Source organism: Natator depressus, chromosome 3 (assembly GCF_965152275.1).
Source record: "Natator depressus isolate rNatDep1 chromosome 3, rNatDep2.hap1, whole genome shotgun sequence".
Classification (NCBI taxonomy): domain Eukaryota; kingdom Metazoa; phylum Chordata; order Testudines; family Cheloniidae; genus Natator; species Natator depressus.
In genome coordinates, this window is record NC_134236.1 from 180,592,561 (window position 1) to 180,736,739 (window position 144,179).

Genomic DNA, 144,179 nt, shown 5'->3' on the forward strand with positions numbered 1-144,179 from the left:
TGGATCTCCTGGGTAAGGAGCAAAACCTGTGAACAGTGAAAAACACACAACTGACATCTTCATCACCACTTCTGTGGTGCTCAGTTGAGTGGGTAATTTAAATAAAGACAGATGGCTATGGATTAACTCACACTTTACATTGCAAGATGGCCATTACACAGTTTCTAGCTGTGCATTCTAACAGACATTCTCCATTTTAGCTTCCCCTTCAGCTCAGCCACATGCACGTAACGTCCGAGCAAAAAAAGAAAAAAATTGCAAGTAGGCTGGAAGCATTGTTTGAACAAAAATCTTAGGTCACCACCACACTCAGCAAGCAAGCTGAACTCCAGTATTGTGAATTCAATTTGCAGAATCAGAGTTATCTACCCCTTCCCTCAAGTATGGATGTTGTACCGATTTTATGCCTAGAAAGGAGCCCTAGGAAGAGTGGTGAGCATGCAGGAACCTATTCAGTTTGTCTATTGCATCGTGTATGCAGTACAGAAACTGAATGGCTCAGCTCCTACACAGTACATATATCAGAGCCAGAGAGCAGCTAGACAACCTGTGACATAGGGAGGCTGTGTTATCACATGCACAAGCAGGAGTGTGGAGACAACTGGAGGGGAAATGGTGAAGCCCTCGGCCAGATGTAGCAAGTTTCTGTATCATTACAAGCAAGCAAAAGATATAGGTATGGTGCTAACGTTATTCAACCAAGTAATCATTGTTAGTCCTACTTATAAGTACACAATACTCACTCTGGTTATAATGTCACTTCTCCAGGGAGCCAACATCTGCTTGTAAAATAAATGCCATTTGCCATTTTAAAAAGTTCCTGTCTGCAGCATTTGATTTTACGACAGTATTTGCACTATTCTAAGTATAGAGAATTCATCAAATGACACGATGTGGCAAATGTTGCTTTTTTAAGGGCACTCACTATATTTTTCCATGGTTGCTTTTCCCCTTCAGAAAACAGAATATCTATTTATAAGAACACTTTCAAAGCTGCAGGCATCCATTTTTTAAAGAATACCTAGTGAAGTCCAATTAAATTCAATGGGATTTAGGCACATGCTTAGAGTTAGGACTACGCTTAAGTGATTTGTTGAATCAGAATCAAACTCTGCAGGAGCATTTAATATAATTGTGATGCATGGCCACAAAGGGTTAAACATCCTGCAAATTAAAACAACCCTTAAAAACATGTGGGGAGATAATGTTTGTGTTTTTGTGTATTTACATATATATGGATAAGGGGTCCACAATGTAATCAACAGTCCCTGTCTGTGCTGTATTCTGATAATTCAGAGATCAAAAGAACATCCTCACATTTAAATGAATTGTAAACACAGGATATTGCTGTATTCATCTCTCTTTTAAATGCATAGCAAGTCATCTGTGAATGGTGGAGGAACAAGCAAATTGCCTTATGTTAATTCGTATTGCTAAGTACAGGTGATGGACCTCCTGCAAAGTCACACTAATTACCTTTTGCTCCCAGAGGAACTCCAACTTGTCAAAAAGGACATGAAATTATATAAAAGATCCTTGGGTCCTGGCTCTGTCATCTCACATCTGCTTTGAGGCTTCAAACAGGGGAAGCTTGAGCCATAAGGACTGAGATCCCAGTTCTAACTGGATCGCCCTGAAATATAAACATTGGACTATAACCTATGGACTATTTTTGAAAGAACTCTTTGAAACTACAAAGCTCACCATCTCTGCTATGAATCTGAATCTTAAGAACTGAACTCATGTCTGTAGCTATATTGATCTTTTAACCATACTCTCTCATTTGCTTTTTAATAAATTTTAGTTTCGTTAATAAGACTTGTCTGTATGTACATATTGGGTTCGATCTGGAATATTCAATAACCTGGGAGGTAATGTGTCTGATCCTTTGGGATTGGTAGAACCTTTTCTTTTATATGATGAAATAAGATTTTCAGAAATCTTCATCATATTTGACGTGGGTACCTGGATGGAGGCCTGAGTCTGGATCACTTTAAGGAAACTGTGTTGTTTGAACTTCTGAGTAACTTGTAAGGTATAAAAGAAGCTGGTTTATGCTGGCTTTGTAAATCTAAGTATTGGAATATCTAACAGCTTTATGGGGATTGTCTGCCCCATTCTTTGCAGTCCATCCTAACTGAGTGACCACAGCTGACCTGCACTGGGACCCCAGTCACAATCATAGAATCATAAAATATCAGGGTTGGAAGGGACCTCAGTGAGGTCATCTAGTCCAACCCCCTGCTCAAAGCAGGACCAATCCCCAACTAAATCATCCCAGCCAGAGCTTTGTCAAGCCTGACCTTAAAAACCTCAAAGGAAGGAGATTCCACCACCTCCCTAGATAACGCATTCCAGTGCTTCACCACCCTCCTAGTGAAAAAGTTTGTCCTAATATCCAACCTAAACCTCCCCCACTGCAACTTGAGACCATTACTCCTTGTTCTGTCATCTGCTACTACTGAGAACAGTCTAGATCTATCCTCTTTGGAACCCCCTTTCAGGTAGTTGAAAGCTGCTATCAAATCCCTCCTCATTCTTCTCTGCTGCAGACTAAACAATCCCAGTTCCCTCAGCCTCTCCTCATAATCATGTGTTCCAGTCCCCTAATCATTTTTGTTGCCCTCCACTGGGTGCTTTCCAATTTTTCCAGATGAGGCCTCACCAATGTCAAATAGAGGGGAACGATCACATCCCTCAATCTGCTGGCAATGCCCCTACTTATACAGCCCAAAATGCCATTGGCCTTCTTGGCAACAAGGGCACACTGTTGACTCATATCCAACTTCTTGCCCACTGTAATCCCTAGGTCCTTAATAATCGTCAGATTGTATACTATATACTCCAGAAATTCTCCATAAACCTTCTTAAAGTCCTTTAAGTAGGCCATGAAATTTAAGGACTTCATATGGAACAAAGCCTGCAGACTCAGAGTCCTTCTACTCAGCCTGTTCTAAGGCCTCATTACCCATCTTAAACTGGTTAATACAGCTGCTATTTTGACAGTCCAGAATATTAGGAAAATCACAACCATGGACTACTGAAAGGCTCTGAAGTATATAGTAAATAATTCCAATACTAGCTTTGAAGTTCCCCAAAATCCTCACAGGCAGCAGTTCTCATCTACTGGAAATGAATAAAACAAATGAGGAGTTTCCAGGCCAAACCTTTGTTCCGTTATGCTAGTCTGAAAACACATCAGAAGAGTTTTCTTAAAAAATGAAAAGCCTCTTACGTTTTCAAACTTTTGTGTGTAAAATTCTTTGCCCAAACTTTCTAAGAGATTTATCCTCTGGCAGAGAATCACAGATAAGAAATTCAGATGTAAAGGTTTTGTTTTGGGAGAAATATGGGGGTTGTGGTTTAAAAAAGGCACATAAAGGTAAGCATTTTACAACCATAGGCCCAGCTCTGTGAGTTGCAATGTGTAGGTGGCCCTTGCACCTGCAAAGAGTTCTAATGAAATCAAAGGAGCTCTATTGTGCCCACTGTCCTGCATGGATGTTGAAACTTGCAGGATTGGGGCTTAAGTTATGTAAGGGGGATGAGGGGGATGAGGCTTTCTTCTGGCAACTCACGGAAGCTACTAGATCGCATGCCCTGATTCTCATGGGTGACTTTAATTTTCCTGATATCTGCTGGGAGAGCAATACAGCGGTGCATAGACAATCCAGGAAGTTTTTGGAAAGCGTAGGGGACAATTTCCTGGCGCAAGTGCTAGGGGAGCCAACTAGGGGGGCGCTTTTCTTGACCTGCTGCTCAAAAACCGGGTAGAATTAGTGGGGGAAGCAAAAGTGGATGGGAATCTGGGAGGCAGTGACCATGAGTTGGTTGAGTTCAGGATCCTGACGCAGGGAAGAAAGGTAAGCAGCAGGATACGGACCCTGGACTTCAGGAAAGCAGACTTCGACTCCCTCAGGGAACAGATGGCCAGGATCCCCTGGGGGACTAACATGAAGGGGAAGGGAGTCCAGGAGAGCTGGCTGTATTTCAAGGAATCCCTGTTGAGGTTACAGGGACAAACCATCCCGATGAGTCGAAAGAATAGTAAACATGGCAAGCGACCAGCTTGGCTTAATGGTGAAATCCTAGCGGATCTTAAACATAAAAAAGAAGCTTACAAGAAGTGGAAGGTTGGACATATGACCAGGGAAGAGTATAAAAATGTTGCTCGGGCATGTAGGAAAGATATCAGGAGGGCCAAATCGCACCTGGAGCTGCAGCTAGCAAGAGATGTCAAGAGTAACAAGAAGGGTTTCTTCAGGTATGTTGGCAACAAGAAGAAAGCCAAGGAAAGTGTGGGCCCCTTACTGAATGAGGGAGGCAACCTAGTGACAGAGGATGTGGAAAAAGCTAATGTACTCAATGCTTTTTTTGCCTCTGTTTTCACTAACAAGGTCAGCTCCCAGACTGGTGCGCTGGGCATCACAGAATGGGGAAGAGATGGCCAGCCCTCTGTGGACAAAGAAGTGGTTAGGGACTATTTAGAAAAGCTGGACGTGCACAAGTCTGTGGGGCCGGATGCGTTGCATTCGAGAGTGCTAAAGGAATTGGCGGCTGTGATTGCAGAGCCATTGGCCATTATCTTTGAAAACTCATGGCGATCGGGGGAAGTCCCGGAGGACTGGAAAAAGGCTAACGTAGTGCCCATCTTTAAAAAAGGGAAGAAGGAGGATTCTGGGAACTACAGGCCAGTCAGCCTCACCTCAGTCCCCGGAAAAATCATGGAGCAGGTCCTCAAGGAATCAATCCTGAAGCACTTACACGAGAGGAAAGTGATCAGAAACAGTCAGCATGGATTCACCAAGGGCAAGTCATGCCTGACTAATCTAATCGCCTTCTATGATGAGATTACTAGTTCTGTGGATGAAGGGAAAGTAGTGGATGTATTGTTTCTTGACTTTAGCAAAGCTTTTGACACGGTCTCCCACAGTATTCTTGTCAGCAAGTTAAAGAAGTATGGGCTGGATGAATGCACTATAAGGTGGGTAGAAAGTTGGCTAGATTGTCAGGCTCAACGGGTAGTGATCAATGGCTCCATGTCTAGATGGCAGCCGGTGTCAAGTGGAGTGACTCAAGGGTCGGTCTTGGGGCCGGTTTTGTTCAATATCTTCATAAATGATCTGGAGGATGGTGTGGATTGCACTCTCAGCAAATTTGAGGATGATACTAAACTAGGAGGAGTGGTGGATACGGTGGCAGGTAGGGATAGGATACAGAGGGACCTTGACAAATTGGAGGATTGGGCCAAAAGAAATCTGATGAGGTTCAACAAGGATAAGTGCAGGGTCCTGCACTTAGGACGGAAGAATCCAATGCACCGCTACAGAGTAGGGACCGAATGGCTAGGCAGCAGTTCTGCGGAAAAGGACCTAGGGGTGACAGTGGACGAGAAGCTGGATATGAGTCAACAGTGTGCCCTTGTTGCCAAGAAGGCCAATGGCATTTTGGGATGTATAAGTAGGGGCATAACCAGCAGATCGAGGGACATGATCGTTCCCCTCTATTCGACATTGGTGAGGCCTCATCTGGAGTACTGTGTCCAGTTTTGGGCCCCACACTACAAGAAGGATGTGGAAAAATTGGAGAGAGTCCAGCGAAGGGCAACAAAAATGATTAGGGGTCTGGAACACATGAGTTATGAGGAGAGGCTGAGGGAACTGGGATTGTTTAGTCTGCAGAAGAGAAGAATGAGGGGGGATTTGATAGCTGCTTTCAACTACCTGAGAGGTGGTTCCAAAGAGGATGGTTCTAGACTATTCTCAGTGGTAGAAGATGACAGGACAAGGAGTAATGGTCTCAAGTTGCAGTGGGGGAGGTTTAGGTTGGATATTAGGACAAACTTTTTCACTAGGAGGGTGGTGAAACACTGGAATGCGTTACCTAGGGAGGTGGTAGAATCTCCTTCCTTAGAAGTTTTTAAGGTCAGGCTTGACAAAGCCCTGGCTGGGATGATTTAATTGGGGATTGGTCCTGCTTTGAGCAGGGGGTTGGACTAGATGACCTCCTGAGGTCCCTTCCAACCCTGATATTCTATGATTCTATGATCTGCACATACCACAGTGCACATAACAAAATTTATTCTGGACACGGTTAGAAAAAAATAGAGGGAACATTGATCTCTGCCCATCCTGGCTAATAGCCATTGATGAACCTATCCTCCTTGAACTTATCTAGTTCTTTTTTGAACTTTTTTGGCTGTGTAGATAAATTACTTTTATACTTGTTCCATGCATTGATATTTGGCATGTCTATTGGTATTAGCAGTACACATTAGAAGCACACCTAAAATATATATTAAATGGAAGTGCATTTTAAGCCTGTATCTCTAGAAAAATGTTACATAAAAGCATGTTGCTAATCTACAGCAGACAGATTCTCAAATAAATAAGAGAAAACACTTAAGTTGCAAACTTAATATTAAGTTCCCCACTAGCCTTCCTCCTGGGACAGGTACTTTACATGTAAGGATGATCTCCACTTAACATTCTCAAACCTTAGTTAGTACCTGTATCATCAAATCATTATCTTTAGGTACTATGAGGAAATGTTTAATTTTAATGCTACACTGGAACTGATCTCAGAGAGCAGAAGTCATATATTGCCAAAATGTCCTATTAAAGGTTGTGTAGTATTGCTGTGGAAATCACTCATTACTGCAACATATTTTACATCATTAACATGTACATCAATTAAAATTCCATGAGCTGGAATATGGGAACTACCCACAATAGGCTACAAAAGCTATTTTACAGCCAACTATTGCAGTAAAGATTGGTATGGGTATTTCATTCCAAATGTAAATATATTTTTGATGACTATCTCTTTGACCCATACAAATATATCATTTCTAGTTGTTTAGTTATTTTTACTAGTAGCCAGACTACCTAGTAGTCATCCAGCTTTTCACCCCTTGCCTTTGCAATCTGCAAACTTACTATTGATTTTCATTATGTGTCAGAAGAGACAGTTACACATGCTATAAGGTCTGTCAGTCTCAGCACCGAAGCTCAGAACTGTGTGAAGAATGTTATTGCTCACCCAATAACCTGATAGAGCATCTGCTATCCTTTTCATAAAAAATGCAGGCTAACGGAGACATATTGAGTCAGAATGTTAATTTTTCATATAGTTACTCCCAGTGACTTTGTTAAAAAAATATCAGAATATTTCCTCTGAGAGTGGTGATTTCAAAGCAGCCCTGGGAGGCTTCCCACGGTTCATGTCATCTGGGCGAGATTCCAAGGTTCATGCCCTTGAGAGGAGCCGTGTGTGCACTGCTCCTACACAACACTCCGGGTGTGCCCTGAATGTTGCCAAGTGCATGAACCTTGCATGAATGCTACATCTGACAATTTTGTTCTTTATTATAATTTCAACCAGTTTGCCTGATACTGAAGTCAGGCTTACCAGCCTGTAATTGTCGGGATCACCTCTGGACTCCTTTTTAAAAATTGGCTATCCTCCAGTCATTTGGTACAGAAGCTGATTTGAATGATAGTTTACAAACTACGCTTAGTAGTTCTGCAGTTTCACATGTGAGTTCCTTCAGAACTCTTGGGTGAATACAATCTGGTCCTGGTGACTTATTACTGTTTAGTTTATCAATATGTTCCAACACCTCCCCTAATGACACCTCAATATGGGACAGTTCCTCAGATTTGTCACCTAAAAAGAATGGCTCAGGTTTGGGAATCTCCCTCACATCCTCACATGCCAGGAAGACCAATGCAAAGAATTAACAGTTTCACCACAATGGCCTTATTGTCCTTGAGTGCTCCTTTAGCATCTTGATCATCCAGTGGCCCCACTGATTGTTTAGCAGCCTTCCTGCTTCTCATATACTTAAAAAATTTTGCTATAACTTTTTGAGTCTTTGGCTAACTATTCTTCAAATTCTTTTTCGGCCTTCCTAATTATATTTTTAAACTTAATTTGCCAGGATTTATGCTCCTTTCTGCTTTCCTCAATAGGATTTAACTTACACTTTTTAAAGGATACCTTTTTGCCTCTGCTTCTTTTACTTTGTTGCTTAGCCATGGTGGCACTTTTTTTGGTCCTCTTACTATGTTTTTTTTAATTTGGGGTATACATTTAAGTTGAGCCTCTATTATGGTGTCTTTAAAAAGCTTCCATGCAGCTTGCAGGGATTTCACTGTTGGCACGGTACCTTTTAATTTCTGTTTAACTAACTTCTTCATTTTTGTGTAGTCCCCCTTTCTGAATTTAAATGCTACAGTGTTGGTCTGCTGTGGTGTCTTCCCCGCCACAGGGATGTTAAATTATGTTATGGTCACTATTACCAAGCAGTCCAGCTATATTCATCTCTTAGACCAGATCCTGTGCTGTACTTAGGACTAAATCAAGAATTGCCTCACCTCTTGTGCGTTCCGGGACTAGATGCTCCAAGAAGCAGTCATTTAAGGTGTCAAGAAACTTTCTCTCTGCATCCCGTCCTGGGTGACATATACCCAGTCAATATGGGGTTAGTTGAAATCCCCCATTATTATTGAGGTTTTTATTTTTATATCCTCTCTAATCTCCCTAGGCATTTCATTATCACCATCCTGGTCAGGTGGTTGGTAATATATCCCTACTGCTATATTATTATTATTAGCTCATGGAATTTCTATCCATAGAGATTTTATGGTACAGTTTGGTTCATTTAAGATTTTTACTTCATTTGATTCTATACTTTCTTTCAGATATAGCGCCACTCCCCAACCAGCATGACCTGTTCTGTCCTGTCCTTCCGATATATTTTGTACCCTGGTATTACTGTGTCCCATTGATTATCTGCATTACACCAGTCTCCTGCGATGCCTATTATATCAATATCCTCATTTAATACAAGGCACTCTAGTTCACCCATCTTATTATTTAGACTTCTAGCATTTGTATATAAGCACTTTAAAAACTTGTAACTTTTAGCTGTCTGTCATTACATGATGTAATTGAATGGGACTCTTTTTCATTTGACTATTTCTCATCAGATCCTACCCATATTTTATCATCTTCCATCCTCTCCTTCTTACGAGGACATATAGAATCTCCATTAATTGATCCTCCTCTAAGGGATGCCTCTGTCCAAGCCACGTGCTCCTCCACACTTGTCAGCTGTCCCCCAGCCATTAGCTTTAAAACTGCTCTATGGCCTTTTTAATTGTACGTGAAATAAACTGGATAGCCCCCAGTCTGTTGCTTGACTTCTGCCTGCACTCTCTTTTTACTCCTGCAGCTCATCCCTTTTTTGATGTTTTTGTTTTTATCAAGGGGTGTTTTTTGGCTTTAAGTTTAAAGAATGTTAAGTGTATCTAGCCCTCACACTTGACACTCCCTTGCTAAACTCCCTCACAAAACTCCCATGTTAGCCGATCCTGTTCACTAGCCCCTCTGGTCACGTAGGAGCCGGCTTTTTAAAGCCCTGGTCTTCCTGAGTAGCCCTGCCCCTGGTTAAGGGTTGATGGGTGCTAAAGGGCTTAGCGATCAAAGCCTCATTAAGAGTTTCTCAGCCTTGCCTAGCAGGCGGCTAGGCTCAGCACATGGTCCCCCAAACAAACTGATCACACAGTATATTTCAGTCAAGCAGCAAGCACACCACACACACACACCAGACAACAGACTTACCCTGAGGGTCACGTAATCATTCCTCCTTCACCTGGAGTACTCCCTTGCAAAAATCCCCTGTTAGCCACTCCTGTTTTCTAGTAATTGAGTAGTGAAGTTCAGGACAAACCAGGGTCAGAAGCCAGACTACAGGGTCTATCACAAGCAAGGTCTGGAGCAGGGAGGGAGTATTGTTTCTCAGACAGCTCCCCATCATGGCTTTCTAGTTAATATACCGATACTGGCCAATCAGTGGGCTGTGAGGGGCTGCCAATCAGGCCTTGTGGAGCAGTACTTCCTGCCAAGCCTAGTTTCAAAGGGTCCTCCCATATGCAACCAGCCTAAGTGTCTAGTGGCAGTGTGGAGGGGTCAGCAGCCTAGAATGCCCATGGTCTCAGGCTCAAGCTCTGCAGATTCTTACACTACTGTTGGATTCCCCAATGACTGTGGTTACCCAAACACTGTCTACCAATTGCACATGCACTCAGTTTCATATGCTGATCTTCAAGGTGTGGAGAATGACCAGAGAAAGTCAGGTTTTACCTGGTTATGTGGAGGGCTAGCTGAACCCTTAACACCAAATCTGGAACACAGGAGTTTAGATTGTGCTTAGGAGTTGTTGGCATGAAGTGATATGGCCTCAAAGCTGGAACAGCAGACACCAAGATTTTTATTCAGTAACTTGCTTCTGGGCTTCCTATTGATCTCATCTATCATCCTCTGGAGATAGCCTTGACTTCTATACTGGAAGAGGGGCAAGTGAATCAGGACACAGATACCGTCTACTTTAACGTTTCTCTCCAAGGATATCAGCTCTTTTAATGCCCACAAACAGCATCCAACTCATTCACCACAGAGCCCCTGCCATCCTTAATGCACATCAATTCCATTGTTGACATGGACAGTCAATGCAGTGCAACCTTTGTGACTGCTGAGCCCCTGCTGCCATTATTCCTGGATAACAGCTCCATTAGTGCCTGTACATAGGTCATGCTGGCCTTCTGGATGGCTGCCAAAGTCCTGCAACCACATATGTTCCCCTCTTCCAGTATTCCCAAAAGCGAACTTGAGAGCATCAGCCCAGAGCTAGATGACAAACTGGTCTAAAGCTGTCTAGTTATGCTCTGGAGCTATTCAAACCCAGCATAGCTAATGCCTGTTATAAATGATGGAGAAAGGATTCCAACTGTGATGCTAGCAAAATAAAAGCTGCCCTGTCTAAATACCTTGTGACTGCTGCAATGAAGGGTCACCACTAATGTGAAACAATTACTAAAAAGTAAGAGCCAAAGATCTGACAAAAGCTAAATTGCTGCAAACCCAGCCACAGCTCTTAGTGCCAGAAAATATTGCTTTCCAGTAAAATTATAATAAAGCTCTTAAATGAGTGTCTGTGGATGTCAGCTTAAAGCATTCAGTAAATGAGAGAATGATACAGAATGGAGTTTCCAAGAGCACAGGACCAGGCTCTCAGCTGAAGTAAATTGACATAGCTCCATTGACTTCACTGGAGCTATGTCAGTTTACACCAGCTGAGAATCTGGCCCATAGATAGTAAATAGTTTTGCACAGAGAAAAGTGCGCAGCAACTATGAGGGCCACCTGAAGGTGTGGGGAGAAGGAGGAGGAAAAGCTCAGCTGAGATAACTCCAAATGGTTCCCAAGGAGAACAAAGGTTGCTCTCGGCTGTTTGACCATTTTGACATGCTCAACTCCACATTTGGTTAGGGAGCCCTGCAATAGGTCTTCACAGAGGGCTGTTGCAGCTCCCCACAGACTTCCACCACCTGCTGCCCTGCCCTCTTCCACAGCACAGCATGGAAAAACCATAAGGGCTCCCAAGTGGCTTTCAAGTCTTTCCTTTACAATTCAAAGGTACTTAGTTCCCCTGTTGTGTGGCATCCTTGTGATGTGGTGGCCAATAGTGGCAAACAATTGGCAGTTGCAGTAGCCATCCATATCCTGTCATTGTTACCAAATCCACTTAGGGCCTGCTGCTGCATCACTAAAATCAATGGGAATTTTATATCCATGGGAGCAGGGCCTAACTTTAAAGCTCAATAACACAAGTACTAAAGTAATTAAATAAACTGCTCTTGATAAAGTTTGTGGTTAGAAGAAATGCTGGACAAACCAGTATCAGGCAAACTGCAGCACACCTCAATTTATCATCTCCTAAGTGATTGTAGGAAAGCTTTGGCTCTAATTTTCCTGTCATTTTCACTGACTTTCATATATCTAAGCACCAGAAACTTGTCCTTCACCGTAACATCCGAGCAGCTCAAAATTTCCTTCTAGCCCTGTCACAGCTCATTCAGTTCTACAGGGTCTCCAGGTTACTACAGAAATCTCTTTATAAAGTGGCAGCTAAGTGTTCTTTTCCAGCTTTCGTCCAGATTCTCTGAAAATCTCTGTCTCCTGGATCAGCTCCACCTTTTGAATGTTCTTATCTGGCAGTGGCCCAAACACAGGAGCTTTGCCAGCTCAGCCAGATCATTAATATTCACATTGTGTTCCCATCCCTCTCAGCTAGACATTTAAGACTCCACAATACCAGAGAGATGTCTGGCAGGATGTGAGGGGATTTTATTTTCCACGCTACATCGGGGGGGAAACCTTGTGAGATCTCAGCAAGTACAGTGCTAAATGATTAATTTTTAATGGTGACCTCTGTGGATTGTACTAAGAGCCAGGATGGTAACATGTGCAGTTTATAATATTTAATAATGGTTTACACTTATAGAGCAATTATTAGGTGATGATCTTCAGTATACAAGCGGCATACTGTATGCCTGCATATGCATGCATTGTAACTCATGCATTATTTTATTTCTTTTTTGAATGTCCTGTCTGACTTCCCCTCCTTGCCCCCCAAGACCTGTTGTCACTCCAGCAATCCTTCTGCAGCCGCAGTGATGGTAAAAAGAAAAGGTGTACTTGTGGCAACTTAAACTAAGAAATGTATTTGAGCATAAGCTTTCGTGAGCTACAGCTCACTTCATCAGATGCATTCAGTGGAAAATACAGTGGGGAGATTTATATACACAGAGAGCATGAAAAAATGGGTGTTACCATACACACTGTAACGAGAGTGATCACTTAAGATGAGCTATTACCAGCAGGAGAGCGGGGGAGGGGGGGAACCTTTTGTAGTGATAATCAAGGTGGGCCATTTCCCGCAGTTGATAAGAACATCTGAGGAATAGTGGGGGGTGGGGGGAAAATAAACATGGGGAAATAGTTTTACTTTGTGTAATGACCCATCCACTCCCAGTCTCTATTCAAGCCTAAGTTAATTGTATCCAGTTTGCAAATGAATTCCAATTCAGCAGTCTCTCGTTGGAGTCTGTTTTTGAAGTTTTTTTGTTGAAGAATTGCAACTTTTAGGTCTGTAGTTGAGTGACCAGAGAGATTGAAGTGTTCTCTGACTGGTTTTTGAATGTTATAATTCTTGACGTCTGATTTGTGTCCATTGATTCTTTTACGTAGAGACTGTCCAGTTTGACCAATGTACATGGCAGAGGGGCATTGCTGGCACATGATGGCATATATCACATTGGTAGATGTGCAGGTGAACGAGCATCTGATAGTGTGGCTGATGTGAGTAGGCCCTATGATGATGTCCCCTGAATAGATATGTGGACACAGTTGGCAATGGGCTTTGTTGCAAGGATAGGTTCCTGGGTTAGTGGTTCTGTTGTGTGGTGTGTGGTTGCTGGTGAGTATTTGTTTCAGGTTGGGGGGCTGTCTGTAAGCAAGGACTGGCCTGTCTCCCAAGATCTGTGAGAGTGATGGGTCATCCTTCAGGATAGGTTGTAGATCCTTGATGATGCGTTGGAGAGGTTTTAGTTGGGGGCTGAAGGTGATGGCTAGTGGCGTTCTGTTATTTTCTTTGTTGGGCCTGTCCTGTAGTAGGTGAGTTCTGGGTACTCTCCTGGCTCTGTCAATCTGTTTCTTCACTTCAGCAGGTGGGTATTGTAGTTGTAAGAATGCTTGATAGAGATCTTGTAGGTGTTTGTCTCTGTCTGAGGGTTTGGACCAAATGCGGTTGTATCGTAGAGCTTGGCTGTAGACACTGGATCCTGTGGTGTGGTCTGGGTGAAAGCTGGAGGCATGTAGGTAGGAATAGCAGTCAGTAGGTTTCCGGTATAGGGTGGTGTTTATGTGACCATCGCTTATTAGCACCATAGTGTCCAGGAAGTGGATCTCTTGTGTGGTCTGGTCCAGGCTGAGGTTGATGGTGGGATGGAAATTGTTGAAATCATGGTGGAATTCCTCAAGGGCTTCTTTTCCATGGGTCCAGATGATGAAGATGTCATCAATGTAGTGCAAGTAGAGTAGGGGCATTAGGGGACGAGAGCTGACGAAGCGTTGTTCTAAGTCAGCCATAAAAATGTTGGCATACTGTGGGGCCATGCAGGTACCCATGGCAGTGCCGCTGATTTGAAGGTATACTTTGTTCCCAAATGTGAAATAGTTATGTGTGAGGACAAAGTCACAAAGTTCAGCCACCAGGTTTGCCGTGACGTTATTGGGGATACTGTTCCTGATAGCTTGTATAGAATCATAGAATCATAGAATATCAGGGTTGGAAGGGACCCCAGAAGGTCATCTAGTCCAACCCCCTGCTCGAAGCAGGACCAATTCCCAGTTAAATCATCCCAGCCAGGGCTTTGTCAAGCCTGACCTTAAAAACCTCTAAGGAAGGAGATTCTACCACCTCCCTAGGTAACGCATTCCAGTGTTTCACCACCCTCTTAGTGAAAAAGTTTTTCCTAATATCCAATCTAAACCTCCCCCATTGCAACTTGAGACCATTACTCCTCGTTCTGTCATCTGCTACCATTGAGAACAGTCTAGAGCCATCCTCTTTGGAACCCCCTTTCAGGTAGTTGAAAGCAGCTATCAAATCCCCCCTCATTCTTCTCTTCCGCAGACTAAACAATCCCAGCTCCCTCAGCCTCTCTTCATAAGTCATGTGCTCTAGACCCCTAATCATTTTTGTTGCCCTTCGCTGGACTCTCTCCAATTTATCCACATCCTTCTTGTAGTGTGGGACCCAAAACTGGACACAGTACTCCAGATGAGGCCTCACCAGTGTCGAATAGAGGGGAACGATCACGTCCCTCGATCTGCTCGCTATGCCCCTACTTATACATCCCAAAATGCCATTGGCCTTCTTGGCAACAAGGGCACACTGTTGACTCATATCCAGCTTCTCGTCCACTGTCACCCCTAGGTCCTTTTCTGCAGAACTGCTGCCTAGCCATTCGGTCCCTAGTCTGTAGCGGTGCATTGGATTCTTCCATCCTAAGTGCAGGACCCTGCACTTATCCTTATTGAACCTCATCAGATTTCTTTTGGCCCAATCCTCCAATTTGTCTAGGTCCTTCTGTATCCTATCCCTCCCCTCCAGCGTATCTACCACTCCTCCCAGTTTAGTATCATCCGCAAATTTGCTGAGAGTGCAATCCACACCATCCTCCAGATCATTTATGAAGATATTGAACAAAACCGGCCCCAGGACCGACCCCTGGGGCACACCACTTGACACCGGCTGCCAACTAGACATGGAGCCATTGATCACTACCCGTTGAGCCCGACAATCTAGCCAGCTTTCTACCCACCTTATAGTGCATTCATCCAGCCCATACTTCCTTAACTTGCTGACAAGAATACTGTGGGAGACCGTGTCAAAAGCTTTGCTAAAGTCAAGAAACAATACATCCACTGCTTTCCCTTCATCCACAGAACCAGTAATCTCATCATAAAAGGCGATTAGATTAGTCAGGCATGACCTTCCCTTGGTGAACCCATGCTGACTGTTCCTGATCACTTTCCTCTCATGTAAGTGCTTCAGGATTGATTCTTTGAGGACCTGCTCCATGATTTTTCCGGGGACTGAGGTGAGGCTGACTGGCCTGTAGTTCCCAGGATCCTCCTTCTTCCCTTTTTTAAAGATTGGCACTACATTAGCCTTTTTCCAGTCATCCGGGACTTCCCCCGTTCGCCACGAGTTTTCAAAGATAAAGGCCAAGGGCTCTGCAATCACAGCCGCCAATTCCTTCAGCACTCTCGGATGCAACTCGTCCGGCCCCATGGACTTGTGCACGTCCAGCTTTTCTAAATAGTCCCTAACCACCTCTATCTCCACAGAGGGCTGGCCATCTCTTCCCCATTCTGTGATGCCCAGCGCAGCAGTCTGGGAGCTGACCTTGTTAGTGAAAACAGAGGCAAAAAAAGCATTGAGTACATTAGCTTTTTCCACATCCTCTGTCACTAGGTTGCCTCCCTCATTCAGTAAGGGGCCCACACTTTCCTTGGCTTTCTTCTTGTTGCCAACATACCTGAAGAAACCCTTCTTGTTACTCTTGACATCTCTTGCTAGCTGCAGCTCCAGGTGCGATTTGGCCCTCCTGATATCTTTCCTACATGCCCGAGCAATATTTTTATACTCTTCCCTGGTCATATGTCCAACCTTCCACTTCTTGTAAGCTTCTTTTTTATGTTTAAGATCCGCTAGGATTTCACCATTAAGCCAAGCTGGTCGCCTGCCATATTTACTATTCTTTCGACTCATCGGGATGGTTTGTCCCTGTAACCTCAACAGGGATTCCTTGAAATACAGCCAGCTCTCCTGGACTCCCTTCCCCTTCATGTTAGTCCCCCAGGGGATCCTGGCCATCTGTTCCCTGAGGGAGTCGAAGTCTGCTTTCCTGAAGTCCAGGGTCCGTATCCTGCTGCTTACCTTTCTTCCCTGCGTCAGGATCCTGAACTCAACCAACTCATGGTCACTGCCTCCCAGATTCCCATCCACTTTTGCTTCCCCCACTAATTCTACCCGGTTTGTGAGCAGCAGGTCAAGAAAAGCGCCCCCCCTAGTTGGCTCCCCTAGCACTTGCACCAGGAAATTGTCCCCTACGCTTTCCAAAAACTTCCTGGATTGTCTATGCACCGCTGTATTGCTCTCCCAGCAGATATCAGGAAAATTAAAGTCACCCATGAGAATCAGGGCATGTGATCTAGTAGCTTCCGTGAGTTGCCGGAAGAAAGCCTCATCCACCTCATCCCCCTGGTCCGGTGGTCTATAGCAGACTCCCACCACTACATCACTCTTGTTGCACACACTTCTAAACTTAATCCAGAGACACTCAGGTTTTTCCACAGTTTCGTACCGGAGCTCTGAGCAGTCATACTGCTCCCTTACAGTCATACTGCTCCCTTGTAGTCCATCTTTGTGTGGAATGTTGGTGTAGAGGGCTTCTACATCCATGGTGGCTAGGATGGTGTTTTCAGGAAGATCACCGATGGATTGTAGTTTCCTCAGGAAGTCAGTGGTGTCTCAAAGATAGCTGGGAGTGCTGGTAGCTTAGGGCCTGAGGAGGGAGTCTACATAGCCAGACAATCCTGCTGTCAGGGTGCCAATGCCTGAGATGATGGGGCATCCAGGACTGCCAGGTTTATGGATCTTGGGTAGCAGATAGAATACCCCAGGTCGGAGTTCCAGGGGTGTGTCTGTGAGGATTTGTTCTTGTGCTTTTTCAGGGAGTTTCTTGAGCAAGTGGTGTAGTTTCTTTTGGTAACCCTCAGTGGGATCAATAGAAAGTGGTGTTGGAGAGCGGCCTAGCAGCCTCTTGTTCATATTCCGACCTATTCATGATGACGACAGCACCTCCTTTGTCAGCCTTTTTGATTATGATGTCAGAGTTGTTTCTGAGGCTGTGGATGGCATTGTGTTCTGCACAGCTGAGGTTATGGGGCAAGCGATGCTGCTTTTCCACAATTTCAGCCCGTGCACGTCGGTGGAAGCACTCTATGTAGAAGTCCAGTCTGTTGTTTCAACCTTCAGGAGTCCACCTAGAATCCTTCTTTTTGTAGTCTTGGTAGAAAGGTCTCTGTGGGTTAGTATGTTGTTCAGAGGTGTGTTGGAAATATTCCTTGAGTCAGAGACGTTGAAAATAGGATTCTAGGTCACCACAGAACTGTATCATGTTCGTGGGAGTGGAGGGGCAGAAGGAGAGGCCCCAAGGTAGGACAGATTCTTCTGCTGGGCTAAGAGTATAGTTGGATAGATTAACAATATAATCTTTCCCTGTTTGCTGTAGAGGATGTTGATCAGGTGGTTCCGCAGTTTCTTTGAGAGCGTGTGGCACAAGCTGTCAGCATAGTCTGTGTGGTATGTAGATTGCAATGGATTTTTTACCTTCAGTCCTTTTGGTATGATGTCCATCTGTTTGCATTTCGAAAGGAAGATGATGTCTGTCTGTATCTGTACAAGTTTTTTCATGAAGCTGATAGATGTATACCTTCAAATCAGCGGCACTGCCATGGGTACCTGCATGGCCTCACAGTATGCCAACATTTTTAATGTTGACTTAGAACAACGCTTCCTCAGCTCTCGTCCCCTAACGCCCCTACTCTACTTGCGCTACATTGATGACATCTTCATCATTTTGGCTTGTAGCCTGAGATGGTGCAAGTACAAAAGTGCAAGAAAACAAAAAAAGTTAAACTTATTTAACCTTAATGTGAGTGTCAAGGGCTTGATCCTGCATCACTGATGTTTCAATATAACAGCTATTACTCATCACAACTAATAATCACACAGGCTCCTATTTTTTGCACAACATCACACATGCACAAATTGCACTTGGGCAAATAAATCCCCAGCTTGCACCTTGGACATTGTGCAGGTTCACCCACTTTTGTGCATGGCCCTTTGAAAATTTGGACCCTGATAGCAGAAGTGCTGAACATCAAACCATTCCAAATGGGAACGGCAAGCATTTGGAACCATGAGGAAAAAAAATCCATTCACAAACAGGTCTTGACAAAAATCAAGCATGCAGATTGGATTAATAATCCCTTTGAGAGTAGAACTATTCTTGTAATTCAAATATGAACTTTTGACAGAATACTTCAGGAAGGCAGAAGCGACTAACCTGTATGCTTATTCCATCTTGTCTACATCACACAGTTAAATATAAATTAAGTTTCATAGAGTAAGGAGTAGAGCTGGTCAGACACCAAAATTTAGGTTCATAAAAATTGAGGTTTTGAAATTTTTTTCATCCTGAAATGGAACAAAAGACAAAAAAAATCTAAGAATTTTCAAAGATATGAAATCCTGAAATATTTAATTTCAGAAACATCAAAAAATGTCATTTCCTAACTGAAATATGGTCCCCAGGATCTTGGCTACTCACCTGGCAGGCTACTTAGAGTAGGGGACCCTGGAAGCCCTGTAAGGTGCTGATTGAAATTGACATGATTCTTGTCAGTTTCAGCATTGCCACCACTGAATAGAATTTGTGAAACTGATTAGATTGGTGTTGTCAATTTAAGACAGTTTTAGGGGATTGATAGCCATGCTCTACCATGAGTCTAGAATAGAACCACAGCATTTCAGCTTAGCTGGATGGCTGGTTCCCTTTCATGAGCTCTGTTCTCTTTTGTGCCTGACTCTGTTGCCCTTACATACATTGGACTAGATTGTCATGGTATTGGTTTGGCCACACAAGGAAATAAGATCCATCTTATTCTCCTGCTTGGCCCTATTAAAGTTTTGGCTGGCCATGTTAGGGAGGTCACACAATTTATTCAATTCATCCCACTGTGAAAAGGGTGAGATGTGAGAGGAGTTTTGGCTCTGTCCCTCCACTCACCAGCCTGAGTAATTGGCTTGATGCATGGGACTGGGGAGTGGGGAAGGAAGTAAAGCACTTTTAAAAGGCTGAAGTAATTTATTCTCTCCTCCTAGAGTGAAGAGGAAATACAGCGGGGCTTATGACTCAGAAGTGTGCGTCTGAGATACAATGCCTCCTGGGGTTACTCAGCTCATGGAATGGTGCAGTTTAAGTATTACCCCAGGCTTAGGGCTGTACCTAAAGGCAATCTAGCTATCTAACAGTTGTTGAATTGATTGCAGTATTTTGTGCCCACATATGTATTCTCTGCTATTCTGTAACAGTTAATATGGAAAAGCAGGCATAGAAGATGAGAAATAAAGCAGAAAAGAGCCCTCAAACCACTAGTAAAATATTGTCAAAAAAGCATCTTCAATATGTGGCCTGAAGAACACTGGGGAATATCTCAGGTAAATATTTAATTAGACAAAAATTATAACCTGTCATGGAAAATTGAAAAAAACCTTCATGGCTACATCAGACATTGTCTGATAATTTCAACTTCCCCTATTATGTTCTGTTATCAAATGGAACATTTTGAAGGAGCTAGATTAATAGTGAACCTTATCCTGTTTCATTTGCTTTTCATATGGTACATTGAGTTTCCTAGTGTATTTGCTTTATATCTTATTCGATAAAATTATGTGAAAGAATAAAGATCTTTATTAAAATAATGAAAAGCTGGGAGGATTTAGCAGAACTCTCTCTCACACCCACACCCACACAAGAAAGTCACAAGGAAGCTTTTGCTGAACCAAGCTCTGATCAATCACAAACGTAAATAAAAGTTATATGCTCTGGCTAGATGGTCATGGAACTCCAGTGGACCCAGGATTATAATGAGAAGGTGGTGGGTGACTGATATTGGTTGAAGGTGTTATAAAGTAGGTGATTTGGGATTTGTAGCACAAACAGAATACAACAGGAGGTATTTCATTCATCTACACAGGACTGGAAGCACAGCAAAGCTCAGCGGGAACTGGAAATTTCTTAAGATTGTATTGCCACCATGGACTTCCAAAATATCAGATGACTATTATTTCTCCTCCCTCACTCTCACCATTCCAAATTAAAGACATCAAAGTTAAGTTTCTGTTTCTATAACAGTACCTGTTGCTAAAAACTGCTAAATTCCAGAGAAATTTTCTCTATTTTGAAGTTAGTTTCATTGTTTGAAATGCTGTGCAATGCTGAAAACAATAGTAGGCCCATTATGGTTTAGTTTAATCTTAGTCATCTCTGTAAACCTTGACATACAAATTTGGATCATACTATAATCCACAAATGCCACATGTATGATCTGGTTTTTTCATTGCTGGGATGAGAAAAGTCAATTCTGAGGTCAGATTATAGATGCTAGATTCCACCATTTTAGACACAGGAGTGAATTTGCATCACTTACTCAGTTTATTCACTACTATTGAGGAAAATCTCAGCCCTAAACTGATTTTCACGTTTTGTCTCTTTCCTAATACATTCAGTATTCACAACGTTTCTCCCTAAGCAGTGACAATGGTGCTATCAAAGCTGTAGCTGAAATAATGTCAACCATCTAAGTAGTCTGTTTTAACAATAAACAGTCAAGTCATATTTTCAGTAATAGTGGATCATCATTTTTCTCAGGCAGAACTCTCATTGACTAGAAGGCTCAAGACTTGACTACAATGGGAGATTTGCTTGAGTAATGTATGCAGGACTAGCCCCTTTATCCAGAGAGAAAAACAGAGTGCAATTGAAAACTATAGATTTCTTTTAGTTGGTTTTGGAAATTATATGGCACTTTACAAAACCTAAGTGGGCAGGGCATTGATGAAATCCTTTTAAGCAGTGAAAAACGTGTAATTTGTAAGAAGGATATTATAGCTTTTTCAAGGAGAAGACGTGCTATAATTTTAACTACAGCAGATCCATTGATTTTTATTGTCCTATAAGAATAAGCATTATCCTTCCCCTAGACATGCATTGCCCTTCACATCAAGCTCTCAGTTATTCCCATTCTCAATATTTTGACGAGTTACTGTATGCTTTCTGGGGAAAAGTACATTTACTTTGCTCATCATAAAAAATTCTCATTGATTTGATAATGTTTCTTTCAAAAAGATATTTTTGAAGCTCCTAGATATGTGATATAAAATGTTACTATGAGATGCTTATTTTTTAAGCTACATGATAAGAGTTCTCAGTAGCAGCTGCATGACATGAAGAGTGCTACTAAACAACATTTGAAATATATAATTTGGAGTAACGTTTATGACATCAAATTAGACATAAAAAATTGAGGAGATATTTCCAAATCCTTATATGCTCAGTAAATAAGTGTATAGGTGCATAAGTTCTGTGTGTAGTTTTGATTAGGAATTTTCAATAGGTCCTGATCCCAATTACGTTTACTCACACAGAGTTGTGTGGTCAGTAGCAGGTCCGACAACTGTGTGCCTGATGAGGTGCTGTTTCAGAATTTGGTTTTGTAGTTAAATTGCCGAGTTCACAGTGCCTTCCATTGCATTGAATATGGTTGGCTACAAGTGTAAGAATGTCCACAGATATTTTTTTTTATACAGTAAATAAAAAACTAAGATTCAGACATTCTCAGTCATGGCTTCCATCTAACCCTGGAGAGCAAGAGAAGCAATATGCTATTGAGGTAACGAATGGAACATCTGGGTCCTCACACTACTTCAACAGCCCCTGGCAGGAACTACAATTTTGGGCTCCCGTGGACCTAGCCATGGGTGGGGAAGTGAGAGCAACATTGACACATGCCTTACAGCGTTCACAAGCACAGGAACTTCCATCCCAGAGCTGAAGAATAGCATCTCTCCCTGACCAATCAAATCTGGTACACATGAAGCACCCAGGCATGCAGGATCTTTCAGACAAGGCTCTGCATCTCCACCTCCTCCTCCCCACACTCATATATGCTGAAAAGGTGCTGTTTTCTTGCAATCAAGATCTCCTCTGGTGTGTAAGACAAATGAGACAGGAGTAGGTTGCATGGACCTGGAGCACGTTGCATGGGCCAGACTCATTAGGCAAATGGACTGTTCTTACATCAGAGCAGAGCATCATAGATAATTATACAGTTTGCTATATACAGTAGTAAAGGCCCTGTTAGATTGGCTGATTCCCGGAGTCAGTGTGCTGTTTTTGTGAAATCAGTCAGCTACTTAGCCAGTGCCTAGAGGTGCATTGGATGGCCTCCACACAATAGGAGAGCAAAGTAAGCTTGGATCTGTGTGACCCATGACTACAAATTCAGTATTTTGAAGATCACACTTGAGCATCCACACTGAATTGGAGATCTGGGCTACACAACTGTGCTGCCACGTTCATATTTCACTGTGCAGACCTGAGTCAGAGCTTCAGTTTCTGTGGATATAGATCATTGTATCCCAGAGTTCTTGTTTCCCTTGCCAGCTGCAGTCATTCTTGGGTCATAGTGGGTTATGGAAGAACTTGCCTGTCTGATAAACTCCTTCAGGACAGAAGTGTTTTGGGTGGTTTTAGCTTGCCAACACTTCTAGCTGTGCCTGTGACAGGGTGTACCAACCACTGTGGGTCCAGGAAGTCACAGCCCCCCCCCCTTGCCCCTGCTGCACATACTCCAGATCAGTAGTGGGCAATCTGCAGCCCGTGGGTCACATGCAGCCCATCAGGGTAATCTGATTTCAGGCCACAAGACATTTTGCTGACATTGACCATCCACAGGCATGACCCCCTGCAGCTCCCAGTGGCCGTGGTTTGCCATTCCTGGCCAATGGGATCCCGGGGGTTACAGACTGACTGTTTGTTCTGCCCCACCTAGAAGGTCAGAACCCACAACTGCTATTGCCTGCCCCAGCCAGGAGGCTCAGGGGCCACAGATTGTTTGTTTGCTTGACTCCGCCAGCGGTCCCAAGCTCCCCTTGTTGTAATTACCTGTTCCCACAAGGAGTCCCAATGACTGTGTGATGGGGCGTACTGACCCCACACTGGGCAAATGGGGGTGTCCCCACTTGACACCCAGGCCCCCCGTGACAGCATCATTTCGTGTCCACACTCTCCCAGCAGTCGGATCCACCAATATGGATCCTGACCTGGTGGAAGAACTTCTCCTGCTCATGCTGTGAGTCCTACTTCAGGAATCAGGCAGAATATCTACAAGACTCTGATGGACATTTCAGAAGCAGTTTTTTACCTGCTGAAGGCACCTCTGGAGGAGAATACTAACATGCCAGCTACAACCAAGCTGATGCTACTCATCCCTATTGCCTCAGCTACACACTCCCCCTATATAGACCAACACTTCTGGAGTGGGTCTACAAGCACAGACTGATGGGATTACAATGTCAAGCAGACCTGGGATGAACACAGTGGGTCCAGAACTTTCTCATGCTGCAGCAGACATTCCTGGAAGTTTGTAATCAGCTTGCCCCAACCCTCCAGCACCAGAATAACTATATAAGGGAAGCCATTCCAGTCCAGAAGCTGGTCGCTATAGCCATCTGGAAGCTGGCTACCCCAGACAGCTACAGGTCTTTGAGTAACCAGTTTGGAGTTGGCAAATCAACTGGGTGGGTTGTTGTGGCAGAGATTTGTGAGGTGATTGGGACTGTGATGTATCCAAAGGTAATGGGCATTGCAAATGTTCCTGAAATAATTTGGCTTTTTGAGAATAGACATTCCAAACTGTGCTGGGACCATTAATGGTAATCACATGCCTATCGCTTTCCCTCTGCAAGAAGCACATGCCTACATAAACCACAAAAGGGTACTACTCCATTGTTATACAGGCCCAGATTAACCACAGGGACAGGTCCATGGAAACCCAAGTGGAATACTCTTGCAAGGTGCATGATGCCAGGGTGTTTCAGGGATCAGGACTTTATCTTCTTGGACAAGCTGGGACATTGGCTTCTGAAACCATGTCCTAATTTGAGAGGACCTGACAAAAGAAGGTTCAACTACATACGTAGTATCAGTAGGATGGTGTGCCTTTGGCAGACTGAAATCTCATTGGTACTGTCTTCAAAACCATTAAAACGGCAGTGTTGTCAATGCTGTCTGCATTACTATAGCCTGTTGTGTTCTATTCAATATCTGACAGGAGTGGACTCAAGAGACTGCTAGATTCCTGAACCAGTACCTACACCCAGACAGGGCCCCTGTCCTGACTAGTGCTGAAGCCAGCAATGGATATCAGGGACGCTTTGTGCATCCACATAATGGATTTGCACAGTCCCATGAATGGAGGGGAAATAAAATGGTATTTGAGGTTGTGTATGAGTATGGGGAGCTGGGGGATATCTTAAAATGTATTGGTATTAAATAATTTGAATTCTATGAACACTTTAATAAAATGTATGGAGATGTGCTATGCATTTTATCAATATGGCAATATACTGCAACTCACAGTTTATGGAATACTATGATGACCATTTTTAAAATATTTATTATGAAATTTACTGAGAATGGGCATGGGATGTCATTCATAACTGTCTGTGCCACTTTAAACATTCACATAATAAAATAAAACTAGTTATTGTAGCCTTTTGTGCAAATTCAATACTTGGTTTTGCACAGGTGTTTACATACCAACGTAAGAAACAGAAAGACACATTCACAACTAGGCTGATGCAAGGCAGCTTATGTTGATCTAACCTTGTGGTGCAGACCAGGCCTCCCCAAACGGCACTGAGCCTGGTTGATGTATTGAGGTTGACCCAGCATGAGCATAGACACTGTCTACTTATGTCAACCCGAACAATCCTTCAACAGCTATCCCACAATGCCTGACACTGATTGCTCTGGTCACAACTGTGAACTCTACTACGCAGGGTTCACAGAGACTGAAAGACCCCTCTCCCCTTTAAAGTCCTACAGATTTTTGAAATGTGTTTTCCTGATTGTCCAGCTTCGTGAGCCAACTTAGCAGCTCTCCACAGTTGTGTGAAACTTGCCCAGCTGACCATGACAGCAACCCACTCTAGATGTGCTCTGACTTGAAGTAGATAGGAGATAGTGTGGGGGGAAGAGGCTGTGCAAGCACAGCTATGGACCAGCCATAGAAAAATGGACATCTAAAAGCAGGTTGCACGGGGTGCAGGGGAAGGGATATGACAGGGACCAGCAGCAGTGTCACTTGAAACTGAAGGAACTGCAGCAGCAATACCAGAAGTTCAGGGAGGCCAACAGTCAAACTGGTGCAAAGCCACAGACCTGCTGCTTTTACAAAGAGCTGCACGCCAGACCTGGTGGGGACTCCACCCCCACCCCTCAGACTACCCTGGATACCTCCAAGGAGCCTGAGCCCTGCGCCACTGGTGTGAACAGTGAGGAGGAGGAGGAGGATGGAGGACATGTACCTGGCAGGCCTAGCTATATCACAAGCCATGACCTGTTTGAGACTCCATTGCAGTACAATCAGTCCCAGCAAGCAAACCAGAGACAGGGGAAGGAACCTCAGGTAAGTATGTAATTGTATTTCCCATCACAATGATGTACCAATGGCAGCCCCAACTTAACAGCTATCAACTTTTCATCAATTTACTCATATTAGAAGAAACTGCAGTACAATAAAGAGTGATAGTGTTATCATCTGCTTTTCATTCCCGTATAAAGTTAGGCAAGGGGGGCCATGTGGAGCAGTTTGTTATGTACACATTACGTCCCTTGAATCCTCCTGAGAGGTCACAATGAAAGTTCCTAGGGATGGCAGTTGACAGCCTTATTTCTTCCTCTGCGGTAAGACACTTTCCCATGTCAGTAACTGATAACTTCAGCAGGCACCGTTGCAGTATGCAGGTTAGCAGCATCTGGGCCCAGACAGCTTTGGAATGCCAGCAGCAGCTGTGCTCTCTCTGCCTTTGTTACCCTCAGGAGTGAGATATTAGCTGAAATCACCACTGGCTGTGGAAAATGGTGCCAGTATTCGGTGCCATTGCCCTATGTTCATAGTTTCATGTAATCGAGCAATTATCTCCTCCTTTCCCTCACTGCAGGTGGGTTATACTCACCATGGCTAGTGCTGTGAGTGGAACCAGGCACAAGTACTCCAAAACAGAAGTGTCAACAATCATGTCTTGTTAAAATAATTTAAGGGAGCTATGGAAGCGAGTTCTGCATCTTGACTGTTGCTTTCCAATATGATTATACTGACAGCGGTACCTGTGTGTGATTTATCTGCAGCTGCTGCTGCTGCTGAAGCCTTGAGGGGTTCCACTCCACACCTGCAGAACACCTGAGCCAGATAAGGAGGAAAAAGAAGAGGGCTGGGTATGACATGTTTAACGAGATGGCTACAAGCCAGTGCTGCATCAGACTATGACCAAAGGGCCTGGTGGGTGAACACTGCAGACAGCCTGGAGAAGGAAAAGGTGGACAGGGGAAAGGCGCAGGAGTTCAAGCAGAAAAAGGAGAGGGGGATGCACCAGGACATAATGGGGCTTCTCCAGCAGCAAACACAGATGCTTCAGACTCTAGTGGTCCTCTGGGTTCAATAAGCTGGGCTCACCTTTCTTTGCAGTCCTTGGAGAACTTTATTACAGCATGTCTCTATACTCCCCCCCCTCCATATTCCACCCTGGGGGACATCAGGGGCTGCACCCCCATCCCTACCACTCCACCCTAGGGGACATTAAGGACAATCACAACTTCACATATATTGACCTGTGAAAGCCACAGTTGCTATATGTGTAGGTAAAATGGATGGGAATGTTCTTTCCCCTTGTTAACTTCTGTTCCATTAACATATTAATGTATTCAATTTTAAATTGTAGACTGGGATTGCACTGGTTTGTTACTGAATAAAATTCTATTACTTGGAAAATAATTCGCCTTCATTAGTTCACACCATATGCTGTAGCATCTATACCAGTCCAGAAAGCACCTACTTACTTGCTGCTGTACAGTGTGACAACTCAAAGGATCACTGACAAATACAATGTAATAATCATAAATGTACAGCAAACACCACACAATTCCTAACAGGCCCCATAAGAGCAGGGCCAAGAGAGCACAGTGGCCCATCAACTTTCACCAATAAGCCTGTCAGGGTTCCCCCACACACACTCTGAACTCTGGGGTATAGATGTGGGGACCCACATGAAAGACCCCTATGCTTATATTCTACCAGCTTAGGTTAAAAACCTATATATTCTACTTTATATAAACCTTATATTTACATAAACCTTATATAAACAGTGTATTCTACCAGCTTAGGTTAAAAACTATCGATTTTAGTACTTAGGTTTCACCACCTCAAGGCAAAGGACAGCTTGAGGGATGGGGTGAACTCACCCCACACTGGATGGGGACTCCCACCCCATCGCATAGCCTTTATGTCTGGTTGTTCAAACTCAGCAAACACCCACTCCACCTCCACCCTGGCAGCAACTTCCCCCATTTTCTTCCCCCACAGATATCATTCAAGACACAGTAGGCAGCTACAATCGTTGGGATTCTTTTTCACTGAGATCCAATCTTGTGAAAAAACAATGCCAGCATCCCTTCAATCTTCCAAAAGCACATTCAACTGTCGTTCTGCACCTGCTGAGCCAGTAGTAGACTCATTCCTTGGTGCTGTCAAGGTAGCCAGTGTACAGCTTCATGAGCCAGAGGAGAAAGGCAGGGTCACCCAGGATCACTATTGGCATTTCACCATCATCAATGGTAATTGGCCAGGTGGAGAAGAAAGTCCCTGCTTGTAGCTTTCTGAACAGTCCTGTGGTCTTGAAGATGCGAGCGTCATGCACCTTCCCTGACCAGGTAACATTGCTGTTCGTGAAGCATCCCTGGTGATCCACCAACACTTGCATAACCATAAGTAGCCCTTTCTGTTGATGGCAAGGCAGTCTGGAGCCATAATAGGGCTATGTGTGCCATTTATTGCTCCACCACAGTTAGGGAATCCCATTGCTACAAATCCATCCACTATGTCCTACACATTGCAAAGAGTCAGAGTCCTGAATAGCAGGAGATGTTTAATGGCCCTACACACGTGCATGACAGCAGCCCCCACAGTGGATTTCCCAACTCCAGAATGATTTCCCACTGAGCGATAGCAATCCAACATTGCAAGTTTCCACAGTGCAATCACCACTTGCTTCTTCACTGCCAATGCAGTCCTCATTTTGATTTCCCTGCTCTGGAGGGTTAGGGTGAGCTCAGGAGGGCTTGGGCATCCAAAGGTTCTGCACCCACTGCTTGTCACCCTAAGCCTGCATTATGATGTGATCCCACCAGTCACTGTTTATTGCTCAGGGCCAGAACCAGTGCTCCACCATACACAGCTGATTGATAAATGCCACCAACAACCTTGAATTGGTTCTTGCTATGCCCATAGCAATCAATCCTCCAAGAAATTATGTTCTATGCTGACTTGGGTCTTCTTATGGCTCTGCAAATACTGGAGGATAGTTCATCCTGTGCTTTCAATGCTTACGACAACAGTGCAAAACAGTACAGGCTCCATCTTTCTGTCAGAGATGGCAGACAGTGAGGAGAGCCACAAGGGTTCATGGGATTCTTGTAAAAGGTGCAAGAATTATGGGATATAGATGGCATTATGGCATGGAAACAGTTGCACACTGGGAAGTTGACCCCTTGCTCCCAGTTACCCCGTGCAACTCATTTCTGCCCCATCATGCATTGCCAAAACTTTCCAAAAGACAGAGTGCTGGATAGTGGCAGGTTGCACACTGGGATACCTACTCATTTTGCACCACACTCTCCATTAACATGAGCACACCTGGTAAGTACATGCAGCACTGACCCAAGGAGCCAAGTATGCATGTGCACAAGCAATAAACTAACTGGGGTGGTTTTATGCTGATGTAACTGGAACTCGCAAAAGTTTGTGTGTTGACATGCCCTGAGTCTCAGTCCCTTCCTGCTTCTTCCTGGCTTCAGGAGGAGGGGAAAAGGGAAAAAAAGATACTACTTTTCTTCTGACCTCTACTGTCAGCAAATGATGATACTTCCCAAGCTGAGTTGACTGCAGTCAGTGTGTGGGTGATATGGAGACAAAACTCCTCCCATTTCCCCACTCCTCTCTATTCACCTACTTCAGAATGGGAATAAATAGGCAGGCATCCCTACAAAGGCTGCATTATTCCCTTGGGCAGGTGAAGAATCCTAAGATTTTTCTACATGAACACTTAGTCTGCGGCAAGCTGCAGAATGAATCTACCCCGCCCCCCACTAGATTGCCACAGTGGAATGGCACTCTGGATTAAGGTGGTGTGATTTGTAGAATGCTGGGGGTAACTCGGGGGACTTTCCTGCCATTCTCTTAACTGGAGATGAAGTAGAATTGGGTTCTGATATTGAGTTCCTCTTACAATTTGGTCCAGTCTGGTCTAATCCGTCTGCTCAGCAGTCACTATTCCCCTCTTGACAGCTCTCTAAAGCAGTTTCTCCAGCCTTTCTAGATAGGCTGAAACCTTCTCACCCCTTTGCTGTCAGGAATTAATGAACTTACAATAAATGTCCTCAGAGCCCTGTATGCTCCCAAGGGTGTGATCGAGGGCCTCTAGGCAGTCCTTCACACTGACCCCAGGGTTAGTGACCCCTGAGGCTCTCTACTAGACATCTTCACTTTTCTGCATGTGGTATGGCCCACTTCTGCAGCATTTCAGTGGTATGTTCCAACCAGGCTTCATAGAATCATAGAATATCAGGGTTAGAAGGGACCCCAGAAGGTCATCTAGTCCAACCCCCTGCTCGAAGCAGGACCAATCCCAACTAAATCTTCCCAGCCAGGGCTTTGTCAAGCTTGACCTTAAAAACTTCCAAGGAAGGGGATTCCACCACCTCCCTAGGTAACGCATTCCAGTGTTTCACCACCCTCCTAGTGAAAAAGTTTTTCCTAATATCCAACCTAAATCTCCCCCACTGCAACTTGAGACCATTACTCCTTGTCCTGTCATCTGCTATCACTGAGAATAGTCTAGATCCATCCTCTTTGGATTCACCTTTCAGGTAGTTAAAAGCAGCTTTCAAATCCCCCCTCATTCTTCTCTTCCGTAGACTAAACAATCCCAGTTCCCTTAGCCTCTCCTCATAAGTCATGTGTTCCAGACCCCTAATCATTGTTGTTGCCCTTCGCTGGACTCTCTCCAATTTCTCCACATCCTTCTTGTAGTGTGGGGCCCAAAACTGGACACAGTACTCCAGATGAGGCCTCACCAATGTCGAATAGAGGGGAACGATCACGTCCCTCGATCTGCTGGCAATGCCCCTACTTATACACCCCAAAATGCCATTGGCCTTCTTGGCAACAAGGGCACGCTGTTGACTCATATCCAGCTTCTCGTCCACTGTAACCCCTAGGTCCTTCTCTGCAGAACTGCTGCCTAGCCATTCGGTCCCTAGTCTGTAGCGGTGCATTGGATTCTTCCATCCTAAGTGCAGGACTCTGCACTTGTCTTTGTTGAACCTCATCAGATTTCTTTTGGCCCAATCCTCCAATTTGTCTAGGTCCCTCTGTATCCTATCCCTACCCTCCAGAGTATCTACCACTCCTCCCAGTTTAGTGTCATCCGCACACTTGCTGAGGGTGCAATCCACACCATCCTCCAGATCATTAATGAAGATATTGAACAAAACCAGCCCCAGGACCGTCCCTTGGGGCACTCCGCTAGATACTGGCTGCCAATTAGACATGGAGCCATTGATCACTACCCGTTGAGCCCGGCAATCTAGCAAACTCTCTACCCACCTTGTAGTGCATCCATCCAGCCCATACTTCTTTAACTTGCTGACAAGAATACTGTGGGAGACCATGTCAAAAGTTGCTAAAGTTGAGGAATAATATGTCCACTGCTTTCCCTTCATCCACAGAACCAGTTATCTCATCATAGAAGGCAATTAGATTAGTCAGGCATGACTTGCCCTTGGTGAATCCATGCTGACTGTTCCTGATCACTTTCCTCTCCTCTAAGTGCTTCAGAATTGATTCCTTGAGGACATGCTCCATGATTTTTACGGGGACTGAGGTGAGGCTGACCGGCCTGTAGTTCCCAGGATCCTCCTTCTTCCCTTTTTTAAAGATTGGCACTACATTAGCTTTTTTCCAGTCTTCCGGGACTTCCCCTGATCGCCATGAGTTTTCAAAGATAATGGCCAATGGCTCTGCAATCACATCCACCAATTCCTTTAGCACTCTCAGATGCAACGCATCCGGCCCCATGGACTTGTGCACATCCAGTTTTTCTAAAAAGTCCCGAACCACTTCTTCCTTCACAGAGGGCTGGCCACCTCCTCCCCATGCTGTGCTGCCCAGTGCAGTAGTCTGGGAGCTGACCTTGTTCGTGAAGACAGAGGCAAAAAAAGCATTGAGTACATTAGCTTTTTCCACATCCTCTGTCCTAGGTTGCCTCCCTCATTCAGTAAGGGACCCACACTTTCCTTGACTTTCTTCTTATTGCCAACATACCTGAAGAAACCCTTCTTGTTACTCTTAACATCCCTCGCTAGTTGCAACTCCAGGTGTGATTTAGCCTTCCTGATTTCATTCCTAACTTAGAATAACCTTAACTTAGGATAGGAGCTTGACATAGCATGGGAAAACACAACCTTTTCCAATGCTTGCCCCAGTGCTTTTGCCCACTCATCAGTCACAGCACCAGCCCCCGAGCTTGGGGCTGCTGCGTCAAAGCCCAACAAACCTAACATATTAGCTATTATACAAACTGTGATTTCCCCAAAATAAAAACAATTGTTTTCCCAATTTAGCAGATCACTCGAGATGTTCTTGTGAGGGGTACTGACCCAGGATCCCAGATAAGCCCCCCAAAATGTAACCCTTCTGCTAGGTGGAGCTGATGGCAACCATGGACATGGTCAATATCTAGGGGTTTCTTTTCAACAGTACAACACAGAACTGACTTGACCCTCCACTCAGTAAGCTTGGGAAATTACACACCACCCCTGGGTGCCTCTGAGAGGAAATACTTCCCCACTTGCTCGCACAGAGTCTGAGTGTAGAAAAGAAATTTTAATGGAAGGAGCAAAGGCATCTGATATTAATTAGGGAAAATGCCACAAGCAGGATTCATAAATCTAAAACTGTGACAAGACACCCACCCCTCAGTGCATGGGGCAGTGCCTCCTGACTCATGTTCTTCAGTTCTACAACCAAAATTCATTTTATGTGTCACTCTGTTCCCTCACCATACCCCACACACAGTGGCTGTCCTTAGTCATTGAGGACCCGGGGTTCAGAGGTGCATCTGTGTGAGTTCACCTCCCACCCAGGGAAGAAGGCACCTTGCTTGTTTTGCCATCTGAGCACTTGCTCTGGTTGGCCACTGGCCACCCTGCCAGCCGTGGTTCCTCAGTCTGTTCCTGCCAGCCGACTGCTTACGGGGCCCATTGGCTGCTTGTTCACTTTCCCTGCTGGCTGACTGTCAGTTATCTTCTGCTGTCACCTGCCTCTCTGCTGTGACCTCTGGAGGTCGGTCTCTTCGTGATAGTCAGCTCTTAGTGATTTTCAGCTTTTAGTAGGCTTGGCAGAAACACTGTCCCAACAGGACAAGTAATTTCAGCTCTCATTTAAGCACTTAAAATAACAAAGGTTCCTAATAGAGCCTATTTAGCTCTATCTTTGAACAGTGGGGAGGAACAGGTTTAAACCAGATGGGGACCCTTGGGGAGAGTCTGCACCTCCTGGCTGGGACACCTATCCCCACCCCTCTTACTTTCACAGGGCTCTGGCATTCAAGCCCCTGGCTTAATGAGGTCCTTTCAGCTGAGGGTGACCCCCTCATTTGGGACAGGTTAAGCAGCTTTCTGGTCCCCTTTATTCATAAAATAAAGACAACATTGATAATAGCATTTCACTACCCTTGCACTCAGTAATAAAGTGATTTTTAACCCAACACCAGCCAAAGTTGATCACTTTGAACAACACTGCTCTATCTGCTGGATATCTAAGTGGACAGTAGGTGTGTCCATATAAGTACAGTTTGCTCCTGATGTCTCTCCCCCTCTCCTCTAGCTGTCAGGAGAGAGTTCATTCAGACCCTTCTTACAGCTAAAAAAAGCTGGTAATGCCTGTCAACAGGTTCCACACGGACAATTAGTCCAGAACAGGCTAATGCAGGGTAGATGCAAAGCCTTGATTGCTGTGAACTAATTGTTCATGTAGACAAGCCCTCAGTCACAATCTAATCCTTACTGAACTATTTTAGCCCGCAAGAGACTTTGGGCCCAGCGTTGCTCCCAGAGAAATCAATGAGTAACTTCAGTGTGTTTAGGGTTAGTCTGCTTGTTCGAATGAAGATCATGCTTGTTAGGCCACAATGTTTAAGTAGGCCTATAGTTCCAGACTATATAAGTAGTAGAGAAGTCAATGTTTCTCCCAGTCACCTGTGCACATCAGCAATAACTCCATTACAGTCAATGGGGTTACAATAGTGATAAAACAATTGGGAAGCAAAAAGAAAAAGAGAGACCTTCTTGTGCCTTCTAGTTTATTTGAACTGCTTCAAAACCTCTGGAACAAGTAAACAACATTACAAATTAAAAAAACAAACCTATTACTACAAATATTACTACTTCAACTTCAATTTTATCCCTTCTGATTCATCATTTATTAAAACAGAGCATTCAATTAACAATAATTAATAGATTATAAATATACAATAATAATAAATAATAAATAATAAATAGATTATACAATAATAAATAGATACAATAATACAATAATAAAGAGATTACAAGAAGTAATAGTTTTTACATTAAAACTGACAGGGCAGGCAAGTTGCAATATGCTCCCTGGAGATACTATGATGTCAAATTCTGCCCTCTGGTTAGCCAGTCCAACTTCCTTTCTAAGTCATTGGAGCTCAATCAGCTTCCAACAGTTCTGAATTTCAAAGAGACTCTTGCCTCATATGTAATCATAAGATGAAAAGAAAATGCTATTAGAGTCAATGCACCCACTTCAGGAAAGACACTGAGGGGATATTTGTGGAGAACAAGGATATAGCAGGTTACTATCTTTCTGGTGGCATCTGCACATCCATGCTTTAGTTTCTATGTTGTACCTCAGTTTCCCCATGGACGGAGGGAGGGAGGGAGAGAGTTCTCTCTTATGATAGGGTATTTTTAATGCTTTATACCTCCATCAAAAGCAAAACTACTCCCTTTTCAGAAGGATAAGAGTACAAAGCAAAACAAATAACCTTTCAACACTCCCCACCAATTTCTTCTTTAGTAGACTCCATGCCCCACCCTCCAGACCACAGCTTTCACTCCAGTTGGCAATAGCATATTACAGATAGACCTTTACCTTCCCTGGGCCAGACAGTTCAATGATTGTTTCCCAGCGTCCAGTCTGGTCTTCTCTCTGTTGATGCAGGAGAGCAAAGGGGAACTTCCCCTCCACATTCTCTAGGAGACCAAGTCTGGGCCCTCTCATGGTTCCTGGACTATCCCTCCAACCTGTCTCTCCAGACTACATCTCCCAGATCACCTTTATTCTGAATGGGAATAAAAGCTATGATTGGCCTATAGCTACCTTTAAGGCCAGCTCCCTATAATAAAGGATATATAAGTAATTAGTGTTAATAATTTAAAATTGCACCCTGGAATATGAGCAAATTAAAGATACAATCAGAAAATTATTTTTTGTCACTGGAGTAAGTTGCTAAAATCCTGAGACTACAGAAAGATACCTTTGTATAACAAAGGTAGAAAAACAGAAGGGGGCAACTAAATAAAGGAAAGTAATGGAAAAAACATGCAATAATTAACAAAGCAACCAGTAGTAAATACCTTTATTCCAGTAAATAAAGGTATTTACATTTGGTTGCTTTGTTAATTATTGCATGTTTTATTTTAAAAATTGAACATTGAACTATGTTAACATTGAAGACCTGGTAATGAGAGTATATTGTAAATGGCATATTTTTGCTAAAAGAAAAAAGCTTGAGGTTTCCCTAAGCAAATAGTGCCTCAGAATTTAATTTGGTCCATCCTTTATTAAATCATTTTAAAAGCTAAAAAGGGAATAAATCAGCAAAACTCAGAATAAAAAAAGTCTGAGGTTAGGGAAGGTCATTTTCTTGGGGAAGTGATCAAACCTCACAAGTTTCCAGATAGTGAGCTTATAACGGTAATGGTAAACCTGTTAATTATCTCAAGCATTATTCTGTAATTTGAATTGGCAGCCATTTTTATTAATCTTACTCTTAGAGGTTGTTTGGCCAGAATAGAGTTGTCCATTGGACTGAGGAAGCTTGCACTGCCATTGCTTGTTCTGTCAATTAAGGCCTTACGGTCTTCAGAGTGGCCAATCCAGCACCTTCCACAGGTAAAATGTATTTTAAAAATATGTGTGTGTGTGTGTATATATATAAAAAATATTTTATCTGGAAAACTCAGGTCGTAGGGTCATTATTTTTGGTATGATGTTGCTATTTCATTTAAGAATCATTTGTAAATACAATATATATTACATTCAAGACAACTATAATGCTGAAATACTAAATTATAGATACAGAGCATAAAACCCTTTGATTAAATGATACAACAAACAGTCCAATTGGCTGAGACATATCCATGTTACCCAATAGTTTTGCATTATTACCCTCCTACCAGATCAGGCAGACACAACTTAATGAAACAAAATGTTTTGATTCCGTTCAAACTAAAATGTTTCCATTCAGGTCGACCTGGCTCAAAACAAGTCATCATCCTTTTGATTTTACCCAATGAAAAATTAGTGTTTCAGCAAAACAAATTTTCCTTCAGAAAATTTTAGCTTGCAGAAACAGCATTTTCCATCAAAAACATTTTGACAGAAAATTTCCAATCAGCAGCAACTGGTGTGTAACTCATTCTCTCTCCAAATGCTGTGTGTGTCTAACTGAGGGTTATTTTTTATGGGCACCAATCACCATAGTATCTGAGCATCTCCCAGGTTAATACAGTGGCACAGTGAGGGACAGTTCACAGACCCATTACTTCAAATGAAAATGCCTTATCTCTAGCCCTCATACTTTATCCTAAATTTTTTTATTTCCTTGTTTCAAAGAAGCACAATTGTTTTAGCGGTTCATAGATGACAATGTGGAGGGATACCCAGGCTTCACTGATTTCAAAGCTTTATCATTGACTTCAAGGGAACCAGCATTCCACCCATGGATTCTAATGTAGCTTGGACCTGAGCAGCATGGGAGTCAGTGGAGAGACTAGAGCACAGGAGCAATGTTCTCTCATGATGTAACCCATGGATGAGGCAGGCTGTAGCATTTTGTACAAATTGAAGCCATTGAATTTGTTTCAATTTTCAGCTGCAGAGCCTATAAAGTACAGTAATCCATACTAGATGCAACTTCTACATAATGAACACTTCTAGGTATGTGATTTCACTAACAGCTGATTTTAGAGAGAAAAATTCAGCACTGATTTCTTTGGGATTGCATAATATGTAATTCAACACTGTATCTGGCTTATTATTTATAATACACAATGAGGACAAGTTTTTGTTTCATAGAATTGATTGTTTCTCAGTTTTAGTTTTAGCAAGATGTCTAATGTATATGTATATATAATATTGAAAGTGTACACAGTATACAATATTTATAAAATACACCTGTAACGTAATGTAAAATCATGGGCCAAGTTCTCCTCTCAGTTACACCAGTGTAAATCTAGAACTACTCCAGTGATTTATACTGGATTAATTCCGGTGTATCTGAGAGAGGAATACGACACTATCTAGAAAACTAGACTTTAAACAATGTTTAGAGAAGAATAGACTTGAACCCGCTATATGTTTCCTCTTTCACGTAATGTGAAAATAGATTTGTGAAGGAAACAACAAAAACTACACTGAAAGAAAATTAGACATGCGACAAAAAATAAAAGGCTAACTAATCATTTAGGTATCTAGCACAGTATATACCATTTGTCTTTCAACATGTGGATAAAAAGTTAAGGCTGTGCTTAACATTTGGATTACATAAGTTTGACAGCAGCCCCATTTACAATATATATGTGGCATCATACACTGAGATGAGAAGCAGGCTACAAAGAATGTCCTGCTTTTACTGTTCATCTTACTCAAATTTTGATATAAACTTTTATATTTTTACTTTATTTAGAAAATTTGGAAAGCAGCCAGGACATTTAGATCAAATTATTATGCGTTAAGTTCAATTTTAAAATGGATGAATAACAAAAGTTCAGTTTGGTTAAGTGTCCCGTACGTAAAGTGTTGATCAGCATCCCAAATTTGGACAAATGTATCTAAACCTCTTTAGGGTCAGATTCCACTGACCTCACTCACCCAGTGCCAAATAATGGGCTGGCTTGTGCAGCTGTGCTGGGCAATAGGAGAGAGCTGCTATGTCCCTTCACACATACATAGGTGGGGCATGGACAGGCAATAGTGTGGCAGGGTACTCCCCACCTGCAGCAAGGGGGGAAATGGGAAGAAGATTGGGACTCAGACAGCACAATGCCCTTTGCTCAGGGCTTGTGGCACAACCATGATTAGCCCATAGACGTCAACTCCGGGGGTGCTCCGGGGCTGGAGGACCCACGGGGAAAAATTAGTGGGTGCTCTGCACCCACCGGCAGCCAAGCTCCCTGCCCCGTCCCACCTCATCTCCTCCTTCCTTGAGCTCACTGCATCCCCGGTCCTCTGCCTACCTCCTAGCGTTTGCCGCCGCCAAACAGCTGTAGCAAGCTCTGGGAGGGAGTGGGGAGGAGGGGGAATGTGGCACGCCCAGGGGAGGAGGCGGGGCCGGAACAGGGACTTGGGAAAGGAGTCGGAATAGGGGCAGGGAGGGGGCAGAGTTGGGGTGGGGACGTTGGGGAAGGGTTTGGAATGGGGGCAGGAGGGGGTGGGGCAGGGGTAGAGTCAGGGCAGGGCCAGGGACGGGCGGGGGGTGTCAAGCACCCACTGGCGCCAGTAGAAGTCAGCACCTATGGATTAGCCCACAATTAGGGTCTGGTGGAAAACCCTATCTGCAACAAGAAGTCAATGGTAAGACTCCTATTGGCTTCAGGGGACTATGGATTAATCTCAGTGGAGCAATAGCATGTGTAGGTGACCAAGAGATCCCCTTACCCTACAGAACCGGATGGGAATATAGCAGGAACAGACATTTTATCTCCTCTTTCAAAATACATGGTTTTATTTTCACATTAATGCAAACATACTGTGATGGAGTCTCTAATCACTGTAGTATGACACCTCTTCCTGGGGATTAGCTCTGCCAGGCCAATGCCCCTTCCAGGGGAGACACTCCATCACTCTTTCAGCCTACAGTCCCTCTCTTGCTCCAGGAACCACAGCATCCTCTTTGTGACAAGGCCTTCCAGCCAGGTCAATAAGTGGGTGGTTTCCCCCTCCAAGATTGGAACATCTCTGCCCACAAACACACTCAGGCAGTCTTCCTATTCACTGTCTTGCCAGTGCCACTTCCCCAGTGGTTGGTTGGGGAACCCAGGCCTACCCTCTTCTCTGGGTTCCAGCTCAGGGTCCCCTAGTCAGGAATCAAGGTCTGTTCCATCCTGGATCTTGCTACATTTCCCTGAGCCCTGTCCTAACCTCCTGGCTCTCCCCTCTTTCTCTGGGTTTGCCAGCCAAGAAACTCCCTCCTCCCAGGGAGTAACTGTAGGCCACTTACCTCTGTAGCCCTAACACACCTCCTATCCCCCAGGAAGAAACTACAGCCTACATTCCTGAAGCCCCTCTCTACTATCAGCTCCCTGGCTTTATAGAAGCCCTACCTGTTCCCGCACAGGTGAGCTTCTCCTAATTAGGACTTTCCTCTCAGCCTTCATTCTCCCAGCCTGCAGCTTAATAGGTTAATTGGCCCAGCTGGCCTCCATTAATCCCTCCAGGGGAAGTGTGGTGTAGACACCACATCACACAAACAAATATATCAAGTGATAAAACCAGAAATGCAAGGTGATTGGGAAAGTACAATCCACTAGCGAATATTCAAAGAGTGTTATATGAATCCTTTAATTATTAATTTAATAAATTCTCCAGCTGAGTATAATATATCAACAAGTATCATTGTATCTACTTAAACTTCAGTGGAAATCAAAGATCAGCACTATAAAAAGGTGCAATTACAAGAATAAAGAATGATAACACGAAAGAACAAGAGGCTGAACTCCTCACCTCCCTGTATCATTTACTTGAAATGTACCTTTAATTCAATTGTTTTCTCTAGAAAAGCAAGACATTCCCCAAATTGCATTAAATTTTGATGTATAACTAGTAAACTAAAAGAACAGGCTCTCCTAAGGGATTTCTCACTTTGGCATAGCTATCAATTTGAATTTTTTACATATATACAAATTCATCTGTTGCCTCATCTCCCAGTCCCACAGTATATTACAAAGTAGATCTGTCATTAGAGACCATGTAGTATGATCAGTATGAACTGATTGTTGATTGACAGGCAAATAAACACATTCTAGGCCTGTTATCTCTGGGAAAGGGCTGTTGGGTGTCATTTGTGGGTCTTTTCCTTCTCTCTCAGTTGCAATCTGGGAAAAAGAGACCTAGCATGTAGCTCATCATGCCAGCTCCATGTTTCCCACATTGCCTAAGGAGCCATCTCACAGGCAGCTCTGCAGCCATGCTGAATCCCATAAGAAAAAGAGTGTCTGGGAGGCTAGGGTTGCTGCAGCTCCTGCAGGGGAGTAGGGATGACAAGGCATTTTCAGTGAAGCAAGAACTACCTGCCTCTAAAACAACAAGAAGAAACAGTACATTCCAGATTGGGAGTCTGCCCTTGCAACAGTGAGTCATAAGGTAGAGTATTAATAATACCCACTGAAACTCTAAATAGTAAATTGTAAGTAAGATCAATAAGAATGAGCTGTTTTGTAAGGATAGGACTTTGGCTGGCTGTGATGGTCAGAGGACAGGAAAGAATTTTTTTTTTCCCCATATTATGCTGAGAAAAGAAGTCCTCAGGACATGTTAGCATATCCATTTAGTCACTCATGAAGTGCCCAGCTCTCACTTCTATTGGAGTTGTGTGATTCACTTAAAAGGGAGCAAGATCAGGACCCTGCCATTTCTATTTGCCATATTCACTGATGACAATGGAGCAAACGGTGTAGGATAAGCAGGCTCCTTTACATAGTAGCTACATTTCACACTATACTGTTAAAATATTGCTGGAGGTTTCAAGTTGTGGTGAGGGGGTCATGTGGATTTTATTAATGTATAAAGTATCAGCTGTGTCCTTTTGTATTTTTCCAGTTCCCTTGAAAGGCATCTCAGCATGAATACTATAGTTCAAACTTGCTTCTGTGTGTCAGCAGAGATACCACTCATCACATTTTTATCATTTATACATCTGCCTCTGTAACTTGCCATATATGAGCCAACCACTCTTTCTTGCCCTCTAAATATCTCACCAAAGAGGCACACTGCCCAAAAAGAGCACAACTGAAAAGTCTACTACTTTTTCTTAAGACTTTTCATTTTCCTTTTAATTACAAGTGGTCTGAGCTAGTTTTTGAGATTTATATAGCCACAGCTATACCCCAGATCCCTCCCCTGGGTAAACAGATGTAGAAATTTAAAAGAGAATCTCAGCTTTCATTAAAATGCAAGTGCGTTTTATTCCCCTCTTCCTTCTGAGAACAGTCTTCTGAGCCAAACAAATGAAAACTGCTCTCTAGGGCTGAAAGCTTGTCACTGATCTTTCTTAACTATCACAGGTTATTCACTGTCACTCATACAGCCAGTAGGGTTGGTGTTGAGGTCTGTGACAACTATGATCACAGGTCCCCCAGTCTAGCACTGATAAGCTATGATATGTTGGACCTTAAACCCAACACTAGTCCAGACTGAATACTGCCCATCCAGAGCCTCAGCTCAGTGTAACTGTCAGCAGGAAATTCTCCATTTAGGAGGAGAGAAGAAAACATTTCTCTGTCCATTTGTTTTTTAATGGCAGATGTTTGAATGTCTAGAACGTTAGTAGGTCTCAGGGAAAGATGGATGGTGGGGCAGACTGGAAGGGAGACGGTCAGAAGTAGGAATGCATATGCTCTCCCCCATCCCTCAGCATCTGGATCATTTTCCATTAAGTACATTGCCAATTCTGTGCATGTGACAGTCATTTTCATAACAGATAACAGTGAGGAATTAGGACTTAATTGAATGACATTTCAGAATGAGAGGAAAGAATAAGATTAACCGGGGGGGGGGAATCTTTTGTTTCAATACATTTTAATAATAGCTGGTAGTTGTACAAATATTCAGAACTTGTATTAAAGGGGATTTAATTTTATTTTAAATTATTTCTGCGTTGTGTACACATGTATTTGTGTAAGCAGGACTTGTGGGCATTGGTGCTGTATTCTGAGGGATACATAGGGCCTGATTCTCCACCAGCAGTGCAAAAGGGCTATATATCAGGCAGAACTAATCCCATTTGGCACATGCCCAGGACAGAAAGAGATATAGTCAAAGTGTACTATACTTTGGCTATTCTTGGCTACTTATGGCCTTAAAGGTTCTTGGGTAATTGGTTCTTAGGCTGTAAAGTTCTGGAGCTCGGCAGGGTACTGGACAGCCCCAGATTTCAGTAGGTGGAAAGGAAGCTTAAAGCCGTTCTTGGCCATATCTGTCCCAAGTGCAGGAACCTAGAACCAGAGAACTGAGGCTATAGCTTTCCCTCATTCCACATGCAGCACAAAGACAAAAACAACCCTCTAGCTGTATGTTAAATATAGAGAACATCCCTTAGGAAATTCAGAGAGAATTCAATGAGTCCAACTTACTGCATATATGAACATTTCAAATTGGAATTACAGTGTGATGCATTGTAGTGTATATGCTTTTGGAATATTACTTATTCATTTAGATTTAAACTATAGTAAAACCATGTCCATACAAAAGCTGTAGGCACCGTGACAATTAATTTGTCTTACACCATAATAATGACCACCCAGCAGCATTAAAAAATCATATATGGATAACCTATAAACTCAGCCCACCATCAGCACTGATCTATCATAAAATGCAACTAATTAACTCAGCCAGCCATTACATCAAGACAACAGAACAGCTCCTTTCTTCCCAATCCACCACCAGCTACATACCCTCACCTTTAACCCAAACTCCTTGTCTAATAAATGGTTTCTGCAGCCTGCCTGAACAGTCATCAGGTTTACGCTATTTCAGACCATTTATGATTAAATGCCTTTAGATACACTGATTAAATGCACTCCTTCCTATTTTACTCATTTTCATCTTCAGACAATTCCATGCCAAAATAATTGTATACATTCTTTCTAACTTAACAGAATCCCACTATCCTGCCAAGTACCAAAGTGGACTATGTTCCCTTCTGTAAAACCTGCCCACTTATATTAATGATAGGGCAGCGGTTGTTTTAAACTTCTTTATGACTAATTAAGTTGTTCAATCTATTTGGGGTTAAATATAGTTCAGACTCAATAAGTAATAGAGCTGTGAGAGCTTAGAGGGCCCTGCCTAATGAGCAAACTAACTTAAAAAAATTAGCTTTCAAAGTTCGTGAGTTTTTGAGATCTTAATTAAAGTGATCTGCTGTTAATTTAAAATATACCCTAGACTGATGTTGATTTAAGCAGATTTGGGGATTTCAGATTTTTTTAATTATTATTTTAGAAGTGTATTTGCACACTCACATGTTAGGGTCTCTCCACAAAGTAAGGATGTTGTTAAGAACAGTAAGGCTAGATACTGATCTCATGTAAGTCAGTGTAATGCTATTGAAGACAATAGGCTAGATTTCCCCCTTCTGTAGACATAACTGTTGGGCCTGTGATGCAGTGGCATTCTCACTTAAATCATCCCCTTAAAGAGTGGGGCTCTTCAGAGTTTAAAGATCTTCCAATGCAGAGGCTTGGGGGAACAGAGAAATGGTGGCTTTTGATTAAGTAACTGGACTTAGAAACTGGAAATCTGGGTTCAATTCCTGGCTCTGCCTGAGACTTCTTGTGTGATATTGGGAAAGTTATTTAAAGCCAGGTTTTCACCTTTTCATTGGCAACTGAGCGCTTCTAGAGTTCTGACCATAAGTGTCAGAACAGAAGTGCTGAGATCTTCTAAAAAACTAGCCCCAGTTGTAGGTCCTGAGCACCTGACAATCTGGCCTTGAACAACTTTGATAATCTGATCCCACATTTTCCTGGGCCTCAGCTCTCCATTTGTTTAATAGGGATAACAACACTTCTCATCTCCCAACCATTGTCTGCCTTGTTTACCTAGATGGCCATCACAGTTCAGGACAACTGCACCCATATTTCCCCTCAATGGCATCAACTCTCAAGCTTCCAGCATCCCAGCCATTGCCTTCCTGCAGGTGGAGACCTGCAATTCTCTCCCTTCTGTCCGGGGTACTTCTAGACTGCACATTTCCCTGCCTTCACTGTGTTATTCCAAGCAGAGACAGGCTGCCTTTCTTTGTTTGTTGGTCCCTGGAGAATCCAGTTTGAACTAGTATATGCATACCTTTCCATGGGGATATTTTCAAAGGGCTGATAACAGAAGAAGTATATTAGCATCTCCTCTTCTCCTAGAGAAGAAGGATACAATGCCACACTAACACATACAGAACTGTATTTTAATACCTTTGGGATACATTGTATTAAACCCTAATTCAATAAGGTTTAATTTAATTCAATACAGTTTATCTTAATTCCACAATGTTTGTTCAGAATATTATCAGTCTGGCACAATGGTAAGGTTTTGGGGATGGTATATGTTTGCACAGGGCATAGCACAATGGGAGTCCCATTATTGTAAATACAAGTAATTATTTAATAATATTTCATTCCACAGAGACTGAAGCCATCCACAGGGGTCTTTACTCCTCTGTGTTGTTTCACTATTTGCTCCACCCAAGGAAGCATGTCTTCAGTGAGGCTGGGTCATTCTGGCATCTGATCAGAAGTAGCCATGGAGGAGACTAGAGGGAGGTCATATACCATCTTTGAGCTCTATTAACTCCAAGTTAAATTCATGCACTGGCTGAGCTGGGATAGAGCCCTTTCCGTGTGATGTTCAAGCAGAAGGCTTTTATGTACGGTGCGAAAGAAGTGTGCTACAAAGGGGGGCAGTCCCCAACCTTCCTCCGGAATAGTAGGAGGAGTTCCACCCTAGAGGGAATGGTTCTACTCCCACCCAAACAATTTAGAGTAATGTAAACAAATTAGAATCTGGCTCTCAGACAATATTTTAAAAATTAGATTGTCATTTAAAATATGGACAACACTCATCACTAACATTGCAACAAGATTCTGCTCTGATGCCAATCTGAGGTTGACAAATTGTTAGGTGATTATCTAAAGTTTCTAAATATGCCAATGATATTATTACTTGAGGCACAAGCCTCACACCAAGATAGGGAGTATCAAAGTGTAGGATATGTGGAATGACTGCCAGCAAACTTGGAGGGGAGGGGAAGGGTTCCAATAGTCTATGTTCCCTCCTACATCCCAAATGGTTGTCATTTTCTAGTGCTCTGTCGAGTGTAGTTTTAAACATCCTAAGTCTTTTAGAGATTTCATCAACTCCCAAGAGAGATTTCACATCCTAAAACATTTTATTCTCCAGAAGGTTATCCTGGGATTCTTCTCAAATTTTCCCTTTCTAAATTTCACCCAGTTACTTCAACTTCACAAAATTAATTATTTCAACCCCTATTTTACAAGGTCACACATCCTAGCAAATACCCCCTCATGGCCACTCAGTAGAACCACTATGAGTGTCTCCAAGACTTTATGCCCTGGATGCCCTGAGTTCCATCTCCGAATGGTAAAACAAAGGTTTTAGGTTGATGTCTAAGCATACTAGGTCACTATAAATGATGGCAGGATTGCTTAGGAGTGCTTTCTTTCTTAATTATTAATAGTCTGATAACACCTGCAGGCATTATTAAGAGTCAGGGCATTATTATGCTGCAAAGAGCATAAAATAAACACAGTGCCTGCTCCAAAGAGCTTACATCTCCAGCTGCCAGTGGCTTACAAAAATTTGTTGCGCAGTCCATATGCCATGGCTCCTTAATATGGATTCTGCTGTATGTATAGCGGTGCAGTCCCAACACAGTAGTCACAGCCCTCAATAGATGTTCTAAGCTGTGACCACTGCAAAGCTTCCACTTCTCATGCAAAATATTTACTATCACAGCTCAGACCTATATTAACATTTGGAAAGTTTTAGCCCTTTCTATATATTTTTCATAGATGTTTGGGCCTGGAAGGGACCTTGAGAGGTCATTTACAATTTGTTTTTTGCTACAATTTTGATTTAAGCCACTAATATTCTGCTAGATAATCCACCAGGATCTGCAGCACATAGAGAGCCAAAGTGCAGGAATACATTTTTAAAAGGCCTTTTTTTTCTGTATGACAGAACAATTTGGCTTAAACTAAATACCAGTGACACGAATACAATCTCCTCTCTCCAGGAATGAAACCTGATCACTTCAACCCTTTGTTTCCTATTGCTTTGTCAGTTTGTGGTTTATGGCAAGAAGTTGCTCCTTACTCTATTAATTTCCCTTAAAGATCTGTTGGCCCACATTCTGAGCATGTGTAAAATGGCATATGACTTCATATGACAAATGACTTCATTGGAACTAAGATTTACATCAACTGAGGCTGCAGTTGAAGTCTTCTAGGACCATCACAAAAGTTTTATGAAAATCCAAGTAATTTATCCTCACTGGATCATCTTTCATTACTATTTTATTAACATCTTCTGGGAATCTTAGGAGGTTAAATAGGCCACAATTTCTCTTTAAAGAACAGTGCAAGTTTGATACTATTGTCTATTTACATCCCAATGTTGCACTGTACTATTTTACCCTTAAGGAAACTCTCCTTCTGTGTGTTAAGTATGTAATTCCTGGGGTCTCCTTAAGCTACATTTTAAAAAATGACACCATTTTAGTTACTTTCCAGACTTTAACTTTTGTGTGTGTGTGTGTGATTTATCACATCTGTGAAAATCTCTCTTCTATTCCGAGTGAATATAATTTACTCCTTGTCCATACTGGCAGTCTGAGATGGACTATATCATAGCAGGACTGAGGGCATTTTAAAGCAAATGTCACATACATTGAGACCATGAGTCCAGTAAACAGAAAACTAAACCAATTTTTATGTTTAAGGCTATTTTCTCCTGCTTGCCAGACTTCAAATCTCTATCAAACAGCCTTCCTAACATGAACATTTTAAATCATTTCTATTGTTTGGGAAAAAAGAAGAAAAGAAAATCAACCCAGCTGTTTTCACCTTGATGAATAATGACTAAGTTCAATTAACTTGCAATTATTGTTGTCCTTGACTTGCTTTTAGGATTAGGAAACAGGGCATGTTAGTTCAGGCCTGGGCGTTTTGCTTAACAAGTCATTCTGGTTCTCTGCTTTTTCTTTTTTAATGTGTAACTTTAACCCTTTGTATGTCTTATCCTGAAGTCAATGAGAGTTTTGCCAGAGTAACCAGTGCAGGGTGAAGCCTTAAACCAAAATTAAATTCACATGCTTATGTTTGTGCAAAACAATAGCTGAAAAAATGTTTATGGACGGTTGTAAATTGACTTTGCTCCACTGACTTCAAACCACTAAATAGATCCCTTTCTGGGGGTTTATTGCTGTTCAATTGTAGGCCAGTTCCCCAGTGGCCTATGGGGTAGGGAGACTGGGCCCACCCACTACTCCAGATCCGAGCCCAGGGACCCTAAGAATAGCAGCCACATGCCACCATGTCCCTTTAACTACATGGCTTTCAGTTACCTGAACCACTTCCCCACAGCCCAAGCGTTCACCAAAGATTCACCCTTACCTCAGGACTCATCTAAGTTCATGCCCAGCAGCCCGCCAGGAGCTCTTATTCACTGCCCCGCTCCCTGCAAGCACTGAGCTGCCCATGGTGCTGCAGCTCCCTTTGGCAAGCCAGAAGCATCAATTGTGCTCCTCTGGCTCCAGAAAAGAATTTACTGGTTGTGGCACTGCAGCTCCTTTTATATGGGTCCCTCCTGTGTCCTGACTGGCTGCTTCACCTGAAGTCACTCTCGGCTGCTTGGAAGACTCCTTTACTGCTCCTTTCCTTGGGCTGATATGGCAGGACCCTGATGCTTCTAGCAAGGGGTTTCTGGGCCTAATCCACACCGTAAAAACTGGTTACGTATAGTTTACATTAAATGCCTTGCCATTTACAAAAGCTTCTGGCCCAAGAACCTTTGGAAAGCTAAAGTGGAACATGGCTGGAATGTTCTTCATTTCTCAAACTGTTTCACTTGGGAACTACAAAATTCAGTGCAAATAAAGTGTCATGGAAGTTCTGAGTTGACAGAAGTGGGGTTGGTTAACTTGATTAACCCATAAGTCCTTTTCAACTCTCTGGCTCCATAAATCTACAGAAGCATTTGAAGACAAAAGATACAATTTTCAAAAGCATCTAAGTAACTTAGGTTTCCAAGTCCAATGTTTAAAGATGACTTAGATTCTAACAGAGCCTAAATTCCATTTATTTTCAAATGATAATTAGGCACTTAAATTCCCAAGTCATTTTTGGAAAATGGGACTTTGGAGTATGACTATTTGAATAACTCAATATTCGGTTTGGATGCAGGTCTTAGGCCAGAAGCTTTTTATTACAATTAATCGCATGATTAATTGTGCTGTTAAACAATACTAGAATACTATTTGTATAAATATTTTTGGATGTTTTCCACATTTTCAAATATATTGATTTCAATGACAACACAGGGTACAAAGTGTACAGTGCTCACTTTATATTTATTTTTGTTATAAATATTTTCACTGTAAAAATAAAAGAAATAGTATTTTTCAATTCACTTAATAAAAGTACTGTCGTATAATCTCTTTATCATGAAAATTGAATTTACAAATGTAGAATTATGTACAAAAAATAACTGCATTCAAAAATAAAACAATGTAAAACTTTAGAGTCTACAAGTCCACTCAGTCCTACTTCTTGTTCGGCCAATCACTCAGACAAACAATGTTTATTTACTTTTGCAGAGGATAATGTTGCACATGTCTTTTTTACAGTGTCACTTGAAAGTGAGAACAGGCATTTGCATGGTACTGTTGTACTCCGTGTTGCAAGATATTTACATGGCAGATGCACTAAATATTCATATGTCCCTTCATGCTTCAACCACCATTCCAGAGGACATGTGTCCATGCTGATGAGAGGTTCTGTTCTATAATGATCCAAAGCAGGGCAGACCGATGCATGTTCATTTTCATCATCTGAGTCAGATGCCACCAGCCGAAGGTTGATTTTCTTTTTTGGTGGTTCAAGTTCTGTAGTTTCCACACTGGAGTGTTGCTCTTTTAAGACTTCTGAAAGCATGCTCCACACTCCATCCTGATCAGATTTTGGAAGACACTTCAGATTCTTGAATCTTGGGTAGAGTGCTGTAGCTATCTTTAGAAATCTCACATTGGTACCTTCTTTGCATTTTGTCAAATCTGCTATGAAAGTTTTCTTAAAATGAACATGTGCTGGGTCATCATCTGAGACTGCTATAACACGAAATATATGGCACAATGCTAGGAAAACACTGAGCAGGAGACATACAATTCTCCCCCAGGGGGTTCAGTCACAAATTTAATGAACACATAATTTTTTTAATGAGTGTAATCCTCTGGAATGGTGGCCAAAGCATGAAGGGGCATACAAATGTTTAGCGGATCTAGCATGTAAATACATTGCAATGCTGGTTACAAAAGTGCCATGCAAATGTCTGTTCTCACTTTCTGGTGACATTGTAAATAAGAAGTGGGCAGCATTATCTCCCATAAATGTAAACAAACTTGTTTCTCTTAGCGATTGGCTGAACAAGAAGTAGGACTGAGAGGACTTGTAGGCTCTAAAGTTTTAAATTTTGGTTTTGAGTGCAGTTATGTAACAAAAAAAAATCTACATTTGTAAATTGCACTTTCACAACAAAGAGATTGCACTATGGTACTTGTATGAGGTGAATTGAAAAATGCTATTTCTTTTGTTTATCATTTTTACAGTGCAAATATTTGTGATAAAATAATATAAAATGAGTTCCATACATTTTGTGTTCTGTGTTGTAATTGAAATCAATGTATCTGAAAATGTAGAAAAGCATCCAATTTTTTTAATAAATTTCAATTGGTATTCTATTGTTTAAAAGTGCAATTAAAACTGTGATTAATCCCAATTAATTTTTTAACCACAATTTTTTTTTAGTTAATCGCTTGAGTTAACTGCTATTAATCAACAGCCCTAATAAAAATCCTATTTTGTCTCAGTTGAGTTTGTGCCCTTTTTCCCTGTATACAATGAGTCTTAAAGAATATTTGTGGAAAATTATTTTTATCTTTGTAAATGTGAGCATTTTCACTGCAAAGTGGGGTGAAATCCTGACCCAACTGAAGTCAATAGATATTTTGTTTTTTAATTTTAATTGGGTTAGGATTTCACCCCTGAGATTGACATTTGCACTCTAAGACATCCAGCCTGCTCTCCTGAGCAACCATGCTCCATTTTTGCTTTGCCAAGGTTCTTAGGCCAGAAGCTTTTGTCTTCTTATGATGGGTAATGACTCAAATACACAAATGGCATAATATGCACTGTGTTTCATCTAATTCATGTGGCTGAATTGTGTGTCAAAAAATTGAAGTCAATGGGAGTTTTGGATGGACAAGAAATGCAGGATCAGGCCCATGTTGTGTTATGGATCTGGGATCTTAAACAATTTGTTTAGCATGGATGTATTTATTGTTAAGTTCACCTTTGAGGAACATGGAATAGAAACGGAAATTCTGCTTTTCCTCTTACAAAACTGACATTGCTGCCTATATTACCATTTTATAAATTGTCTACTCAAGCATGTTGGGATTAATTAGCACTGTTACATGAATCTCAAGAGTAATCTCTTTTTCTGTACGGTCTGAGCTGCATCAAGCACAAAAGGAAAGTCCTATAAAGTACTCAGTCTTGGGGGATGAACGATTGCGCTCAACAGGTGACATGTGTGAACCCTAAGGGTTTCTAATCCAGCCTCCATTTTGTACTCTGCACAGTAATCCCATTATACTCAGCATGGTTATCCAGTCTTGGTTTTATAATATTATAAACAACTATTAGGATATTTTATTTTATTCTTCGGTAGAGCTAATTAAATCATATGATACAAGATCTCCCACATAAAGATAGATAAAATAACCTGTATCAGGTGCTGGAGTTAGAGTGATGGATCGTCCTGTTTGTTCTGAGACAGAACACATATTGATTTTACAATCGTTCTTCATTAGGAGAAAAAGAAAATCCCACAGTTTTATAAAATCTGATACACTGGACTGGGCTAGTCTTTGTTTACAATATGAAAAGCACAGTTTTCCAGTTAATTCATTTATTTTAGCAGCATTCATCTATTATTCTTAAAGAAGTGCCAATGCCTGGGATATTATTTTTTTTCCATTGAGAACTATCTGTGTAGGAGATTCATTTGTAAAATCTGTCAGTAAAAAAAGTGCCTTTCAAATACATGGCATCATTTACCTGCATCATATTCCTGTCTCTCTGTGACACAAAATGATGCTTTGTATGACAGTTCCCAGAAAAATGTTATTCTATTATGCCTAGAAATCATTGTATTTCTGTGTGTTGTCTTTAAAAAACTTGCTTAAAATAAGTTATTTTCTAGAGGAATCATTATGTGTTCTGATTAGAAAAAGAAATGGTAGAGAAACTAATGGTTTGGTGGTAATAAAACCCAAAATCCTGCTTGTAGTCTGTTGCAAATCCAATCTTATTATAAAGACATATTTCAGATATTTAATTAGTTGCTATGGGGTGCATTCATTAAAAGTACAGTTGTATCATTTAATTTACAAACAAATATGTGCTTAGTAAATGGTATTATCTCCAAGCTTGTCAGGTGACAAATAGTTCCATTAGCAATAACAAATAATCAGTTGGCGAGGAAGAGCATCATCGTTAAAACTTTGGGTGAAATTCACCACTGTGCACAAGGCCAATGAAGCACTTTAGCTCTTTGAGAGTACACACTAGATGTATTTTCCAGGCATCTTCCAAGCAGCAAGAGTTTTATTAATAATAATACCTAACTCTTGTATAGTACTTTTCATCAGTTGATCTCAAAGTCCTTTACAAAGGAGAGTTGTACCATTATCCCCATTTTACAGCTGGGGAAACTGAGGCACATAGGAGGAACATGCCCAAAGTCCCCAGCAGTCTACTTGAGGATCTGGGAATAGAATGCAGATCTTGACTCACATTCAGTGCTCTAGTTAATAGGCCACACTGCCTCCACCTACCTCACTAAACTGTCTATATCTGTCATAAGTGATCTACATGAACAGACACCATCTAAGTTTTGAAACAGCCATGCCAAAATTTACAAGGTAACTCCCAGGTTATGGCAGGAAACTTTCCATTGGCTTCAGTAGGTTTTGGATCAGGCCCTATTTTTCCAGTATTGGAACATCTGTACAAAATGTTCTGCTCTGTTGGAAACAATGAGAACTAAGGGCTCATATCAGAATAAGAAAAAAACAGAAGTGTTAACACAGAAATGGAACACTTTTATGTAAGGTTGCACAAGCAAGCAGTAGCCTTTCTACAGGCTGCTATTCTTTAAAATAATAAGAAAAAAGGCAATTACAGCTGGTCAAACCTCAGAATGTGTTTCATGGGAAATTTCAAAATGTCTGACTTGTTTTTGTTCTAAACAAGACAAAAAATTTGCTGACCATCTCTAAATGTAATTATTATTATCAGCAGCTTCAAATAAGGCAGGTAGGAACAGTGCAGATTCCAGAGCTGGAAGGTAGGACTGTGCTCAGCTGGAACCAAAACAGACTGGATAGAGGGGAACCTCCCTACTCCAGACAGGTCTGATGACTTCCCGAAGAAGTAATTGCATTTTCCATCTTGGAAGGCACCTTAAGCTTCAAAAAAGTCAGTTGTTACAATGAGCTATAGCAGCTTTAGTTCCCACCAGGGATTCTACCAGGAGAAGGAGGGGCACACTCAGACAGTGCATATCCCAGCCTCCATGCCCACATTTGCTTTCTGCTCACGTCTCACTTGCTGAGCTGAATGAATCCCCCTCCTGCCACAATAGATGAAAAACTGCAGCTATTTTTTGTCTGGACAGCCTCCTACCTGATAGTCTTTCTGCTGCTTGGGCCTTGTGATATATCTGGTTTATGCTGGCATAGGTTAGGAGTTAATATGGCTCCACTAAGTTACTGGTTTAGGGCCAGATTCTCATGTCCTTATGCTGTGTAATACCTTAGGCCTTGTCTACACATGAAAGTTGTATACGCAAACATACACACGCACACATACACACACAGAGTTGTACCAGTATACATGTGCTTATTCCACATGTAAACTTTAGTCCCATGCAGGAAGAAGACTAAACTATACTGGTATTAGGCATCTTTATATCAGTATAGGTACACTCATACTAGAGTCTGAACCAGTTTAACCATATCAGCTAAAAAGAAATCACCTCCTTAACCAAAACAATTACATTGGTACAATAGCGTGTTTACACCATGATTGTGAGTAGTTTCTTTAAATATGATGGGACTATATGTGGAGTAAGGTAATAAATCAGTGGGGCAGACCGCCACTGCAGCATTGAAGTGAATGAAGCTAAAAGCTTACACCAGCTGAGGATTTGCCCCTACATGAGTAAAGGCAGCAGAATCTGAACCTTAATTTTTAGTACAAAGCAACCCATGGTTAATAAAATATAGCATATTTCATGAAACAGAAAATAAGATCAAAGTTTCATCTATGAAACCAAAGGAGGAACAAGGCTGATCTATTTTTCTAGAGCCCAGATAAGGCTTCTGAATTGAAACAACGATTAACATTATTTGCCATGTTCCATGTATACTTCCCTTGTGTATTAATTATTCTTCCATGCTTATCCGGTACCAGTCTGTTTTTAAATTACTAATTAAAATATGATGTGTGATATGCTATTTTGAAGGATGGAATTTTATTGTTTGTTTTATCAAGCTGAATTATGACTCCTGCATTCAAGGAGACATTGCCATGTATTTTAGGTTACAGAATTTAGGGTCTAAAATGCAACTGAAACAAAACAAAAACAAAATGCCCAAACCCAAATCCCCAAAGTGAGCTTTTGGGGAGCCTTCCAAAACAAAGCTTTTGTGCTGTATTTGCAGTGTCTGCTTAAGCAGTTAAACACTGATCACTATTCTCTGGAAACTGTCCTGATTTAATCAGCAATGCTGGAGCATGACCACAAATACAGCCATGTTAATTTCACCCGTATTCAAAACACAAGAAAAAAAGTCAGTTATTGGAATGAAACCTTCCATCCATTGACTCCCCCTCCACAATTCTCCCATCCCTGCTCTGCTTAACCTCTCCTTTCCCATGTCCGTTTTCTTGTGCCAAACTATGTCCATCAAAAATTCCTTCACAAATACTCTGCTTCAATAGTCTTTCAAAAAACGATCACTGCTAGATGCTAACACTGTTCTCCTCAAGTTTTGTTCCTAATCTGTTTTGTCTGGGTCTAAGACAGTGTATATTGTAATCTGCTTCAGGCGGGGACGTCTTCTTATTTGTTTGCAATGCCTCATATGCAGTGTTGGCACTGAGTAAATAGTAATAAAGACAAGAACTAAAAAGGAAAGTATTCTTAGGTATTTTACAAGCTTATAGAGAATATATTTCAAGAAGATGGTAAAAAAGAATTAAAACTCTGGAAGCAATTAACACTAGCATTTTAATCTATTGATTTTCAAAAATATCACCATCTACTATCACTTTAATAAAACTCACTCATCACAATTGGTGAAATTTAGCTTTGTGCACAAAGCCTGTGCATCACTTAAATCTTATTCTAACATCCAATATGTATCCTCATAATATTGTGTGTGTGTGTGTAATATTTTTACTACATTTTACATTTCAGACACTAAGATTGGAGTTTACATATCTCACTGCCTTTTGAAGTAGTGTTGGCAATTCAGAAAGTTGCACTTTTTTCCCTCGAAATCAGTATAGGGTTAATATTCAGCACATGGTTAGGCATCATTTTCCTGTTGGAGATTCCTCCTTTCGGATAAGATGTAATACTAAGGTTTTGACCACTTATGGTCTTTTGTTCTTTTGGTATTCCATGTAAGTGTAGAGAGGTCAACCCTGGTATCTTGGCTCTACTCAAACACATTCAATTGTATTCTACTTTCCTATATAAACATTCTGGTGATATGCAAAATGTTCACAAAGAAACTGAACACACGAGAAACTGAACTGATCTGGGGTTCCATTACAAAGTCAAAATTAAGACTATATGCTATAAGATTCTCCAAAGATCGTGAACCTTTTGAGTGAAATTTCCCATAGTTCATGATTTTATTGAAAAACCAAGTAAGATTTAGTATTCATCTCAATTTCACTTCAAGATTTTAGACACAATCAAACTGAATCTCAAAGCAAATCTCAAAATGTAGAAGCCAAACTAAATCAAAGATGTCTTCCAGAGCCCCTGTAAAGTGAAACCACTGAAATTCATACAGCTCTACTAAGAAGTTACCACTTCATTTTCAATTAAATACTAAATTCTTATCTTTCCGGCTCACGCTGTCATATCAAGAAAAAAAGACAAGGAAGAAAATATAGTAGCTGTATAATTGCAAAGCAACACCAACAAAAATGAACAATATGAAGAAATCAGACAGATACAGTTGCGTCCCAAACAACATAATTGTGTTTACTATCTACTGTGACGGGGCAAGGCCAGATGGCTATAGAAAAGTAGTGGGAAATAGATATATTAGCTCCAGGCTAAACAAATCCCTGGTACCAGGTTAAGTGAAATGGAAGCTGCTCCAGGTCAATTAAGACACCTGGGGCCAATTAAGAACTTTCCAGAAGGCAGGGAGAATGCTTGGTTGATTGGGACACCTGAAGCCAATCAGGGGCTGGCTGAAACTAGTTAAAAGCCTCCCAGCCAGTCAGGTGGGTGTGGATGTCTATTAAGGTCCTTGAGCTGGAGCCTGGAGTAGAGGGTGGGCCTGGGCTCCCCCCTGACCTTTGCCCCCTGATTAATCACTGAGACTGGGAGACAACAGAGACTGTGCAAGGAAAGATAACTTCTCCTCACCTCCCTCGCTGGCTTATGATGAAAATGGCTCAGTAGACTGTGACCCTTATCTCTAGAGAGAAAAGGGTTACATGCAGGGTCATGGTGAGCCTCTGAGGCTAGTAAAACCTGCCAGGAAACGTGGGACCCACTGAGGCAAGGACAGAGCTTTGTCACACTACGCATAAGCATGAAAGGCCTAACTACCTAAAGACTGATTTCAGAGTAACAGCCGTGTTAGTCTGTATTTGCAAAAAGAACATGAGTACTTGTGGCACCTTAGAGACGAACAAATTTATTAGAGCATAAGCTTTCGTGGACTACAGCCCACTTCACCGGATGCATAGAATGGAACATATAGTAAGAAGATATATATATCCAGAGAAGGTGGAAGTTGCCATACAAACTGTAAGAGACTAATTAATTAAGATGAGCTATTATCAGGAGGAGAAAAAAAACTTCTGTAGTTTTTTTTGTAGTGATAATCAAGATGGCCCATTTAGACAGTTGACAAGAAGGTGTGAGGATACTTAATATGGGGAAATAGATTCAATATGTGTAATGACCCAACCACTCCCAGTCTCTATTCAAACCCAAGTTAATGGTATCTAGTTTGCATATTAATTCAAACTCGGGAGTTTCTCATTGGAGTCTGTTTTTGAAGCTTTTCTGTTGCAAAATTGCCAGCCTTAAGTCTTTTACTGAGTGGACAGAGTGGTTAAAGTGTTGTCCTACCGGTTTTTGAATGTTATGATTCCTGATGTCAGATTTGTGTCCATTTATTCTTTTGCATAGAGTCTGTCTGATTTGGCCAATGTACATGGCAGAGGGGCATTGCTGGTACATGATGGCATATATCACATTGGTAGATGTGCAGGTGAATGAGCCCCTGATGGTGTGACTAATGTGATTAGGTCCCATGATGGTGTCACATGAATAAATATGTGGACAGAGTTGGCATCGGGCTTTGTTGCAAGGATAGGTTCCCAACTCTATGACAAACATTCCTCTGTTAGCAAAACAGCCACTTCTGTTACTATAATAATCTTATCAACGTCAACTCTAAAACACAGTTTTATATTTTGCTTTTGAGCTTATTCCTAGGGAAAACTGCTCATTGGTTTTCAGGTTTTCAGGCAAATACACAGAACAAAATGAGCACTCATTTCTGTTAACATACAGCAGCTCCACACATGACCCATAACTTTCTATGTTATCCTTCTACATAGTGTGGATGATAAAATGTGTCTCTTCTTTCATCTCAGTGTAACAAAGATAAGTCAATCATAGGTAGTTCCCTTGTGGTATTTCTGCCTAAGAGTAAGGCTTTCTTTTTCATATGGGTCTGAAAAATTAGAATGGACTAATAAATCTCTTGGATTCATTCTCCTCTTACCTTTGAATCACAGAGATAATTAGAAAGGTCTCCTAGTTTCTCATTTTCAAGATTTCATTATGAACTTTCTAATCTTCTTGTGTAGGAGGCACCACTTCACTGCTCAAATTTTGAAAAGTTTCTCTCTTTTTTGTTGCTCTTGTTGCTGCTTGCTGTTTTACAGAATTGGGATTCCTGCTTCCCATTCCTGTCTTCCTCAAATCTGCTTTCCATTTAATTAAATTTTCTACATTTAAATTTCATTTCAATGTTTTCCAGGACCTTTATAAAATGGTTATATGGCAATCTCCTTTTAGGAGGAATAGGATACGGCTTTATCATATATTCATAACATATTGATTCAGAGAGAATGTCAACCCCTGAATTATCGGCACTACTTCCTGGGTTTCCTTTAAGGTCTCTCATTAAAGAACTCACTTGATCTTAGCCTGCTTAGCTTGTGTAGCACAAGTGGCATTACTGAAGATATATAATTAGACATGTTAACAATACACATAATGAGAACTTTATCCAGGCTGTATCTGTAAATTAAAGGACTCCAGGATTAAATTTGATTTTATACTCTTTTTGCTATAATGGATTATTTTAGTAAATATACCTGTCTGCATTTATAGTGTATCCTTACAGTATCTGTATATATTTAAGTAGTCCCTCCACATCTCCTAGTTATGGCTCACAGCTGATTTAATTTCTGTAATAGTTTTTCAGTTTGAAATATTTTAAAACAAAAGGGAGAAAGGTTATTCACTAATCAAGTAAACAATAAAACACGAAATCAGTGCATAAATCTGCCTCTGAAGCCATATTTTGTCCAATCACTGTATTTAGATCCCCTCACCTTTTGAGCTATGATAAAAACTCTTTCTTTCAGACACACATAAATTTACTGTGCAGCTTAAGGCCTGAACCAAAGCCCAGTAAAAGTCACTAGAAATATTCCTGTTGACTTCAGGGAGCTTTGTATTTGGCCCTGGTGGAACTACACTTAAATACCTAAATAAACATGGCCTGAATTTCAGAACTGCCTTACAATCCCAGCTCCCTTTGAAACCAATGGGAGCTGCAGGTGCTCAAAATCTTTGAAAAATCAGGTCACTTTTTATGGTTGCCTTAATATCGAGATAGGAGTTTCATTTTAGACACCCAGGCATGAAAACATTTTTATAGAGAACTTCATTTACTTCGCCTTTCTTTCTCTATTGATAATATTTATAAATTATTTCCACATTAAGGTTCAGTCGAATCAAAAATGAAAATTCTGCCCTTGTTTACATAAACATGGATCTTTTCTGCTTAAAATATGGTTACACTTTAGAAAAAAAAAATCTACCATGATACAGTATATTGACAGCAACACCTATTCAAATCCTAAACCATGTTCCTTTAAAAGCAGGTACTGTAATATCCCAGAGTAAACGTTAGCGCTTCAACAAAAGAAAATCAAATCTGATATAGCAAATGCAAGGCTATTTTATTTAGATGTATGCCAAAGTACCCCAAAATATTTGAGGCAAACAAAACAGTATTGTATCCTCTGAGTGTCAGGTAGCACAAGCACTTATCCTGTCACGCTTCCTTTGCCCATTACATTAGCTTCAAACCATATGTTCAATATTCGAAATGAGAGCTAGTGTCAGATCAGAAGGAACTTGTATTTCTTATTCTTTTCCCCATATCACATTGTTTTACTTCAGGATATGTTGTGCTTCATCAAATTACGTGCTGTTGTACACAGTTGCAGTATGCTGTGTCACATCATTAGTAGATACAGAAGTGTAGACTGTACAGAGCTTTATATACATGCACACAGAGAGATGACTGGATCAGATCTCCAGTGTTCATTCCAAATCCAGATGTTATATTGTTCACCAGCAGATCAGTAAGGGTAAAATACTATAACACAAATGATCTATAAGTCATTTGATCCTTTCGTACCTGTGCGACACTGACAGCTGACACAAAATCCAACTGCTCAGGAAGAATTTTGTATGTGTATATAACTTTGCAAATTTCATTTTAATAACACTGACAAGCACAGGGGTTTCAAGTTTTTGAAGTTATTTCTTTTCCACTTGTTGCCATGGAGACTACGTCTTGTCGTCTTTCTATTTTCTTTTCTTCATCATATTTGACTTCTCTGCACTGGTGTCCATGGTGATTTCCTGTTATCAGTACCCAATATATACTTCAACTTCCTCATTTTTATAATAAGCTCCAGTAGTCAAAAATGTTCTCAATATATAATTGACATTATTGCATCATAATCGCTATATACGACCAGAGCTGTACCTCTTTCCATGAATTTATTAGACATTTGCACCTTTGGTCACAAGCTGCAACATCTTATTTTTGGATAGCCTCTGGGGACAGCCGCCATACATTTAATCCATCATGCAGGAAAACAAGGATGTAAAACAATCAGGCAATCATCATGTATCCAAATATAAGTGGCCAGATTTTCAGAGATATTGAGCACTAGAGTTCGTATTGATGTCAGTCAGAGCTGTGGATGCTCTGAAAATCAGGCTATATAATTTAAAACAAACAAACATAGTCCTAGAGTTAATCATCCTTTCTAATAGCTTATAAATAATACATAACACAGACACTGATATAATATTCATTTTTGATTCATAGAAGTTTATTCTTTTAATCAATTTTCTGTTTTACAGGTATTCTTTCATAAGGCTTATTTAATGTACAGAGAGTGAAATTCACCCCAGCTCCAATGATCTGCACAAATATGTCACTCTCTAGTTCAACCTCATGGCAAGAGCACTGTATGCTGGGGTGAATTTCACCTCTGACATAGGGTAAAGAGATATGTAGGCCTTGCAGGATCCTTTGCAATATACTTTTCATTATGATTAAAATTCACCCATCATGAACCAGTTTTAGGGGACAAAAATCTTTTCCAGTATGTTTCTATAAAAAGTGGGTGAAATTCTGGCCCCATTGAAGTCAATGGCAATGCTCCCATTGACTTCAGTAGGGACAGGATTCCATAGAATATCTTCAAGTCTGCCCTGTGGGCGAAATTCATCATTGTGCAGAGAACTAGCACAACGCTTAGGCTTTACAGAAGCTGAGGTCAAACTCTCAAAAGTAGGACAAAAGTAGGACTTAACTGGTACAGTGGGCTTGCGCTGGTTCTTAGTACAAGGGTGGATTTCACCCTATATGAGTATTTGGTGGTAAGGACTCCGCCTACTGTTGCTCTCAACAAGCTAATAAAAACAGTTTAGAGCAGTGTCCATTCTGTAAACTGGCCTAAAACAGAGGAGGCTTGCAGTACTATGCAAGCATTAAGTGTCAGGGTGTTGGTTGTTTAAGGTTATGGTAATCACAGAAATGCTTTAGTACGACTATAGTAACTCAACCATGAGAACTGTAAATAAGAGCCTTTCCAATCTTCCCAGAGATATAATTCAAGAGTGTCTCCATAATTTCCTTCTCCTAGTTTTTCCATTTTCCCAGAAGACAACTATTCTGTCTTGCTTGCTTGGTACACAGAGATCTGAAAACTGGCTGCTAATTACTATGTGTTTCAATTCACAACTTAATTGGTGATGTGGGAAATCAAACCATGGTCTCAGATGTGCAGAAAGATCAATAAATTACCATCTAGACTGCTGAAACACCACGCCAGTGTTTGCTGTTATTTTGTTCATTTATACTCCTGGTTGCTCTTAACATTTGCTTTATATCTTATCTCTGATATGGATATAAGGGTGAATATATAGTATACGGATGCATACAGTGTATTTATGCATATATACAGTATTAAATTAAAATTTTACTTTATTATTATTGTATCTGCACTGCAAATGCTACTCAGTGTCGGCTCTACAAATTAGCTCTGGAAATAAGGTAAAACTCCAATTTATTATTTGGAGGACTCTTGGCTCTCCACAGAAGGATAAACACACCCCTGACTCACAAAAGTTTTAACAACAAAAAGCGCCGGTGTGGACAGCATTTCGTCAGCAGGATAGTGTCTCAGACGGACAAAGCTACCGCCCTTCGTTGGGTGTGGTTTTATTTTGCTGGCAGGAGAGCTCTCTGAGTAAGTTTGCCAGACCTGAAGAAGAGCTCTGTGTAAGATCATAGCTTGTCTCTCTCACCAACAGAAATAAAAGATATTACCTCACCCACCTTGTCTCTCTAATGGGAAGTTTAAGACATTTTCCAGTTCATAGTTTTTGGTATCGTTTTCTTTGGTTCTTTGGTTTAATTTTGTAACATATTTCCATTCTATTGTAATGCTCTAAAATAAAAACCTTTATTTAGGGTCTCTGTATACACTTTAATGCTAAAGCCTTAAGCCTCTCTAAAGTTAAGGTCATTATCGAATCCCAACAGAATATCCTTTGTGAAACCCTTAAGCTTTTATCCAAGGGGGTCTAAGAGAGGGTGATAAAGAAATGATAGCCTTTATTGAAGAACTGGCTTTTAACCGTTTCATTGACGGTCCTCTTCACCATACCAGCTATGCTAACATTACCCACCAGTGTTCTACTGAAAGGAATGCAATGTCCTCCTTCCACCTTTGGCTGGCTGTTCATTAAGGGCAAGATTGTTACTTGCCCAATACATCCACGCTAGGGAGTAAAGTTGCATTGAAAGTCATTGGACAGAGAGAGATCAGCCTTTGTGGAATGTCTGTGCCCCTTCCCTGCAAGGGGGGGGGGGCAGTGTTACAAAAGTGCTGTGTCTGTATGTGTGTTCCTAGACCAAGACCCAGTAGACGACCCTTAATAGTATGTAGCATTGTTCTGGGGTTTTATAGGATCCCTAAAATTTCTTGTGCACTGAAAAGAGCTTCCTTTGCACAGCTCATTGCAGCTGGGGAGTAATGCTTCCTATTCCAATGTGCCAGCTTATACAGATGAACTGGCTTGGAGGAAGAAGCCAGATACATGCCTCGAAAGGACAGGGGAAGATTTCTTCCCGCAAAGTTATTAGGGTGAAACAAGGACTGAATTAATTTTATCTCAGGTTAAAGAATAACTAAAAAAGATGCCTCCCCTAAGCTCTAGGACCCCTAACATGCAATTCACAATACAATGACATGTCAAGCAGCATTAAAATATTCAGTTCAACAGGAGCTCAGCCAGTCAACCACCTTCAACATCTCTTTCCCACCTCTTCATCATTGTGGGAAGCACACCCTTCTCAAAAAAACCTTAACAATTGTCTTGTGCAGCATGCACAGATCACCAAATGCATCTATTTCCGCTCAAGTGAGGGAGCAAGCTCCAGAATTGTGACTGAGTCTCAGTTCTCTTAGTCTTATCCTGGGGCAGCGTGCCAAGGCACTATCCCTTACATACACAACAGATTGTGCCGTTATCTTCTATCTCAGAAATATATGATCTGAACCCAAAGTGTAGTTGATTTAAAGTAGCACAGCAGATGTATTCTTCATGAGTGGCAACCATCAACTAGTTAAAGATTTCCCACTTTAAGTTCCGAATCCTGGTTAGAGCTCATTCCTACTCTCCGTTCACCTGCACAAGCCCCCAGGGATTTTGCTGTGCACCAAGTTCAGGATTGGTCCGCCACAGAAAGCTGGTGTAAAACAGGTACTGTATCCAAACATTCTGAACAGAAGTTTCAGGCACACACCTACAATTTACAGCTGTTAATATTTACAATATTGCTTAACCACATTATTCCTTAATTTTTCCTTAATTAAGATGACTTCTCCCTCCATAGCATAAAACAAGGGTTGAGTGACCATCAGCAAGATCATTGCACAAGTTTTGGATTCACTCCCTGGGTACCTAATTCTTTCTAGTTCTTCAGTCAACGAACACAACAGCAGCTGTGTGGTAGTGTTACCTTTTGCTGTGACTACTTTTAAATATACATATCTTCATGTGTATCTTCTTCTTCTTCTTCACATACATAGCTAAATGCCATTTTCCTTGGGTCCCTGCAGCTTGGTAAATCCTAAATGCAAAACTGCTGTGTTTTAGGTGTGGGGAAAAGTTATCCAGGGGAATTCCACACATCCTGGGTGCCTTACTTCTCTGAAACAGCACTTAAGGGGGATTTGTATTGTTACTCTAATCCTGAAGCCTAAATGCCACCTCCTCCACCACAGAAGACAGGCTGAGGTCCCACCTGCTCTTATAGGCTAGCAGCTGCAGAGAGGCTGCTACTCAGAGGAGAGTGAAGTAAAAAGCATTTGGCTTGACATAGGTCATCCTCGTAGCTAGTCAGAACTCTTTTCAATGCATTCCTGTAGTGGTTAACTTTATGTCCCAGGATTCCTGGGAGCTCCTTACTTTGAGGCACTCAGACGTGACAGTGAGGTAGCTTTTATTGATCACACACACATACACACACTTCCCAAAATTCTGTCTCAACTTATACTGGGCCCAAATGTAAAACCTGGCATGGGTCTCCAGGAGTTTGTCCATCCTTGAGTTTTTTCAAAGACCTGGTCAGGAGTAGAGGGGAGGTCCACAGTGCAATTAAGGTAATTTTTTGGAAAACATGCTCCACCTCTGCCTCCCCTCTATAACCTGTGAGTCCCTCCCATTCTCCCCAATCATTGATCTTTGCTTCTTCGTTGCCTTATTTCTCTGATCTTCCTTTGTCCTTGCCTTTCTTTCCTTGCTGGACTCTCTCCCTCCACATCTCTCTCCAGCATAATCAAAACAAGGAGGAGACAGCACTGAGTTGAAGTGTGGGAGAGGGAAACCAAGTAGTAGCCAGGGAATCATATGTCTCAATCTGCCAATGGCCCAAATGTAGGATGCAGTGTGTGACAGACATCCACAAAGAGGGAAACAAAAATATTAACACAGAAAACACACAGTGCTGTGGGATTCCTCCCTTTGGTGTGAGTGACTCTTCCTATACCCTCAGCTTCATTATTCTTTGTTTCTGATGTAAATAATTTTCAGCAGCTGAAAGTGAGGGGGAACCAAATCCATATGGCATGTAGCTAATTTGGGGGCTCACATGAGTGACATCCTTGAAAATGAGGTCCAGCCAAGGGCAGGGCTGTTCAAACATTGTCAAAATTGTTTCTCAAGAGAAAATTAAGTTTTCAACTAAACATTTTTTTTTCAAAACTAGTGCTTCCTTTTTTTATTTTTTTCAGTCAACAAACCAAATGCTCAAGAACCAAAAAATCCTGATTCAGATGGGAGTTATAGTTCAGTTTCCTCATATCTCTATACTCCTCTATGTACTGGGCTCCCCAGTCAGACTACATCTCTCATGATGCACCACAGTCACGAACTTCTATGACAGTGGTCTCCAACCCTTTTACGCACAAGATCACTTTTTTACTTTAAGTGAATCCCAGGATCTACCCTGCCCCTTCCCCAAAGCCTGGCCCTGTTCACTCTTTCCCCCATCTCTCCATTGCTTGCTCTCCCCCAGTCTCACTTACTTTCACCGGCTAGGGCAGGGGGTTGGGGTGCAGGAGGGAGTGCAGGCTCGGGGAGGGAGTTTGGGTGCAGGAGGGGGCTCAGGGCTGGAGCAGAGGGGGTTCAGGAGTGGGTATGGGATGCTGGCTCCGGGATGGGGCTCAGGGCTGGGGGTTGGGGTGGAGGCTCCCGCTGGGCGGCGCTTACCTTGGGTGGCTCCCGGGCGGTGGCGCAGTGGACTAAGGAAGGCTCCCTGCCTGCCTGGCCCCATGCTGCTCCCAGAAGCAGCCAACATGCCCTTGCGGCCCCTGGGGGAGGGGGCGGCATGTGGCTCCACGCACCGCTCCTGACTGAAAGCACTGCCCCCACAGCTCCCATTGGCCGCAGCTCCCGTTGCTCACAGAGGAGAATGAGAGAATAAGTTACCATCACAGCATTTCCAAATAGAAATATTTTAATTTCACGGAAAAGTTAAATTATTCCACAGAAAAAAATCCATTTACTGACTAGCTCTATTTGAGTGATATGTAGGGGAGGAGCAGAAGAGCCAACTGCCATCACATGGTACTAACCATTCAGCTCTTGATCTAAGAAAAGAAGCGGTGTACTGCTATTGTGGAACACCAGAATAAGCATGCAAATTTTTGAGGGGACCAAAAAGTGAGTGATGAATTGGGAGACAACACTCCCCCAGCCCCTGAAACATGGAAACCCTATCCTGGGATCCTTTTGTTCAGAGAAGCCTTTTTCCTATTCCTATCTGCCCTTTCTGTCTTTATACCGCCCTCCCACCCAGCAAGTGCAACCTCTCTCTCTCTCTCTTTTCAGAATGAAGACCCAAGAAGCTCTGGCCAGATAAATCACATGTAAGTTTACAAGTAATGCATGCTGATATATAACTTTGAAAGATTTCCAACTGAGCATTAAAATGGCATAAAGTGGCATATTCTATTCCCCATGGACAGAAGCAGGTGATGCTGAACATAAAACTTGAACATTTTTGGTGCTTTCAAGCCCAGAAGTAAATTAATGAAGGTATCCAGGAAATAAGAAACTGCAACAAATTAAATTAGAAATAAAGCTGCACAAAACATAGGGGTGGGGGGAGGTGGACTGTGTTTTCAGCTAATCAGAATTTTGCATCAGGGCTCTTGCATCAACTCTGTATAAATCACCCCAAATGAATGCTAGCCAGCAAATATACTGTATAATTCTGAGGTGTCCATCACAACTTTTAATTTAAAGTTTAATTTTAAAATCCATGTTTTTCCCCGTTTTCCTTTACTCTTGCCCTATATAGAAGATAATTAGATTCCAACAGAACAGGAGCTAATTTGTGGGTTTAATAGGGAGTTTCTTTCAGATAGTAATAAAATACCTTTCCAAAGCACTAAATGTACATCAGCATTATAAGAAATCACTAGGTTGTCAGCCTCACACCTCAGGTTTCTTTTTATTTAAATCCCTGTTGATGCAATATCTACTGCAACCTAATTACTCTCCATTTTGGAAACAGTGTATGCTACTGCTACTACTCTTGGCAGTTTAGAATATAGCCAGAGAGTAGTATTGTATTAGGTTACTCAGACTGCCTATCTTCTCCAAAAGCGGCAAAGAGTCCTGTGGCACCTTATAGACTAACAGACGTATTGGAGCATAAGCTTTCGTGGGTGAATATCCACTTCTTCAGATGCATGTAGTAGAAATTTCCAGAGGCAGGTATAAATATGCAAGCAAGAATCAGGCTAGGGATAACGAGGTTAGTTCAATCAGGGAGGATGAGGCCCTCTTCTAGCAGTTGAGGTGTGAACACCAAGGGAGGAGAAACTGCTTTTGTAGTTGGCTAGCCATTCACAGCCTGTGTTTAATCCTGAGCTAATGGTGTCCAATTTGCAAATGAACTGAAGCTCAGCAGTTGCTCTTTGAAATCTGGTCCTGAAGTTTTTTTTGCTGCAGGATGGCTACCTTTAAATCGGTTATTGTGTGTCCAGGGAGATTGAAATGTTCTCCTACAGGTTTTTGTATATTGCCATTCCTAATATCTAATTTGTGTCCATTTGTCCTTTTACATAGGGACTGTCCAGTTTGGCCGATGTACAACCAAGCGCTGAGGTACAACCGCATTTGCTCCAACCCCTCAGACAGAGACCAACACCTACAAGATCTTCACCAAGCATTCTCAAAACTATGATACCCACACGAGGAAATAAGAAAACAGATCAACAGAGCCAGACGTGTACCCAGAAACCTCCTGCTGCAAGATAAGCCCAAGAAAGAAACCAACAGAACTCCCCTGGCCATCACATACAGTCCTCAGCTAAAACCTCTCCAATTCATCATCAGTGATCTACAACCCATCCTGGACAACAATCCCTCACTTTCACAGGCCTTGGGAGGCAGGCCAGTCCTCGCCCACAGACAACCTGCCAACCTGAAGCATATTCTCACCAGCAACAACACACTGCACCATAGTAACTCTAACTCAGGAACCAATCCATGCAAGAAACCTCGATGCCAACTCTGCCCACATATCTACACCAGCGACACCATCACAGGACCTAACTAGATCAGCCACACCATCACCCGTTCATTCACCTGCACGTCCACCAATGTGATATATGCCATCATGTGCCAACAATGCCCCTCTGCTATGTACATCGGCCAAACTGGATAGTCCCCACGTAAAAGGATAAACAGACACAAATCAGATACTGCATTTTCTCACCACCTGTACCGGTCAGAGTGTCTCTGGCCTGACTAGAAGCAGGAAATACTATATTACATTATTTATTGGTTCTTACAAGAAAGCCTATTTATATTTGGAGTTTACAGCCACAAGAGGCAAGATATTCCAACAAAATATGAGTAACCATCTGAGCATGTTTGTCTGAATCAAATCTCCAAAAATTTGTATGTTATCCTGCCAGTACTAATATACAGTCAGTGGGTAAGTGGCACTTTACTGACCCTTCTTCCTTTTCCCAAACCCTGCACTCAGCCTTCCTTTTTTCATTGTTTTCCTTCCTTATTTCCCACATTTGCCTAAGGCTATTGTACCAAACAAATGGAGATAAAATTGCTAAATTAATCAGGATTTATAATTCCCAGATATCTCTGTGCACACACAGTATATCTCTCCCCCACACTGTCTGCAACAGAGCATAAGTGGCAAGTTATATGATCAGTCACCTGGATCTTTCCTTCACCTCTGACTTGAGTTTCTTATCACTCAGTAGCAACCTTATCCAATACTGCCAGATAGTAGCCATCTTTGCACCCTCTCCTTATTTGGTTCTCCTTAAGCATGTAACTCACTGATCAATGTATGTTACGTGTCCTCCACTTGGTGCCCACTCCACAAAGTATGAGAGTCTGCTGTAGCTGTCAGCTAGAGAGGCTGACTCTTTGCTTAGATACTCATGCTTTTATCTTTGGAAATCCCTGGTATCAGCCAGGATGGCAGCCATTACAAACACATTTGCCCCACTCCCACCCTAGCTGTCTATATTTAGCCCTTCTTGGATCTATTCAGTGCTGGTCAATAGACAGTGATTCTCCATGTCAATATCATCTAACTCCACCTATTTCTCCATTCCTACAATAATGCATATATCTGTATTGAAGATTTGTGGTACAGAACATTATTTGTTGTGTTTGGTATTCTTAACTCTTCACCACCTTACTGCATGTGTGTCACTCTGATTGTTCATGTAATGGTTTCCCCAGACAATAGCTTACAGGATGACTTTAGCAATAAGGAATCAGATCTCACTGCCATCAAAAAAGAAGCCTCCCTGCAGAATGAAGGAAACACTCAATGGACTAGATGGCCTCCTGAGGTCTCTTCCAACCCTAATCTTCTATGATTGTATGATTCTAAGTAGAGAGAAAATTCAGAGATGACTCAGCAATTGATACTTTTCAAGTAGCTGGATTGTTTGTTGATGAGGGATCATAAATTTTACTGTTATACAACCATTATTTCATCTCTTCTGCAGAAACCATTTTTCACCCAATGCCCATCCACTTCATTGTTCTTTGTTATAAGCATTTAATTTTCTGGACTCAAGTGAAATCTCACATACGTAAGAATCTGTACATGTGCACCTATCCCCACACTGATCATCACATTGTATTAGTTATTGATACTAGTGCTAGCATGGAATATGTAGATGCTTATAAATGTCATTCTTCATTAGCTGTTCCCTGCATAACTAAAGCATTAATAAGGTTCAACAACTCAAGTCCTACTTTTTAAAAGTTGTATTTATGTGTGAGGAACCACTATTTTGTTTTTATGTTTCTCCTTTATCTTATCACAGATCCCTCTGAAGCTTGATAAATTCATCATTGGTTCAAACACACAGGAGTTGCGGTAGGATCAATATAGCCAAAATGTTGGATCTCTTTAGCTAAAGCCTGGCATCCCTCTCCTCCCACCCATATCTGCAAGTGCTCTGTCCCACATTTAGTATATGCATCATTTCCAGACTTCCTCTGAATCTGAGGTAGGCAGACTTGTGGATAATGCCAGGCCCAAGTTGTTTATCCTATAACCAGGTTTTGCAGTTTAGTATTACACCCACAATACAGTGTGTGCTTACTTTTTTTTTCCTAAGTGTTATATGTGTTTTCTCCTCTGAAAATTATTAACTTGTCCTGAGCACATGCACATGATTAATCTATCATGCTGTGTCTGTGCATGTGCTAGCTGGCCTTTGAAATTATAGCCCATATGTGAAACAACATTTCCCTAAACCTACAGTTGAATATCAGGGTTTTTTCCCCCTCTGGAGTAACATTATGTTGCCATTCATATTTTACTGTTTTACACTATTTTTTAAATCCCCCAGTTTCCTTTCCTAAGCTCTGCATCCCCTCCGTATACCAGTAAAGGCTTCCTTACAGCAGAATTCACTAACTATAAATCATTCTTCCCTCTTTTGTGCAATGACTTCATACGCAAGCTGCTCTATCTGTACATATGTTCTGTTACTGTTCTTCCCTCTTGTTCTTCTTTCTTTTATCCTCATATTCCCTGCACTGACTACACTGATGCTACTTGTGGTGGCAGAAAGTAAAAAAAGCCTTTTCCACTGACAATTATTAATCTATTTACCAATGTTATGGACCATGAATGAAGTTTATAAAAACAGCAGGCTTTTTGTGCTCAGCTATTATGGTAATATTTCAGTTGATGATTTTTGTTGTTATTGTTCTTGTCCCTAGGGGCAGATGAGCCACTGAGGGGAGTATCCTGTTAAGTACACCAGAATCTTAGAAACAAACCCCCAAAAGCCCACCTGCTAGAAATGCTTCATTAGTACTCATTCATTGATTTACTTTGCTTTCAAGAATAATGACCGTGTAGTTTAAAACAGTTGATTTATTTAAAATACTGTTCTACTCCAACTTATATATTGCTTTTTGTATTCTAGGAACAATTTCAGCTACTGTTATTGCCAGCAAAACAACTCCTTACTTGATATGTCTTGTTCCAACAGTGACCTTCAATATGCAAACGAAGGACGAAAAATGATGCTGTGAGGAACTTTCCCTTCAAAACGTGCAGTGAGAGCAAAAAGATATCTGACTGAGCCATAGCTGAAAATACTAAGATTCAGTTCTAGGGACTCTATGCAATATTGTATTGGATTTCTTTAAAAAGATATACTGAAATATTTTAGTATCAGAGGGTAATCTAAAAAAAGTCTCATTTCTGTCAATGAATTATATGCTTTCTAATGGTAGTAATGGTATTCAAAAAGACAAAAAAATCAAATCTGTGAACATGACAATGCCATATTAAATATCACACCATATTTAAATATTACACGTTACTCACAGAAAGTCCACTGAAACATGAGAATTTGCGGGTAATTTTTTTCAAAATAATCTTTGTCATTTCGAACCCTCAATCCAATTGAAAGAAAGTAGAATTTAGGCTTCTAAGTGCCTAGTAACTTTCAAAAATGACACTTAAGAGTCTAAGTCACTTAGGTGATTTTGCAAATTTTATTCTAAATCTTATGTTAGTGAACTTTATACTTCATAAAATATTAATATCTGCCAAAAATATGGAAGTAATTAGCCTTCTAGCTGTGATTTATATCTTTTAATAAAAGTAATGTCACATAGATTTTTTGCAGCTTCACTCACTTCCCCCACATGGTGTAATCAGAAATTAGCTTACTCATTCTGGGCTAGTGTGTCACTCCCCTTCTATCCCTGAATAAGGGGCACCAGTAGTGCAGGCAAGGGTAAACTTGAGTAACTTTTCATTCTGGGGACATGGAGTTTAGGTTAGTTGACCCACTTCTGTTTTTACCACTATACCACTGAGGGGCAATACACAGCTGTGCCACCTTATGAATAGCCACGAAACAAAAAGACAACTCTGAGAATCGACGTCTTCCTTGCTTCACCTCTTGCTGTAGTGCAAAAGTGCTACTGGTTCATATCATGAAAAGATTACTTCCCCCTCCACACAAACTCAGATGTGCCGGCCAGTACACTGTGGTTTGGGGTCAACTCTTCACCCATTCTGCACCCCATTTCACCCTTTCCCTGCCATATGTGAGGCAAAGTAGTGCCTGCACAGAAGGTGTTCTCCACATGCACTGGCCAAGTGGAGACTCCACACAGGGCAGTACAGATATATCTTATGCCCCTTTACTTCCCTGAGCAGCCTCACAGGGCAAGTGATAATGTTGCCTTCAGAAAATACTGGAGAATTAAACCCAAACTACCATCACAGAAAGAGTCTGGAAAACAGAAGAAACAGTGAACAAACAGCTATGGAAACATCCAAAAGAAAATGAGAAACAAGATAATATGTCAAATATAGATTGCCTTATGGACCTGAGATTTTCTAGTACATTCAGATTTTCAGTTAATTGAACTACATTTGTTACAAAACTTTGGCTTTGATAAATTGAAGTATATCTAAATGATAGTTTACCCTCTTTTGCAGTAAAAGATAATATATTTTCTAAGGATAATTTAATGCATTCCCTACACCAACCAATTTAATTATACTGGTGCAAAATTCTGTGAGGACGAATACCCTGTTTTTTGGTTTTGCCTGAATATTGAAAGGTTCTATCTGACTTAACTTGAGCCCCCTAAACAAAAACAAACAAAAATGATCCTGCATTTTGCACACCCGGAATCCACATGAAGGAAGTGTGACAATAGTTAGTCTCATGACCCTTTCTTACTTTCTGTGGGAAGAATCCCAGAAACACATCCTCAGTGCTTTGCATGCCCTGGCTAAATTTCCTGATAAATTTCTCTGCCAAGGTTTGAAGCCAAAGCTCCAATATTCTGTGTTTTACACAGGAAAGGCTCTAGGAGCCTTTCTGATGAACAGAGATTCTAAGCAGGAAGTTAATAATAGTGCCAATTTAGTAAATTGTGGAAAAAAAACTTGCCTCCACTCCAAGAATAATGCCTCTTTAATGCTGTTTGTCACGCATGTTTTAAACTCATGGCAATGTGGATGTTATAATAGAAAAGTGACTTCTACACAGAAGGGTGCTCACTGGGCTTTACTGGTATACAAATAATACAAAACAAGTGGAAATTTTGACTTTAATTTTTCCAAATAAGAATCTTTTCCTTTTATTTTACTTTATTAGTCACACAACTGTGGCTGCAATTAGAGTCAATATTTACCAGCAACTGCCACACAGTGATGACATTATTCCTCTTGTTTATTAATTCTACAGCCACATTAAGTCCACTTCTCCCCAACTTTCTCTCATGCTGCATAACAGATCCGAGATGTGGTGTTATCCCAAGACAGCTGCATGGAGTCTTGCTAGTTAAGTAAGAACTATCTTGTACATTTTTAAGAATTAAAACACACTTCTGCTCAACCACAAGGCTCCAGAGATAAAGTACTGATTTTTTTGGTGCTGTGGTCAGCATTAACACCCAGAGGAAGAATGTCATTCCTTCACAGTATTAAATTAGCCTTATTGTGCAAGATCCTGAGATGCTCTATACACCTGTCCATGGAAGTAAATAAGCATAAGGAACCCCTGTTTGGGCTAACCACATTGCAGGTCACTGTATGAAGGGAGAGCAGATTCTGAAGGGCTGCTACTGCACTTTCCATGAGATGGAAGAATCTGGTAGGACAGAACCTTAACTGTACCCCCAAGCATGCCAGACAGTTGAGCTGAGCTGCTACAGAAAGAAAGGTAATTTGTTACTGATATAAATCTCTGGAGGAGAAATCAGTGAGAATCACAGTTTACTCTCTGGTTTGCTATGGAGGAAACACAGCAATGTACTTCTTGTTCGGATTCAGCAGTTCTCAAACTGTGGGTTGGGACCCCAAAGAGAGTCACAACCCCCTTTGAATTAGGTCGCCAGGGCTCGCTTAGACTTGCTGGGGCCCGGGGCTAAAGCCCGAGCCCCACTGCCCAGGGCTAAAGCCAAAGCCCAAAGGGGCTCAGAAGGGGGTTGCAGTGCAATGAAGTTTGAGAACCCCTGGATTAGATTGTTAAATCATAATTAGGGCCCTACCAAATTCAGGGTCCATTTTGATCAATTTCACGTTCATAAGATTTTAAAAATCGTAAATTTCATCATTCCAGCTATTTAATTCTGAAATGTCATGGTGTTGTACTTATAAGAGTCCGAATCCATAAAGGAGTTGTGTGTGTGTGTGTGTGTGGGGGGGGTGTCACAAGGTTATTTTAGGGGGGGTTGCAGTACTGCTACCCTTACTTCTGTGCTACTGCTGGCAGTGGCGCTGCCTTCAGAGCTGGGCAGCTGGAGAGGATCCCAGCTGCCAGGATCCCAGCTCTGAAGGCAGCAGCGCAGAAGTAAGGGTGGCATGGCATGGTATGATATTGCCACCCTTACTTCTGTGCTGCTGCTGGCGGGGCCCTGCCTTTGGAACTGGGTGCCTGACCAACAGCTGCTGCTCTCCAGCTACCCAGATCAGAAGGCAGTACAAAAGTAAGGATGGCAATACTGTGACTCCTCCTAAAATAACCTTGTGACCCCCCTTCAACTCCCTTTTGGGTCAGGACCCCCAACTTGAGAAACACTGGTCTTGCAATTAATCTGAGTTTTAATCGCACTGTTAAACAATAGAATACCAATTGATATTTATTAAATATTTTCGATGATTTTCTACATTTTCAAACACGTTGATTTCAGCTACAACACAGAATACCAAGTGTACAGTTCTCACTTTATATTAATATTTTATTACAAATATTTGCACTATAAAATGATAAATGATATAAATATTATTTTTCCATTCCCCTCATACAATACCATAATGCAATCCCATTATTGTGAAAGTGCAACTTACAAATGGTGATTTTTTTCTGTTATGTAACTGCACTCAAAAACAAAACAATATACAACTTTAGAGCCTGTATGTCCACTAAGTCCTCCTTCTTGTCCTGCCAATCACTAAAACAAACAGATTTCTTTACATTTATGGGAGATAATGCTGCCGGCTTCTTATTTACAATGTCACCTGAAAGTGAGAACAGGCATTTGCATGGCACTTTTGTAGCTGGCATTGCAAGGTATTTACATTCCAGATATGCTAAACATACGTATGCCCCTCCATGCTTCGGCCACCATTCCAGAGGATGTTTCCATGCTGACGACGCTGTTAAAAAAATAATGTGTTAATTAAATTTGTGACTGAACTCCTTGGGCAAGAATAGTATGTCTCCTGCTCTTTTTTACCCACATTCTGCCATATATTTCATGTTATAGCAGTCTCAGATGATGAACCAGCACATGTTGTTCATTTTAAGAACACTTTCACTGCAGATTTCACAAAACACAAAGAAGGTACCAATGTGAGATTTCTAAAGATAGGTATAGCACTTGACTCAAAGTTTAAAAACCTGAAGTTCCTTCCCAAATCTGGGAGGGATGAGGTGTGGAACTTGCTTTCAGAAGTCCTAAAAATAGCAACACTCCGATGTGGAAACTACAGAACCTGAACCACCAAAAAAGAAAATCAACTTTCTGTTGGTGGCATCTTATTCAGATGATGAAAGTGAACATGTGCCGGTTTGCACTGCTTTGTATCATTATCAAGCAGAACCCCTTATTAGCATGGACACATGTCCTTTGGAATGGTGGTGGTAGTATTAAGGGACATATGAATCTGGCATGTAAATATCTTGTAATGCCAGCTACAAAAGTGCCATGCAAACATCTATTCTCACTTTCAGGTGACATTGTAAACAAGAAGCAGGCAGCATTATCTCCTGCAAAATTAAACAAACTTGTTTGTCTGAGTGACTGGCTGAAAAAGAAGTAGGACTGAGTGGACTTGTAGACTCTAAAGTTTTACATTGTTTTATTTTTGAATGCAGTTATTTTTTGTACATAATTATACATTTTGTAAGGTCAACTTTCATGATAAAGAGATTGGAATACAGTACTTGTATAAGGTGCATTGAAATATAGTATTTCTTTTGATTTTTATAAAACAAATATTTGCAATAAAAATAAAGTAAGCACTGTACAATTTGTGTTCTGTATTGTAATTGAAATCAATATATTTGAAAATGTGGAAAACATCCAAAAATATTTAAATGTATTATATTATTGTTTAACAGTGCAATTAATCGCACAATTAATCACGATTATTTTTAATTGTGCAATTAATCATGATTATTTTTAATCACTTGACAGCCCTAATGGTAAGCAAAGAGAAAATTTTACCCTAGACAGATTTGCAAAAAGAAATACACAATTTTCCCTTTCTTATTCGTAAGAGAGTAATGCATTCTCACGATAGTGAGCTCCAAGTATTTTACATTAAAGGGAATCACAAAGAAGTAAATGACTTCAGCTTTTTTGAATGAATTATAGGAGATCAATTATTTTGAATGCTATCGATTGGCTTAAATTAAAAGCAGAGCACATGTTTTGACAGCAATTTCTTTTTTTGTTGTCGTTGTTGTTAACATGTTAAGAATTCAATTCTGGGCAGGCAATATAGGAAGGCATGTATCAGAGGGGTAGCCGTGTTAGTCTGTATCCACAAAAATGGTGCGAAGTCCGGTGGCACCTTAAAGACTAACAAATTTGTTTGGGCATAAGCTTTCGTGGGTAAAAAAAACCACTTCTTCAGATGCATGGAATGATAATTACAGGTGCAGACATTATTATGCTGAGACATGAAGAGAAGTGAGATATCTTACAAGTGTAGAACCAGTGTTGACAGGGCCAATTCAATCAGGTTGGATGTGGTCAGCTCCCAATAATTGATGAGGAAGTGTCAATACCGAGAGGGAAAGTTGCTTTTGTAGTGAGCCAGCCACTCCCAGTCCCTATTCAAGCCCAAATTAATGGTGTTAAATTGGCAAATGAATTTTAGTTCTGCTGTTTCTCTTTGAAGTCTGTTTCTGAAGTTTTTTTGTTCAAATGTGGCTACTTTTAAATCTGTTATAGAATGTCCAGGAAGATTGAAGTGTTCTCCTACTGGCTTTTGTATGTTACCATTCCTGATGTCCGATTTGTGTCCATTTATTCTTTTACGTAGAGACTGTCCAGTTTGGCCAATGTACATGGCAGAGGGGCATTGCTGGCACATGATGGCATATATCACATTAGTAGATGTGCAGGTGAATGAGTCCCTGATGGTGTGACTCATGTGGTTGGATCCTCTGATGGTGTCGCTAGAGTAGATATGGGGACAGAGTAGGCAATGGGGCTTGCTACAGGGTTTGGTTCCTGGGTTAGTGTTTCTGTGGCGTGGTGTGTAGTTGCTGGTGAGTATTTGCTTCAGGTTGGGGGGGCTGTCTGTAAGCAAGGACTGGCCTGTCTCTCAAGATTTGTGAGAGTGCGGGATCGTTTTCCAGGATAGGTTGTAGATCGCTGACGGCGTGCTGGACAGGTTTTAGCTGGGGGCTGTATGTGATGGCCAGTGGTGTTCTGTTATTTTCCTTGTTGGGCCTGTCCTGTAGTAGGTGACTTCTGGGTACCTGTCTCGCTCTGTCAATCTGTTTCCTCAATTCCCCAGGTGGGTATTGTAGTTTTAAGAATGCTTGATAAAGATCTTATAGGTGTTTGTCTCTGTCTGAGGGATTAGAGCAAATTTGGTTGTATCTAAGGGCTTGGCTGTAGACAGTGGATTGTGTGATGTGTCCTGGATGAAAGCTGGAGGCATGTAGGTAAGTACAGCAGTCAGTAGGTTGCTGGTAGAGTGTGGTGTTTATGGGACCATTGCTTATTTGCACTGTAGTGTCTAGGAAGTGGACCTCTTGTGTAGACTGGTCCAGGCTGAGTTTGATGGTGGGGTGGAAATTGTTGAAATCCTGGTGGAATTCATCAAGGGCCTCCTTCCCAGGGGTCAAGAGGATGAAGCAATCCAGTCTGTCATTTCGACCATCAGGAGGAGTCCACACAGAATTCTTTTTCTTGTAGTGTTGGTAGGAGGTTTCCTGTGGGTCAGTGCACTGTTCAGTGATGTGTAGAAAATATTCCTTGAGCCAGAGACAGTGAAAGTAGGCTTCCAGATCACCACAGAACTGTATCATGTTCGTGGGGATGGAGGAGCATTAATTTGGACTTGAAGAGGGACTGGGAGTGGCTGGCTCACTACAAAAGCAACTTTCCGTCTTGGTATTGACACTTCCTCATCAATTATTGGGAGTGGACCACATCCAACCTGATTGAATTGGCCCTGTCAACACTGGTTCTCCAGTTGTATGGTAACTCCCTTCTCTTCATGTGTCAGCATAATAATACCTGCATCTGTAATTTTCACTCCATACATCTGAAGAAGCGGGTTTTTTACCCACGAAAGCTTATGCCCAAATACATTTGTTAGTCTTTAAGGTGCCACCGGACTCCTCATAGGAAGGCATGTTCTCCTCCTCTCCTCCTACATATCCACCACCCAAATGTACTGCATCTTTCCAAATGAGAGCTGCTCTGAGCTATTTGCCAGGTATACCAATTCCTTTTGCTCTCTTGAAAGAAATTGACAAATGCTGGTTCTCTGTGGACACCCAGAGAAAGGGGCTAGGCACAGGGACCTATTAAGGGGACAAACAAAATCCTTCTCTTCACCCTCAACCCAGTGGCAAAGGAGGTAAAAAATACAGCCACTGCATGCTGTCCACATGGGCTCTTTGCCAGTGTCCCATTTAGTTCAAAGCTGTAGCCCAGTAGGCTAGCTTGCCTTTATTATATTTACTGCTTTGCATTATATTCAGCAGTAATGCAAGAAACCTACAGGCCTGTATCCTGTAAGACATTAGCTTCAGCACGTTAGCATAAGGCTTGAGGACTATGAACTTTGAACAGATAAACTTTGCACAGATAAACGACCCAAAGGAAAACCACAAGTATTTGTGGAGCTAAAAACAGAGTTTAAGAGGAAGTTCTGACCATAGGTAAATAATTCAGCCACAGAAATGTCCTGGCAACGAACTGACATATGTAACAGGTACATGAGATACATTTAAGGCTAGCCTGCTTGCTTGCCTATATATCTTTTCTTATAAGTTTCTTATTTTCTTATGGGTTTGATTATTTGTTTTATTATAATAGGTTTGTAGGTCTATATTAGAGTATATTTTGGCTACAACACAAGGGACCTGCAGGCCACATCCTGTACGGTGAGCTAAGGCAAAGTTAGTATACATATGTTTGGGACTTTTCACCGAGATAGATAATGATGAGCTAAAGCATAAGATCCAGGTATGGCTGTGATATTTAACATAGAGGATGTGTGAAAGCAGGTTGGTATAGGGGCTTTCAGAGGTTCATACCCTTTTAAACTTAACAGGTACATCACAATTTGGAACTTTGATAGAACTGAAATAACCAGTGAGGACAAAAATAACAAATGTGATGCCTACCCACAAAAGGGGCATGGTAATGAATGGATGTATATGATAAAAAGTTGAGATCACTGATATACTAACCTAGAGGAAAAAAACACTCAAGCATTAGTAAGGTGAGGAAATACAAATAAGGCAAACGGGGAAATCACCTACTGAATATGCATCAAACATAGCAGCATCCACGTAATGTATTATAAAAGTGGCATCCCAGTCTAGGGGCTGTAGTAGAGAGATATGTAGTTCTTGGGAAGTGCCAGAATAATGGCCACTGGTGATGATGGGGAATGATGAGGAAGACGATGGCTCTTGTTCTACAGGAGATGGCGTGAGTATACAGATGTGCAGATGTACATTCTGTAGTATTTCTATCTATCTTACTAAGTTGGGGTGTTTGTGACTGTTCTGAATGTATTAATAATCTATATTTGTAAATATAAAAGAGTTCATATAGTATGAGTGTTGCGGCTGTGCACATCAGGGTTTCCAACTATATAATAATTTGAATAATACTGGGCCTGATCTTGGGACAAGAACCTGTCAACCCACAGAGTGACAACTAAGGATTCTTAAGTAATCAATATAATTAATACATAATCTAAAGACCAGGCAACAAAGACACAACAGCCCTGCCCCCAAAACTCCTTTCTCATTAATTACATTATGGCGGAGCAGTACGAAGGGAAAGAGGAAGCTAACATACAGAGTGGCAGCTATGCTAGGAGCCCATTATGACAGTATCTTCAGTGGCGGTGTGTAGGTTTCAAGGTAGAATGCAAGTTATATGTGAAACCCTGAATTGTTTATGACCCTCAGTAGAAGTGATTTAGGTAGATTTAATCACTAGGAAGTAGCTATTTCACAGTGATGGTTTGTGACCCTGGAATTCACTCTCAATCTCCTCAAGGCTGCTCAGAACCTGAATAAGTTATTAACCTTCCGACATGCTGCAACATCTCTCTTTGCTTAAGCATTTGGAGAGAACTCAAGCTGCCGGATGCATAGGGCCTTCTTATTTTTTTTCTTTCTGTACATTACATCTATAAGGATAGACAAAGCAATTCATTCACCCTTCCTTTACTCACACCTGTGTAAATGAACAGTGTAGCCTGATCAATTACTACACTTGTAAGGTTTCAGAGTAGCAGCCGTGTTAGTCTGTTTTCGCAAAAAGAAATGAATGATGAAGTGATGAAGTGAGCTGTAGCTCACGAAAGTTATGCTCAAATAAATTGGTTAGTCTCTAAGGTGCCACTAGTACGCCTTTTCTTTTTACACTTGTGAGATTATTTATTGGGGTTGCAACATGTACTTGTCACAGATGATAGGTTATTTTTCTAGGAAGCTACTTAGAGTTATCTGAGAAGATAAAATTTGGTGAAACACACCAAAATCTTATTTGATACAGACAACTATAAGTGAAATAATAGGAAATCAATATGAATAAACTTAAGACCAAGATAAGCACAATAAAGTGGTTTCCTGCATTGTTCATACTTGCAGTCTTACATTGTGTATACTTACAATTTATGGAGAGCATTAGAAATAAAGATAGAAGGAGAAGTAAGTGGAGCCCATCAGAAGGGAGATCCTGATTCAGTTTACACCATCTCTGGGACCCGACAAATCACCTTCTTAAAGATGTCTACAGTGTACTATACACTTTATGGTATCATAGAATATCAGGGTTGGAAGGGACCTCAGGAGGTCATCTAGTCCAACCCCCTGCTCAAAGCAGGACCTATCCCCAATTAAATCATCCCAGCCACTTGTTTGTCTTCTCAGAGTGAGACTGCAGAATTTATGACCTAGGGTTCTCTCTTTAGGCCTTAAGATCAGGTCAGGGGTGAATGGTCAACAATAGTCTTCACTGGAAAAAGTGAAAGCAGAATTTTGCTCTGTAATTGGTTCTCACCTCTATTATATCTTTGTTGCACCAGTGTGACTCCATTGACTTCAGCAATGATGCACTGGCAGAAAACTGGTGTAAATGGGGTGAAGAATCAGCCCCTGAGTTAACAATTCTGTTGATGTTTTGCAGTCAAACTTGCCCTCCCATTAAATTGTTGGATTTGCAGAAGTAACAGGAATAAAAAGAAGAAAAGAGGTTTATTTTTCACTGAAGTAAAGAGAAAGTACTCTGAATACACATAGGTACTATTTCTCTTGACAAAAGAGGGTGTCATCTTTTTATACATTAGCGACATCTTTTACATGCAGTAGTTATTTTTCAGAGCACAGGAGAACTGTAGAAATGCATTTAAATTTGAACAAGGCTCATGAGTCTTGCTTAGCTCGCTACTCCACTTTTTAAGCTCTTTGATCACTGAGCTATGTCTCCTTCTGAAATGTCTTGCTGTAGAGTGAGTAAAATATCAGTGAGTAATAAGCAATCTGGAAAGAAATAACAAAAAATGTCCTGAACTCCCATTGGAAATCTTGGAATTCTACAAAACAAAGTAGGGAGCCAGCTATTAAAACTCAGATAAACAATCCCATTCAAGTTCAGCAGCTCATAGCCATGCTAATGCATTCACATTTTAATCTTTTAGGAGAGGAGCTCTAAGCAGTGGAAAAACAGATAACACTATTCTTATCTTCTGGAGTAATGTACATATATCCCTGATTTGCATCCATAAGTGCTGCTTGGGTTCAATTTCTAGATTGCTTAGAATTCTGCTATTTAGAGCTTTCTTTAAAAACTTAGCATATCCTTATCTAGTTATCTTTAAGGGGTAGTAATGCCCTTAAAATGAACTATGAAAATGGCATAGTTGAGCTCCTTGTTTATTATATCTCAGTGGTTTCCACATGAAATTTGCTCAGTTTACTAGTAGAAAGGTAGATTTTCTAACAGCCAGCCCAGCACTAGAGCAGAAACTCTAACTACAGTCATTTCTGTTTACACATTATCACCAATAATAAATATCCAGTAGACCAAATGCAGCCTTCTGGCACACCTGTACAACTGTCTTCAAATTCTGCTCTGAGTTACAAATGTACAGCCTGTCTCCAATGGGATTACACAAATGTAAGTGATGACAGAATTTGGGCCTATAACTAGAACAAAGAACACACATCCTTATGTCTGTATGCTCACTGTTTACAAACCGCATTGACCTACCTTTAGAAGCAGCCTAAAAAATAACCAATAGTAGTGCACTTGAGTCACAGGACAGTGAATAATTGTAGCACACATATTAATTCCCAAGCATCCTTCAAGCCTTTCCTGCAAACACTTTCTTCAATTTCCACACTTGAAATTCACACTGTTTCTCAAGAAGTACATTCCCTTCTTCCCCTGCCTCATCCACTTCTCCAGTTATTTTTGCTGGCACACTACAAAATCCCTGTTTTGATTCCCTGCTGTTTTTATTTGAATTATATTTATTATAAGTCTCTCCCTTCCTTTTTTATGATGGTGCAGAAGAAAATTATCTGTACCCTAACCAGGTACAAAACCTGAAAATTATTCCTAAATTGTAACTTTATCTAAACGAGAACATAGAAACAAATAGCATTTTCAGTGAACCCAGTATATGCACTCATCAACCACTGGAGCTGTAATTAGACTTTTGTTTCCCAGGGTTTCCCTAAACAAACAAAATCTACTGCCTCTCTTTGCCTCAAGCAGCTGATCAGAATTCAAATTTTCACTTATCAGCCTCTCCAGACAATGTGAAATAAGTTTAGCTTGGGAAATATCAGTTCTTTAAATTGAAACTCATTGTCTTATAACTTGGTCCCAAGTGCGCCAATCCCAGTCCTGTACATTGGTAACTTTAACAGCCACCACACTAAATGGGGCTATGAAGTAAATTAACATGATGGCAAAGACCTCATGGACTGGATGTCCATGGAAGAACTGCAAATGGTTTTTGATCCCAAACAGTGAGCAACTTTCCACTCTGCTTCATGGCAATCCGGACCTCTCCATTGTTTCCAAAGATCAAAACAGGCATAAACTTCATGCATCCCACAAACTACTTCCTGACTTTCCCAACAGCCAACATAGGCCCGTCATCACCCACATTAGCATCAAAACCCGTGTTGATCAAAGCTGACTGGGACTGCTATAGAGAAGCCATGAAAAAAGTGGTGATCTGAATCCCCGCAACACCAGAATGTTATCACTGGTTAATTGACCTCCTTACCACAGCTGCCAAGAAGAGTATCCTCTGGGGCTCCCAGGAAGAATACATTCCCTGATGGACAAAAGAGACCCAGGACCACTGCCAGTAGTACAACCAATCTGGTAGACCAGAGGTTGTGAAGGCTCTGTTAGAGTTTCTAGGCTCAAACAGATGCCATCAGTGGACTGAGTGTATTGAAGATCTGAACTTCACACACTCTAGTCACTCTGCCTGGGCCTTACTACAACATCTTGGAGCCACTGGTCTGATGGAACATCGGACCTCAAAAGTCCAGCCCAACTCTATAGCTTCCAAATTGGTGGAGAGCATAAAAGAACCACTTGACAAAAACACCAAGTGAGAGATCCATTTTACATTGGACAGTAACTTCAATCTCTCCACAAGACCCCATCACCATCAGTACAGATGAAGTGAAGGAGGGTTTAGCTGCAATGAAGAAAGGTACGGTGATCGGCGGAGATGTTATCCCTCCAGAATATCTTCATCAACTAGGGCCCAGGGGACACCAATGGCTGGCAAAACTGTACACTAAAACCATGGAATCTGGATACATCCCAAAAGCCTGGTGGGAGATGATAGTCATTACCATACTCAAACTGGGCAACACCATATTGCTCCTGTGCACAACCTACAGACTCCTGGAATGTATCATCCTCTGGAGAATCAGTCTCTTGTTGAGTCAGTGATCCCAAAAGAACAAATGGGATTCCAGCCTAAACACAGCTTCTGCAAACAAATTTTGGCCTTTGTAATGCATACCAAGGCCCAATTCCAGAGGAAATCTAAGACCAGTACAGACTTTGTAAACCTGTCATTGGCCTGCAATATGGTCTGGATTAAAGGCCTGATGCTGAAGCTCGCAAGGATGATTCCCTGCCTCAAAACACTACTCCTTCTATGGATGATGCTGAGCAATAGGCAGCTACCTGCCCACTTGGGCAATGAAGTCAGTTCACCCAGGTTTCTCAACAATGGACTGTCACAAGACTCACTACTCACACTGATGCTCTTCAATGTCTGCACGAGCGACATTGATGCCAATGAAGTTGTGCAAATTTGCATATGTGGATGACCTGGCAATGCAAGCAGAGTTGTATGGCAAGTCCAGCATTCTTGGATAATAAAAAAACATCCACAATTACATTACATAGAATAAAAAAGATATATACAGGATTTAAATCCTCTTGGTTCAAGATATAAGCCAACCACCAACTGAGGGAGATTAAAAAGAAATGTCAAGTTGACATCAGTGGGAAAGCTCAACAAAGTGAGCAAGGGTTCCACAATCTGTCCCTAAATAGACTGAGGAACTTTTGCATTAAGAACTGCAGGCTGTGTTACTTCATTAAATGCATATATCTGGCATAGACCATCAGTGGGTTGAAATGATTAAAAAGTTATGTGATTGTGTTTTGTGTAGTTTTATAAGGTTAAGAGTAAAGAGAAAATAGCATGAATGTGAGGTACCAGCAATTGAATGTGAGATGTGTCTCTCTTTTAACACTAGTTTCCATTAGGTGTCCACCTGCAAATTAATAGAAGATGGCTGCTCAGTGGACTAAGAATTTGGTAATTAAACATTTACAGTGGAACCATTTCTAGAAAAACCTAGTGTTATTTCTAGGGCTGTCCATTGATCTCAGATAACTCAAGTGATTAACTCAACAAAATTAACTGTGATTAAAAAAATTAAACAGTAGAATACCAATTGAAATTTATTAAATATTTTGGATGTTTTTCTACATTTTCAAATATATTGATTTCTATTACAACACAGAATACAAAGTGTACAATACTCACTTTGTATTAGTTTTTATTACAAATATTTGCACTGTAAAAATGATAAAAGAAATACTATTTTTCAATTCACCTCATACAAGTACTGTAGTCCAATCTCTACTGCGAAAGTGTAACTTACAAATGTAGATTTTTTTTGTTACATAACTGCACTCAAAAACAAAACAATGTAAATCTTTAGAGCCTACAAGTCCACTCAGTCCTATTTCTTGTTCAGTCAGTCAGTGAGACAAACAAGTTTGTTTATATTTACGGGAGATACTGCTGCCTGCTTATTTACAATGTCAACTGAAAGCAAGAACAGGCATTCACATGGCACTTTTGTAGCTGGCATTGCAAGGTATTTACGTGCCAGATATGCTAAGCATTCATATGCCCCTTCATGCTTCAGCCACCATTCCAGAGGGCATGCTTCCATGCTGATGATGTTAGTTAAAAAAATAATGTGTTAATTAAATTTTTGTCTGAACTTCTTGGGGGAGAATTGTATGTCTCCTGTTCTGTTTTACCCGCATTCTGCCATATATTCCGTATTATAGCCATCTCGGATGATGACCCAGCACATGTTGTTTGACTTACAAACACTGTCACTGCAGATCTGACAAAATGCAAAGAAGGTATCAATGTGAGATTTCTAAAGATAGCTACAGCATTCTACCCAAGATTCAAGAATCTGAAGTGCCTTCCAAAATCTGAGAGGGATAAGGTGTGGAGCATGCTTTCAGAAGTCTTAAAAGAGCAACATTTTGATGCAGAAACTACAGAACCCAAACCACCAAAAAGAAAATCAATCTTCTGCTGGTGGCATCTGACTCCGATGAAGAAAATGCACATGCATCTGTCCACTCTGCTTTGGATTATTATTGAGCAGAGCCCATCATCAGCATGGATGCATGTCCTCTGAAATGGTGGTTGAAGCATGAAGGGACATATGAATCTTTAGCGCATCTGGCACGTAAATATCTTGCGACACCGGTTACAACAGTGCCATGCAAACACCTGTTCTCACTTTCAGGTAAAGAAGCAGGCAGCATTATCTCCTGCAAATGTAACCAAATTTGTTTGTCTGAGCGATTGGCTGAAATAGGTCAGAGTGGACTTGTAGGCTCTAAACTTTTATATTGTTTTACTTTTGAATGCAGTTATTTTTGTACATAATTCTACATTTGTAAGTTCAATTTTTATGATAAAGAGATTGCACTACAGTCCTTATAGTAGGTGAATTGAAATAAACTCTTTCTTTTGTTTTTTTACAGTGCAAATATTTGTCATAAAAAATAAATATAAACTGAGCACTGTACACTTTGTATTCTGTGTTGTAATTGAAATCAATATATTTGAAAATGTAGAAAACATGCAAAAATATTTAAATAAATTATATTCTATTAATTTTTTCTATCAGATGCATGCAGTGGAAAATACAGTAGGAAGATATATACAGAGAACATGAAAAAATGGGGGCTGCCATACCAACTCTAACAACAGTAATCAATTAAGGTGGGCTATTATCAGCAGGAGAAAAAAAACTTTTGTAGTGATCATCACGATGGCCCATTTCAAACAGTTGACAAGAAGGTGTGAGTAACAGTAGGGGGAAACTTAGCATGGGGAAATAGTTTTTAGTTTGTGTAATGACTCATCCACTCCCAGTCTTTATTCAAGCCTAATTTAATGGTGTCCAGTTTGCAAATTAATTCCAGTTCTGCAGTTTCTCGTTGGAAGCTGGTTTTGAAGTTTTTTTCTTGAATAACTGTGACTTTTAGGTCTGTAATTGAGTGTCCAGGGAGTTTGACATGTTCTCCGACTGGTTTTTGAATGTTATAATTCTTGACGTCTAATTTGTGTCCATTTATTCTTTTGCATAGAGACTGTCCAGTTTGGCCAATAAACATGGCAGAGGGGCATTGCTGGCACATGATGGCATATATCACATTGGTAGATGTGCAGGTGAACGAGCCTCTGATAGTGTGGCTGATGTGATTAGGTCCTATGATGGTGTCCCTTGAATAGATATGTGGACAGAGCTGGCAACAGCCTTTGTTGCAAGGTTAGGTTCCTGGGTTAGTGTTTTTGTTTTGGGGTGTATGGTTGCTGGTGAGTATTTGCTTCAGGTTGGGAGGCTGTCTGTAAGCAAGGACTGGCCTGTCTCCCAAGATCTGTGAGAGTGAGGGATCATCCTTCAGGATAGGTTGTAGATTCTTGATGTTACGCTGGAGAGGTTTTAGTTGGGGGCTGAAGGTGATGGCTAGTGGCGTTCCGTTACTTTCTTTGTTGGGCCTATCCTGTAGTAGGTGACTTCTGGGTACTCTTCTGGCTCTGTCAATCTGTTTCTTCACTTCAGCAGGTGGGTATTGTAGTTGTAAGAATGCTTGATAGAGATCTTGTAGGTGTTTGTCTCTGTTTGAGGGGTTGGAGCAAATGCGATTGTATCTTAGAGCATGGCTGTAGACAATGGATCATGTAGTGTGGTCTGGATGAAAGCTGGAGGCACGTAGGTAAGTATAGCAATCAGTAGGTTTCTAGTACAGATGGCGTTTATGTGACCATTGCTTATTAGCACCGTAGCGTCCAGGAAGTGGATTTCTTGTGAGGACTGGTCCAGGCTGAGGTTGATAGTGGGATGGAAATTGTTGAAATCATGGTAGCTTTCTTCAAGGGCTTCTTTTCCATGGGTCCAGATGATGAAGAGATCCACACTGTGTGTGTATATCTATCTATCTATCTATCTATCTATCTATCTATCTATCTATCTATCTATCTTCCTACTGTATTTTCCACTGCATGCATCTGATGAAGTGGGCTTTAACCCACGAAAGCTTATGCTCAAATAAATTTGTTAGTCTCTAAGGTGCCACAAGTACTCCTCGTTCTTTTTGCTGATACAAACTAACACGTCTACAACTCTGAAACTTGGGAAAGTAACACATTCACTTTTAAAAGTAACACTTTCAACCTTAACAGTTTTGCTCAGAAGGCAACACGTTCACTTTAAGAGTTAACACTTAAAAGTGGAAGTGTTGCTTTTAAAAGTGAAAAATGGCATTTCCCCACAGTTTCTTACTGTTTCACACTTGAAAAAAAGTTGGGAAACAGTTCAAAAATGTAGCAAAGTGGAGAGGGAAGAGGGAAACATTTTCACAGAGTATTGAATTTACTTGTTGGAAAACAAGAATTTTCCAAAAGGAAATTTTGACAGGGGATTTTCCCTATCAAAGATTTCACAAGAAAATCTCAGTTTTCTAGCAAACTGCAATCACTAATAATTAGCTCTTCTTTTGCCTCCCCTATTTGCAGTCCATGGAGATTAAGGCAGTTTCCCCAGAAGGGAGCCATTTGAGGAGTGATGTGACTAACATGCTGGAGCAAGAGAAGTGAGAATGGTGTGACAGATATAATGATTACTGTATGTTGTAGTGATTGTGGGAAGCAGGTAATTTAATTTGTTTTCCACCATGAACCCATAGTGTTCTGACATCATTACTAATGTTTATGACCTGTAGACACTAACTGGGAAACAAAATTAAAATATATAACCCCTCCCCCCCAGTATTAACACAACCAAACTGCACACACAAGCACACAATAGATCCCTGTAACAAAACTATATGCAAAGACACATAGTAAGCCAACTTCAGTATTGCACAAAGACCTGTAAATACATGTTGTATACCAGCTTCCCCAAAGGAAAAGTACATGTAAAAGTGTATTATAAGCAAGCTTTACAACAGTGGTTCTCAACCTTTCCAGATCACTGTATCCCTTTCAGAAGTCTGATTTGTCTTGCGTACCCCACATATCACCTCACTGAAAAAACTACTTCCATACAAAATCAGACATAAAAATAAAAAAGTCACAGCATACTATTACTGAAATATTGCTTACTTTCTCATTTTACCATATAATTCTAAAATAAATGGATTTGAATATAAATATTGTATTTATATTTCAGTGTATAGAGCAGTATAGATAAGCCATTGTCTGTATGAAATTTTAGTTTGTACTGACTTCACTAGTGCTTTTTATGTAGCCTGTTATAAAGCTAGCCAAATATCTAGATGAGTTGATGTACCCCCTGGAAGACCTCTGCATACCCCCAGGGATATGTGTAACCCTTGTTGAAACCACTGCATTACAATACCAAAATTGAATCCAGCATATCCTTGGTAAATCTATAGTTTTCACCCTGGACAAACTTTGAAATCATAGAATCATAGAATATTAGGGTTGGAAGAGACCAGAGGAGGTCATCTAGTCCAATCCCCTGCTCAAAGCAGGACCAACACCAACTAAATCATCCCAGCCAAGGCTCTGTCAAGCCGGGCCTTAAAAACCTCTAAGGATGGAGATTCCGCCACCTCCCTAGGTAACCCATTCCAGTGCTTCATCACCCTCCTAGTGAAAGAGACCGAGACCTAGATGTCCCCCACTGCAACTTGAGACCATTGCTCCTTGTTCTGTCATCTGCCACCACTGAGAACAGCCTATCTCAGGGGTGGGCAAAGTTTTTGGCCTGAGGGCCGCATCGGGTTTCGGAAATTGGATGGATGGCCAGTTAGGGGAGGCTGTGCCTCCCCAAACAGCCAGGCATGGTCCGGCCCCTGCCCCCTATCTGCCCCTGTCCCCTGATTCTCCCCCCAACGCCTCCCTGCCCCGGGACCCCTGATACATTCCCCCCTCCCGTCCCCTGACCGCCCCCGGAACACCCACCCCTGACTGCCCCCCGCCGCCACATCCAACCCCTCCTCTCAATCCCAACTGTCCCCCCGGGACCCCTGCCCCATCCAACCACCCCTTCTCACTGTCCCCTGACTGTCCCTGACTGCCCCCCGCTGCCCCATCCAACCCCCCATCTCCTTCCTGACTGCCCCACCGGGATCCCTGCCCCTATTCAACCCCCCTGTTCCCTGCCCTCTGACTGACCCGACCCCTATCCACACCCCCACCCCCCCTAGCCTCTTACCGCACTGCCTGGAACACCAGTGGCTGGCGGTGCTACAGCCGCACCGTCGGGCTGGAGCCAGCCACGCCACCGCGCAGCACAGAGCACTGGGTCAGGCCGGGCTCTGCAGCTGCGCTGCCCCAGGAGCTCGCAGGAACGCTGCCCAGAGCATTGTGCTGGTGGCGCAGTGAGCTGAGGCTGCGGGGGAGGGGGAACATCAGGGGACGAGCCTCCCAGGCCAGGAGCTCAGGGGCCCGCAGGCCATAGTTTGCCACCTCTGACCTACCTCCATCCTCTTTGGAACCCCCCTTCAGGTAGTTGAAGACTGCTATCAAATCCCCCCTCACTCTTCTCTTCTGCAGACTAAACAAGCCCAGTTCCCTCAGCCTCTCCTCATAACTCATGTGTTCCAGTCCCCTAATCATTTTTTTTTGCCCTCCACTGGACTCTCTCCAATTTCTCCACATCCCTTCTGCAGTGGGGGGACCAAAATTGGACACAGTACTCCAGATGTGGCCTTACCAGTGCCGAATAGAGGGGAATAATCACTTCCCTTGATCTGCTGGCAATACTCCTACGAATGCAGCCCAATATGCAATTAGCCTGCTTGGCAACGAGGGCACACTGCTGACTCATATCCAGGTTCTCGTCCACCATAATCCCCACGTCCTTTTCTGCAGAACTGCTGCTTAGCCAGTCATTCCCCAGCCTGTAGCGGTGCATGAGATCCTTCCTTCCTAAGTGCAAGACTCTGCACTTGTCCTTGTTGAACCTCATCAGACTTCTTTTAGCCCAATCCTCCAATTTGTCTAGGTCACTCTGGACCCTATCCCTACCCTCCAGCATATCTACCTCTCCCCCCAGCTTAGTGTCATCTGCGAACTTGCTGAGGGTACAATTAATCCCATCATCCAGATCATTGGTAAAGATGTTGAACAAAACCAACCCCAGGACTGACCCCTGGGGCACTCCGCTCGATACCAGCTGCCAACTAGACATCGAGCCGTTGATCACTACCCATTGAGCCCAACAATCTAGCCAGCTTTTTATCCACCTTATAGTCCATTCATCCAATCCATACTTATTTAACTTGCTGGCAAGAATACTGTGGGAGACCATATCAAATGCTTTGCTAAAGTCAAGAAATATCACATCCACCGCTTTTCCCATGTCCACAGAGCCAGTTATCTCATCATAGAAGGCAATCAGCTCATGTGACACCCATGTGAAAAAGTAAGCTATATTCATAAATTAAGAAGAACAAAACTGGATCCCTAGGTCCAGATCCTCAAAGATCTGGATATATTATTGATGTTGTGGGACTTAGACAACACACACTGAAGCTAAATCATAGTGTTCTCAAGCATATAAATGCAAATAGATTTAATTTATTATTGTGTTACTCTCCAACACTTTCTTCCATCTAATGACTTGTTCTATCAGCAACCGTTATCAGTAAGCTGCCATCAAGCGAATGACTCTGTCTACTGGGAGACTTCAATGCTGGAGCTGGTTCATAATATGAGATGTGGTTACTATGCGTTGGCCACCATAGAGCATGAAAGATGAATGACAGTAGGCAAAGACTACTGGAGCTCTGCACCTCCAGTGACTGTGTATTACCAACACCTACTTCTAAGGAGGTCACCACTAGAAGGTCTCAAGGAGACCCCTCCCCCAGATCTGAACACTCGCACCAACTGCATTTAATTGTGCCCCATAGGAACACCTACAGGATGTTCTCCATACTCATAGTTTTCATAATGCGGACTGACACAGACTATGTACATGTGCTGCAAAAATAAGGCTTTCACTATGGAAACAAACAGAGCTGTAGCCCATGTGTTAACATTGATAATATAAAAGACCAAGGAACGTGTCTTCAGTTCACTATCAATTACAGGGAAGCTATGTCATTGATTCCATCTCTCTTGAATGCTGATACAGCATGGAACACACTCAGATTGAATATCCATTTTTTTACCTCAGCTTTTGGTGAAAAGGTTGTACAAGATAAAGACTGTTCTGCAGCATATTCTGAAGAAATGTTTCCAGTTATTGAAGCAAAACATACGACATATCTTTGCCACAATGTGAACCCCTCTCCTAAGACATGTTCTAACCTTAGGTTGGCCAAGAGCACTTTGCAATGAACAGCAAGGCAATGTGCTCAGTTGTACTGGCTCAATCTGCATGACAAACTACAAAAGCCCTTTGAGAATGGAGATCTAATGATGTAGATGTATGATGGAGTCAAGAAAGCAATTGGTCCTCTGCCTCATTCAGATCTCTAAAGAGAGGCATCATCACTGACAAAAACAAACAGATGCAAAGCTGGGTGGAACATTACCATATTACCAAGTCTATTCACATGAAACCACTGTTTCTGAAGCAGCACTGAATGTGATCCCCAAGCTCTAGACTATTGGAGACACTGATAACTGAGCATGAAAAGACAATCAGCTCTCACACCATGAAAGTCACAGAAAAAGATGGAATTACAGCTGAATTACTGAAACTAGGAAGATAGGTTGTACTTAAAGTCTCTACAATGTCCTGTTTGCCTGCTGGAGGGAAAGAGGGGTACCACAAGACATGAAGGTTGCCAACATCATAAAAACAAGGGAGATCTGAGTGACTGCAACAACTACAGAGGAATTTCTCTCCTAAGTGTTACTGACAAGGGTCATTCTAAAAAAAACCTGCTAAGTTGTTGCTGAATGTGCATATCCAGAGAATCAGAGAGTCAGTGCAGCTTCCTTGCCAGTAGACCAACTATTGATGTGGTCTTTGCACTAAGGCAATGGCAAGAAAAGTATCAAGGGCAACAAAAAGCTCTTTCCATGACCATCATAGATTTTACTAAGGCTTTTGACCTGGCCAGCAAAAGGGCCTCTTCCAGCGGCTAGAGAGAATTGGTTGCCTTCCAGTCTTCCTCAGTTTGATTTGATCCTTTCATGATGGTATGAAGGCTACAGTCTAGTATGATGGTGAGCAGTCTGACAGCTTTGAAGTAAACAGTGGTGTCAAATAAGAATATGCTTTGGACACTAACACTCTTTGGCTTTTTCTTCTCTCTGCTTCTTCATTGTGCTTTCTCATCTAGCACTGAGGGTGTACATCTCTATACAAAAGTAGAAGGAAAACTCTTCAACAATTCATGTTTAATAGCAAATTAAACACTTGCTGATAAAAGAGTTTATTTTTGCCAATGATGCAGTGCACATCACACTGAGTTAAGAAGAGGTTTAGAACTTTGTCATAGTTTTGTACGAGCTTGTGATGAATTTGGACTAACCATCAGTCTAATGAAGACAATGATTACGGCATAAAGTGTGTAGACTACAACAGAAGTTTTAGAATCTAGCACCATGCTAGAAGTTGTGCACATGTTCTTCTAAGATCAAATGTATAGGATATCCTATCTCTAGATCATAAGCTTAATTCTTGCATGAGAAAGGCAGCCACCACATCTTGCCAACTGAGTAAGTGCATGTGGGATAACAGGAAACAGATACTGAACACCAGGATACAGGTCTGCCAGACATGCTTTTTGTCCCCCTGCTATATGGTAGCAAGATCTGGTCCACCTATAGCTGGCATGAGAGAAGGCTACACATCTTCCACACCTGATGTCTTCATCATACTATAAATAATAAGTCGGAAACCAAAGTTCCTGACACTGCAGTACTTGAGAAAGTGAAATTGCCAAGTTTAATCAAAATTCTCAAACACAGACATATCCATTGGCTTGGTCATTTGCATTGCATAAATGCATTCCAAAGGCTCTTCTGAATGGAGAACTTGCATGTTTCAAGGCCACTGAGCTGACTTAGACTCAGGTTGCAGGGACATTTTCAAGAGGGTCTTGACAACTTTCAGCATTGATACCGCAAGCTGGGAAGCGGCAAGCAACAGGCTATACTGGAGGACTCTGCTGCACCAAGGGAGTCAACGAATCTGAAAAGAAGTGGTTCAGAGAAAGAAAAGTGAAGACGGTGAAGAGGAAAGTACAGCAGGCTTCAAGCTCTAGCAGTGTGCTGGCTTCATCTGGCTGTGTGCTTTTTACCAGTGGCAAGGACTGTCACTCAAGAATTGGACTTTTTAGTCACTTGCAATGGTCCAGCATGGCACACAGTAACTTAACTGCTTTGGCCCTTACACCATCATTTTTCAAGACAGATTGTGGGCACTGCCACTCTTCAGGTGAACGGGAGTTGACTTTCATCAGGAAAATAACATTTGCAAGAGACTGACATAATAACTAATGAAAGACATCTATTGACAACAGAATCTGAGAGCCATCAGAAACAACTGCATAAACAACAGAAAAAGAATAGGCTTCATAATGGTATACTCTCTATCTTCACAGGTCCACAAGCTAAAAGCTGGTTTCAGAGTAGCAACCGTGTTAGTCTGTATTCGCAAAAAGAAAAGGAGTACTTGTGGCACCTTAGAGACTAACCAATTTATTTGAGCATAAGCTTTCATGAGCTACAGTTCACTTCATCAGATGCATTCAGTGGAAAATACAGTGAGGAGATTTATATACATAGAGAACATGAAACAATGGGTGTTACCACACACACTGTAAGGAGAGTGATCACTTAAGGTGAGCTATTACCAGCAGGAGAGCGGGGGAAAATCTTTTGTAGTGATAATCAAGGTGGGCCATTTCCAGCAGTTGACAAGAATGTCTGAGGAACAGTGGGGGGATGGAGGGGGGAATAAACATGGGGAAATAGTTTTACTTTTTGTAATGACCCATCCACTCCCAGTCTCTATTCAAGCCTAAGTTAATTGTATCCAGTTTGCAAATTAATTCCAATTCAGCAGTCTCTCACTGGAGTCTGTTTTTGAAGTTTTTTGTTGAAGAATTGCCACTTTTAGGTCTGTAATCGAGTGACCAAAAAGATTGAAGTGTTCTCTAAAAGCTGTAAGTCTTGAAAGGGTTGGCTCTCTAGATCAGTGGTTTACAAATTTTTTTTCTGGCAATCCAGTTGAAGAAAATTGTGGATGCCCATGACCCAGTGGATCTGGGGATGAGGGGTTTGGGGTGTGGGAGGGGCTCAGAGCTGGGGCAGAGTGGGGTTTGGGGTGCAGGAGGGAGCTCTGGGTTTGGGGGGCAATTCAGGGCTGGGGCAGGGGGTTGGGGTGCAGGAGGGAGGCAGGGCTCTGGGCTGGGAGTGCAGGGTCTGGCATGGGGCTGGGGATGAGGGGTTTGGGGTGCAGGAAGGGGCTCTGGGTTTGGAGGGAGTTCAGTGCTGGGGCAGGATATTGGGGTGTGGTGTTGGGACATGGCCTTACCCTGGGTGGCAGAGCTGTGCTCAAGATTTATGGGGCTTTATGCAGTGTTATTAAACTGGTGCCTCTATGCCCAATGGCAGCCTGGAGTTGCATGTGTATTTTAGATAAGGATGGTCTTTTATGGATTTATTTTGAAAACTATAAGTCTCAAGATGCAAGCATTTAAGGCTAAAGATGAATACTTAGATTGTGCATCTAAAAATCTATGCAAAGATTTTTTAAAGATGTGATTTTATTATCTTCAGCAACACCTTAATGATATATTTTTAAAGCAAATTTTAAACTAAGGTCCTGTAGACTAGCATGTTGTGAGTAAATATTACAGTGATGCAAACTGTTTTTGTCAGTAAATTCAGAAACTGACAGTATATACCTGGGGGTTGGCAAATGCCCGTTAAATGGCTTCATTACCACTTGAATGGCTCTTTAACAGTTTCAGTGTTGTGCTAATAGGTCTGGCAGGCCAGAAGGCTTTTTCACTTTTAAGTATTAGATCCCCTCCAGAGCAAGGCTCACCAGGCTGCAGCAGCCAGCTGTAGTGAGAGCCTGCAGGAAGGGTCAGATTAGAACAGGGATAGGAAGAGGCGAGAGGGTAGACACTAAGATCCGGGGGTTCCCCAAATTTTCTGGTGCCCTATGCCATAGGCACCAACTTTCCACAGCGCCGGTGGGTGCCCGTGCCCCTCCTATACCTGTCCCTGTCCCGACTTCACCATTTCCCCACCCCTGCCCTGCCCCCATTCCAACCCCTTCCCCAAAGTCCCCGTCCCAACTCTGCCCCCTCCCTGCTCCTATGGGATCCCTTCCCTAAACCCCTGCCCTGGCCCCGCCTCTTCCCCGTGCGTGCTGCATCCCCCCACCTCCCCACTTCCTCCCAGTGCTTGCCACGCAAAACAGATATTTCACGGCACAAGCACTGGGAGCTAGGGGGGAAAAGTGGGCACGCAGCGTGCTAAGGGGAGGAGGCGGAGGCAGAGTGGAGGTGGAGGTGAGCTGGGGTGGGGAGCTGCCGGTGGCTGCAGAGCACCAACCAATTTTTCCCTGTGGTGTTCCACCCCTGGAGCACCCACGGAGTTGGCTCCTATGCCTACATAGCCACGCATGCTGCGTATGCCTAAGGACAGCCCTAAGGCGGCTCCCAGTCAGCAGCAGAGCCGGGGTGCTAAGGCAGGCTTCCTGCCTGTCCTGGCACTGTGGACCGCACTGCATGGCCAGCAGCAGCTCCAGCTCCTAGGCGGAGGTGCACAAGTGGATCCATGCAGCTCTAGCCTGCAGGCCTAGAAGCCGGACCTGCTGCTGGTCACTTCTGGGGCGCAGTGCGATGCCAGAACAGGTAGGGACTAGCCTGCCTTATCCAGGCAGCACCGCCGAAGGGACTTTTAATGGCCCAGTCAGCGGTCCTGACCAGAGCAGCCGTGACCCAGTGCCTTACATTCTGCGACCCAGTATTGGGTCATGACCCGCAGTTTGAAAACCACTGCTCTAGATGACTGGTGCCTTTTGTGGGTATTGAAAAACAAAATAGATCTGATGGTCATTCTATGCCCCTCCATTCTTTTTCATATCTTAAGCTATGGTAATATATATTTGTAGTTTATGTTTTATCAGTGCATTTCATTATAAATTGGGGATGTATTTTAAAATTGAATGTTAAGAAGGTTTTCTGCCCATGAAAAAAACACAGATGGGAAAGGAAAGGAGTACTTGTAACATGGCTGCTACTCTGAAACAGATGGGAAAGCTCATTATACATGTTGCAAATACACAACAGTTCACATTGCACATATATAGTAATTTTTTTGAAAATGAACAGAATATATGCAAGTGTGCATGTATAGAATAGGATATTTATTTGTTGATTTCTTTCTTTCGGATTTTGCTCAATTTTCATATGAAGATTTCCACAGGTTGCTCAGTTCACTCCTCTTGTCTGTGACAAACATTGCACTCACAACAGATTGATGACAATAAAGTAGCAATCTTCAGAAAACCTCAATATCAATTTATGGTGACCGCCCCCACCCCCAGGTGCACACACATTTACATACAAATTGTTCCACAAATATGGCAGCTGCTGCACAAGGAGGATAGAATGTTAACACTGCTTTAGGTTCTTTAATATAGTGATTTATCACCTCTGGGTTCGTTAATGAACATAACTATACTTTCGCATGATTGGTCTTAAACTTCCTAACTCCCTTCATTATCAACTCTTTAAAAGGTCATGTACATTAATCAATTAACTTTTACTGCCTTACCTTTCAGATGCTGTTTGTAAAAAATCCGTTAAATGAAGCATTTAAAATACATAGTTTGTACATTAAGGTTTGGAATTGTGTGCTGTATCCAAGAGATTGCTGCTTCACGTGACTCCCTTTGTATGCGTTCCCAGCTACATTTTCCTTAAAGAAATCTAATCTGGGTCAATAAAAATAACGTGAAAAATGCCTATGATAACATCAGTACATGCCATATTTCATATATAAATAGTGCTTTCAGTATTCAAAAAGGCATGTACTTGAGGTAAAGCACCCCATATTATAAGCTAAATCTTTCCCTTGTTACATGCCTTGTGTCCAGCCCAATTCCCTCCCTGTTTCTTCCTCGCTTTGGTTTGGGCAAGGAGACATGGCAAGTAGTTATTTGGTTTCCAGTTCTAGAAAGCATTCTTATTTAGGGAATTGCCAATAGGACTTTAAGCACATGCTTAAAATTAAGCATATGCTTGCTTGCTACCCTGAATAGAGATTATATTTAAGCGCTTATGACTTAATTGCTTTCCTGAATTGGAATATTGCTGTTGAGCTATTACAGCAGAAAATTATGAAATATACCATACTGACTCAGCTGTGCTGGCCAGCTACTTGAGGAGGAGGAGGGTGGGCAAAGCCGGAGTTACACCCCCTTTCTGCCCCTTTATACCTAATGCCTACCCTTGGCTCAAAAAGAAATAGTGTGCCAGCAGTGCCCACTTACTCCTGCACGACTACACCCAAGGTTCATGTATCCCAGACACAGCATAATGGAGGTTCTACTCACCTTTATTCCCATGTGTGGGTGCACAAGCCAAGGACCAATCTAGCTCTATATGCTGTTGAAAGTTGTTAAATGTGCTCTTTTCACTTGAGGTAAATTTAGTGGATGGACCCCTCCAAGCTGCATCGATGACCGGAATAAAGCAACATTCCAAACGCATGGCATACACCTCTATCACAGTGATACCAAAGAGAAATTAAATAGAAAAGAACATTAAAGAACGATAAGCATCTAACTTTAGGCAGACATAAAGAGTGAAGGTTGGCAATGTCCCATTAACTTACTGTTATATACCTACAGTCAGTTACAGCTGCCAATTATAGTAACTACTTTGAAATAATCCTAAACAACCAGACAGAAAAGAGTAAGTTAAGGATAGTTAATGCTTAGCTCACACTTTCATTGCTTTTTTTTGGATGCAAAGCTGTAGCTTGTTAGCCCAGAAGTTACAGTGGAACAAAATAGTGACTATGGTAATCAGGGATTTTAAATAGTAATCATAAAATTGGTGGTGCATGGAGAACGTTGCATGTTGTACAAATAGGTGTTTAAAGAAATAATCAGACAGAAAATACACTATAGAAATGTTCAGCCTTTCATTTTCTTCAGCAAGCCTATCACTGAAGAAAGAAAGAATAAAGAATGTTTTCTGTTCACATCTGTAGTTAAAAGTGGAACAAACTGAGCCAACAGTCTATTGAACACTGTATCAGAAGAATTCTAGGAAGCATGTAAGTTGCTATCTAAATATATTGATTCAGTTAGTCTGTAAAGCACTAGTTATTTATGCAGCATTTCTGACAATCACAACACATGATGTAGTATAATTATGTTAACATTAACAATGTACGACTCTTCAGGTTCATTTGAATATTTCTTATGTTATAGCAAATTAAATGTGATAAAGACTAATTAAGTTAACAATGTATACAACAGCTTACATTTCCTCCAGTGCTTCTGAGAGTGTTCTTTCAAGTATTTTTTTCCTATATGAACCCTCTTTTAAAATTCAGATACATTCAGTCAATATTTTTTTAATTGACATCTTCTACTCGCTGCAGGACGAAGATGAAAAACGGAAGGCCAGAAGTTATTAAAAAGGTTTTCAGAATGTGTGTTCTTTTCTATAACACCATTTTTGATCAAGTAATTGCTGTCTAATGCACTTTGATCAGAGGCCGTGATGTTTATTATTGCAGCTGTACAGATATGACACCGAACTATGGTTTATTGGAATAAACCTCCAGCAAATCAGTTATAACCATAGCAACAGTGTGACCAAAAGTGCCCCTAAAGGAGAGTATATCTCTGAGAAAAGTATCTGTCCCCAATTGCTGCTTTTTTATAGATTAAGCGTCTAAAAAGGTTGTAATTTCCACATTTCAAATATGAAAAATTCCAAATATGAAGAACGGAAAGTATTTCTTATGTAAGTATCACATAGTGTCATACAATTCTGTGTGCACTGTGATGTCTATAAATGAGGCAATTATTTAAACCCTAAAGGTCTGTTGTAGCAGCGAGTGGCAAGCTAATGCATTTAGAAGGCCATTGTGAAATCTTGCATGAGAGCTTGCATAATCTCATGTTAAGCAAAAATTATTGGTTCAATTGAAACTGACAAATGGGAGTTTTATCTCACAATTGGGTCAAATTACTTAAATCCTGTTATAACAATAGTCTACATAGTTCAGACAATAGCTGCAGTATGGTGGATAGTGAAAATCAGCAGTGAGATTTTTGTCAGAATCCCAATGTTGATGAATTTGCTCTCTACTCTCTTTCTAGAACTCACTTGGAAAGATTGCAATGTCACTGCCATTTGTCCAGTAGGGATTAATCTGAAAAAAAAGAAGCTGCCAGTTATCATGAATTTATGCTTGCAAGTTCTGATGTATCAGTCAGGAAAAGAGAAACTTTGTGAAGACAGAACAAGCAGAGCATGTTTGCAGGGATTGCTTTTTTTCTGCTTGTTTGTTTTTTTTTTCCCCCCATACTCTCTATTGACTTTAGCTACAAGGATCATTAGCTTGGATAACTAGAAGAGTATGTATATCAAGTGGGTTTTCCATGCTCTCTCAGTCCTACATTTTAGTAAGTAGCTCACAAGTCACAGCTCTTTTTTAACCTTAAGACCTGACTTATATACTCCATGAAGATCAAAAGGGCTTCACGAAGTATGTCATGTTAGAATTTGAGCCATCATACTTTAATGACTTCACTGCTTATTCCCAGTGTATGTTGCAGCATCATTGCATTTCAATTATATCCCAACATGCAGGTGAAATATGAAACTGTTCCCAAGACAGCTGGGAAGGTGCAGTTTGCTCAACAACACACAGAAAACCTGGTGCATTGAGCATCAGTAAAGCATTTGCAGCACATATAGATTCTTATCTGCTTAAATGCTTCTAAAAGCACTAGGTGTGACAGGAAGCAATGGTGATTAAATAGGCATATGACTCTCTTTCCTCTTAGGATTGATTGTAGGGGCTGTGCTGTTGGAAACACCTCTTTCAGATGGGAGAGAAAACAAAGTCATGACTAGAGCTGATCAGGACCCAGAATTTCCATTCCATTGGGAATTCCGACATTCTGAATATTTTTTTCATTCCAAGCTGGAACAAAAAGCCAGAATTTCAAATTTCTCACAAAACAAAAATTCAGTAAATAAGTAAGTAATATAATTTGAGACCACTGAAACGTGTTGTTTCAATAGAATCATTTTGATTAATTTCCTTTAGATGTGTTATAGCAAATTATTAAATATAGTATATAAGTAATATATTAAGTATAATGTAAACGTCAACATGAAATGAATTGAAATTACATTGTCAAAAGGAAATATTTCAACATTTTCCCCATCAAAAACTTTAATTGAAATTGACACAGTCCATGGGAACATGCCGATGCTAACAACATTGCATTTTTCAGTGGAAACCTGTTCTGGCAATATATATATATATATATATATATATATATATATATATATATAATTCAGCCACCACAAGTGACCACAAATAATGAAAACTAAAGATCCCATTTCCCTAGCTTAAAAATATAGGTATTAACTCTAATGACTTTGCCAGATTCCTTTGTCAGCAATGATATTCTGCCTGCCTAAATTAGATAAGATAGTCTCTAAACTACTGTAGAGATCTGTTACATCTCACCACTGAAGTGGCTCCATTTCAGCCATGGAAGAGCCAGATTCCAATTTGCTTTGACTAGCACACTAATCCACATTTGGCTGGATTCTCTCACCCACTGTCATATAGGAAGAAGTTTGCACTTTATGGTGTTTACATATTTCCCCAATCACAGACTGTAAGGTGATGAGTTATCCCTGAACTAGCGACTGATTGAGCCACGTGTATTGAGACATCCTTGTGCTAATCTCCAGCCACTCCACAGGACAAGGGCTAGTCTGGTGACTCAAGGCGAATAAGCCTCACAGGTGAAACAGCAGCTCAGTCTGTTCGGTGTCACTTCATGACCTGGAATTCTCCCCAGCCTGATAATGGTAACAGACCCCATAAGTCTTAGTCTTCTCCAGTATTGCTGTCACTCCAGCCCTGTTCCAAGCCTTACTCCAGCCTTATTCCAACCCTGTTCTGGACTTTTGAGTCTGGCCCTGACTCCCTGGCTCTGAACATTAGGCGTGATCATTCTAATCACAGTTTCTGACAGACACAGTGAAATTTACAAAAGAATTTAACAAATAATAAATGAGGTCAAGTACCCCTGTGAAACACTAATATAATGAAGGTCATATGTTGCAGTGCTCAGGAGAGTGCAAGGCCTGCTTCCTCTCTACACTCCCATGGGGATGAGGTGGTAAGGCTATGCCTCCCCATCTCTCCCTTAAAAGGGAATATTCTACAGATCAATAAGGTATAGCAGCGCATATCTATAGACAAAATTCCTTTTAAATAATTATATTATTACATTTATTTAGAATTTTCAAGGGTTATATTTTCAAAATTTAAGTGACTGTAGGGGAGATTTTCAAAGATGACAGTCAGGTGCCCAATTTCTATTGAAAGACTCCCCTTTGTGCCTTTGAAAATCTCCCCTGAACAATAGCTCTGGGTAAGCTGAAAAGCTTGTCTCTCTCACCAACAGAAGCTGGTCCAATGTAACACATTACCTCTCCCATCTTGTCTGTGATAACTAGTCATTTGTCAGCACATGTATCAGCCTGATTTTTTGACATTCTGAGTGCTCACTGCTGCCATTGAAATTAGTGGGAAATATGGATGCTCAATAGCTCTGAAAAGCAGTGCCAGAGAAATACTGATAGGTTTCAGAGTACCAGCCATGTTAGTCTGTATCTGCAAAAAGAAAAGGAGGACTTGTGGCACCTTAGAGACTAACAAATTTATTTGACCAAAAGCTTTCGTGAGCTACATCCGATGAAGTGAGCTGTAGCTCACGAAAGCTTATGGTCAAATAAATTTTGTCTCTAAGGTGGCACAAGTCCTCTTTTTCTTTTTGCAGAAATACTGATGTGTCTTTTATTGGGATGTTAGAAATTGATGTATCCTGTATGTTTTATCTTGTGAATTGAAATACAGAAATAGAAGAAAACTGTTAATTTGCCCTGCTCCTTTCAATAAGAATTAGACAATGTTTTTCCTGCCTGCCAGAATTTTCCAGATGCTTTTTCTTAGAGTTGCAAAGATGATCCACATGCATATATCAGCTGTATCCTAGACATCTTTTGTTACTCTTGCAGGTTCTGTACTTATGCAACCTATATACTCCAGCCAGAAGATTCATGAGTGGCATGAATCTAAGTTAGTCTGTGGATGTCTCTTTGTCATTCAATGAGGATGAATATGGCATAGATATATTTATGGCATGGAAGACTGATTGGCTGACATTGGTAAATGCCTGTGGATAATATGGTTTTAATATTAATTATCAATGACGTGGCTCAAAAGTGGTTTGTATATTCTGTAAAAATCTTGACCTTTCTTTTTAGGATAGTCCTATCTGAATTAATAATTTAGCTGTATTTTGCTCTGTAATTGTTGTAATGTTATCTGATTAAAATATGACCATGTAGATCATTGTTGCTACCACTGTTATTTAATTGCAACAAATCTTGTACAAAAGTAGGTCAAGTAGGGTGTCTATGGAAATCTATGATTTTCTGAATACGATAATGCTATTTATATGTCTTTATCATTTTTGTATTTGAAGTTTATGAGCATTGACTTCGTACCTGTATTTTAAATATGTTTGCTCCTGTGATAGCATCCACAAGGTATTTAGCCTGCACATCTTGAAGGGACTATTCAAATTAAGTGGCCCAACAAAAGAACACTTAACTCATAATGGAAGATGCCCATATACACTGAATGGACTTTCCTGTGAACATTCCATCTGAAGTATAGGTTATGGCCTCTACTGTGACTAAGCAAAATCATGCATGGACATGTGACTTGCTCATGTGACTCCAAACACCATCTTGTCACCTGTGATTTTCCACTAGCTGTGCTGAGGGTTTTCTTTGAAACAATGGATTTCTCTCCATATGGCAGAAGCCACAGGAAGTCTGGTAATTTTGCCTCTTTCCTGCTCAAACCTCTGGACTATGATGAACTTGTACTAATGGGACCATTCTCACCAAAGGACTGAGGACCTTCCAATGATTTGGAAGCAACCAGAGACTTAACAAGCCAGAAGTTTATTCCATCATGGCTATAAGCGTGATCCAAGAACTTTGCATTTATTGTATGTATTTGATTCTTTTAACCAATTTTAACTCTTTCTTTCTTTCTTTCTTTCTTTCTTTCTTTCTTTCTTTCTTTCTTTCTATAAACATTTAAATTTAAAATACTAAAGGATTGGCAACAGCGTGATTATTGGGTAAGATCTGAGTGGTATATTGACCTGGGTGAATGGCTGGTCCTTTAGGATCAGAATAAGCTTTTATTTGATTAAATTGGTTTTAAAGAACCACTCATCTCTAAGTCTAGTGGTTTTGGTGGTGGCACAAGGAGAGGAATACCTAAGAAAACTGCTCTTTTGACTTCTTGTCAGCCAGTGTGGTGAAACAGAGGTTTACTTTTGTTGCTGGTTTGGTATATCTTATGAGAGAATAACCACCAGTGTCTGCCCTATTTCTCAGCAGTTTGTCCTGAATTTGGTATTCTCAGTTGTGACCCACAAAGGCATGGTGACAATTGTCTAAGGAAACTTTTTTACCAACACAAAGGAATGAATGTATTTCCTACCTCGCCTTCCACACACCTGTCCTATTCCCCAAGGAGAGAAATTACATGTAGGTGAGCCATTATATGTATGGATATATAGATGTAGATGTATGTTTTTGAGATAGAGATTACTGTATAGTTCTCGTAAATAGCAGAATGAAGCAAAACCATAAGTAGATTGTGCATCCCAGTTAAGAGCCTTTTTTTTAGGATCCAGAAAATATTTTTATTATAGAAGAAAAAAAAGTTATCATTTATATCCTTGAAGCATAATACTCCATATTGACTTCAATGGGATTAGGATCAAGCCCAAAGGACAGTTAACTGATTCACCAGGAGCACTAGATTTGGCCCAAAGTCCTGCCCCATGTTATAACATAGCAATATAGTACATGTTGTTGCGATCCTACTGGAGCAGTACACAAGAATTCTGGTCAGTAGAAAAAATCTTCTGTATGCATAGTAATTTTGCAATATTTTCCCACCATTATGGGAGCTATTTAATGATGAATTGGTCGAAACAAGTAATTTATTCAACATTTGATGAGAAAAGTGTGTTAAGTGAGTTATTCATAGAAAATTATTTGACTTTCTGTTGGCAAATTGAAAAAAAACAACCTTACAAATAATTCATTCAATGCAAAATGCCAAAATTCAATGGATAAATTATTTGCAACAAATAATTCAACCAGCTGTAATTGCATGTCAGTACTTTAGGATTAGAAGGTGTTTTCTCTGTTGGTATTAGAATCAGTACTGAATGGAATCATGAAGACATTGTTCTTGTGGAGTCAATGTCTATTTTGATGATTGCTGTTGCATGTTCAGCATGGAATTCATTGCTTCCAAGTTAACTGTGGAGCTATTGCAGATAGTTAAATCAGATTTAACTCATGGTTTGGTGACAGCTTTGAAAATAATCTTTAGGATTGAAATAAAATATCTTTGTCCTGGCTAGATCATTAACTCCTGCTATCCAGGTTCATGTCTTATCCTCACTTCTGGTGAGAAGAACTTTTTGAGACTTTTGAAGCAGGCTGATGACCACATCTTAGTTCCAGATGTTTGGGGTGGAAGGATGATGTAGTTATCTTTAAACCACTTTTCCAGTGCTTTATGGGGAACATCCATGTACCAGCAACGCAGATACAGGTAAGTAACTGTTTTCATGTTCTCTCCACAGGTACTAATGCGGAGAGTGGACCAGATGATATGTCTGAGGGAAGGGAGCAGAAGGAGACTCCAATGATTGGAAGGCATGAGATGCACTGTCCTAGGGTTGGGGGTTCCACGCCCACCGCTCCCAAGAGAAGGAGGCGGGTGGTGGTGGTCGGGGACTCTCTCCTTAGGGGGACTGAGTCATCTATCTGCCGCCCCGACCGGGAAAACAGAGAAGTCTGCTGCTTGCCAGGAGCTAAGATTTGCGATGTGACGGAGAGACTGCCAACACTCATCAAGCCCTCGGATCGCTACCCCTTCCTGCTTCTCCACGTGGGCACCAATGATACTGCCAAGAATGACCTTGAGCGGATCACTGCGGACTACGTGGCTCTGGGAAGAAGGATAAAGGAGTTTGAGGCGCAAGTGGTGTTCTTGTCCATCCTCCCCGTGGAAGGAAAAGGCCTGGGTAGAGACCGTCGAATCGTGGAAGTCAACGAATGGCTACGCAGGTGGTGTCGGAGAGAAGGCTTTGGATTCTTTGACCATGGGATGGGTGTTCCAAGAAGGAGGAGTGCTAGGCAGAGACGGGCTCCACCTAATGAAGAGAGGGAAGAGCATCTTCGCAAGCAGGCTGGCTAACCTAGTGAAGAGGGCTTTAAACTAGGTTCACCGGGGGAAGGAGACCAAAGCCCTGAGGTAAGTGGGGAAGTGGGATACCGGGAGGAAGCATGAGCAGGAGTGTGTGAGAGGGGAGGGCTCCTGCCTCATACTGAGAAAGAGGGGTGATCAGCGGGTTATCTCAAGTGCCTATACACAAATGCACGAAGCCTGGGAAACAAGCAGGGAGAACTGGAAGTCCTGGCAAAGTCAAGGAATTATGATGTGATTGGAATAACAGAGACTTGGTGGGATAACTCACATGACTGGAGTACTGTCATGGATGGATATAAGCTGTTCAGGAAGGACAGGCAGGGCAGAAAAGGTGGGGGAGTTGCACTGTATGTAAGAGAGCAGTATGACTGATCAGAGCTCAAGTATGAAACTGCAGAAAAACTTGAGAGTCTCTGGATTAAGTTTAGAAGTGTGAGCAACAAGGGTGATGTCATGGTGGGAGTCTACTATAGACCACCAGACCAGGGGGATGAGGTGGACCAGGCTTTCTTCCGGCAAGTCGCAGAAGTTACTAGATCGCAGGCCCTGGTTCTCATGGGAGACTTCAATCACCCTGATCTCTGCTGGGAGAGCAATACAGCGGTGCACAGACAATCCAAGAAGTTTTTGGAAAGTATAGGGGACAATTTCCTGGTGCAAGTGCTGGAGGAACCAACTAGGGGCAGAGCTCTTCTTGACCTGCTGCTCACAAACCGGGAAGAATTAATAGGGGAAGCAAAAGTGGATGGGAACCTGGGAGGCAGTGACCATGAGATGGTCGAGTTCAGGATCCTGAGACAAGGAAGAAAGGAAAGCAGCAGAATACAGACCCTGGACTTCAGAAAAGCAGACTTTGACTCCCTCAGGGAACTGATGAGCAAGATCCCCTGGGAGAATAACATGAGGGGGAAAGGAGTCCAGGAGAGCTGGCTGTATTTTAAAGAATCCTTATTGAGGTTACAGGGACAAACCATCCCGATGTGCAGAAAGAATTGTAAATATGGCAGGCAACCAGCCTGGCTTAACAGTGAAATCCTTGCTGATCTTAAACACAAAAAAGAAGCTTACAAGAAGTGGAAGATTGGACAAATGACCAGGGATGAGTATAAAAATATTGCTCGGGCATGCAGGAGTGAAATCAGGAAGGCCAAATCACACTTGGAGGTGCAGCTAGCAAGAGATGTTAAGAGTAACAAGAAGGGTTTCTTCAGGTATGTTAGCAACAAGAAGAAAGACAAGGAAAGTGTGGGCCCCTTACTGAACGAGGGAGGCAACCAAGTGACAGAGGATGTGGAAAAAGCTAATGTACTCAATGCTTTTTTTGCCTCTGTCTTCACGAACAAGGTCAACTCCCAGACTACTGCACTGGGCAGCACAGCATGGGGAGGAGGTGACCAGCCCTCTGTGGAGAAAGAAGTGGTTCAGGACTATTTAGAAAAGCTGGACATGCACAAGTCCATGGGGACGGATGCATTGCATCCGAGAGTGCTAAAGGAATTGGCGGATGTGATTGCAGAGCCATTGGCCATTATCTTTGAAAACTCATGGCGATCGGGGGAAGTCCCGGATGACTGGAAAAAGGCTAATGTAGTGCCCATCTTTAAAAAAGGGAAGAAGGAGGATCCTGGGAACTACAGGCCAGTCAGCCTCACCTCAGTCCCTGGAAAAATCGTGGAGCAGGTCCTCAAGGAATCAATTCTGAAGCACTTAGAGGAGAGGAAAGTGATCAGGAACAGTCAGCATGGATTCACCAAGGGAAAGTCATGCCTGACTAATCTAATTGCCTTCTATGACAAGATAACTGGTTCTGTGGATGAAGGGAAAGCAGTGGACGTGTTCAGTACCTTGACTTGAGCAAAGCTTTTGACACTGTCTCCCACAGTATTCTTGCCAGCAAGTTAAAGAAGTATGGGCTGGATGAATGGACTATAAGGTGGATAGAAAGTTGGCTAGATTGTCAGGCTCAACGGGTAGTGATCAATGGCTCCATGTCTAGTTGACAGCTGGTATCAAGTGGAGTGCCCCAAGGGTCGGTCCTGGGGCCGGTTTTGTTCAATATCTTCATAAATGATCTGGAGGATGGTGTGGATTGCACCCTCAGCAAGTTTACAGATGACACTAAACTGGGAGGAGTGGTAGATACGCCTGAGGGTAGGGATAGGATACAGAGGGACCTAGACAAATTGAAGGATTGGGCCAAAAGAAATCTGATGAGGTTCAACGAGGACAAGTGCAGAGTCCTGCACTTAGGATGGAAGAATCCAATGCACTGCTACAGACTAGGGACCGAATGGCTAGGCAGCAGTTCTGCGGAAAAGGACCTAGGGGTTACAGTGGACGAGAAGCTGGATATGAGTCAACAGTGTGCCCTTGTTGCCAAGAAGGCCAATGGCATTTTGGGATGTATAAATAAGGGCATTGCCAGCAGATCGAGGGACGTGATCATTCCCCTCTATTTGACACTGGTGAGGCCTCATCTGGAGCACTGTGTCCAGTTTTGGGCCCCACACTACAAGAAGGATGTGGAAAAATTGGAAAGAGTCCAGCAAGGGCAACAAAAATGATTAGGGGACTGGAACACATGACTTATGAGGAGAGGCTGAGGGAACTGGGATTGTTTAGTCTACGGAAGAGAAGAATGAGGGGGGATTTGATAGCTGCTTTCAACTACCTGAAAGGGGGTTCCAAAGAGGATGGCTCTAGACTGTTCTCAGTGGTATCAGATGATAGAACAAGGAGTAATGGTCTCAAGTTGCAATGGGGGAGATTTAGGTTGGATATTAGGAAAAACTTTTTCACTAGGAGGGTGGTGAAACCCTGGAATGAGTTACCTAGGGAGGTGGTGGAATCTCCTTCCTTAGAAGTTTTTACGGTCAGGCTTGACAAAGCCCTGGCTGGGATGACTTAATTGGGGATCAGTCCTGCTTTGAGCAGGGGGTTGGACTAGATGAGCTCCCGAGGTCCCTTCCAACCCTGATATTCTATGATTCTATGATTTTACGGAATATAGTGCCATGGCGAACTTTTAAACACAAACGTTGAGAGACTTATACACAGACACTATCTTGTATCATTCTCACAGGCCATTGTGATTTATCGATTACCTGCAACTGATAGAGTGAAAAGGAAAGGGGCAGAAAAATATTACTCCTATCAAGATCAATAGCGCAAAAGAGAAGTTTTATAATCCTGTTCTGTGGGTATGACAAAGGAGTAATTCTTTGCTCTTGCTATAGCATCAATAAAGTCTCATCCAGAAGAACTATTCAAAGTCAAGGGTAGTCTAGTGAATCTGAATTGCCTTAATGCTACAACAAAGTAGCATTTTTCACCATCAGACATTTTCTCTCTTGTTATAGATAACATTGTTCAAGTATAGGCTGAGATTGCAGATACTAGGTAATGGTATCAGAACAGGAGTTTATAACTGCATCACCTTCTTGGGGTGATGTTTATCAAATTTTGAGGTCTTGAATGTGTTCATAGACTTGTTTTCAACTACTTGTGAACAGGACTCAAACCCTCTATGGCTGGCAAAGAGTGTAAGAGAAGCTCTGGATTCATTATTGAGAAGAATTTTTAATATTTCCCACTCAGAAGGCAGGACACCACCAGCTTTTAATAATACGTTATTGAAGTTTTTGCACAAGAAGCTATCATTTGACATTAACAGTCTTACCAAATACCAACCTGTCTCTGTCCTTCCATTTTTGAGAAGATGGCATTGGAAAAACGTTAGTCATATCTTGGTCTTATAAATATGCCTTTGACATCTAACGATTGGGTTCAATTTAGTACAGAGGTTATACTGTTATTTGAAAAAAAATGACTGCATTCTCGGGAACAAAGCTCCAAGATGGTTTGGGAGGCATGTATGGAGGCAGGGGGGAAAGTAAGAAGAATGATTTTTGTAAGCAACTAGTTTTTAAGTGAGGTGCAACTTGGGGGTACACAAGACAAATCAGGCTCCTGAAAGGGGTATAGTAGTCCGGAAAGGTTGAGAACCACAGCACTAACACATGTATGCTCGTTGCAATGGATTTGGCTCAGTGAATGGCGGGCCTTTCCACTCTCCAGTAGGTTGGACAACTTGGTTGTATCAGTGAATAAAGAGGAGGGCCAGAGAAGTATCTTTGTCATGCCTACTGAAGAATGGAAAGGCCCGCCATTCACTGAACCAAGACCATTGCAATGAGCATACATATGTTAGTGCTGTGACTCTCAACTGACGTATTTAGTTACCACCCTTTATCTGGTACATGTTGGTTCAATCAAAATATCTCTATCCATCCCCCTGTCACCCTGACCTAATCTTTAGGAGGGGTCAAGGTGTCCCTGTTATCTTCAGGGAGTGTGTTTATGCCATGCTTGGTATTGGGGTGTTCTGGTACTACCCTTCTGGAATGTGTTTACATGAGTGTTCTGTGCCTAGCACTTCTTAGGCGTGTTTGCATTTTTGCAATACTAGCCCTGTTCTTGCCATGTTTTGTGAACTTGCAAGTAGGTATGTTTTGTAACTGGGCCTGACTTTGCTCATAGCTTGACTTTTGCTAACTTTGCTTTATATCAGCAGGGGCTGACTTTAGTTCAGGCCTTAGGCCTTACGTCTCAGGCTCTCTCTTTCTACTACAATATTCTTTATGACATAGTAGATCTTAGCACAAAGGAAACATAATTGTTTGTGGGGCAAAATGCCTCCCCCTACTCACATTGTGTGGTGTCTGATTCCTTGGAATCCCCATTTGAGACGTCTCAAAAAGTAAATAATGACCCAATGTCATTAAGGGTAACAATTATTTAAGTGGAGTTACTCTGGAGATTAGAATAAGATCCAATGATTTTAATCACATCTAAGAGGTCCTAAGAACCAGATCCTGATACCCTTACTCTCAATATGTAGTACCTTGCTCCACAAGTAGTCCAGTGAAATCAAGGATATCTGTCCCTAAATAGTCAGAGGGTCCACATGCTACCTAAGCAATGAGCAATGCTACAAAAGGTACAACTGATCTTCTCTTCTTCTAGTATAAGTGTGTGATATCAGTGGATACCAGATACGGTATGTTTAACAATAGATAAAACAAAAGAGGGAATCTGAAGTCTTGTGGTTTTATAAGGGACATGCAAAAAGTCTACATCTGCATTTATCTGGTAGAAATGCCTTGAAATATTAATCATTATTGTTTGCGCTGAAGTAGCATGTAGAGATAAGGCCCCTTTGTGCAAGGTGCTGCACTCACATATAAATAAAAAGACAGTCCCTGCCCCAAAGATCTTACAACCTATGGCCCAGATCCTGCAAAGACTAATACAAATGCTTAGCTTTATGCACTATAAGGAGAGTGATGAAAATACATGAAAACTTTACACACAGGGGCCCCAACTTTGCAAAGACATGTTTATGCACTGCAAGTGGCAATTGAACTACGCACTATAACACTGAGCAGATGCATCAATTTTTGAAGGATCAGGCTCTAGGTATATAGTAGTGTTCCTTACCTTTTGTATGATAGATGATTTATGCTTTTTCTAATGGTGTGATATCAAGCAAAAATTGCTGTGAGATGAATTTTTGTTCAGAGGGTTAGTCTGGTCCTTCTTGCTATGTGGCATATTGTGAAATATTAAGCTGTGCTATTTCATTGGCTCATCTTTTATGAATTTACCTCTGATATGACCATACTAGCTCACAATGCTTGATAAATAAGTATAGACTCCTGCATACAGTTCTTCCATTGTCTTCCATTAGATTGACTCTTGGCTCGTATACACCATTTTCTATGATAATGTAGAATAATAAACCAAATAAAAATATTATAATCTCATTATCAAGATGAGGAAAGGCTTGATAGCATTTATCTGAGACTGAGCGTTTAAAAAAATCTAGGGTTATGCATAACAAGATCCCAATTTGTATCACCTTTCTTTCATTCATGCAACTTATGAAAGAGAATTACAATGAATTTAAAATGAAATAAATACAATAAAATGAAATAAACTAGGTTTTCCTGGATTGTTTCCCATTGGAATACATTTGTGCTCAGTTTTTCCTCTGCCCTAAAATACTTTGTCAATGAAAAGTTTTGTAAGGAAGAAGTCTTTTCATAGGCAAAAGTTTTAAAAGGATTAAAAGGTTTTTGTAGAATTCTCTGTTCATTAGCCACATTAAATGCAGGCACTACAAATCAATGTTTGACTTTTACTTTAACCTTAAAATGTCATTAAATTCCACACATGAAAAGGTTGATACAAACACCCTTTTTCCTTAATTGACAACATTTCCATTCACTGTAGCATTTTGTAACCGAAGAGAAGCACATGTGAAAGGTGTAAAAAAGGTCAAGATGCAACTTGGAATATTTAGTGTTTAGACCCAGGTCTCTATGTGTTCAGACAGATTTAATGCCTGAAATTTCCAATGCACCCAAGAACAAGCCATTATTTCTACTAGGACATATATTGCTTTCAGATGAATGGTTCTACAGACTGGTACAGGTAACTCACACTCTACTTTATTGATTCCCTCTTACTATTGGAGCTTACCTTTCACCTGTTCACCATGCTTTCACCACTACATACAGATCTTTATTTGTGTGTGTGTGTGTATTTGTGTGTGTGTGTATCCTTATTATAGAGTAGTTAATCATGATGACAAGGTTGAAAGGAAACTAAATAATGCAGAAGAGAATAGCTGCTTTTGGACAGAGATCAGGCTAGTGTTTAATCATTTTTGCATACACAGTGAATGACATCCCTTTATAGGTATATTTGTGAAGAGTAAATCTCCATGCTGGAATTTCTTAGTGAAAAAAAACCCAAGTCTTCAGTTCCTTTTGCAGATGCATGACTGTAGAATGCAAAATCCTAAATTCTAATTTAGTTTTTATAAGACTAGTTTCTGAGTCAATTCCTAGCTCTCAGTGTTGCATTGACTAAGATGGGTGTATCCACTCAGCTGAAATCTGTTGGCAATGTTCTGTCCCAAAACCTTAAAATAGAAGAGCTAATGTAGCCTTATCTGGTTATAAGAATGTGGGTCTGTGACATTAATTCATGATGTAATGTCAAAAGGTAAGGAGGCCACACTGACAAATATACAGGAATTGAACCTTTTACAGGTACCAACTACTATTCAGAGAAAGAAAAACATTTTTTGCAGTATGTCAGCCCCCAAAACAAGTGAAAATTCAGATTAGCAATCATTTAAAGGTAAAGTATAGGACTATCAAGCAATTAGAAAAATTCATCACGATTAATCACATGATTAAAAAATGAATTGTGATTAATTGCTCTGTTAAACCATAATATAATACCATTTATTTGTTTATATACCAAGATATTTATGTGTCAGATTCACTAAACATTCATATGTCCCCTTTCATGCTTCGACCATCATGTGTCTATGTTGATGACGGGTTCTGCTCAATCACGATCCAAAGTCACTGTGGACAATGCATGTTCATTTTCATTATCGGAGTCAGATGCCACCAGCAGAAGGTTGATTTTCTTTGTTGGTAGTTCAAGTTCTGTAGTTTCCACATTGGATTGTTGGTCTTTTAAGACTTCTGAAAGCATGCTCCACACTCCATCCTGATCAGATTTTGGAAGACACTTCAGATTCTTGAATCTTGGGTAGAGTGCTGTAGCTATCTTTATAAATCTCACATTGGTACCTTCTCTGAGTTTCCTCAAATCTGCAGTGAATCTGTTCTTAAAATGAACAACATGTGCTGAGTCAGCATCCGAGACTGCTATAACATGAAATATATATCAGAATGTGAGTAAAACACAGAGAAGGAAACATACAATTCTCCCCCAAGGAATTCAGTCACAAATTTAATTAGCACATTTTTTTTAATGAGCATCATTAGCATGGAAGTATGTCCTTTGGAATCGTGGCTGAAGCATGAAGGGGCATACAAATATTTAGCATACCTTGCAATGCCAGCTACAAAAGTGCCATGTGAACACCTGTTCTTACTTTCAGGTGACATTGTAAATAAGAAGTGGGCAGCATTAGCTCCTGCAAATGTAAGCAAACTTGTTTTTCTTAGTGATTGGCTGAACAAGAAGTAGGACTGAATGGACTTGTAGGCGCTAAAGTTTTACATCGGGTTGTTTTTGAGTGCAGTTATGTAACAACAAAAAAATCTACATTTGTAAGTTTCACTTTCATGATAAAGAGATCTCGCTACAGCACTTGTATGGGGTGAATTGAAAAATACTACTTATTTTGTTTATCATTTATACAGTGAAAATATTTGTAATAAAAATAATAATATATAGTGAGCACTGTACACTTTGTATTCTGTGTTGTAATTGAAATCAATATATTTGAAAATATAGAAAACATCCAAAAATATTTAATTCATTTGAATTGGTATTTTATTGTTTAGCAGTGCGATTAAAACTGCAATTAGTCGCAATACATTTTTTTTAGTTAATCGCGTGAGTTAACTGTGATTAATCGACAGCCCTAGTAACTTACTTGAAAGGGCTACATAAAATAAGATTTTAGCAAAATAAGGAATGATATCTTTGGCAGACTTATCAAATAGGTCAAGAGTTAACTTAGCTATTGTATCTAACATTTGGAAGACCAGAGCTAAAATAGGGTAAAATCCAAAACAAAGATTTGCAGAGCACAGGAGACAAAATTAATTAATTTAACAAAATTAAATTAAAAAAGACAAGTGAGTTTGTAAAACTATCTCCTTATTTATCAGATCTGTTCCCTGTCTATATTGGGAGTATATCTATCTACTTGAAGGAGATATATTTTTGCTTTTACTCCTGTGACCTTTTAGAGCCAAGACAGTTGAAAGAGAAAAGGCTGGGCTCCCTTCTTTTTCTGGTCAGTACACTGACTGTTTTCCTACATTTCAATTAAAGGGCCATTCAGTCACACCCACGCCATGCCTCTGAAGGCAGTGTGGTTACACAAGTGTAACCTGGGGGATGAATTCCTTCAGAACCTTTATTACAGGTAAAAGAACCCAGCTTGAATGTCACATCCCATATTGAGTTTTCAGGGCTGATAGTTAGGAAAAAAATGACTTTTTACTTGTAAACTGATTACATTTGCTACACAGAAATCATTTAAATATCACACTCCACATTTCCTTTTCACGGGATCCCTTTTTTAGAGTAGAACCATTTACTGTTCTTTATACAAAAAAGACATTATTTTCTGTCTGCTGCTTTGTTTCAGTTGTTATTGTTCTTACAGTTTCCTCAATCTCTATAATAACATTGAATAGTTTGCACTAGATCATAAAAAGATCCCAAAGTGTTTCACAAAGGTGGATAAATAGCTACAAGCAAAATACCAATCCATGGTTCAGAGGCCTGCAGATAAGTATGTGCAACCATTGCTGCATTTTGACCAACATTTAAATACTGCTGCACATAGCATGATACAGAGCACTTTGCAGATAAACATGGTGGTACTGTAAAACTGACCAATATCCTGTGACAGACATTAATTACATGGGGGACAGGGAGAAAGATCTCCACTCCCACTGAAAAACACTCCCTCTTGGAATTTACTTTGAATACATTTTGGAGGAAGAGGAGGTTGTCCCTCTCCAGGATGTCCTGAGGCCCTATGCTGCTGCTCCACGTAAGTCCTGGTTCCCTTATCTCTTCTTGGCTCCTGGCAGTGTGGGTACAGTGGAGCTGTACTCTGAGACTTCTCAGCCTCAGGCCCTGCCTTTTCATCATGTCTAAGGATAGTGCCATGAAGGCAACTGACCTGACCAGTTCTGAATATAAAGGATGTGATCATAGAACCATCGAAGATTAGGGTTGGAAGAGACCTCAGGAGGTCATCTAGTCCAATCCCCTGCTCAGAGTAGGACCAACACCAAATAAGTCATCACAGCCAGGGCTTTGTCAAGCCAGGCCTTCAAAACATCTAAGGATGGAGATTCCACCACCTCCCTAGGTAACCCATTCCAGTGCTTCACCACTCTCCTAGTGAAATAGTGTTTCCTAATATCCAACCTAGACCTTCCTCACTGCAACTTGAGACCATTGCTTCTTGTTCTGTCATCTGCCACCACTGAGAACAGCCTAGCTCCATCTTCTTTGGAACCCCACTTCAGGTTGTTGAAGGCTCCTATCAAATCCCCCCTCAGTCTTCTCTTCTGAAGACTAAACAAGCCCTGTTCCCTCAGCCTCTCCTCGCAAGTCATGTACCCCAACCCCCTGATCATTTTTGTGGCCCTTCGCTGGACTATCTCCAATTTGTCCACATCCTTTCTGTAGTGGGGGGCCCCAAAACTTGATGCAATACTCCAGATGTGGCCTCACCAGTGCCAAATAGAAGGCAATAATTAGTCTCTTGATCGGCTGGTAATGCTCCTACTAATGCAGCCCAATATGCCATTAGCTTTCTTGGCAACAAGGGCACAATGTTAACGCAGATCCAGCTTCTTGTCCACTGTAATCCCCACCTACTTGTCTGTAGAACTGCTGCTTAGCCAGCCAGTCCCCAGCCTGTAGCAGTGCATGGGATTCTTCCATCCTAAGTGGAGAACTTGTCCTTGTTGAACCTCATCAGATTTCTTTTGGCCCAATCCTCCAATTTGTCTAGGTCACTCTGGAAGTGATCCCTACCCTCCAGCATATCTACCTCTTCCCCCAGTTTAGTGTTGGTATCTGTATGATGTGTGATCTGTGCCTGAAAGGTCCCCTTGAAAATATGGCTCTCTGGGAGCAATCCTTGGCTTCTCCATTAATTTCTATATCTGTAGCGGTCTGAAATCAAATCAGATTGACACTCAACGCTCCACGTGTCATTGCTGTGTCATGATACCAGGCAATATTCTGTGTGAAGAATAATATCCCAGAAGAAATGTATTAACACTGGTGATTTCCCAATATGATATTCATGACAGAATTGAGAACAGTTGCTTCAGTGCATGCAAGAGTTAGGAAATGGTCTGATTTCCAAACCTATGCCTGCAGCTGAAATGAGCTCTACTTGGCTCTCATGGCTACAGTTTCAGTCAATGCAGGTGCAGAAGGCAAAAAGAGAGATTCTGCATACCTGAGTTTCTGTCTGTAAATACAAACACACATGCGGAAATTTTCAGCCTTTCAAAAGCATGAGCCTGCAATGAAATGGCAACACCAGTCTAAAGCATGAGCAACCTGTAGGTCCCATGAAAATAAATCAATCATGTATCATCATACAGATACGTACATACACCTTATCCAGATTACGTAGATGCATTTTTAAAAAGCTTCTCTTCTGCTCCTGTCACTACTCATGATTTTTTTCTTAATTTTGAGTTAACTATGCTTTTATTGGGATATTTTGTGTTCAGTTTAATATTTTTATTAGTATAAAGATGAATAATTGGGAAGAAAAATGTTTATATATAATCATGTAATGATCAGCTCAATATAACTAAGGTGTAGAGCAGGATGAGAAAATGAAATTAGCAAATAGGAACATATTACAGAAGTCACCAAATAAAATGCATATTGTGTTCTTTACCCTTATGACATTAATGCTTTCCACAACTAGAGTGCTCTAGAATTCCAGAGCAATCTAAACCAATCACAATCAACTCACTCAGGCCCCCAGTGTTACACTTGGACCAGGGCAGGTTGATCCCTGTGCAAGCAAGACATTCCACTGTTGGGAAAAAAAAACATTTTTGGATGTATCAGCAGAAATATTGTAAGTAAGATATAAGAAGTAATTCTTCCGCTCTACTCAGCACTGATAAGGCCTCAGCTGGAGTGACTGTGTTAGGTTATGGGCACCACATCACAGGAAAGATGTGGACAAATTGGAGAAAATCCAGAGGAGAGCAACAAAAATGATTAAAGTTCTAGAAAACAGTACCTATGAAGAAAGACTGAAAAAAACTGCGTTTGTTTAGTCTCAAGAAGAGAAGACTGGGGGGGGGGGGGGGGACATAATAACAGTTTTCAACAGGGGTGAAAGTAACTCCAGACACTTACCAGTACGGGGCTGGCTCCGGCCCCCCAGAAGGGGAGGGGTCTCGGACCGAAGGGACGGGGCTGGGAGTCAGCATCCCCCAGTCAGCCATTCCAGGCCGCCTGGCCCGTGTCACCCAGGGCTCCAGTGGCGATTTAAAGGGCCTGGGGCTCTGGATGCTGCGACTGCGGTAGCGGCAGAGGCGTCCGGAGCCCCGGGCCCTTTTAAATCTCTGGTTCCAGGGCAGCTGCTCCCTTTGTGTCTCCCCCGCCCCGTCAATGCCTGGGGGCGGGGCAAAAGGGGCAGGGACGTTAAAGCGCTGCAGGGTCTTTTACCGCAGCGGCACTTTAACATTGCTGCTCCCCCCCCGCCCCCGCTTGTCAGTGGCCCTGCTGGTAGGGCCGTCAGTGGGAGGGGTACAGCAATGTTCAAGCGCTGCCGTGGCATAGGACCATCCTTAAAGCGCTGCCGTGGCAGCGCTTTAATGTCCCTGCCCCTTTTACCTCCCACATCGGCGATCCTACTGGTACGGACCCTACCAGCAGGGCCGCCAATGGGGAGGAAGGGACAGAGATGTTAAAGCGCAGCAGCTCTTAAAGCGTTAAAGCCGTGACGGTCCTTTGTCACGGCAGTGCTTTAACGTTGCTGCCCCTTCCCCCACCCCTCCCATCGGCCGCCCTGCCAGTATGGACCCTACCAGCAGGGCCACCGATGGGGGAGGCAAAGGGGCAGGGACATGAAAGCGCTGCGGTGGCAGTGCTTTAATGTGGGCTGCGTACGGACCAGTCAGGTTCTTACTGGTACACTGTACAGACCCGTACCGGCTCACTTTCACCCCTGGTTTTCAATAAAAGATTGTTATAAGGAGAAGGGAGAAACATTATTCTCCTTAACCTCTGAGGTTAGGACAAGAGGCAATGGGGTTAAATTGTGGGAAGAGTGGTTCAGGTTGGACATTAAGAATAACTTTCTAACTTTAAGGGTAGTTAAGCACTGGAACAAATTGGCTAGGGAGGTGTAGAATATCCATCATTGGAGGTTTTTAAAAACATGTTAGACAAACACCTCTCAGGATTGGTCTAATTATTACTTAGTCCTGCCTTAAGTGCAGGGGATTGGACTAGATGATCTATTGAGGTCCCTTCCAGTCCTACATTTCTATGAATCTATTATTTAAGCCAATGGGTCTTTGCAAGGGTGAAAGGTCTGCCCATGCAGATCTGATTGGAAGATCAGGACCTTAGCTCCAGATACAAAATAAAACATTATGATCTGTCACCCTGAAAATAGGTCACTCATAATTTACTCCCTCTGTTCGAAAACATTTAACTGTTACAAAGTGATTTGGATAATTTTTTTCACTACAGGGCAGATATTAGAATTTAGATCCAATTAAGACATTTTCAGTTTGGAAACATTCCGATACCTATTTTTAAAAGAGTGACATAAAGGGAAAAGAAGAAACAGATGTAGTCTCTGTAAACTGGATTTTCTTCTTGCACAGATCATTGGAATGAAACATCTTTCCCCTGAAGGGAAGTTAGTGTTGACTCATTGTGGTTAGGGCTGTAGCAAACTAACCTGTTGGCGCTTTGTGGAAGCCTTGGGAAGAGCTCAGCAGGGGATAGTTCCACAATGAGGAAGAGCTTAGCTTTTCCCCTTTGTGCTAGAGTCCGTTCACTAATTGGTAGGAGGGGAACTGCCCATCATCTTTTCTTTTAAGGCTTGGAGGAGAAAAGACTAGAAAAAAAGTCTTAAAAATGGAATGTGCTAAGCATTGACTAAGTGTTTCAGGTCAGTGAGCAGGTATGTTTACCACTGCAAAAGCTCCCCCCACTCACTCTCCCTGGGTTAGAGTAGGCAACTGAGCATTATGCTGTTGTGTTGAAGTAATATAAGCAGCAGCTAGTTGTATAGCTCCTGTTTTGCTGGAAGAGAACTGATAGTGGCTGTAACAGAAGATGTTTAAAGCCCTGAAAGCTGCAGTGCAGCAAGAACAGATTATCAGTCATGGAGAACAGCGGTGTGCGTGAACTGAACTACGAACAGTAAATGCAGACCTGGTATCTAGCAACCTTTATATACCAACTGCTATACTTTGTACAGTGTGCTGTTTAATAACACTTGGCGCTTCTATAATGTCTTTCATCAAGTAGTTAACTGATTCTTAACAATCATCAATAAAACGTGCAACAGTAGAACAGTGCTCTCATTCTGACTAGGGGGAAATGGAGGTACAGACAATCAATTCCCTATCAGATAACGAAACCATGCACGGCCTTCTGTTGTGGAATTTAAACAGTATGCTATGTCTTGAATTAGTCTGCTCTACATGGGTGAATTTAATTCATAGACTTTAAGTGACTTGCAGTAGCTCTGAGCAGAAGGACTAGAACCTAGATTTCCTGCCCATTATTCTGAACCTTTAACCAACAATCATTCCTGTTTTCCCTTAGAAATGCAGTTTTAAACATTCTTGGGTTACTTTGATATCTGGTGAAAGATATTTAGCTGTACATATTAAGCTGTCTCTTTTTTTTCCTCTGGGAACTGTTCTATTTTTTTCTTTCACAAAAATTGAAGGGATTAGTTATTAAATTATGAAGTTATATTAAACTCTAACAGGTTACATTGCTGTATCCAACCTCAATAGATGAAATTAGATAAAAGAGGAATACAGATTCCCAGCTGGATTGATTTCAATGCTGCTAAGATGATTTACACCTCCTGAAAATCTGGCTCAGGTGGGTGGGGGGCAAAAGGCTACTTATGACTAGCCTAGACAAACAAAGTCTGAGAGGGTAGAGGACTGCTCTCTAAAAATACAGCAGGGAGTAAATACCAGGGAGGGAGAAGAACTATTTAAGATTAAATGTTGATGCAATAAACTGTCCATGAATAAATGTAGTCTGGAAATTAGGAGGTTTGTAATCATCAGAAGAATGAGGTTTTGTAACAGCCACCCAATAGGAGTAGTGGGGGCAACAACTGAACTTGTTTAAACTTGAAATTTGATAAATTTATAAATGGGATTATATGACAGGGCTGCTTGCAATAGCAGGGCACCATACTTGACCTACAAAGTCCCTTCTGACTTATGCTCCCTTGCTCTATATCCCCCAGAACTCTGTGAGCAGAAAAGAAAACTGGTCATTGATGCCAGGCAATGTAAATGAAAATGATTCACCTGTTTCATCTATGTTTTCTGAAAATCTCCTCCCACACAAGACATATCCTCATGGCTCTTTTTTTTTTTTTTTTTGGTTTGTGAATGTTTTCTCCAGGCCAAAGTCAAGTGCTGAGGAAGATTAATGTCTCCTGACTGCATGTTCTGTGATCACTTTTTACTGATTGTTTCCCTCTTATGCTTCAGAAATGTTGATTGTCTTGTAATTAATGTTTTATGAAGTCATTTGAGGTTGAAGGGATAACTTCATCTTTTTGATTTTCATGGTTATTCTATTTCTGTGTTCAGCACCTTATAATCAGACCCTATCCACTTTGATTCATTCAAAGATCTTTAGCAGATGCTACCTAGATCATAATTCATAAACTCTGCCATTAAATAATTGTCTCCTTTATGATAAATAATAAATATTAATTAAAGTACTCTATAAAAGGAAGCAACATTGAGGAAAAACTTCATTTCATAGGCCCATTCAGCACTGGCAGTCAAGCAGGCTTATTTGGTATAGAGAGTCACTTCTTTCTTACCACAATTTCAATAAATCCAGACATATGTGTATGTGTCAGAAATTTACTAAGGGGAATGTGCTATAATTTTAGAGAAATTAAAGGCCCAATACTGGATTCTTTGTGCAGCCATCACTCCTAATAGTGGTTAAGGATGCCCATAGAAAGTGCTACTGAACACAATAAGTTTATTATAAACTGTGCCACCTGTAGTTAAGGTTGCCCCACTTACCATCATAAGAAACTCTTTTCAGTTACTTACAACTTTTCCAAACTTAAACTATGTGGGCTGAAATGTTCTATGCTGGGTGTCTGCCTCGGCTGAAATTTTTCTTTTGGAACCTTCAGCTAAAACAGTTTTCATTTCGCAGAACCAGAAAATATGTTCTTTTATCCATGTTCAAGAAATTCAGACAGCCATTTTGAGAAACTCTAGCAGCTCCCTGCTTTAGAGCAGGAATCTGTAATTTGGGATGGGAGTCAGCCTGATGTCAGGGATGTACAGTGAGAATGCATCAGGGTGGGGTAATGAATGAGCCTGTTGTCTGTAGGTGCAAACCACTGTAGTTGTACTTTTGATTGCCTGAAAGAGGCTTTAAAATCCTTCTTAGGGACTTTAAAGCCTGTGATTTATTCAGATGTATATTTAGTATGTTGATTCATATTTGTTTGTTTTTCTGATGAAACTCCCCACTCTGAAAAGAGATGTCCAAACCATGCAGCACAAATAATTAAACATGCTGTCTTTAAATTGATATAGCCAGTTACAATCCTGGATTTCTTCAAGCTCATTTTATAACAGACTTTAAAAATTTATCATTATGATTGTGCTGTCTCAAAGTTTTGTATATGGATATACAGCAAACAGTCTCTGAACAGGTTTATTGAGATAGACTAACAAAAGTATTTAATTAGGTTTTTCCAATTATGTTGTTTCCTTTACAGTGAAGTATCTGGTAATATTAGAATGATAATCGCAGATGGTTAAAAGCCATCAAATACAGTCTTTGTGAAATTCTATTTTATCATATCATATACTTTAGCTATCTTAGAACATAGAAGGGAAGATTTAAAAAAAATTCAATCAGTTTTATCTTTAGCTGACAGACTGAAATATTTTTGTCCAGTTCAAGATGACTTTCATTTGTGTAAAAAGGCATTTTTCTAAAATGAATCAGACATTTGAGTGGATCATCTATTTTAAAACTTTCAAAGACAGATTGCCTGAAAACTGAGAGAATTCCTTCTCAATTACCTCTACTACCATAAAGTTTCATTAAAATACATGAATCCATTTTCGCTCACTTAACATGAAACAATACATTAAGTGATCAACATAATTATTCTGAAAATTCCCATTAGGATCTCTTATTGCTGTTTGCGTTCTGAAATCTGTACACTTTCTGTTAAGCAGTGAAGTATTAAATCTACATTATCGTTGGTTAGCACTTTGGTTGAAAGTTTCACCAGGCTGAAGGTTCAGTTGAAGAATTTGCACTACTGCCACTTTCCCAAGTAGGGCTCCTCCAGCGCCTCAACCCTAGGAAAGAAGGGTGAAATTCACCTTCTTCAGATAAGCCTGAACAAGGCCCATGTGTTGATTCAGTCCCACTTAATTCCAGTTGGAGCGCTTCAGTGGGATAACAGTATTGCATAGGCTTTCTGAGATGAATAGCAAGGCTTAGCTTTAATGTTTAAATCTAAGTTTATAGGAAAGGAGTGGAATCTAGTAATTAGGCTAGGGAACTAGGTCCTATTGTTAGAACTTCATTGATTTCAAATGAACTGTGAGAATTTATACATGTTAAGAATCTGGACCTAGGAGTCAGCTATGTTTGCATTTTATTCCCAGTTCTACACCTAACTCCCTCTGACACTTTGAGCAAGTGATAAGTAGCTGAACATGAGCTCTTGTTGTCACATGGTGGCTAAAAGGACTAATGCAAACCTTGGCTACGTAAGCAGGGGGATCTCAAGTAGGAGTACAGACATTATATTATCTGTGTATTTGGCTGTGACCAGGGTCCTCATGGGGGGACACCTATGGTCACTCAGTTATGGTGAACTGCAAAGAATGGGGCAGCCAAACCCCAAAAAGCTGGTGGATATTCCAATACTTAGATTTACCAAGCCAGCATAAACAGCTTCTTTATTACCTTACTTGTTACTCGGAAGTCCAAACAACACAATTCCCTTAAAGTGATCCAGCCTCAGGCCTCCATTGAGGTACCCACATCAAATATTATGACAATTTTTGTAAATCTTATTTCATCATATAAAAGAAAAGGTTCTACCAATCCCAAAGGATCAGACACATTGTGACGTTGCACCCCATAATGCTTTATGGAAATATGCTTATGAATGTAAATATGTCATGATTGGAATATGTTTTATGCTACATATGCCATGTAACATATCTCTGCAAAGGTTATGATCTACTGAATATATTCCTCCTATTTGTATGTATGTGTCATTTTTGTATTCAAAGTTATGAATATTGGCTATTTACTTGTTTAATTTTAAATAGCCTCAGTGAAGCAGTTGGTCAGCTTCCTGAGAAAAGTCTATTCTCAGTAAGTGCCCAATCAAGAAACACTTAAGCCAACAATGAACTTGGAGATGCCAATCCACATCTGAGCTTTCCCAGGAATGTGGCTTGGGAACTCAGTCATGCATGGACATGTGACTTGCCCATGTGACTCCAAAACTCCATTTTGTAGCTGGATTCTACACGGGGGGGGAGGGGTGTCCACCCACAAGAGAAGGTCTATTTAAACCCCTGGGAGACCCCTCCATTTTGTCTTCCGCTGGCTCGAGAGATAGCCTCTCCACCCTCAAAGGAAACCTGAGAGAAACTGGAACAAAGGACAATAACCACAGGGGTGTGAGTGATTGCTGGACCCAGACTAGAAGGAGACTAGTCTGTAAAAGAAGCTTACTGGAACATCTCTGAGGGTGAGGTTTCATCTGTAATCTCTTTCTTACTGTATTAGGCATAGACGTGTGTGTTTTATTTTATTTTGTTTGGTAATTTACTTTGTTCTGTCTGTTACTACTTGGAATCACTTAAATCCTACTTTTTGTATTTAATAAAATCACTTTTTACTTATTAATTAACCCAGAGTATGTATTAATACCTGCGGGGGGCAGTTGTGCATATCTCTCTATCAGTGTTATAGAGGGTGAACAATTTATATGTTTACCCTGTATAAGCTTTATACAGGGTAAAATGGATTTATTTGGGGTTTGGACCCCATTGGGAGTTGGGCGTCTGAGTGTTAGAGACAAGAACACTTCTTTAGCTGCTTTCAGTTAAGCCTGCAGTTTGTGGGACGTGGTTCAGACCTGGGTCTGGGTTTGCAACTGACTAGAGTGTCTGGCTCAAACCAGGCAGGGCACCGAAGTCCCAAGCCTCCAGGGAAAACATACTTAGAAGTAGTCGTCTCAGCACATCAGTTGGAAGTTCCCAAGGGGTTTTCTGTGATCCAACTGGCCACACACATTACCTCCCAGGTTAACGAATGTTTCAGATCTTACCCAAATACATGCTACAGCCAATTCTTATTAACTAAAATCTAAAGGTTTATTAAAAGAAAGAAAGAAAGAAAGAAAGAAAGAAAGAAAGAAAGAAAGAAAGAAAGAAAGAAAGAAAGAAAGAAAGAGAGGTGAGAGTTAAAATTGGATAAAGGAGTCAATTACATACAGTAATGGCAAAGTTCTTGGCTCAGGCTTGTAGCAGTGCTGGAATAAACTGCTGGTTTAAGTCATAAATCATCCCAGCCAGGGCTTTGCCAAGCCAGGCCTTAAAAACCTCTAAGGATGGAGATTCCACCACCTCCCTAAGCATGCACACTACCACTGCGCTACATCCCCAGACAGTACCTGTTTGCTGAGAATTAAGTGAAGCCAAGTCTCTGGAGTACATCCACAGCTCGGATGGGTCATTCAGTCCATTATTCAGAGCTTCAGTTTGTAGCAAAGTTCCTCCAGAGGTAAGAAGCAGAATTGAAGACAAAATGGAGAAGATGCAGCTGACTTTTATAGTCTCTTGCCATGTGGCCTGTGCTTCCTTAGTTTCAAACACAAGCTGCCCAGCACATAGCTCGGAAGCCTTAGAGTTCTCTCCATAGGCATTTCCCTGCATGTCTTGCTGAGTCATAAGGTTTATCTACCTTCTCTCACTTGGTCATTTGTATAGCTGATGGTCCTTAATGGGCCATCAAGCAGGTTAGGCAATGCTGATGCCAAACTGTCTGGGGCTGTCAGCCAGAAGCATAACACTAGTTTGAAATACAGACATAAATACATATCTATAACTCATACTACAAAGTTGATACAAACATATAAACATGATTATCATATCTGGCAAATGATGACATCTTTGCAGCTATCTTACATGGCATATCTGGCTGATTACTTAGTGGGTGTTACCCCAAGAGCAAACATTTGAAATCCAGGTATAGAGCCAATACTTATAACTTTAAATACAAAAATGATACATGCATACATATAGCATAATCAGAACCAGCAAATTAGAAACTTTTTATAGACATCTTACTCGACAACCTTTGTACAATATTTGCTGCAAATATATAACCGTGGTTGAAACAATGATCTGTATCATCGTATTTTAATCAGATAACATCACATTGGCACTGGTGTGACCATGACTGGAATACACACAAGCCACATGTCTTTTGCATTCAATTTGTAATGGGTACTTCAGCACTAACAAGGAAAATAGACACATGCAGGTTTAGAATGAAAGCTAAGCCTGCCAGGCATGTGACAGAGCTCATACAAGCTGAAGACCAAATACTTTGAGTAGCTTGGAGCTTGCCTGTTTGCAGTGGAATTATGACACATATGGAACTAGACACAGAATATTTTATAAAACTCATATTTTAACTAGCCCTTTCTGATGTACAAGTTTTAGAAACAGCTGGATGAATTCTGTCCCAGCTGTGGGCTGTAAAGAAGTCAACAAGTGGCTGGGGAACAACTCCTCTGGAGCAGTGGCTTCATAGGGTCAATCTGAGGGGCCCTATACATCCTTTGTTGCAGCTCTGGGCATACCGGCATGCCAGGAGTGGGAGTAACATAGCCCTGAGCACTATGGGAATGTCTGGTCTCCTTTGAAGCCCTAGACCCGGAAGGCAAGCAAATTAGAACACCCCCAGGGAATACTCTAACTTACATTGGGAGGGGGGATGTACCAGCCCTTGCAGCAGCCCAGAATTCAGAGGATACAAAGCCATCTTTGCCTTTCCTTTCTACTGAGCTGTGCTTGGGCTCCTTAGAAATGAAGCCCAAAATCTCCCCATTTTTACTAGTTCTGTTGAAGGTTGTATTTTATCACCACTAATGTCACTGACAGTCCAAAGTCCTATATGTGAAACTCATGGCTTATTCTTAAAAAATCTGGAACTCAAACCCATCATACTGATTCACATACAATTCCATTTGGCATTTTACCTGAATCAGGACTACAAGATCTAGCCCTTGTTCTTTATTGGTTGCCATAATATGTGCAATATCTGAGTAGTACAAATGGTTTAGATATTGACATCAAGTTAAAGAAACTGTATGAATCATGGGATCTATACTGTAGAAAGCTTAGATATGCCTCAAAATGCAACATCACACACAAACTTGCCAGATTGTATCTTGTGAACTATGGAAAATAGGCAGCACATGCACAAAGATTTTCTGTGTTGTATAGCGAGGGCACTAGACTGTGCTGCTCTAAATGAAATATGGGCTAGCTCCTTTGAGCTAACAGAGATCAGATTCTGGCCCATTATCTCCAAAGATGGAAAAACAACAAACAAGTTTATTCAGATCTTTTATTACCAAAGATATAACAAAGATAACTTGTGTGGACTAGCATCATCTCAGTAAAAACCCATTGGCAAGAAAGAAGAAATTATACTGAGTTTCCCAACACCACATATTATAGAAATACAGTACAAAATCCTCTTTCTCTGGAATAAAACATTACATGTGTAATAGTTGTAATAAGGCAACATTCCTTTACTTTACTGAAAAGTAAACAGTGTAGCTTCCAGTAGTCTGAAATTCACAGTGATTATTTTTTGTTCATATTTATTTCATCAGCTGATCAACAGGAAAAACAGAGTTTTAGAAATCAACAGGGAAAAAAAAACACTGAAAATTGAAACAGGGATTGTGACTGTTAAGTGGTTTTGTTAATGATTAGAAAGAAAAAAATTCAATGACAAGATGTCTGAAATAAACGTGAAAGTTAGGGCTTTTCTAGACAAATTGTGCAGCAAGGGCAGCTGTAAATTTACCACAGATGCACTAACTGAAAGCAGATTAGATCAAAACACACTACAAACTTTTAGTGAGTAGGAGCAGGGTCCACATGAACTGTTACTGTGTGGCAGACTAGTTAGATTTAGACCCCATCTTGCTGCACCATAGTTATGGAAAAGTGGGCTTTTACCCAAGGTGTTATGGCAAAAAGTGTTGGTGTAATTTGTTATGTTACTAATAAAACATTAGATTGAATGTGTCTATTTAATATTAAGTGGTTTCAGAGTAGCAGCTGTGTTAGTCTGTATTCGCAAAAAGAAAAAGAGTACTTGAGGCACCTAGAGACTAACAAATTTATTTAAGCTTAAGCTTTCGTGAGCTACAGCTCACTTCATCGGATGCATTCAGTGGCTGCATCCAATGAAGTGAGCTGTAGCTCACGAAAGCTTATGCTCAAATAAATTGGTTAGTCTCTAAGGTGTCACAAGTACTCCTTTTCTTTTTATTTAATATTAAGTGTCTTTGTGACATCTTCTATCTCCCAATATATCATATCAGCGATCCTCTATATTGTGGTCACCATTGAAAAAGATCTCCATGATCCATTATGAGAATTGTGCAAATAACTGATTTTGCAGTTTGCTGTCTGTTCCAAATATTCAGGAAAGCAAGATCTTTGGGGTAAATTAAAATGTTTAGTTTGAATTCTATGTTTTTAAAATAAAATTGAAGGAAATTTTGAAACAAAGTCATTCAAAAGCAAAATTAAAACCGGTTCAAAAATGTGGAAACTAAATGTTTTGATTTTCAGAATTCTTTGGGCTTTCCCCAACCAAAATAATGCAATTGAAATTAACACAAACTTGCAAAATGTTTGCGTTAACCCTAATCTGCATTTTTCACTGAAAAAAATTGACTTTTTTTTTCACAATTCCATGCATGATAGGGACCCACAAGAGTGAAATGGCAAGAGAGAGAGAACTTGACATTATAATCCTATAATTCCTCCTCCTGACTATGTCCAGATTTTGACCTCCTTTCTTTGATTGTGCTGACCTACTTAGTCATTGCTTTGTGCTCCTTTTCATCAATCCTCACAGTCATTTTTTCTGAATTTTGGAGAAGTCACCTAACCTGCTTTGTTACTGCATCTTTAGTTGTAGCGTCCACTGCCCTATAGAGGACTACACATCTTTTAGAATCATTGATTTAACTCATGGCAATGTTCTACAAGCACCAGCTTTAAGATAACAGTTTAAAAACATTAGCAATGTGATCATCACCCAAACTCCCTTCCCTTTTGAGTCCTCTGTCAGCCATTCATGTCTGTTCCAGTAGATGAAGAATCAGCTACAAAATCAAGAAGAGCTTCCTCAGACATGTGGCTAACCAGCAATCTAAGTTACAGGGTTCCCATTCTAAGCTTCCGTTTTACATTTTAAAATTGATTATTCTGTCCTGTGATTAAGTCATAATTACAAGTAAGTGATGCATCAAGTAACTTATTTCCTAACCAAAAGGTTCTTGTACAGAAGATAGATTAAGATGGGCAATATTTTATCCATTTTATTCTGCCAATCCCATCTAAAAAACTCTACACTGTACTGCTATTTTTCTGTGATTTATTGCCCATTATTGGTTATCTTCAGCTGAAACCATTGGTGCCGCAATATACTAGCTAACTCTGCAGCGAAGTATTAGAAAAACCATCCACAGGGAGGTACAAGAATTCCCTTCTTACTTATGATATTTTAAAAGCCAGTATGATCTTCCTTTAGGTCAAAATCACCAACAGGAGAGAGAGAATGATTTTCTGTAACATTCTTGCTTCAGACAGCCTTAGTTCCAAGACACTGAAAGTCACAGCTAACAAATCTGCCCCTCAATTCCTAACAGCAACATTTATTTCCCAAGGCATTTTTGAAAGTGTCAGAGTTTCAAATGCCTACGGTTGTGAATAGCAGCACACAATTTAATGTTAGGCTAGCAACTGCTTTGACTTTTTTTAAAACCTCAATTTTTGTAACTTGAATCTGGGCATTTTCACTTTTAAAAGCTTTACAGCAATGTAACATTTATAAAATTAAAAAGTCCTTAAGATTGGTCTTTGTACTAAAGATTCTCTGCTGCACACCAGTTACATATTTAAATGGTCTTTTGGAGTTCATTAGGCTATGTAATGTATTGTAAACAGTGGAAAATCCTCCCTTAATCTAACCAAAGCATATCAACAGCACTTGCATTCTGGTGCATATTGTTCCAGTGCATATATTCCAGTACAGGCAAATGTAGAGATACTTTGGAGAGGAAAGAAATTTATGTAATAAATGTTCTGCAGAAATGAGCTGACTTGGTGGTCCTGATCGTCTTTCTCTTTCCCTCTCTGGAATTTACTGCTGTATTTCAGATCAATTGGCTGAAAAATTCCTGTTGGGACTGCTTGGCCTATTCAGTCTCTCTGTTGTGTATGCAGAGGCAGAGAGGTATTCCAGATGTGCAATGTCTCCCTGACATAATCCTCCTGCACTGCTTGGAATGATGTCCGTTGGAAGAAAATCAGAGGTGATCTGATGTCTAAGTGTGTAAGACTCCATTATACTCAGACTTTTTCACACAATGCATATTAGACTATAGAACTCATTGCCGTAGGATGTTGCTCAGGCCAAAAGTTTAGCACAATTCAAAGAGGAGCTGGACATTTACATGGATAACAAGAATATCCAGAGTTTAACAGGTCATTCTAAAATGAGTTTTGGAAAAATTATAAAAACCTCAAGATAGTGGGTCAGACCGAGCATGAGTGTGATCCAGCATAGCAAGTCCTAGGTTGCTATCAAAGCTCCATTTTATGCTTTGCCATGTTTCCTAGGCAAGTTTAAAAATAATAGAAACATAGGGCAAGAAGAGCCTTCAAGAGGTCATCTAGTCCAGCCCCTTGTGCTAAAGTAAGACCAAGTAAAACTGGACCATCCCTGATAAGTGTTTGTCTAACCTGTTCTTCAAAAACTCCCTTGGAAGCCTATTCCAGTGCTTAATGACCCTTATAGTTAGAATTCCCCCCCCCCAATATCTAACTTAAATCTAACCTTACTGCAGATTAAGCCCTTGTCACAACCAGGACATGGGCTGTCTGACCTAGGGGGCAAAGCAGAAGTCAGGCCAGGAGGCAAAACTGAGAGTTAGGTGTCAGGCAATCAGGAGATCAGAAGCAAAGGACCAACTTGAGAGCAGAACCATGGATCAGTAATCAAAGCCAGGCCAGGTCAGGATACCAGAATGTCAAGTCAGGGGACCAGGAGAGGGAGCAGGAAGCATAAGACACACAGTTCAGAGCAAGGTGAATCCAGTTGCATAGACAACTTCCTCTTCCTCTGCTGGATTAAAATAGGGGCTATGACCAGTCAGGGCCCCCAGAGTTCCGCCAATCAGCTCCCAGGATTGGAGTCATCTGTCTGAGTTCAGCTCCTATTTCAACAATAGCTAGTAGGTTCCTGGGTGACTGGTTGGAGCATGTTGACACCAAAGATCCCTGTAGACCAGCATTCAAGACCTTTAGTGCACTTCACTTCTTGTCCTACCATCTGTGGACATTGAGAATAATTGATCACTGTCCTCTTTATAACAGCCCTTAACATATTGGAAGACGTTAGGTTCCCCCTCAGTCTTCTTTTCTCAAGACTAAACATGCCCAGTTTTTTTTAACTTTTCCTCTTGGTAAGGATTTCTAAATCTTTTATCGTTTTTGTTGCTCTCCATTGGACTCTCTCCAATTTGTCCACATCTTTCCTAAAGTGCAGTGCCCACAACTGGACCAGTGCTGAGTACAACAGGACAATTACCTCCCATGTCTTACATACAACACTCCTGTTAATACAACCCAGAATGATATTAACCTTTTTAGCAATTGTATTACATTGTTAACTCATATTCGACTCAGGATCCACTATAACCCCCCAGATTGTTTTCAGCAGTACTGCCACCTAACCAGTTATATCCCATTTTATAGTTATGCACTTGATTTTTTCTTCCTAAGTGTAGTACTTTGCACTTGTCTTTACTGGCTTTCATCTCCTTGACTTCAGACCAATTCTCCAATTTGTCAAGGTAGTTCTGAAGTCTAATCCTATCCTCCAAAGTGCTACAATCCCTCCCAATTTGATGTCATCTGCAAATTTTGTAAGCATACTCTGCACTCTATTATCCAACAAAAACAACAAGGAGTCTGGTGGCATCTTAAAAACTAACAGATTTATTTGGGCATAAGCTTTCATGGGTAAAAAACCCACTTCTTCAGATGCATAGAGTGAAAATTACAGATGCAGGCATTATTATACTGAATATTATCTATTATCCAAGTCATCAATTAAAATACTGACTAGTTCCAGACCCAGGATTGAACCCTGAATGACCTCACTAGAAACTTTCCCCAGTTTGACAACAAATCATTGAGGACTATTCTTTGAGACTCTCTAAGCTGCAATCTTCTTTCTATTCCAAAGCATTTGCATTTTTTACAGAGATTTTTACACTGCAGCCTTTAATAAGCTAGAGATCGATTTTTTTTTCTTTTGAAGACCAGGAAAGATTTGCAAAGAAGCCTGTCAGGTGTAGTCTGCAGTACAATTTTGCCTATGGTCTGAGTGGGCAACCTACAACATGAGCCTTCCAGATGTGTCATAGTTTGATCTATTGTAAGCATGTTTGTGGCGATCCCAAGGCTCATATACCTTGTCATCTTGATTAATATAATAACTTCCTTCTATATTTCAACAAAAATCATGGAACTCTGCAGTTCATCACTTCTTGTAATCTTTAATCTTATTCACTACCATAGTTAGTCTCCAGATACCTTTTTAAATGTGGCACATTTTCTTTCAGTCCAGCCTACCCTTGAGGTATAGCAGAAAACCAATGGCACAAATTGTCTTTAAAGTTTCTTACAGTTGTCTAGACTTTCAGAGTTTTTCTGTTCTTCAATTCTCTATTAATTATTATTAATTTAATTATTTACAAGAGTCCAATTCCTTATACTGCACTTCTAAAATGTCTCTCAGATCCAACACTAAACTGAAAAAGTTTATCACATGTTGAACCTATTAATCAATGTCAACTATTTATCATCCCAGGACAACCTTTCCTTCTCACATAAGATTACAGGGCATAGGAATATATTTAGATATACTGTGTGTTGAACAGTATGCAGATTAGACCTGTGTTTGGGACAAGGGAAAGTTTTTCAAAAGGGATGAGCATTGGCGTCTCCCACTGAAGTCTATGGGAACTGTAAATACTGAGCACTGCTGAAAATTATGCTACTCGTATACAGCAGATGCTACAAGAGTGGTGAATTTTTGTCTAGGAAAAGCAAAAATAATCTCTTTCCATTCCCTGCAGGACCAATTTTGCCCAAAGTGCCTAAATTGAAGGATCACTGGGCATTCACAATACACCCTGACTTCAGTGAAAGTTAGGACACTCAGCTGAGACCACTGCCTTTCATCCTGACCAGTAGTGTCTCATAGAATCATAGAATCATAGAATATCAGGGTTGGAAGGGACCTCAGGAGGTCATCTAGTCCAACCCCCTGCTCAAAGCAGGACCAATCCCCAATTAAATCATCCCAGCCAGGGCTTTGTCAAGCCTGACCTTAAAAACTTCTAAGGAAGGAGATTCTACCACCTCCCTAGGTAACGCATTATTTCCTTAGGTATGTCTACACTACGAAATTAGGTTGAATGTATAGAAGTTGGTTTTGTAGAAAGCATTTTTATACAGTTGATTGTGTGTGTCCCCACACAAATGCTCTAAGTGCATGTAGTCGGCGGAGTGTGTCCACAGTACCAAGGCAACCGTCGACTTCCGGAGCGTTGCACTGTGGGTGGCTATACAACAGTTCCCGCAGTCTCCGCTGCCCATTTGAATTCTGGGTAGAAATCCCGGTGCCTGATGGGGCTAAAACATTGTCGCGGGTTGTTCTGAGTACATATCGTCAGGCCCCCATTCCCTCCCTCCCTCTGTGAAAGCAAGGGCAGACAATCGTTTTGCGCCTTTTTTCTTGAGTTACCTGTGCAGACGCCATACCACAGCAAGCATGGAGCCCGCTCAGCTAACCATCACCGTATGTCTCCTGGGTGCTGGCAGACGTGGTACTGCATTGCTACACAGCAGCAGTTTATTGCCTTTTGGCAGCAGACAGTGCAGTATGACTGGTAGCTGTCATCAACGTAGTCCTGGGTGCTCTTTTAACCATGCACCTGGGCAAACATGGGAGTGACTCAGCCAGGTCATTTCCCTTGTTTCATCTCATGGCGATTGAGTCTTTTAATCTGCAGCTAGCAGAAGATGATTGCCAGTAGTCATACTGCACCGTCTTCTGCCGAGCACCCAGGTGTTGATGATGGCTAGCAGTCATACTGCACAGTCTGCTGCCAGCAAGATGTATAAAGATAGATGAAGTGGCTCAAAACAAGAAATAGACCAGATTTGTTTTGTATCCATTTTCTCCTCCCTTCCTCCCTCCCTCCCTCCCTCCCTCTGTGAAATAAACGGCCTGCTAAACCCAGTTTTGAGTTCTATCCTTGAGGTTTTGAGTTCTATCCTTGAGGGGGCCATTCAGTTTCTCGCAAAGCCACCCCCTTTGTTGATTTTAATTCCCTGTAAGCCAATCCTGTAAGCCATGTCATCAGTCGCCCCTCCCTCCATCAGGGCAATGGCAGACAATCGTTCCGCACCTTTTTTCTGTGCAGACGCCATGCCACGGCAAGCATGGATCCCGCTCAGACACTTTGGAAATTAGGAGCACATTAAACAAGTGCATTATCCAGCAGTATATGCAGCACCAGAACCTGGCAAAGCGATACCGGGCGAGTAGGCGACGTCAGCGCGGTGACATGAGTGATGAGGACATGGACACAGACTTCTCTCAAAGCACAGGCCCTGGCAATGTGGGCATCACGGTGCTAATGGGGCAGGTTCATGCGGTGGAATGCCGATTCTGGGCTCGGGAAACAAGCACAGACTGGTGGGACCACATAGTGTTGCAGGTCTGGGACGATTCCCAGTAGCTGCGAAAAATTCGCATGAGTAAGGGCACTTTCATGGAACTTTGTGACTTGCTTTCCCCTGCCCTGAGGCGCAAGAATACCAAGATGAGAGCAGCCCTCACAGTTGAGAAGCGAGTGGCAATAGCCCTGTGGAAGCTTGCAACGCCAGACAGCTATCAGTCAGTCAGGAATCAATTTGGAGTGGGCAAATCTACTGTGGGGGCTGCTGTGATGCAAGTAGCCAACACAATCAAAGATCTGCTGATATCAAGGGTAGTGACCCTAAGAAATGTGCAGGTCATAGTGGATGGCTTTGCTGCAATCGGATTCCCTAACTGTGGTGGGGCCATAGACGGAACCCATATCCCTATCTTGGCACCGGAGCACCAAGCCGCCGAGTACATAAACCGCAAGGGGTACTTTTCAATGGTGCTGCAAGCACTGGTGGATCACAAGGGACGTTTCACCAACATCAACGTGGGATGGCCAGGAAAGGTACATGACGCTTGCATCTTCAGGAACTCTGGTCTGTTTCAAAAGCTGCAGGAAGGGACTTTATTCCCAGACCAGAAAATAACTGTTGGGGACGTTGAAGTGCCTATAGTTATCCTTGGAGACCCAGCCTACCCCTTAATACCATGGCTCATGAAGCCATACACAGGCAGCCTGGACAGTAGTCAGGAGCTGTTCAACTACAGGCTGAGCAAGTGCAGAATGGTGGTAAAATGTGCATTTGGATGTTTAAAAGTGCACTGGCGCAGTTTACTGACTCGGTTAGACCTCAGCAAAACCAATATTCCCACTGTTATTACTGCTTGCTGTGCGCTCCACAATATCTGTGAGAGTACGGGGGGACATGTTTATGGAGGAGTGGGAGGTTGAGGCAAATCGTCTGGCCGCTGGTTACGCACAGCCAGACACCAGGGCGGTTAGAAGAGCACAGCAGGGCGCGGTGCACATCAGGGAAGCTTTGAAAACCAGTTTCATGACTGGCCAGGCTACGGTGTGAAAGTTCTGTTTGTTTCTCCTTGATGAAACCCCCCGCCCCTGGTTCACTCTACTTCCCTCTAAGCTAACCACCCTCCCCACCTCCCTTCGATCACCACTTGCAGGGGCAATAAAGTCATCATTGCTTCACATTCATGCATTCTTTATTCATTCATCACACAAATAGGGGGATAACTACCAAGGTAGCCCAGGAGGGGTGGTGGAGGAGAGAAGCACCAGGAGGGGTGGTAGAGGAGGGAAGGACAAGGCCACACAGCACTTTAAAAGTTTAAAACTTTAAAACTTATTGAATACCAGCCTTCTGTTGCTTGGGCAATCCCCTGGGGTGGAGTGGCTTGGTGGCCAGAGGCCCCCCGCCACATTCTTGGGTGTCTGGGTGAGGAGGCTATGGAACTTGGGGAGGAGGGCGGTTGGTTACACAGGGGCTATAGCAGCAGTCTGTGCTCCTGCTGCCTTTCCTGCAGCTCAGCCATAAGTTGGAGCATATTGGTTTGATCCTCCAGCAGCCTCAGCATTGAATCCTGCCTCCTCTCATCATGCTGCCACCACCTTTCAGCTTCAGCCCTCTCTTCAGCCCACCACTTACTCTCTTCAGCCCGCGACCTCTCCTCCTGGTCATTTTGTGCTTTCCTGAACTCTGACATTGTCTGCCTCCATGCATTTGTCTGTGCTCTGTCAGTGTGGGAGGACAGCATGAGCTCAGAGAACATTTCATCACGAGTGCGTTTTTTTTACCTTCTAATCTTCGCTAGCCTCTGGGAAGGAGAAGATCCTGTGATCCTTGAAACACATGCAGCTGGTGGAGAAAAAAAAAAGAGACAGTGGTATTTAAAAAGACACATTTATAGAACAATGGGTACACTCTTTCATGGTAATCCTTGCTGTTAACATTACATACATAGCACATGTGCTTTCATTCCAAGGTTGCATTTTGCCTTCCCCCAGCGTGTGACTAGCCCTTCCCCCTCCCCTCTCCCCATGGCTAACAGCGGGGAACATTTCTGTTCAGCCACAGGCAAACAGCCCAGCAGGAACGGACACCTCTGAATGACCCCTTAAGAAAAGCACCCTATTTCAACCAGGTGACCATGAATGATATCACTCTCCTGAGGATAACACAGAGAGATAAAGAACAGATGTCTGAACGCCAGCAAACATACACTGATGCTTTGTTCTGCAATGGTTCCCGAGTATGTGCTACTGGCCTGGAGTGGTAAAGTGTCCTACCACGGTGGATGGAATAATGCTGCCCTCCCCAGAAACCTTTTGCAAAGTCTTTGGGAGTATATCCAGGAGAGCCATGATTGCCAGGGCAAATTAATCATTAAACATGCTTGCTTTTAAACCATGTATAGTATTTTAAAAGGTACACTCACCAGAGGCCCCTTCTCTGCCTGGCGGGTCCGGGAGGCAGCCTTGGGTGGGTTCGAGGGTACTGGCTCCAGGTCCAGGGTGAGAAACAGTTCCTGGCTGTTGGGACAACCGGTTTCTCCGCTTGCTTGCTGTGAGCTATCTACAACCTCCTCCTCATCATCATCTTCTTTGTCCCCAAAACCTGCTTCCATGTTGCCTCCATCTCCATTGAAGGAGTCAAACAACACGGCTGGGGTAGTGGTGGCTGAACCCCCTAAAATGGCATGCAGCTCATCATAGAAGCGGCATGTTTGGGTCTAGGACCCGGAGCAGCCATTCGACTCTCTGGTTTTCTGGTAGGCTTGCCTCAGCTCCTTAAGTTTCATGTGGCACTGCATTGGGTCCCTGTTATGGCCTCTGTCCTTCATGCCCTGGGAGATTTTGACAAATGTTTTGGCATTTCAAAAACTGGAACGGAGTTCTGATAGCATGGATTCCTCTCCCCATACAGTGATCAGATCCCGTACCGCCCGTTCGGTCCATGCTGGAGCTCTTTTGCTATTCTGGGACTCCATCATGGTCATCTCTGCTGATGAGCTCTGCATGGTCACCTGCAGCTTGCCACACTGGCCAAACAGGAAATTGAAATTCAAAAGTTTGTGGGCCTTTTCCTGTCTACCTGGCCAGTGCATCTGAGTTGAGCGTTCTGTCCAGAGCAGTCACAGTGGAGCACTCTACGATACTCCTGGAGGCCAATACTGTCTAATTGCGTCCACAGTACCCTAAATTCGACCCAGCAAGGCCAATTTCAGCGCTAATCCCTTTGTCGGGGGTGGAGTAAGGAAATCGATTTTAAGAGCCCTTTAAGTCGAAAAAAAGGGCTTCGTCATGTGGATGGGTGCAGGGTTAAATTGATTTAACGCTGCTAAATTCGACCTCAACTCCTAGTGTAGACCAGGACTTACACTTCCTAGTCTGTCTGTATCCATCTGTTGTCTCTTGTCATATTTAAATGGTGAACTCTTTGAGGCAGGAACTATCTTTTTTCTGTGTGTTTTTGTGTGAGTAGGGAATGTCATTTCATGTTGTGAGAGTTTGCAAGGCTTAATGCTATAATAGATTCTGAGTAGTACTGAGCATGTCCTCAGTTTCCACTGACTTCAATGGGAGTTGAAAGGTCTCAGCATCATGGAAAATAAGAATCAGGCCTAGTTTGAAGAATGTCTAAACCAGGTCAACAAGAATTCCTACTTTCAAGTCTACCAAAGTGAAAAACATGTACTGGGAATGTGACCAGAACAACATGATAAAGGGCTAGGGGAATATTATTTATAAAATAGCCTGGTGTCATTTCTAATGTGATTTATTTCCAGTCACCTTGGCCAATTATGATTGATTTATGGGGTTATATGGTCTTATTAATCAATAAAATCTGCCTCAACATGGGTACATAAAAATGTGATTCAATGTAAAAGTAAAATTTGATCAAGCACTAAATTGAATTTAGAATTCATCCAGTCTAGATGCTGAATTAATTTTAGATTTAATCTGTGTACACAATAAATTGATTAAAAACTTAAATCTATTTGAACACAAAACTGATTCAACTGATTAAAATATTGAACCACATTAAACGTAAGCAACCCAAACTAAAGGGCAATTACACAGAGAACAGGGACATTGGCCAAAATGCAAGTGTATTATACTCACTACATGAAGTTTTTAGTCATCCTTACTGGAAGATACTAGGCATCACAAGACAGAAAAGATGGCTGGGTAGAACATTTATGTTTGTCCTACATATACCTACTTTCAGTTATCCCTTTTCCCTCAGCATACATGTATATGGATTGCCCAGTATCAGTATTACTGGAAGAACTATACTGGAAAATAGATCACTGGGAATTATTTTCCAGTGTTATTGCATTTGTTTTCTCTCAGAAATGCTGTATGTCAGAAATGTATGACTAGTATAGCAATGGCATTTTGGAAACTCAATTTGGAAGATTATTCATTTTTGTGGAGATGTGCTGATGTATCTTTGAGAAGATAGGAAAGGAATGACCCCCATATCATCTCCCAGTTGATTTATTAAATAGTCTTTGTGACACTGCACCCCATATTCTTCATAAAATATTATTATGTTATGATTATGACATAACTATGATGTATTTTATGCAAGATAGGTCATGGGAGATATCATTGGAAATGTTATGATTTACTGAATATGATTATCCTACCTGTATGCATGTTTTATTTTGTATCTGAAGTTATAAATATTGTCTATGTATCTATTACAAATGTGTTTACACATGGGGAACACCCACTAAGCAGAATTCACTCAGTCTAGACCAGGGGTGGCCAACCTCAGCCTGAGAAGGAGCCAGAATTTGCTAATGCACATTGCCAAATACGTCTGCTCCCCCCGTTCCCAGCACCTCCCACCCACCGGCAGCCCCGCAGATCAGGGTTAGGGTCTGTGGCAGAGCCAGGGGTTGAGCAGTGAGCACTCCCCAGCACATTGGAAAGTTGGCACCTGTAGCTCCAGCCCTGGAGTTGGTGCCTATACAAGGAGCCACATATTGACTTCTGAAGAGCTGCATGTGGCTCTGGAGCCACAAGTTGGCCACCCCTGGTCTAGATGGCTGGCTGGAAAGGGCCCATTCAGGTTGATGAGCCATTAGGAGAAAACAATAGGTCATAGAGAACCTAATCTCCCACCAGAGAGCCTTCCTGAGGATGCTACAAACAGCCTCTGACTCATACGACACTACAGGGTCATGTGACCAAGTAATCTGGGCTGGACTCCATCTTGGAATACCAGTGTTTTTCCACTGAGTGGCATGGGAACCAAGCTTTGAAACAAAGGGTTCCTGCCATATGCAAAAGCTATTTAAGGCAGGAGAGTGACATCACTGTGGTTCTTCTTGACTCCCTGCCCAAAGAGACTCTTGGAAATACCTGAGGAATGCAGATCGAACTTGGGGGAAAGTGCTGGACCCTGGCTAGAGGGATTTTTAGCCTGTGAAAGGAACACCTGGGTTTTTTAAGCTGTAAGCAAGTGCAGCTGGCCCCTTAAGAATCTCTGCAGCCTGCTTGAATCATCATTTAGAGTGAGAATTTGCTACTCATATCCAATCTGTTTAGTATATTAAGTTTAGTTTGTATGTTTTGTTTGTTTGCTAGGTAATCTGCTTTGATCTGTTTGCTATTCCTTATAATCACTTAAAATCTGTCTTTTGTAGTTAATAAACTTATTTTTGCTTTGTCTAAAACCAGTGTATGGGAGTCCTAACTTGGGGCAGAAAGCTGTTGCATATCCTTCTCCACATTGAGGGAGGGGGCAAATTTCATGAGCTTACACTGTACAGATCTCTGTGTAGCGCAAGACAATATAATTTTGGGTTTACACTCCAGAGAGGGGTGTACACTTGAGTAGCTGGGCAGTTCCTTAGCTGTAGCCTCCCCATGCAGAGCTGATCACAGCATCTGTATGTACTGCAGTTGTGTGTGTCCCTACCTGTATGTGTGCTGGAGCCTGGGAGAGGGCATGGCAGGCTGGTCACAACAGTATCGTGTAACAGGAGCCCAGACTGGTGGTTTGCGGGGCTCAGTAGTACCCCAGTTCCAGGTGGCACCCGGGGTGGGGGTGAGGCGGAAACCCATCACAGTCTTGATCATGACTTTGCATGACTTTTATCTCACGATCAGTATCAGAATGGATTTTCTGTGGATGTAGATAATCAGTTACAGTGTGGTGAGTGGTAGCCAATTCTCATAAATTATATACAAAAACCTAGCGTGTTAATAGGTGTATACACACACACACAAACACACACACACACACACACACAACCTGGAATGGTGGAGATTAAAATTAAATGAAGGTGAATATTGAAAATTAATGGAACGAAGTGCATGGTAGCTCTTCTTAACAGAAGAGATAAGAGTATTCCCGATTGATCTTTCTGATGTGTTTTCCCCATTTACACTTTATATTGAAATTGTTTATGGCAATAAGCATACAGACATTGGACTTAAAATAGAACAATAAGCAGTTATATTTGAAGTTATATATGCATAGTATATTTTTTTAAAAATATTTAGGTCAGACAAGACTTAATTCTCTCTCACAGGATTACACAAATAACTTAGGAAAAGAAAATTTAGCCGAATATCCTAAATATGGTTTTATCATAAATCATAATGCCTTCACAAACTCTAAGTGGGGGCAGGAGGAGAGGGCACAAAGATAGAATACGCAATTTGTCTACAGCTGATTAAATGTATACATTTTAAATGGAAAAGCACCCAGCACAATCTTGGCATCACTAGTGTATATATAACTATAATTAATAATATATTGTACTTAAAAAAAAAACCTGACTAGCTAGGAGTTGCATCAAGTCTTCACAATGAAGGCGATGGATTGTTGGCATGTAAATACCTGTTCATTGCTTCCTGGGTCATGGTAAGTGACCAACACCTCTGCTGCCAGCTGGATTGTCATAAGCAGCCTGCCAAAAAGTGCCACAAAGACACCAGTGTAACTATTAATGTCCTGTGAAATGGTAAATTGCAGCAAGAGTTGTTTTCTACTAACACCAAACAAGGAACTTCATTCGAATAATTAAAATGATATTCACAAAAAGAAAAGGAGTACTTGTGGCACCTTAGAGACTAACAAATGATATTGTCACTATAAGCATTCTGCCTCACTCACTGCTTCATTGCAGAGCCTAGAAACTTCTCCAAACCCCGTCGTGCTACAGTTTTAAGAAAATAGCACACGTCCTCAAATATTTTAAAAAAACCTCCCTTGTTCATGCAGAAATATCTTTAAAAAGAATATTTAATAGCAAATTATTATCCAGACATGCCTAGTTTCTATACTTAAGGAGGGTTTTACTCAGTTGATTCACCTAAATAGTCATACCCTGAAGGCATATATTCCTGATCAACAGGATTAGCTCCCTTCACTAGGGCTATGGTGTGAGTACCATTGCTGCCACAGGCACATAATAATTCAGATAGATTTGAAACTACCTGATGATACCAACTCTTTCTTCTCAGTTTTGTACTTTGATCAGCATCAGCTATACATGATTGATTTTGGAATGCAACTACATCCAGTGACAGCAACTAGTGTTGTGCAATGTTTTCTCATCCAGCTCTCTAGGACTGGTTTCCTTGTTTAAACCTGTGTAAGCTTTGGGCTGTACTCTAACAGGTAAAGAAAGTCTGAAAAACCTTCAAAAAGTCTCATAAGGAATCCCTCTCATTTACCTTTTAGTCCATCTGTATTAGTAGTGGGGAATTATTGGTCAAAACAAAAGAAAGAGTCCAATTACAAGGACTTGAATGTGGGTCTCCCTCATTCTAGACGAGTACCCTAATTAACAGGCTACACAGCCAGTCTCCTGCACTGTAGACTGATAAATATTTAATTATTTATACAAATTGAAACAGTTGCAAAAATTGGTGGAGATAAGGTACCTGAAGGTTAGGGCACTCACTGGGGAAATTCACGTTCAAGTTGCTGCTCTGAATCAGCCAGCACAGGTCCCTAAACCTGTATGGCACATAAACTGGACAAGCAACCTAACCACTGAGCTATTTACTATTCTGGTTGATTTTGCTTGTATTATCTCATGAAAACAAATCAAAAGGTTTTCTTCTCCCGCAGAACTAAAAACAAATTTTGTTGTTGTTTTTTTCTGGCCAGCCTTAATATGTATCTTCCTGCTTAGACATGTCTGAGACATGTGCATATGGGGATGTGGCCACCTGAGATGGCTGAAGTTGTCTCTTTTGAAATTAAGATTTTAGTACGTATTCTAGTGGTTAACAAACTGCTGATGAATTTGAAGGAGAGTATCTCTCTTTCTCTCTCTTGAAAGAAATTGGAAACATGTTAGTAAGAAGCATAATAAAGTGTTACCCGAAATTGGGCCAGCTAGTAAGCTTAGGGAGGACTAATGACCCACCGGAGTTTTGCAGAAAGAAGCATGTTTATTATACTGATAGCTAAGCTCAAAAGAAGTGAGGGGTGTCACACTCACACTCGTATACTCACATTCCCAGGACAGGCACAGCACTGGAGATGTCAGGATCCTTCAAGGTAAGTGTCCCACAGTGCAGTGATGGTCAGTGCAATGAAGGTAAGTCTTCCCAAGGCATGATGGAATGCAATGTGGTGAACCACTGGCCGGGCAGTCCAGGTGAAGGGCCTTTATGGGAGATACAATCTTGTTAGTGCACTCCTGAGCACATGGCCCCTTCCCCTTTTAAGGACCTGCTCCTCATGGCCTGCGACTAGAGATGACTTGGCCATGTCTAGGCGATCACACTCCACGTCGGGCAGTGTCCATGCAGTGTCCATGTATTTGGTATGTGATCGCTGCCTAATCAGAGTGCCAGACATCTTGGCTGCCTAATCAGAGTGCCAGACACCTTGTCTACCTGGGAGCTCTTCTGATCTTCCAGCTGCTCAAGCAGCCCACTCATCCCACAAGCATCCAGGAGGGAGAGGAGGGGGAAAGCCACTTCACAGGTATTCAAAGAGGAAGAGGAGACAAAAAGGGGGGAGGTGTAACAGACCTTTTGAACCTACAGGTTATACAGAGCACACAGATCACTGCTGCTCCTACAACACTCTGCCCCTTGATCTATGATCATTACAATAGTTGTTGTCATTGTAGGGCACAGGTGATCTGTTGCAAACAAACCAAACAATATAACCAGGTGAATATAACTAAAACCATTACAATTCACTAAACACCAGATATAACATAAACACAAATGCAAACAATCACAATCATAATAATTGGGAATACAATAAAACCATCACCATCACAATAATTGTGTACATCGACAAACAAAATAAGGCCCAAGTTTGATGCTGCAATAGCCATCAAACAATAAAAGTCACTGAGGCCAGGACCGACTTAAGTACACATAAACAATAAGATTTGTAGGAGTACCACAGTTGTCATGCAAGGCTAAACTGATTTGGAAGATACATAGTAACAGAGAACTTGGTGAAATTGCTGATACTTAAACTGACATTTAGCTGTACAGGTTATGGGGGCCGATGAACTACCCTTCAGGGCTTGGGGAAGTAGAACCAGGGTGCATAGGGGAAAATGGAATTAACAATACAAGAAAATGTAACTAACAATACAAATGTATCAATAACAAAACTCAACAACAAAATGATTATTAGAGAAACTAACAAAAAATAAACCTGATGCATTGGGGACGAAAGTCTTTCGGACAGAGGTGAATGTGATTGATCATTTGGTTGGAGATGGGGGAAGTAGAGAGAGGAAAAGGCATTTACCCTGTCTAATACAGTATCCCCCCTCTTCTCTGGACCCAGTGCTAGCACAGGACACCCACTAGAGATGCACACAGAACATGCAACACAGAACACTGAACACAGACTTGGTCGCGACACTATAACCATGGTATTTTTAGGTTTCAGAGTAGCAGTCGTGTTAGTCTGTATCTGCAAAAAGA

The 144,179-nt window shown here is 41.4% G+C and overlaps 1 long non-coding RNA gene across 3 annotated transcripts; it reads right to left on the reverse strand.

The window, feature by feature from the left end:
- Positions 1-58,358: 58,358 nt before the first annotated feature.
- LOC141984207 (uncharacterized) lies at positions 58,359-117,565 on the reverse strand. Of its 3 annotated transcripts, none has more exons than XR_012638688.1 (4): positions 117,305-117,565; positions 99,085-99,130; positions 97,293-97,460; positions 58,359-58,983 (listed from the first exon to the last, which is right to left on the reverse strand). It is a non-coding gene; the product is annotated as an uncharacterized LOC141984207 (long non-coding RNA). The 3 variants fall into 3 exon arrangements; XR_012638687.1 differs by lacking the exon at positions 58,359-58,983 and adding an exon at positions 79,987-80,108; XR_012638686.1 differs by lacking the exon at positions 58,359-58,983 and adding an exon at positions 91,800-92,906.
- Between the last annotated feature and the right edge of the window lie 26,614 nt (positions 117,566-144,179).